We start from the raw sequence: 141,924 nt of genomic DNA, 5'->3' as shown, positions 1-141,924 counted from the left end.
TCCATTGCTTATCTGTGGAAAGCTGAGATAAATGTACCAGATACGTCACCGGTTAGTCAGTCCCCATGTGTATTCGTGCATGGGTGTCTGCCTCCCTGTTCACCCAACATGATGCTGTTCACAAGGCCCTGCAAGATGACACATAAAACTAGAAGCAGATTGAATATATTATGTTTTGTTCAGACCTGCCAGGAACATTTCTAAAGTCCATCCTTTTAAAATTCCCCTTCATTTTTCGTTCTCTTGTTTCATTCTGTAAACAGTATCGCTAACAGAGATTAGACATGCTAATGACGCAGGACCCTCTAAGGCAGGAAAAGTAGGTACAATCAACAGTCAGATGGGTCTGAGAAAAGTCAGAAATCCACCTGCCTCTGCCTCCCGAGTGCTGGGATTAAAGGTGTGCGCCACCACGCCCGGCGATGCTGTACATTCTCAAAATGAACAACTATAAACATTGATTCGGGCTTTAAAAGCTGATTAAGGGCTTGCAAGATGACTCAATGGGGAATGTCACCAACCAGATGACTTAGGCTCATTCCCCATGACTCCCACGTGGTAGAAGGAAAGAACCAACAGACTCTTGCAACTTGTCCTCAGACCTCCATGTGCACAATGTGGCATGAGCACGCACCCCTTCCCAGCACACAAAATGAATAAATAAAATGCAATGTTACTTTTTAGGAACTTACTAAAACTTGCATTTCAAGTTTTCTTTCTCCTCCTCCTCTTCTTCCTCTCCCTCCTCCTTCTCCTCCCCCTCCCCACTCTTCCTCCTCCTCCTCCTCTTCCTCCTCCCCCTCCTCTTCCCCCCTCCTCTTCCTCCTTCTCCTCCCCCTCTCTTCCCCCTTTCCCCTCCCCTTCCCCCTCCTCCTCCTCCTCTTCTCCTCCTTCTCCTCCTCCTCCTCCTCTTCCTCCTCCTCCTTCTCCTTCTTTGTGTGGGAAACTTAGCATTTATCCGTTAACCCTAATCTTCAAGCCTTAGGCCAGAGAAGGACCAACCCTATCTCAAAACAAGATGTTGAAGACCAACACTGGCATTTGACCTCTAGCTTCCATGTGCAAATGTACATGTACACACATGTGCCCATGGACACACATGTATGCAAAGACACAGGTTTGCAAGTGAGGCTGTCTGAAAGCAGCTACGTCCAGATCCATTCACTTCATTGATATGAGATCTTAATATCACACACATGGAAAATGAAAAGAAAGATTAACGGAGTCTGACAACTGTCAGTCTATCGATGCACATCTTGAACATGTGGACCTAACTCTAAACATCTATTTCAAAAAGCAAGGATGCCCCTAGCTCTTTCATTCCAGTCTCTGCAGGCTCACTCAGTCCTGCTGCAACCTGCTTGCAGGCGCCCCTCTTCCTATTCCACCTCCATCCCCTAAGGACTCTGCCTCCTGGTGAAGACCCAGAGTTCCCTTAGCTCATTCCCACAGACCCTTCTAGTCCATCTCCGTTCCTTTGTGTCACTCACCACTGACCCACCTAAGCACTCTCTACCAGGGACCCCACAGTTGCCACACTTGCCTGGGGCCAGAGTAGCCAATAGCAGCCAAAGAACAGAATACCCACCAACAAAGTCAAGGCTGGGTATCTATAACAAGAAACAGCTCAATGGTCATGACTCCAGATGCCAAGATAACAGCACAAAAACCATAAACATGAATAGCAAAGACAATCGTGCCTCTTCCAGAAGACAACAGCCATATTTCAACACACCCTCAAAAAAAAAAAAAAAAAAAAAAAAAGCAATTTATCTGACCATAAGACAAGGACTTCAAAATAGCAATCACAGATATGTTGAAGGACCTTAAAGAGGATGTGGACAATTTATTGAAGTACAATTAAAGAAATAGAATAAAAAAGATGCATTTGTCCAATGAAACAGGAGCTCTTGACTCTAATGACTCTGAATTTTAAACATGCATGTGGCATATTGTTCTACTGAACAATAATAACTATTATACAGATGACAATGCTTTAGAGGCTGGCATTAGACTTCTCTCAGTTTTCCAGCCTCTGCTTTGTTACTTCTGAGATTGTAGGTGTGTGTTACCACCCCTGGCTCCCAATGCCATTTTAAATGCATTAATTTTTGATATTTTTATTAATTACTTTATTTATTTACATTTCAACCATTGCCCCCCCCATCTCCTGCTCCCTTTTGCCTCTAAGAGGGTACTTCTCCACCCACCCACCCACTCCCAGCTCACCCCTCCAACATTCCCCTTTGCTGGGTCAACAAGCCTTCACAGGACCAAGAGCCTCCCCTCCCATTGATGTCAGATAAGTCAGCCCTCTGCTACATATGTAGCAGGAACCATGGACACACTGATGTATACTCTTTGGTTGGTGGTTTAGTCCCTGGGAGCTCTGTGGGGACTGGTTAGTTGATATTGTTGTTCTTCCTATGAGGTTGCAATCCCCTTCAGCTCCTTCAGCCCTTCCCCTAACTCTTCCATTGGGATACTCAGGCTCAATCCAATGGTTGGCTGTGAGTATCTGCATCTCTCTCGGTCAGGTGCTGGAAGAGCCTCTGAGAGGACAGCCATACCAGGCTCCTGTCTGCAAGCACTTCTTTGTATCAGCAGTAGTGTTGGAGTTTGGTGTCTGCAGATAGAATGGATATCAAGGTAGGGGAGTTTTTGGATGATGTTTCCTTCAGTCTCTGCTCCATTTTTTGTACCTGCATTTCCTTTAGACAGCAACAATTCTGGGTTAAAAATTTTGAGATTGGTAGGTGGCCCCATCCCTCAACTGGAGACCATGTCTATCTACTGGAGGTAGTTGCTTCAGGTTTTATCTCTCCTCCATTGGGTATTTTGGCTGATGTCATCCCTGTGTGAGGTCCTGTGAGCCTCTCACATCCCTGGCATCTGGGACTTTCTAGTGGTTCTCCTCATTCCCCATGCCTCACTCCTCCCACTGCTACTTATTTCTATTCATTCTCCTGGCCATCTGGACTTCCTCCCATCTTGTTCCATACTTGGTCTTGCCCTCCCTTTTTCCCCTCCCCCTCTGCTTTCCCACCTAGATCCCTCCCTCCCTCTACCTCCCGTGATTACTTTGTTCCCCCTTCTAAGTGGAATTGAAGCATCCACACTTTGGCCTTCCTTCTTGTTAAGCTTCATATGATCTGTGAGTTGTATTGTGGTTATTCTGAGATTTGGTCAAATATCCACTTCTCAGTGAGTACATACCATGTATTTCCTTTGGGGTCTGGGTTACCTCATTCAGGATGATATTTTCTAGTTCCATTTATTTGCCTACAAAGTTCGTGAAGTCATTGTTTTAAATAGCTGAGTAGTATTCCATCGTGTAAATGAACCACATTCTTCATTTGAAGGACATCTAAGTTGTTTCCAGCTTCTGGCTATTATAAATAAGGATGCTATGAATATAGTGGAGTATGTGTCCTTGTTATATGTTGGAGCATCTTCTGTGGTATAGGTGGGTTTTTCAGGTAGAACTATTTCCAGTTTTTTGAGGAACCACCAGATTAATTTCCAAAGTGTTTACAATCCCACCAGCAATGGAGGAGTGTTCCTCTCTCTCCACATCCTCACCAGCATTTGCTGTCACCTGAGGTATTTTTTTTGTTTGTTTGTTTTGTTTTGTTTTGTTTTGTTTTGTTTTGTTTTGTTTAATCTTAACCAGTCTGATTGGTATGAGGTGAAATCTCAGTGTCATTTTGATTTGCATTTCCCTGATGACTAAGGATGTTGAACATTTCTTTAGGTGCTTCTCAGCCATTTGAGATTCCTCAGTTGAGAATTCTTTGTTTAGCTCTGTACCCCATCTTAAAATTAGGTTATTTGAGCGCCACAGTCCTCTACCCCTGCGTGGTGTATGACCGTGGGCCCGAGAACGCTCTTGAATAAAAATCCTCTTGCAATTTGCAACAAGACCGTTTTCTCGTTGGTGATTTTGGGGTGTCGCCTCTCCTGAGTCAGAACGTGGGGGAGTCCTCACGTTGTGGGTCTTTCATTTGGTGCGTTGGCCGGGAAACGCGACCACCCCTCACACCCGAGAACCGACTTGGAGGTATGGGGATCCCCTCTTGTGTGTGTGCCGGCCGGTGTATCTGTTTTGAGTGTCTGTTTCTGAAACGAACATTGGAACATGTGCTTGTTATGTTGGGTTGTTTGTGTCTTGTCCTATGTTTCTGAAGCACGGCAAAGTCTGAGTTTGGATCCATCTGAGTTTATTGAATTTGTGTCTTGGTTTCAGGGTTGCGAGATCGTGGGTTCCAGTCCCACCTCGTGCTTTGGTTTCAGGGTTACGAAATCGTGGGTTCGAGTCCCACCTTGTGCCTTGGTTTTACACCTGGCAGAGTGAGGAACAAGTGTGCTTCTCTGGTTTTGGTCGTCTAAGTAGAAGTGGACGACGGTGTTTGTAGACGATGGGGTGATGGGGTTTTCTGAAATGCGCGCGTCTGTATTTGCAGCTGTCCTTTTGGGCCGTAAGGACCGGAGGACTGTGGTCGGCAGACGTGCTAGGAGGACCACAGGCTGTGGCCCTGGGGGACGCCCTGGGAGGTAAGGAGAGCCAGGGATGCCTGGCCGTCTCCGGATCGGTCAGAGGGACCGAGTTCTGTTGAAGCGGAAGCTTCCCCCTCCAACATCGTCTAATTCTTTTGCCTGCTTGTGGAGGACAAGAAAGGGTCGAGTGTGTCTGGATCTGTTGGTTTCTGTTTTATGTGTTTTTGTGTACGTGTTTAGAGCTATGTGAAAATCTAGAGAAACAAAGGTAATTCTCATAGGTGCTTTATACCCTGACTAGAGATAGTTTACACCTGAGATGTGTGAAAATGGGTTTTGAGAAAAGCAGTACTCTCCGACTATCTGGAGATAATTTGGTAATAAAAAAATAAAATAAAATAAACAGTATTAATTGGTCTTTGGAACCCTGCACCTGTAGTTAGGAATCTAGTGTGGCTAGAGAAGCCCTGCTAGGCACTGATTATAAATGCTGTTCTTATAGGGACCAGCAGCTTCTCAAAGTTCTATGGTAAGGGAACAGATGGCTGTTTTTCCTACAAAAATTGGATTCATCAGGTGACAAGGTGCTCCTCTCTTGAAATTACAGCTAGAAAAAAATTAAGAATTTTGTTTGGTTTAAATGGGCAAATGTATATGGCCATTTCATTTTTGTTTCTAAATAGTTTCAAAAGTATAAATATGTTTTATATGTCTTGGTTATAGATTAGTGGCTCATAAGTTATTGGTTATGATTAAAAATTTGTAACATTGGTAACAAAAAGTTGACTTAAAACTGGTAACTCTGGGTTAGAGTAATTTAGAACTACAACATGCAGCATGAGACAACCCATGGGAACAGGTCTCTAAAGATACGCCTGAATTGGGTAATATTCTGTGTAATTCTTATCCTAGAAATCTGATTTATAAAAGATAAGATTTAGGGTAGTGTCTTTGAGATATATTGGCGGCTACACCTTCTTGTGTTTGTGTGCAGGAACGGACAGCCAAACTTTGTAGCAAGTAATGTTTTTGGAGTTCATTTTTAAAGAAACTAGATTGTTTACACTGTTAAAATTGGGTTTTGCTTCTCAAAATTGTGGTTGTGCTCTCATGTTACAAGAGAAATTGAAGGCTTCTCCTGAATTGGAGCCACCAGCTAAATCGGCTCCTCTAAAATCTATAAAGCCTCCTGAGTGGCCTAGTCCACAACCTTCCCCTTATCCACAGCCTCGACCCCAGCCGCCGAGGGAACCCCAAACCCCTCGGGGCGTTGAGAGGCGGACCGCTGTGAGTACATAGAGCCACAGCGACCCACAGAGCAGAGTCCGGGCGGACTCTGGTGGACCCGCCCAAACTTTAAACCCTTCAGTACTGGTCATTTTCCTCTGCTGGTATTTATAACTGGAAAACTAACCACCCCCTTTCTCAGGATCCCCAACGCCTCACAGGGTTGGCGGAGTTCCTTATGTTCTCTCATCAGCCTACTTGGGATTACTGTCAACAGCGGTTACAGATGCTTTTAACAACCGAAGAGCAAGAGAGAATTCTGTTAGAGGCTAGAAAAATAGCCTGGGAGCCAACGGGCGGTCTACACAGCTACAAAATGAGATCGACATGGGATTCCCTTTGACTCGCCCCAGTTGAAACTGCAACATGGCTAAAGGTAGGGAGAGCTTAAAAATCTATCACCAGGCTCCGGTCTCCAAGGTGCCTCAAAACGGGCCCACTAATTTGGCTAAGGTAAGAGGTAATGCAGGGGCCGATCGAACCTTCCTCTGTGTTCCTTGAAAGGCTTATGGAAGCCTTCAGGCGGTTCACTCCCTTTGATCTTACCTTGGAAGCCCAAAAGGCCTCAGTGGCCATGGCCTTTCATAGGGCAGTCAGCTCCCGAGATCAGAAAGAAACTTCAGAGATTAAAAGGTGTATTACAAGAAGGAGACAGTTATGCGATCTAGTAAAAGAGGCAGAGAAAGTGTGTGTGTGTGAGAGAGAGAGGCAGGAGGCAAAAGAAAGAGAAAACAGGAGGGATAGTAGACAAGAAAGAAATTTGCCACAGTGGTAGGAGAAAAAGAAAAGACAGGATCTAGACAGGAAACCTGGGCAACTGAAGACCGAGCCTCAGCTAAAGAGGCTCAGCTGTGTCAGACTGAAGTGACTTATTTGGGATACACCCTTCGAGGTGAAAAGCAGTGGCTAAAAGAAGCCAGAAAAAGACTGTAACTCAGATCCCCACCCCAACTACACCAAGGCAAGTAAGAAAATTCTTAGGTACTGCTGGCTTCTACAGACTCTAGATACCTGGGTTGGCGACCTTAGCTGCCCAGTTGTACCCCCTAACCAAGGAAGGGAGGTGTTTGTGTGGACCCCAGATCACCAGAAAGCCTTTAAAGAGATTAAAAAGGCCCTACTGATGGCCAGCCTATGCCTGACCTAACCAAGCCTTTCACTCTTTATGTAAAAGAGAGAGCAGGGGTCACCAGAGGAGTCCTTACTCAGACTTTGTGACTTTGAAAAAGGCCAGTGACTTACCTATCCAAGAAGTTACACCCTGTTGCCAGCGGGTGGTTTTCTTGCCTGAAAGCTATTGCTGCCATAATCTGTTTGTCAAGGATGCTGATGAGCTCACTCTGGGACAGCAAATAACTGTAGTGGCATCCCACACTCTTGAAAGCATTACCAACGCTCCTGTGACACATCAGAGCTTTTTGTTGTCTAAATGAGTGATCTTCGCTTCATTCCACCTGCTGTCCCACTGCGTGAGACTGCACCTACTCATCACTGCGCTGACATTCTGGCAGAAGAAATGATCTGAAGGATCAGATCAGCCTTGGCCTGAGGACAGTAGCCTCGAGGTTAAAGGTAAGCAGAAGGCGGGGACAGCAGTATGGTGGTGAACAGAAAGCAAGTGATCTAGGCCAGCAGCCTTCCTGAGGGACGTCGGCCCAGAAAGCTGAACTTATGACTTTAAGACAAGCTCTATGAATGGCAAAGAAAAGTCTACACTGACAACAGGTATGCTTTTGCCACTGTACGGGGCAATATACAAAGAGGGCTGTTGACATCTGCAGAAAAAGACCTAAGATGCTGTGGCTAAAAAAAATCAGGTGGCAGATCTAACCGCCAATCAGGTGGCCCAAGGAGCAATGATCCTGGCAGTCAAGGAGCCTAAAGATTATTATGACATCAGAGAGACCAGCTTTAGATACACCGCTGAGCACTATCAAGTTATGGACAGTATTTGACTTGGCCTGGGGGCCAAGAAATTCAAAGGTGTGGTTAGGTCCTTTGACTACTATGTTACAGGACTCTCTGACTTGGCAGAAGAAATAGTCAAAAGCTGCAAGGCCTGTGCTATGACGAGGTAGAATTTCTAAAAGAAACCTTCCCAAGGTAATTGGATCCAATAAAGGACCTGTCTTTGTTGCCCAGGTAAATCAGGGACTGGCCAAGATATTAGAGATCGGTTAGAAGTTACATTGTGCACGCAGGCCCCAAAGCTCAGGACAGGTAGAGAGAACGAATAAAACCATTAAGAGACCCTTACCAAATTGACAGCGGAGACTGGCACTAATGATTAGATAGCTCTCCTACCCTTTGTGCTCTTCAGGGATAGAAACACCCCTGGACAGTTTAGACTGACTCCCCCCCTATAAATTACTCTACAGGGGGCCCCCCTCCACTGGTAAAAATAGCCTTTGTACATGGTGCTGACATGCTGCTTTCCCAGCCTTTGTTCTCTAGGCTCAAGGTGCTCCAGTGAGTGAGACAGCGAGCGAAAAGCAGCTCCAGAAGGTCTACTCAAGAAAAGAAGACCTGCTACATTAGACATCTCCACGCAAAAAACCTTGAGACTCTGGTGGAAAGGCCCTTGTACTCTTAACCACCCTACTTTCTACCTTTATGGGACCCCTTTTGATTTTGCTTCTGCTTTTAATTATAGGTCCATGTGTGTTAAATAGGCAAGTCACCCTTATTAGAACAAAAATTAGTGCAGTGCGGCTTTTAGTTTTGAGACAACAGTACCATGCCATAAAGGATCAAGTATGTCAGGAAAAAGATAGTATCTAGTTCTAAGATTAGAACTACTAACAAGAAGAAGGGGGGAATGAAAGAGTAGTAAACTCAGTGCTCCAAGGTATGCTAATCATAAAACAGATAGTGACATTCCTCCACCCACCCACTTCCTGAGTTCAAGGAGTATTCATTCAAAGAAAGTCACCCTGGCCATTACCGGAAGCTGCAATGCAAATGTGCTATTGTTAGGGGCTCTTAGAAACTGTCTTGAGAGTTAACAATTACCAGGTATTCCTTGTGACACCTGTGACTTTGTACTTCCTTGTGACTCTTATCTGGTATTTTTTGGTATTTTCCAACAACGCCCTTCCCACCTCCTTGAGTTGTGGTTTTTCTCCTTTAAATACCCCCTTACTCAGCTACTCGGGGCGCCACAGTCCTCTACCCCTGCGTGGTGTATGACCGTGGGCCCGAGAGCGCTCTTGAATAAAAATCCTCTTGCAATTTGCAACCAAAAAAAAAAAAAAAAAAAAAAAATTAGGTTATTTGGCATTCTGGAGTCTAACTTCTTGAGTTCTTTGTATGTTGTGGATATTAGCCCTCTATTGAATGTAGAATTGGTAAAGATCTTTTCCCAATCTGTAGGTTGCTGTTTTGTCCTTTGCCTTACAGAAGCTTTCCTGTTTCATGAGGTCCCATTTGTCAATTGTTGATGTTAGAGCCTGAACTGTTGGTGTTATGTTCATGAAATTATCCCCTGTAGCAATGTGTTCGAGGATCGTTTCCACTTTCTCTTCTATTAGATTCAGTGTATCTAGTTTTATGTAGAGGTCCTTGATCAACTTGGACTTGAGCATTGTACAAGGAGATAAGAATGAATGGATTTGCTTTCTTCTACATTCAGACTGTCAGTTAGACCAGCACCATGTTTTGAAAATGCTTTCTTGCTGGGTGGTGGCAGCACACACCTTTAATCCCAGCACTTGGGAGGCAGAGGCGGGAAGATTTCTGAGTTCGAGGCCAGCCTGGTCTACAAAGTGAGTGCCAGGATAGCCAGGGCTACACAGAGAAACCCTGTCTCATAAAAACCAAAATAATAATAATAATAATAATAATAATAATAATAATAATAACAATAAAATTTTAAAATGCTTTCTTTTCCCCATTGGACAGTTTTAGCTCCTTTGTCAAAGATCAAGTTATGTGGGTTTTTTTGTGGGTCTTCAATTCTATTCCATTCATGTACCTATCAATTTCTGTACCAATACCATGTGGATTTTAACACCATTGATCTATAGTACAGCTTGAGGTCAGGGATGATGATTCTCCCAGAAGTTCTTTTATTGGTAGAATAGTTTCACTATTCTGGGTTTTTTGTTATTCCAGATGAAGTTGAGAATTCCTCCTTCTATCTCTGTGAAGAATCGAGTTGGAATTTTGATGGGGATTGCATTGAATCTTTAGATTGCTTTTGGTAAGATGGCTGTTTTTACTATGTTAATCCACCGATCCATGAGCATGGGAGATCTTTCTGTCTTCTGAGCTCTTCTTTGATTTCTTACTTTAGAGACTTGAAGTTCTTGTTATACAGATCTTTCACTTTCTTCGTTAGAGTTACACCAACATATTTTATATTATTTGTGATTACTGTGAAGGGTGTTGTTTCTCTAATTTCTTTTTTGGCTCTTTTATCCTTTGTGTAGAGGAAGGCTACTGTTTTATTTGCATTGATATTATATCCAGTCACTTTGCTGAAGTTGTTTATCATGTGTGGGAGTTCTCTGGTAGAATTTTTGGGGTCACTTAAGTATACTATCAGATCATCTGCAAATAGTGATACCTTGACTTCTTCCTTCCCAGTTTGCATCCCTTTGACCTCCTTTGGCTGCATAACTGCTCTAGCTAGACCTTATTGAGTGAATAGGGAGAGAGTGGCAGTCTTGTCTTATCCCTGGTTTTAGTGGGATTGCTTCAAGTTTCTCTCCATTTAATTTGATGTTGTCTGTTGATTTGTTGTATATTGCTTTTATTATGTTTAGGTATTGGCCTTGAATTCCTGATCTTTCCAAAACTTTTAACATGAAGGGGTGTTGTATATTATCAAAGGTTTTTAAAGCATCTAATGAGATGATCGTGTGATTATTTTTCTTTGAGTTTGTTTATATAGATGATTACATTGATGGATTTTCATATATTGAACCATCCCTGCATCCCTGGAATAAAGCCTACTTGATTGTGGTGAATGATGGTTTTGATCTGTTCTTGGATTCTGTTTCCTAGAATTTTATTGAGTATTTTTGCATTAATATTCGTAAGTGAGATTGGTCTGAAGTTCTCTTTCTTTGTTGGATCTTTTGTGGTTTAAGTATCAGCCTAACTGTGGCTTCATAGAACGAATTAGGTAGTATTCTTCTCTTTCTATTTTGTGGAATAGTTCTCAAAGTATTGGTCGGATAGAATTCTGCACTAAAACTATCTGGCCCTGGGCATTTTGTTTTTTTGTTTGTTTTTTGTTTTGGTTGGGAGACTTATAATGACTGCTTCTATTTCCTTAGAGGTTATGGAACTGTTTAGCTAGTTTATCTGGTCCTGATTCAACTTTGGTACCTATTATTGCATTAGAAAATCACCCATTTCATCTAGATTCTCCAGTCTTGTTGAATATAGGCTTTTGTAGCAGGATCTGATGATGCTTTGGATTTCCTCAGTTTCTTTTGTTATGTTTCCCTTTTCATTCCTGATTTTATTAATTTGCACACTGTCTCCGTGCCCTTTAGTTAATTTGGCTAAGAGTTTATCTATCTTGTTGATTTTCTCAAAGAACCAGCTCTTAGTTTTGTTGATTCTTTGTATTGTTCTCTTTGTTTCTAATTGGTTGATTCCAGCCCTGAGTTTGACTATTTCCTGCCATCTACTCCTCTTGGGTGTGTTTGCTTCTTTTTCTTTTACAGCTTTCAGATACACTGTTAAGTTCCTAGTGTAAGATCTCTCCAATTTCTTTATGAAGGTACTCAGTGCTATGAATTTTCTTCTTAGCACTGTTTTCATTGTTTCCCATAAGTTTGGGAATGTGTGTCTTCAGTTTTGTTAAATTCCAGAAAATCTTTAATTTCTCTTTCTTTCTTTCTTTCTTTCTTTCTTTCTTTCTTTCTTTCTTTCTTTCTTTCTTTCTTTCTCTCTCTCTCTCTCTCTCTCTCTCTCTCTCTCTCTCTCTCTCCCTCCCTCCCTCCCTCCCTCCCTCCCTCCCTCCCTCCCTCTCTCCCTTCCTTCCTTCCTTCCTTCCTTCCTTCCTTCCTTCCTTCCTTCCTTCCTTCCTTCCCTCCCTGATCACATTATCATTGAGTAGAGGGTTATTCAGTTTCCATGATTATGTGGGCTTTAGTTGTTTTTGTTGTTATTGAAGACCAGCCTTAGTCCTTGGTGATCTGATAGAATGCTTGGGATTATTTCAATCTTCTTGTATCTATTGAGACTTGTTTTCTGTCTGATTATATGGTCAGCTTTGGAGAAGGTATCATGAGGTGCTGAGAAGTAGGTATATTCTTTTGTTTTAGTGTGAAATGTTCTATAGATACCTGTTAAATCAATTTGGTTCATGACTTCTGTTAGTTTCACTGTGTCTCTATTTAGATTTGTTTCCATAATCTGTCCATTGGTGAGAGTGGGGTGTTGAAATCTCCCACTATTATTATGTAATGTTCAATGTGTGTTTTGAGCTTTAGTAATGTTTCTTTTACACGTGTGGGTGCCCTTGCCTATGGGGCATACATGTTTAGAATTGAGAATTCAATTTGGATTTTTCGTATGGTGGGTATGAATAAGATTTCCCATCTCTTTTGATAACTTTTGGTTGAAAGTCTATTTTACTGGATATTAGAATGGCTACTTCAGCTTGTTTCTTGGGACCATTTGCTTGGAAATTTTTTTCAGCCTACTCTGCTCTTCTCCAAGTATTGGGGAAGAAGGCGGCAGGCAAGGGTCTCATGACTAGGGAAGGAAGAGACAGGCTGTGTGGGTGCAGAGAAGTTCGTACTGGTAATAAACAGGGAAGGAGAAGGTGGATATAGACTCAACCTTGGGTAATTTCTTTCAGCTTCTTCCTTTTCTGGGGACAGCTCTGGGTTGTTTCCTTGCCTGTTTCTTTAAGATGGGACCCCTGGCTTCACATGCTGTGAACTCTGCCATCTAGTTTACATCAGAGAATGCCTTCCTCCTCATGCCTGACCCTTGCCCCAGCAGCCCTCAAAATCTCAACCTCCCCCCTTTTTTTTTTCAAAGCTAGGTAGCCCACCAATCCCCCTTTTTTCTTTTTGTTCTCTTTGAGAAGATGTCCCTCTTTTATTGACTGAAATGTCCCTTGCCCCAACACATCCACCTATATCTCTGAAAGGAAAGCCAGACCAAAGATGGTCAGTAGAGGACTGGCCCAGTCATCTGCTTTAGGCTCTCCACTTAGACTGACTCCAGAGCCTCTACTTCCACAGGCAGAGCACCCACTTTTCCTTCCATTTTGCCCCCGCCCCATCTCTTCACACATTTCTTATTGTGCTCTTGTTGTGGTAGCTGGAGATAATAGCTGACAAGTGCACAACTCGGAACCAATCTACCTGCTCCCTTCAGGACAGTTTCATCACATCCTTCAGCGAACAGGAGCCCCACAAGTGATGAGTAGGTACAATGTGCTCAATGGTTGCAATACACGATGTCACTTGTACCAAATGCTCCCTCCCTGGACATGTAGGGTGCTCTGTGATGGAGAATTGGAGCACTCAGACGTAGATCCAGAGGGAGAAGGGTCTCAAAACTGTTTCTGCAGACCCAGCTGCATCTCATCATTCCATGTGTCACATTTGCTGTCTCATCCCACCAACTAGTTTTCTTCTCCTTAAATTTGTTCTGATTGGTCCTTACACTTCCAAATAGAGACACCTTGACAATTTTATGTGAAGGAAATTATCTGTTTTACTTTTTTTAAAAGACAAGGTCTTATGTAACACAGGCAGCCAAGAATGGCTCTGCACTCCTGATCCTCTTGTCTGCATCCCCAGAGTGATGTGAGTACAGTGTGTACTTCTATGCGTGGACAAGGAGCCCAGGGCCTCATGCATGCAAGGCAAATACTATATAAATCAGTTCTAGCCCCTTGATATTCTTTTTTTAAAAAAAATTGTGAATGGATTAAATAGAACCATCCGTAGAAATGCTGGATAAACATTCTTTTTAAACTCACCATTTATCTTGCAACATTTAAGGGGGATTTCCGGGACCAAACTGAAGGTGAAAACCAGGGTGGTGAGGAACTGAGAGCGGGCTCTTCCTTGTGGTCCTTGGCAGCTTTGGGAATCACACTTTGCCTTTTTATTTTAAGAAAGTGAACAGAAAGTACAGAGAGTTCCCATATATACACCCTAAGCCCCCTTCAGACCTCCTGTCATTAATATCTTCGGTAATTACATGTATTCCCTATAATCAATTAATCTATGTTGGGCCATTTGTTAGGAACCAAGTCCACAATCTAGGGATTCATTGGATTATAAATTCTGAGACTGACAACTGAAGTACCACAAGGCTTTCACTGCAGAATGTCCCCCATATACTGCCTGTTTGTCTCTGCCTCCTACTCATCCCCTGGCAGCCGGTGATCTCTTGAGGGTCCCCCTTGCTTTGCCTTTTCTGGAACGTCATATGTGGAGTCACACTGTGTGTGCCTTTTTCAGATTGGTTTCCTTTACTGAGTAACAGGCATTGAGGATTTCTTCGTATCTTTACATTTTCATTTCTTTTGTTTCTCCCCAGGGTCTCTCTATGTAGCTCTGGCTGTCCTGGAATTCTCTATGGAGGTCAGACTGTCTTGATTTTTGTTTTTCCTGAGACAGGGTTTCTCTGTGTAGCCCTGACTATAGTCCTGGAACTCACTTTGTAGACCAGGCTGGTCTGTCTTGAACTCATAGAGATCCACTTGCCTCTGCATCCCAAGTTCTGGGATTAAAGGCTGTGCCACTGTGCCTGGCTCTTTTCATTGTTTTAATAACAGAATATCCCACTGCCTGTATGTAATACAGTTTGTGTATTTCTTAGTGGGTGAATCAGGTTGTTTACTTCCAGCCCTGGAGTGTTATGAAAAGCCAGCTCTGAGCAGTCACTTTGTGAGAGCATGATTACCAACACAGTGTTTGGTATAAATACCAAAAAAATATGATCATTGCATGGTGTGGTAAGATCATGTGAAGTTTTTAAATAAATGGACAAACTGCCTTTAAATGTTCTTTCTGTGTATTTGGACACATTTTTTATGCAGTCATGTGCTTTGTGCATCTTGTCTCCATGCCTGTAGTTCGTCCTGTCAACTTTGCCATTTGTGCCTTTCATAGAATACACAGTAGGTTTCTATACAGCTTTTCCAAACAAATTTGGCCTCTGCTCAAATTCCCCCATTATCCCCTTTCTCCATCTCCGGTCTGTTTCTACTGTGCCCCTTTCCTTATCCTCTCTTCTACCATGGACCTCTTTAAGGTTTTTGGCTTCTACAGGTATTCCAATTTAAATACACAAATCTAGAAGATAGAAAGCTATGATCTATCTATGAGAAAGAACATTTGACATTTGTCTTTTTGGGCCTGAACTACCTCACTCAGATGGCTTTGTTTGTTTTATTGAAGTTCTATCCATTTGCCTGCAGATTCTATAATTTCATTTTTCTTTATAGCTAAATACCATTCTATTATGTATACACACCACATTTTCACTATCACAGGATTGTGAATTGAGCAGCTGTGAACATAGGTGAGCAAGGATCTCTGTAGATCTAGAATATGTTCACGGGTGCTATAGCTGTTCCTTTGTATGATTTCTAGTCTTTTAAATTTCTTAAAATGTGTTTTACAATCCAGAATATGGCCTATCTTGATGTGTGTCTGTCTGTCTGTCTGTCTGTCTCTTTGTGTGTGTTTCTGTTGTTCCTTAGGCATCACCCATATTTTTTAAAATAATTTCTTTTAAGACAAGATCATGCACTGGCCTGGAGTTCACCAAGCAGGCTATATTGGCTACCCATTAAGCCCTGCTTCTTTCTACTTCCCCAGTGCTAGAATATAACCTTGTTCCTCTGTTCATGACTTTTTTACATGGTTACTGGGGTTCTAAACTCAGGTCCTCATGTTTGAGTGGTAGGCACTTTACCAACTGAGCCCTTTCCCCAACCTCCAAAATCTTTTATAGTTTAAAAAATATTTACTTTCTTACTTAGCTAATTGTTTTTGCTTGTTTGTTTTTCAAGACAAACCTTGTTTCTCTGTGTAGTCTTGGCTATTGTGGAACTCACTCTGTAGACCAGGCTGGCCTTGAACTCAGAGATCCACCTACTTCTGCCCTTAAGTGCTGAGAGTAAAGGCATGTATCACCGTGGCCTGGCTGATGTATTTATTTTAAAAACATTCTCTCTCTCTCTCTCTCTCTCTCTCTCTCTCTCTCTCTCTCTCTCTCTCTTTGTGACCTTTGTAAACAAAACTTCAACCTGGACAAAGTAGACTCTCAAGATGGTTACTTGGAGCCAAAATGTCTGTGCCAATGGGGACACCCAACAATCTACTTCTGAAGTTGAGGAACCTACTACAGAGCCGGTCTGTGAAAGTTCTATTGAGTCTTTTTTGAAGAGAAGTTGAAGTTCTCCAAGGAAAGTGGATCAGATAACAACCCACAGTTCATGGCAATTTACCCAGGACTCTTTCACTCTGTGCCAGGTTTTTCATGACCTTTTCTGGGAAGACAAGAAAAAATGGCAGTGATTACAGACCAAAGAAAAGAATTCCACCCAAGTCTAGCTTGGTAAACAAATCAGTTTGTTATGGTTGCGCATAGAATATGGTAAGAGGTTACCTAAGCACAGATATGCAAAAGCAGCTGTAGGCCCATGCAGAGTGGGCAGTGACTCATGAAGGCTCATCCACCTTAAAAACCTTGTATCTTTCTGAGCTTCCTGCTCCCTGTGAGTTTTATGAGCTTCCTGTGCCTTTTAAGTTTCCCCAGTTTTAATTCAGAGGAAACAGCTGTAGAATACAGGCACCCATAGCACTACCAGCTCAGCTCTGGTCCCTGTTAGACGGTTTAGATCTGCATTTCCTCAAAGAAGCTCATAGCACAGTACCATCTCCCTAACAAGAATTTTCAGATTTGGGCTGGAGAGGTATCTCAGTGGTTAAGAGCACGAACTGTTCTTCTGAAGATCCCGAGTTCAAATCCCAGCAATCACATGGTGGCTCACAACCATCTGTAATGAGATCGGATGTCCTCTTCTGGTGTGTCTGAAGACAGCTTCAGTGTACTTACATATAATAAATAAATAAATCTTTACAAAAAAGAGAATTTTCAGATTTGTCTCCAGCTTGGGACATACTTTTGAAGCCTGTCTCTGTTTTACAGACATGTTAGAAAAGTGCTGAGAGCCCAGCCAGGGCTGGATACAGTATCCTCTCTCCAGCCCACCTCTCCCCAACTTCCTCTGACACAGGGATTTTGTGAAAAGGTTCATTGGAATAACGAACCTAGATATTCCCAGGTAGAGGGTTAAGAAGTGGTGTGGGGTGAAGAAGTATCTGTCCCTGAATTTTGCAATGGCCTAATTTGTTTGTGTATTGAGTAACTATCCACTATAAACTCATCCCATGCCACAAGGAAGAGATTAGCCTTGATCCAAAAGTGTGATGATGAGCTGAGAGGAAGGCTTCCTGCTTTGAGAGGATTTGAATAGGGAAGCAGAGTTGCTAGTGGTCAGGCTTCAAATTCTTATTGTTTGGGTTCCAACCCTGGCTCTGAGAAGTTCAGTTAGTCATACTACTACTCCAAATCTTTGTTGCCTCACCTGAGAATGTGTTCAATCATATTACCTACCCCTAGAGCCACAGCCATGTAGACCTGTGATTGTTCTAATAAGATGTCAGCTACTGTTAGGAATTGGAGGCCAGGCTGGAGGGATAGTGCAGAGCTACCTCAGAATGCTGTAGGCTCCTGAGCAGGAGGAAATGTGAAGTTGGGGAGAGGTGGGCTGGATAGAGGATACTGAATCTTGCTCTGGCTGGCCTCTCAACACTTTTCTAATATGCTTGTAAAATACAGACAGGCTTCAAGGGTATGTCCCAGGCTGAAGACAAATCTGAAAATCCTTGTTGGTGAGATGGTATAGTGCTGTGAGCTCCGTCATGAAGAAGAAGGATGCCCAGGTGCGGACGCTCAGTCAGGCATTCCGGGAGATATCAGTCTGAAGATGACTTCAGGGAACACAGTGAGGAAGCAAGGCAGGACAAGAAGTACTTGACGATGAGGTCCCTGGACACAAAGCTGGAGTCAGTGTCTGAGTATAGATTCATGGGAGGGTCGGATCTCAGAACAGAGGGATAGCAGAGAAGCAGGAGAAGGAGCCACGCAAAGTTGCCACTGCCTTATCCACGAATGGGGAGGAACTGGAAACAGACACTGCAATTGTCCTCCTTGAAACACGTGTGTGACCTCTTAGTAACTCAGTGCTGAGACTCTGTTTTGTGGGTTTTCTGTCTACAGAAGAACAATTGCCCCCATCGAGGCAGGGTAAAAAGCCAGTCCATATTTATCTAGTACAAGGGTCCAAGAACGGAGTCTGAGTGGGACACCAACAACCTGGGAAGGAGAAAGCAATGTGGAACGTAGTCATCCCCTTACCGGATCCTGGAAACTCCTACTAGGACCTTGCAGAGGCAGAGTAGAGTGCACGGCTCCTGTCTGTGGTAGAACAGAGGATGTGTAATCCACTTCTGTTCTGTGATTCAGAGTTTTTGCTACTTCTTGTCACATGTGGCTAGCTGGCAAGGTGGACTCAAGAGTCAAGAGAATCTCAAGGAAAAGACATGAAGCTGAGGGGTGGGGTGGGGGGTGTGGGTAGGAGCAGGGGAGGCAGGCTGACCAAGGAAAGAGTAGGGACAGGAAAAACAGATTTACTACAACTTTTTTTTGGTTTGATTGGTTTTGTTTTAAGATAGGTTTTTACTCTGTAGCACAGGTGACCTGTTGGCTTGCACACAGTGGTGATTTTCCTGTCTCAGTATCCCAAGTATTGGCATGAGCCAATATGGGGGGCTCTAACAACACTTAACAAGAGACAGAGAAGGAAAGATGAACATCCCACATGCTACCACACTCCTGTCGTTTCTGAGACTTTGAATCGCAGCCAGGCCAGCAGCGGTTCTGAAAGATGGAGAGCAGTGTCTGTGGACCAGCCCTCGTTAGGAAAGCCCCAGCCTGGTTCTGTGGAAGGCTGCCATGCACCTAAACTGGGCAAACTGGAGAAGCAGTGGCTTGCCACATTTGTAGCTGGCAACAGAGAGGGTCTGGAAGCCTTCCCTGGAAATAATGAGAGGGGAAACTTTGATTAGTTAAATCCCAGATAATCCTGGGTGATAAAGACAGATCTGGACTCCTTAATGGATTTAGGGTCCCAAGGGGAGTGGCAGAGGCATCATATCTGCCCATGGTGAGAAGAGGCCAAGAGGAGTCCCCACCAGGCTGCCAACACACCAGGGTAGGTGCAAACTTCCCAGCCTGTCTTTATCCACCCAGAGGTGGGACACATACAGTGTGGGTGGGTTCAGTGACAGATCCATCTCTAGTGCTCCTGTCTCTTAAGCTCCTAGAAGTGTTCAAGGACACTGAGTGAAGCATCGTCCCCGTCTCTTGCTCTTGGGTCTCCATCCCTTGGTGCCAGTATTGGACTTGAGACAGCAGTGGGGTTGCAGTGACAAAGTGTCCCTTAGTAGGAAGAGGACCATGACAGCCAGTCAGTAATCCCCCCCCCCCCCCACACACACACACACACTTCTTATTTTGTATGTTGGAGGGACTCGCGCATGCCAGGGTGTTCACTTATGGAACAGGACGGGAGTAAGTTCTCTCCTTCCACTATGTGTGTTCAGGACTCATTGGATAGAGGCAAATACCTTACCTTCTGAGCCACCTTGAAGGCCCTATGAGAGAATTCTTTGATATCACTTTCCTTTGCCAGAAAGGTGCCCAAAGATCCAGCTCTCCTACCAGAGTTCCTGCAGACCCACACCATCCTGCCAGTTGGGCAGCAGGCAGCAGTGGGGTTGCTTCTGTTCAGGAATAGCAGGATCCTGTAACCCCTCAGAGCCCTAGCCCAGCTCTTTCCTCAGCCTGGCTCTGCCTCACTATTCCCATTTCTCTTTCCTTGTTCCATGAGACAAGTTGACTTGTTTGAGTAACCTCTCATCAGTAGAACGGGTTTATTTGATAAGATCTTCCTCAAGGAGTTGGAAACATCTGCTCTGGACTATCCCCAGGGGATGAAATCCTACCCCCAACCTTTTGGTTGCTTTGTATTTCTAGCATCTACTTGGAGTGTGGGGAGTCTGTCATCTGGGTGACCTTCCACCCTGAGGTAGAATCTAGGAGAGCGCAGGACCTTGGCTACAGGCAGTGGCCAGGTCTCTGCAGCCTCTTCTGTTTGAGGTGATCCGGGCTGAGTCACCTATTCTGGCTACAAAAGAGTGCACTCCTAGTGAGTATCTTTCTTAGCTGCAAGCCGAAATTTGGATTTACGAAGGCACACAGCTGCTAATTGGCAAGTCTCTATATTTCTGATGTCTTCCCCTAAATCTAGAGGTGAATTTTGAGCAACATTCCTGGCAGACCTGAAAAGATTTCTCCCCACTCATCCACCCCTCTAGCGAGTGACTCAATGGACAATTATCCCGAAGGAAAGTTACTGGCTTGCTAATCCGGGAGAACAGCTTGGAGGGGAGATTTGGGTCTTCTTTTAATAATGGAAAGTTAATGCGCAGCCTCTTGTTATTGTCTTTCTTAGAGCCCCTTGTTTAATCCTCTGGCTTAGTGGTGGCGCCCTCAAACAGTGAAGACAGCAAGGGAGATGCGCTGTGTGGGGCTCTGACGGGGTTCCAGGTGGAGGAAGCCCAGCCACGGCTCCGTAGGTCCCCCAAAATTGCAGCTCGGCTATCTGTCCGCCTGATTTGGAAGCCAGGCAATTTCCAGAAGCACAAGCGAGCAGGGGCCCCAAGAGAGGGTAGGCGTCTGGGCTGGAGACTGAGTCAGAAGGGCTGGCCCAGAGTTGTTTGTTTGTTTATATGCAATGATTTTTTGTTTGTTTGTTTTTATGTAGGTCTGTGTGAGGGGGTCAGATCCCCTGGCACTGGCGTTACAGACAGTTGTAAGCTGCCCTGTGGGTCCCCTGCAAGAGTGGTCAGTGCTTTTAACCATTGAGCCACTTCTCCACCCTCCCACCCCCACCTATGCGTTTTAATTAGCTCCAGTTTCAACAAATTTGGAATTCCTACGTGCCAGTCAGGTTGCCTTTGACTAATCATAAATCCGAACGGTAGTTTGTTAGTCTCCGTGAGTAGTTCCACATCCCTGACCTCATTTAGGATCGCTGAATCAAATATGGTACACCGTTATACTAAAACAATAGCCATTGCTCACGTGAAATTAAATTTTCACTGGGTTGTGTATATTTCTGTTAAGCCTGTCCAAGGTTTTAGTCCTCCCAGTCCACATCTCCCTCTCCTCCTATCTCCTGCCCCTTCGCAGCACCAAGCCAGTTTGGGCCTGTATTGCACTCTACTGTCCAGCCCTTAAAGATCCAGTGAGGGAAGAGTTTTTGGCTGTAGATTGGCCGGCGGTGGGTTAAATACAAAATGTCAAGTTTTCTTCAGGGATTTTCAGACTGGGTGCTGGAGTTGAAGAGACTGGCCAGTGTAGTCTGGGTGGTAGTGGTGTGTGTGTGTGTGTGTGTGTGTGTGTGTGTGTGTGTGTGCGCGCGCGCGCGCGCTTCGGAACCGTCCCTAGATCTTACAGGTTAGTGGGGAGTGTGAGGTTTTTGAAGGCCAGGGGTGTCCAGAAGAGAGACCCATTACGAATGTGGAACTTGTGGGTTTCATAGGAGAGGGGAGACAACACAACCCTTGTTGCTCACTTTTCTTCTCGTTCCAGAGAATGGAGGTGGGGTGGGTAAGGGACAGCTGGAGAGAGAAAGGGGTGGCTAGGAAGACTGCAGCTGGGAGGCCAACAACTCAGGGGAGGGGAGCTGATGGCGCCTGAACCTGCTGGTGGGAGCTTGGATGCGTCTGCTCCCTGCTGATTGGCGCCTTCTAGGCTGTCTAGGTCTCAGGGACAGCTTCTCCAGCATAAAAGGGGTCGCCTAGAGCTAGCCTCTTCTGCACAGGTGGCCAGAGAGGACTCAACTCCGGCTCCTAGCCTAGAGGACTGAGAAGCATGACTGGACGGGATGGGCTTTCGGATGCGCGCTCCAGGAGTAGAGCCCTGGCGCCAGGCTGTCCTCCCACCGGCTCTCGCCTTCGAAGCTTTGCCATCAATGACCTGCTGGGATTGGAGGCAGACCTGCCAACTCCGGCGGAGCCTGGGCTAAGATCCAACAGCGGAGATCCAGCGGAGGCAATAGGGTCGGGACCGGGACCGGGGCCAGGACTCTGCGGCTCCTGCCCTGCTCGCGGGGCTCTCCCGCTGGGCCTGGGGCTCCTCTGCGGCTTCGGGGCGCAGCCCCCTTCCGCTGCCGCCGCCGCTCGTGCGCGCTGCCTGCTCCTCGCCGACCTGCGGCTTCTGCCATCTGCAGGACCCGAGCCTGCTGTCGCCCAGGGCCCGGTCCACCCGCCGCCTGCGCTCGGCAGCCAGCAGCGCAGCGAGAGCGTCTCCACGTCGGGTAATTTAGTCAATGCTTCCCGCCTCCAACCCTTCAAAGGTCCAGAAGCACCTGGGTTACCTGCTCGCTCCCAGAGAGATCTCAGTCCTTGCAGACCCCTGCACCTCCTGCCGATTTCTCCCGCAGCCTCTCCTCCCAAGCCCCATTACCAAGCCCCATTACCGCAGGTGGGAACAGCCACCAAGGGTTCCGATGGATCTTGTGACCATCTCTCAGCCCCTTTCTCTCAGCACTTAGTACCAGTTTTGGGTGGCGGATAATCCGGAGGACCGGTGTCTATGTCTTGCATCCCTAAGGCAGAGTGGAGAGAACTGACTGGTAGTTTAAGAAGCTGGGTGGTAAGCTGAACTCTCGGCCTCACCCGGTGCTGAGAAGGAAGTTCTGGGTCTCTAGCCTCTCTCTCTTTATCGCCTTCTACCCAATACCGGCAGGTGAGAGAAGCCATCCACTCACTCTGGTGTAGTTAGGTAGATTCACATTCGGTTCGGGGTCTACTTATTTTTCTAGGGGAGGAGGAAATCTTGGCGCATTGTGGGAAAAGAGAAGGAAGCAAAGACATTCTTTCCACGGGGCAAAAAACTGAGAGCCCAGGGATGCGAGCTCCAGGGGAGAGAATTATGCAAGAACCCAAAACAACAAAACCACGGACCCAACGAAACTGTCCTACAGAACACGGGGCTAGGATAGCAGAGTGGATGGAGCCCGTAGAGCACAGAGGGGCTGGCCAGGGTCTCTGAAGGATGAGACGAAACCCTCTACTTGTTGTGCCCTTAAACGCCCCCTCCAAAAAGCTATCTTCATAGGGTGGCTTCTTTCTTCTCCTAATATTAATAAAGGGAAAGGTGAAATGCAAGTCCAAAGTTTTATACTGCGAAGGTATTTCCTGCAGAAACAGCATCATGTGACTGGTGAGAAATCCTGTCAGCTTAAAAGAAAAAAGAGATGGTTGACATTAATTTAAATACTAGATTGTAAATCCAACATATGCAAATATTATCATTTCCATGAATCAATATAAAACTATTTTACTTTGGGAGAAATTAAATCTTCCAGACTCACAAGTCTGCCACAAGTCTCTGCGGCCACTTCTCATGCCTTTTCCTCATTACAAGTATCACTGGCTCCGGATACTTCAAAGCACATCCTAGAATATTATAATCCAAATATGCTGTTTTGTGGTGATATCATTAATATAAAAACAAAATTGGTGTTATTTCGTTACTTTTGTCTACTCATTTTTAAAAAAATGGTGGGCAATTCTGTTTTCAAACAACGAATCTGATAATAGTTTGGCTTTTAGCTTTTCTTACCCTGAGATTTTTTGATATGTTGAATATGGGTAGATAACCTCACAGTTGAATGGTATTGTTTTCAGGGGAATTTATACATTACTGAGACATGTGTGTCATGGGTGCACAAGCTTCCTGGGCTATGTCTCTAGGATTCGTGCATCAGGGCAGGGTGAGTTTTGACAAAGATTTGATGTCACAAATCCTGCCTTTCAGAAATGTCCATGTGAACATTAAGGGGAGGAGGGAGGCAGCCGGAGGAGGGTGATCTGTGGAACTCTGGTTAGAAAAGACACTTAGTAGCCGAGTAGCGTTGATTTTACAGGATATGAAATTTGGATCCTAACTTCATCACAACAGCTTGACCTGTGTGATCTGGCAGGCCAACAATACCAGCTACCTTTGTCTATTTATTTGTGAGAAATAATTGAAAAAACGAAGACAGTGTCTGGAATGTGAGCATTGCTGTCTTTGGCTGTGCATATTACTAAGTATATTCTTCTCTTTTTCCAACCAACAGAGCTTTTATATAACCATAAAGTTATTTTCTTCATTAATTCATTAATTTATTCACTTTACATCCTCATCACAGCCCCCTCCCAGTCTCACCTTTACAAATCCCTTCCCCCATTACCCACTCTCCTTCTCAGAGAAGTGGAAACCTACCTTGGGCACCAGTCTGCCACGAGACATCTGGTTTTAGCAGGCCTAAGAGCATCCTCTCACACTGAGGCCAAACCAGGCAGTCCAGTTAAGGGAAGGAGATCCAATGGCAGGCAACAGAGTCAGAGACATCCCCCTCTCCCTGCTCCAGTTGTTAGAGGATCCACATGAAGATCAAGGTGCATTCCTGCTACAAATGTGTCCGGGGCCTAGGTCTGGCTTCTGCACGCTGCTAAGTACATTCTTAATAAACACACAGCGTTAGCCTTCACATTAAGATGCCCACAATGTAGCAAATTGTTAACATTCTCAGCGAGTCATCTTCTTGTGCCAACAGATGGGGACAGTCCATCTGAAGAAAAGAATGACCCGAAGATGTCCCTTATCCTGGGCAAAAGGAAGAAGCGGAGGCACAGGTATGGGTCCAGGCTGCCTTCACTGCCCGTGTTTCCTCAGATGGACACAACCCTATTGTCTATGAGAACAGCAACTGAGAGTGTATAGAAGGCTCAGCAGTCTACTGCTGGTGGGCAGTGACAACCACACATATCCATATTTTCAAAGGTGACCTGCAATTCTTAGGAGGCTATCTGTATTTTTGTTTGTTTGTTTTTGAGACAGGGTTTCTCTGTATAGCCCTGGCTGGCCTGGAACTCATTCTGTAGACCAGGCTGGCCTCGAACTCAGAAATCCACCTGCCTCTGCCTCCCAAGTGCGGGGATTAAAGGCATGTGCCACCACTGCCTGACTCGAGATCTGTACTATTTTAAAGGCATGGTTTTGTGCATTTGTAAATGGGTTTTTATCTCTTGGGCATATTTCACGTGTGCTTCTGGCTCTCTACAGGACGGTTTTCACTGCCCATCAACTCGAAGAACTGGAGAAGGCCTTTGGTGAGGCCCACTACCCTGACGTGTACGCTCGGGAAATGCTGGCTGCGAAAACAGAGCTCCCGGAAGACCGAATACAGGTGTCTGCTGCCCTTCCTTTCTCAAAGACCCTGCACAGAACCTGCCATCCACACAGTGAGCAACCCACAGCCACTCAGAAAAGCTCAGGGTGGTCCTCTTCATTTGAGAACTGAGAGTGACCCAGTTAAAGGCACTAAAAGGCTCCCTGTAGCCTTCATGCCTTTGTTTCCTTCTATCATCCTTAACCTGCCCTCAGATTTTACACAATTGTGAGCCATCAAATGGGCCTGCGACCAACACTTAGGCCTAAGTTAGATCTCCGGTACTCACTTGGTAGGAGAGTGCTAATTCTCGCAAATTGTTCTCTGACATTTGTGTGCGGAGGCATACCAATTTCTACACTCATACACACAAAATTAATAAAGATGTCACAATGAAAATGATATTTTTTTAAAAAAATCACACAATTGGATGTTATACTAGATACCACATGGAGATATATTAGTAAAATGTTTAACGCTCATCTTTAGTTCTCAGAGACATCACCATATATAGCCTGAGTCACCCTGTGCTGTCTCTGTGTCATATGGGTATCCACCGGGAAGGTTGTCATATACTGGCAGATATGCTCTTTGGAAGAGTTGACAGTGATTCAGTGATTTATGCTTCAGGATATCTTGTCGTATTGTTTAAATGAATGTACTTTTCTATAAAAGAGATAGCGACAATCAATTAATCTGAGATTTGAAGGGGCCTTCGCCCTGTGAGCGTTCTAAACAGAAAACCCAGGAAACACTGTAGGCAGAATAGGAGTCTTTCATTCTTTGTTTTTGCTTCCATAACTCCTTAGAACACTTCAAAGGAAGTGCCTCCAACCTTATGTCCATAATGCCAAGTCCTTGTGGGTTTGGAGGGCTGCTGCCACACTAGCCTGCAGGCCAGGGGTGGGGAGTGGTCCCTTTGTAGACCCAGGGTCCTGGACGCATGCGCATGCGCTTCTCTAGGCACTCCTTTTAATAGTGTCTCTTCTTGAGCCCCTCTGTCTCCCCTCTGTCTCTAACCAGGTCTGGTTCCAGAACCGGAGGGCCAAGTGGCGTAAGCGAGAGAAGCGCTGGGGTGGCAGCAGTGTGATGGCTGAGTACGGGCTCTACGGAGCCATGGTGCGCCACTGCATTCCACTGCCGGACAGCGTGCTCAACTCTGCAGATAGCCTGCAGGGCTCCTGTGCACCCTGGCTTCTGGGTAAGCTGTGGCTGAGAGCGAGCAAGAGCCATATTCTCACCATAAATATACAGAGCAAAAAGGTCTCAGGTTTAGGCCCAGTCTGGACTCTTAAGTTTTCTTTAATTCTGAGCCTTAATTTTCTGTTGAAACTGTGAGGCAATGTATGAGAAAATCCCTTTAGGCTAGTCACATTGGTAAACACGCATTCAAAATGTATACGTGGACAGATATACTTGCATTGTGTTAGATACATATTATCAAAGTAGCGAATACTACTAGAAAGTGTAGAAGCTATACTGTTTAGAGTGCAGGGTTAATAAGGCCATGCCGGATAGGGAAAAATCTAGATCATTCCATTTTGTCTACACTGCTGAAGCAGTGGGTCAGGTCCTGATTTAACAAACGTACCCTAGAGAGTTCCTCTATTGTAAAGGTCAAGACCTTTCTGGACTCTTACCCTTATTGTACTCTTTGGGTCCAGGGTTTGCAAGCTTGGGTCACAAGATAATTACTACCAGCAAATTAGTTAGGTGGATCCTAGTGGGATTTTAGGTTGAGAGAGTTCAACAGTTTTTCTGCCTGGTGTTGGGCTGAAAACCAGAGATAGCATGGTTAATATAGCCTGGACTTTGCCTAAAGACTAAAGAGATTAGACAGAAGTGGGGGTGGGGGTGGGTAGAGAGCCAAGCCCAGTCCTCTGAAATCACAAAAATAGGGATGCTTGCTGGCATCCATGGGACCTCTGTCATACACAAGCAAATGTTGGACAGGATTCATTCTGACATTTAAACAAACAAACAGTGTCACCCAGCAAAACATTTTTGCAGGAGTGACAGTTGACAAATGGAATTTTTCAAACTCTAATATTGGGAGTTAGCTACCTGGTCGCTCTCCTCTCGGCCCCAGAGGAACACTGGGAAGAACATTTTAGACAGACTGAAAGAACAGCGATCAAGAAGGAATGTACCTAACTGCTGAATTTAAAAATATTTTTGAGCCTGGTGTGGTGGCACATGCCTTTGATGTGTCCGAGGTCCCTGTGCATTTGAGGTGAGCCTGGGGTACATAGCAAGATCCAGGACAGTCAGGACAACATAGAAAGACCCTGTCTCAAAACAAAACAAAATTTTTATTGTTGTTGGCTTTCCTTTTTGTTTTCCAGGGATGCATAAAAAGTCCACAGGGATGAGAAAACCAGAAAGTGAAGACAAGTTGGCAGGACTCTGGGAGTTTGACCATCTCAAAAAGGGTGCTAATAAGGATGAGGATGGACCTGAGAGGGGGCCAGACGAAACAACCCAGAACCCTGAGAATAGCTTGGAGGATGTGGCCATTGACCTGTCCAGCTCTTCCAGGCAGGAGACTAAGAAAATGCCCCCAGGGTCCAGTACTCAGCTGCCCCAGCCCCCACAGGTGGGAGCCTCATGAGACTGACAGATTGCGTCCCCCAAAGCTGGACAAACACCTTCAGTTTGATTTTCTCTCTGAAATGTCTGGATAAAAAGCAACACTACAACACTGAATAAACAATGACGTAGGGAAAGTTCCCTTTAGTTCTAGAGTGGGGAACATTCATACCACCTCTCAAGCCAGTCAGTTTGGTCTAAAATCTTGTTTTTCCTTAGTGGAATCTGAACATGGAAGGTTTGAAGTTCAAAGAAAATTTTAGGGATGGGGTATGACGTCGCTTAGTTAATAGTACACAAGAAGGCCTGGATTCAATACCCGGCACCACTCAAACCAGATACAGTAGCACGCACCTGCAATCCCAGCACTCAGGGGGCGGAGACAAGAGATCAGATGTTCAAGAGCATCCCAGAGAGAGAGAGAGAGAGAGAGAGAGAGAGAGAGATTATTACTCCCTAGCATTATTTAAGATGTGGTTCAGTCATTAAAGAGGGCTGGTCTGACCTCCTCACTCTAAGTTAGAATATTTGGTTTGGTTTTGGTTGAAATGGGTTCTTGCTGTGCAGCCCAGGCTCGCTTCATTTTCATGATCTCCTGCCTCAGTCTCTCTAGTGCTGGGTTACAAGTGTGAATATAATTGTTATACCATCTCTAGGCTTCAGAGGAGTGAATGAATGAATGAATGAATGACTGCTATATTACCATTCCTTGAGCTGGGTCTAGGACATCTCTGTCTTTGTGATAGGTGATAATTTTGTGTTCTCAGTCACTTGATGGGCCTTGAATATTCGAGGTATAAACAACAAAGAAAGCCACAAGCCCCTCCTTCTCTGAAGTCACCTGGAGCCATGTTTAAGCAATTGTTAAATATCTGGAGACTGTCTGAAGGTCAGACCCAACTTCTTGGTCTTTTTGAATTTATGTTTGAAAGCACTTTAGTAACTTGGATTCATGAATGTTGTCTTCCCTGTATTTCTTTTGCCATTTATTTGTTATTTAAAAATAAATGTGTCGTGTGTCTGGCTCAAAGCTACTTCCTGGCCCCTCAGTAGGCTCTCCCCTTATGCCCCGTTTTAGTCTGGAAACATGCCGAGCAAGCTGTCTTTCAGCCCGCAGAACTTAGCACAGGGTCTGTGTCATGTACTGTGTGGCAGTAGCCCTGGCTTTTGGAGTTCAGAGGCTGAAGAAGGGTTGTCTGTTTTGGGCAGCTTCCTCTGCAGATTATCTCAGGAACCCATCAAGTTAGGCTGTCCCCACCTTCACCCTAGTCTCTTTAGATAAGAAAACGGGCAGTCTCTTCCTTTAGTCTAGGTTTGTCCTATGTTAGTTCCATAGTGTTACACTCTATATCAATGAAGTATTAACCCTGTGAGATGATGGTGAAATGTTGCTAGGTGAGAAGCCCTTAGAGGGGGAAAGAGATAAGAGGAAATAAAGATGTTTAAAGTACACTGAAAATAAAATAAATAATATTCGACAACTGGTTCGAAATAAACATGTGAACAATGGGCAAAAGTCTCTGAAACATTCTAAGGAAAACAGAGATAACAAAAATGGTGTGGGGCATATGTAACAGATGTGCAGCTGGGTCTTCACGTGGGACTCCTAAAGCAGGAGCAGGGGCCGTCTCTGACCTCATTGCCGTCCTTTGGATTCCCCCTCCCCTAACTGCACCTCAGCTCACTGCAGCTCAGCGTGCCAAGCCTGGCTGATATCCATGTGAGGTGTCCCCTCTTCTGAGAAGAAGGGGAAGGGGCTGGGGGTGGGGAGGGGAGAGGAAAGGGAGGAACTGGGGGGGGGGAGAGAAGCTCTCGATCAGGATGTAAAGTAAATTAATAAGTAATGGGAAAATGGTGTGAGAAAAGAGGAAAGCTATATATTTGTGTGTGTGTATATATATATATGTATATATATTTTTCTTTTTTTCCCTTGACTTTTGCTATGTTACCCAACCAGCGATCCCTCTGCCCCAACCTCCACAGTAGCTGGACCACAGTTTTGTGCCACTGTGATCCCGCAGCTAAAACTGTGTTAAATATGTAAGAAAAGCACTATAGCTCAGTGTGCTGGTATTTGGGAGGCTGGGCCAGAGGACCTCAAGTTCCAGGTTAGCCTTTGCTACAGAGTGAGATTTTTTTTTCCTCCCAAGACAGGACCTCACTATAGAGCTCCGGTTGTCTTAGAACTCACTGTGTACCAGGCTGGCCTCTGCTTGGCCTTTGCTTCTTAAGTGCTGCGATCAAAGGCCTGGCCATGAGATCTTGTTTTTTAAAAAAAAAAAAAAAACAAATAAAATAAAAATCACTATTCACAACTAAAATAACCAGTATGTTCATTAATTTGTTTTAAAACTCTTCAGAACTTGGGCTGGGGAGCTGGTGGTTTAGAGGACTCACTGCTCTTTCAGGGGACCTGGGTTCAGCTCTCAGCACTCACATGAAAGCTCACAACTACCTGTAACTCCACTGTGGGTGATACAATGCCCTCTTTCTGCTTTTGTGGGACCTGGGAATGTGTGAAGGGTACAGACTTATAAGCAGACCAAATACCCCCATACTAGAACAAAATAAAATAATAACAAAATTCAAACCCATACGCTTTTATTAGGGAAAAAAATCTACAAATGGCACTTTTTTCCCCTTAGGTAATGCATACCACTAGCACTAAATCAGCAAAAGCACAAAATATTAAAGATCATTAAGCAAGGAATCCATAGAGCATTGTACTACAATATGGCTGTGGATCGATGGTTAAGCCACACCTGAATTCTTAAAAGTTCAACAAAGCATTTTAATGGTACAGACATTGCTCTGGTACACAGAAAAAAGGTAAGAAGATTTCTAACGCTAACATCATCCTAATTCTAGAACCCCCAAAGTCGATACACCCACCTCCCAGCTCTATTTAGCGCCATAAATGGAAGTGTGAAATGTGCAAATAATTCTCAGTGTTTACAACCCAACAGAAGGCCAGACATGCTCTTTGTATGCCGGTCTACACCAAGCACACAAAGGTATTTTTTTAATATTACACATAACCTGGCAATGCTAAGGTATTTTGATGTTATGAAGGAAACTGCTTACACATTTATTAGCATCTCAGACTGTACAAGAAGGTTATATTGATAGATATTGAAAACACTGAAGAGGAAGGAGCTGAGGAGACCGCTTAATGGATAAAATGTTTGCTGTGCAAGCATGAGGTCTGAGGTTTGGATCCCCAGAATCCATGGAAATGCTAGACAGGCATGGTGGTCTGCCTGTAATCCAACCCAGGAGGCAGAAGTGAGGGACCACCAGGGCAAGCTGGCTAGTTAGAGCAGCCATAATTGGTGATCGGTAGCTTCAGTGAGAGGCCCTGCCTCAATAAATAAGTGGGGAACAATAGAGGAAGATGCCTAACATTAATTTTAAGTCTGTGCCTACACATACACACACACACACTACATACACACACACTACATACACACACACTACATACATACATATGTCCATGGGAACCTCCCTTACAGGTGCACTCCCACACATGTAAGTGCATAGACAGGAACTCACACCACACAAAGGTATCCACAGAAGAAAGGCACTCAGTAAATGAAACATCAGGCTCCTAGAAACTTCATATGAAACCAGGTGTGGTGGTGCACAGCTATATTTCTGACAGCCAGGAGGTCGAGGGAGGAGGGTTGGGAGCTCAATGGGTGGCTTCTCACAGTAACAGAAAGTAACTGATCCAACACAGTTGTCTTCATAGACCTGGCACACACCCTCCCACACAGCTCAGTCCCTTCGAGATGACTTATCACACCTAACACGGTGTAAATGCCAGGTAGATGGCTGAAGGGTGTGTCATCTAGGAAATGATAAGGGGAATGAATTCATGTTCACTTACCTATGGGCTTTAGAAATATTTCTGATTTATGGTTGAGGGGATCAATCTACAGACAGGGAACAAAATAGTACAGAGAAAGAACGAGAAAGAAGGCAGGCCATGAATAAAGAGCAGGAGATGAGGGGAACGTCTCTAATCTAGCTGAAGCTTTCACTAATTTCTAAACAAAATTAAGTGACGGTACTGAGTTCTAGTCCTTGGGTAACTGAAATCTCATGCAAACCAAAAGCATCGAAAGTCTTCATGGGTTTCTCTCTCACTCATGAAAGCTGGTCTTGAAACGCTGATTTAGGCTAGAGTTCGTGAGCCTTCCAGTTTTCAAACTTTAGTTCCCACCTTTGTTATTTTGTTGACAAAACAAGAACCACACTTCTGACAAACAGGCAGGTAAAATCTGGTATGGAGGGCAGCTCCTCTCAAGGACCACTGCCTTGGCTGAAGAAACAGATATTCTCAAATTTCTATGGCGTTTACTGGTCCTCAAGTTTACAAGTTCACCCTGGGGGAAAAAAGCTTTAGGACCCGGTTTATCACAAATGGCACAATGGCGCCACCTACTGGCAGGTACTGCAAACATGCATCCACTCTGTCCATTGCAAAGCCATAGATAACTATTTGCATTAGAGAAATTTTCTGTCCTTTTTCTACCCAGCCCTCCCAGTTGCCCTCAACACCACCAGTCTTGTTTTTCCTCTCTGTTCCCTGATCTCTGAACAGGCTTTGAAATGTTTTAGTTTCCAAGTGTGGCCCATCTTGATTTTATTCGGTCTCACATTGACATTTCAGGATTTCTCTTTCATTCCCTTCCAACAAAGACCCTCTATTCTTTGTTGGAAAAAGAAGTGAGCTTCTTGTTAGCATTGACCTCTCTCTGCTTCCAGACTGCAGACAAAATGTGACGTGTTGCTTCACACTCTGGCTGTCAAGCCTTCCCCAGCATGATGGACCTTGCCCTCAAACTATGAGCCAAAACCAAACCCTTCTTTCTTTAAGATTTTTTGTTTGCTCGTTTTTTACAGGCATTGATCACAGAAACAAGAAAAGTATCCAACAGTGGTCATTTCAACAGATGTTGGTTGTTATCCATAGTTACTGTGTTGTGCAGTGGACCTATTGTTACTACAGCGTCAACTTAGTCATTTACTTTTATCAGCATGTGTGTGTCTGTTTATGTGTGTGTGTGTGTGTGTGTTTCTATATGTGTCTCTGTGGGTATATGTATGTGTGTCTCTGTGTGTGTCTGTGTGTATGTGTCACTGTGTGTGTCTGTCTCTTTGTGTATATGTGTGTGTGTCTCTGTGTGTGTCTGTCTCTGTGTCTCTGTATATGTGTGTGTCTGTCTCTGTCTGTATATGTGTGTGTGTCTGTATCTCTGTGTGTATATGTGTGTCTGTTTCTGTATCTCTGTGTGTATATGTGTGTCTGTCTCTGTGTCTCTGTGTGTATATGTTTATGTGTCTGTGTCTCTGTGTATATGTGTGTGTGTCTCTGTGTGCATATATGTGTGTGTCTATCTGTGTGTCTCTGTGTATGTCTGTGTGTATATGTTTGTGTGTCTGTCTGTGTCTCTCTGTGTGCATATGTGTGTGTGTCTGTGTGTGTGTGTCTGTATGTCTGTCTGTGTCTCTCTGTGTGTATATGTGTGTCTGTCTGTGTGTGTGTCTGTCTATGTGTCTCTGTGTGTGCACGCTTTGCGTTTCCTGCCATGCTTAGTTTCTTAGTTAACATCTATGTTTTCCTCTTTCCATCATTCAGTTTCCTCCATTTCCCCCTCTGCTAGATTAGAAGTTATACATTCTGTATTACATGTGGCTGGTCTCACATAACTATTAAATGTAGATTAGAACTCCTCAAATAGTGAAAGGATTCTAGGAAGTTGCCTCTGACCTGTCACCTTTTGTGCTCCTGTTGCCCAGGATTTTGTCTGTATCTTGTTTTTCTTAGCCCCATGGCCATAACAGACATTTCCTGTCACTAACACTTGTTTATATTCACCCACTGGTGAGACACTGAAAGTATGTCTCATAGGTACTCTGTAGAGGTGAAACTGTCCTATATATAAGATACATCTATGTTTCTAAGGTTGATGACCAATTCCCATTCCTGGGTTGGAAGTCTGTCTTCTCCAGTTTTATAACAACAACACTGTTAGATAATTTGCCTAGGATGTTGTAAGTGATGGTGTAGAATGTATTTAGCCTGCTTGGACTCTGTGTGTGTCCATGATTTTTGAAGTCTTTCATTGATAACAGAAATGCTGCAGCTTTTAACTCAACCTCTCTGTGTTCTCTTTCCTGGGATCTCTAAATGTATGTGTGTGTGTGTGTCCCACATTCTGTGTCTTGTGTCCTCTTTTACAAAGTTTCGATCTTTTTGACTCTGCTATATATTCTTCTTTGATGGGGGAAATTTATTTAGCTCATAGTTACTGCTAGGATAGAGGTAGGGTATGTTCCTTAAGCCTATTTTTTCATCTCTACCTTATTATCCTTATTTGTTCTTTCCCCATTACACCTACTCTTTTGTTGCTGTTGTTGTTATTGCTGTTATTGTTGCTATTGTTGCAGTTATTGTGTGTCTCTGGCTGGCTTGGAACTTGATATGTAGATCAGGCTGACCTCAAACACAGAGATCTGTCTGCTTCTGTTTCTGCCCCTCACATGTAAGGATTAAAGGTGTGAGACACCATACATGGCCACTCTTAGGTTTTCTTGTTCGTTTGATTTTTGAGTGTTGCTGTGAAGCCTAGGCTGGGCTTCAGCTCCCAGGCTTAAGTGATCCTTTGGTCTCAGCATCCTGAACAGTTGGCCCTGCTTAGTTTGTTGTTTGCTTGCTGTTCCTGCTTGCAAACTTTTGCTCCAATCCTTTCACTGATTGGCTTAGAAGTTCTGTACTGTTTTTAGTTTTCTAAGAGTTATACATTCACTTTCACCTGCAAACATGTTTCTGCCACCATCTGGAGCAGGGCAGTCGCATCATGCCTTCATCTAGGAAAGGCCTCTGGTGTGCTTCTTCTCCGTGACTTTCAGCCAAAATCTGAAGGTTTCCCTGAGTGTTCTGCTGCTCATCTGGGTCCTGGCAACTTCTGCTCTCATCTTTCTTTCTTTCTCTCTTTCTTTCTCTCTTTCTTTCTCTTTCTTTCTTTCTTTCTTTCTTTCTTTCTTTCTTTCTTTCTTTCTCCCTTCCTTCCTTCCTTCCTTCCTTCCTTCCTTCCTTCCTTCCTTCCTCCCTCCCTCCCTCCCTCCCCTCTCTCTCTCTCTTTCTCTCTCTCTCTCTTTCTTTCTTTCTTTCTTTCTTTCTTTCTTTCTTTCCTTATTCATTTATTTTATTTATATGAGTGTGCTACCTGTATGTACACCTGCATCCCAGAAGAGGGCATCAGATCCAAGTATAGATGACGGTGAGCCACCATGTGGTTGCTGGAAATTGAACTCAGGTCCTCTGGAAGACCAGGCAGTGCTCTTAACTTCTGAGCCACCTCTCCAGCCCCCTCTGTATGAATCTTGGGCTACACATTTTCTTTCTTTCCACTGTACTTATCTGCCACCTGCTGGGGGCTTTCCCTCTAGTTTCTTTTTAATCTTGGAGTGCATGTGCCTTAATTTATCATATTTTAAAAGTAAATATAATTATTCATTCATCAAATGAAATCTTACTAACTAACTCAATTTTATATACCCAATTGACCAAATTAACTGTGTGTCTTGAACATTAAAAAGATAGATCTCTCATCTGCTTATCCAGAGTCAGAATCATTGAGGTGAGAACTATCAAACTGTCTCTGCTGGTCATCCTGTGTTCACGAATTATTTTAAGAGACCGTCCTCAGGGTATGCAGTATTGAGGTAGTTCTGGACTTCTTTCCATGGTGGCATCCTTTAAGAAATGTCTTATGTTCCAGTTGATTTATCCAGGGGCAGATTACAGGCAGAGTTGCCTACACAGGACAGAAATAGCTTTGAAGGCAAGGGTAGACTTCTGCCACCTGGTGGCAGTGTTGGTCAGTTTTACAATTCCTTGGGGGCTGTAATTGTTGACACTCTGTTTCGCTCCTGATCAGCAAACACATGTCCTCTTGGGATTCCCAGCTGAGGTCTTCAGGGCTGGGTCATGTTTAATCACTCGCTGACTGTCCAGAAACTCAGCAGGTGTTTTCTGGCTCATCCTTGCCTGTGATCTGTCTTCAAGTCACACCTGCCCTATAAATCTTCCTCCTTGGGTCTTGGCTGAGAGGTTGGGAGGCCCAAAATTGCTGAGACTGTAGCCAGATGTGGTGATGGCAGTTGTAGTTTGCTTTGACACGAACCTGATAGTTCAGATCTGCCAGAATTCCATTCTCTGAGTCACCTTCTTCTTTGTAGTCTCTTGGGGGCCCAGGAACCTTGGAACTTTCGGCAAAAACAAATCTTCAAGAAGAATCTACCTGAAAGGATGAACAGTACGCTTGGTCCAAGACCACAGGAGGTGGGATGGGGTGCAGGAAGTGTTGGGGACCTTTAACTCAGAAAAAGAATAGGTGGATCCAGATGTGTAAGGACATCCCCAAGACAAAACAATGAAGGTCTTGAGTGAGATTAGGCACAGGATTTGGGGAGACATTCAGGTCCCCAGAAAAGGGGCATGCCTTTTTAAGAGTGTTGTGGGACTACAGTGAGCTAATGAATTCCCAGGCACCAAGTGTAGCCCAGTGAATATGTGCTTAGCATATGTAATGCCCAGGGCTCCACCCCCAGCACTAACTATGTTAACGTGTTTTGGTGTTAGCCAGCTTTCCTGATCATGTGGCTGGAGCTAACTGGGGCTGATCCACCATGGAGTGCCTCGTGCAGTACTCTCAGAACAGATGGGCATGAAGATGGGGGAAATTCAGCGCCCCCAGGAAGGCATCACTCTGTCACCCTCTGTCACCCTCCTGAAGTTGCTTCTGCTTTTCACTTCTTCCTCTTGAGGGTCAGCGCTTGTCTCCTGTGTATCTGCGTGTCTGTTGGGCTAATCCTGCCGAGTGTATATAGCTTATACGCAGCCGCAGTGTTACACCATCAGACCCTGGGCCTGCTGCGGTTGGGTAGGGACCATTAGGCCTCCACTGCCAAAGGGCACATGTATACAGAGCAACCGCATACTTCCTTGTCATCACCGAGTCTGTGAGAAAGGAGAAGTCACCCAGAATGCGTGGCTTCTGGCTCTCTCCTTCCTTTGACCCTTTTCAATGCGCTGTCTGTCACAGATTCCCCGCTTCAGTTTTGCTTTGCATCCTCGTGATCTGAACGGGCATCATGACCTCATTGAGTGCAAGGCCTTTTGCCTGGTAGATGCCCCTCAGCTCTGCCAGTCTACACAGAAGGGACATATAGATCTCTTATAAGTGTCAACTGGAAGAAGCGTGGGATATGGGAGTGATGGATAATAAGATGGAGGAGACACGGGTATAGGAAGCGAGAGTTTTAGAGGGCCTTTGGAGGCCACTGACTTGACAGTGAAAGGATTTGGTGACTCCATGCTAGGCCTTAATAATGGAAGAGGGTCCTTAATAAATCCACTTCCAACCAAAATGTTTTACTATTTATTTAGTTTCTCACGGTACTGGAACCCAGAGCTTCTTGTGCCTGGCAAGTGTCCCACTATTGGGCCATATCCTTAGCCTGAGACTGTTTCTTTTATTATGCGACTATCACAGGAGGCCATTCTTTTTGACTGGGCATAGTAGAAAAGCCAAAAACCCAGAGTTGGAAGGATGCCTCAGTCTGTGAAGTGTTTGCTTCACAAACACAAAGACACGGGCTTGGTTCTGAGAACCCACAAAAATACCAAGCATAGTGGTGTTCTCTGTGTGTGTTTGTAATGTCAGGGCTCGGGAGACAGAGATAGGAGAATTCCTTGGGCTTGTTGGCCAGCTAGTCTACCTTAATTCATAAGCCCCAGGCCAACGAGGATCCGTGTCTCAAAGGAGGTGGATGGTGCTCCTGACAATGGCAGAGCATTGTCCTCTGGCCTGGACACGCAGACTTGTATATATTATATGCATCACTCTCACATGTGCACACTCCCAAACCCACACGCAAATAGATGGGGTTATTCATGCTAAAGTATATGCCACAAAGATGAAACTGGGCAGCTGATCTCATCTTCAGAGGAACAGAGAGCAAAGAACCACGTGTCCCATGTTCTCAGCGGGGCTGGTGATGAAGTTCCATCCACATTCTTCCTTGCACAGAACGGGAAGCTGGGGGGTATCTTGGGTTGAGCCACTGTGATTTACCCACTGTTGTCTGTTCCTGACTCTACAAGAAAAGTGATTTTGAAATGACGATCTGCCTTTTGGCCGTTGTCTCTGCTTTCTTCAGTTCTTCTCTGTCTTCCCAACCCACTTTCTCTGCCTGGTCTGCGGTAACACCTGGTATATTTCCTGGGACGGTACATCAAGGATTGAAAATAAAGCTAGTTGAGATCATTGAATGCTTATGACTTTTTTCTTTTTCTTTTTCTAACCTCTCTTTATGATATGAGATAGGAGCCACGAAAGCCAAGGCAAAGGAGTGGTAGAGGTGAGCACCCCTGGGAATTTCCCAATAAGTCCTTGAGGCCCAGAGTTACAAATGACCCCTGCCTTGTTTCTGGCCTTGGGCATGAGAACAAGTGCATCCAGCTTCAGGGCTTGAAGGCTCAGGAGTAACTCTGCTAAGACCAGTGCTGAGATGAAAGACAAGCCCCAGGCTCCATTCCTGCAGCCTGCACCCTGCAGCCTGCACCCTGAGGTTCCCAGCCCTGCATCCTACTGACTTCAAAGCCAGGCTGCAAAAGGGAAAACTGACATGGCCCCATGACCGGTGTTCTTACAACTGAGGGCTCCAGAAAAGCAACCTGTGGACCCCGGGCTGGGTAAGGCTCACCCTTCCGGTTTCAGAGGGACAACCTCAGCCTTAGGCTGTGACACTCTGGAGGAAAGGCCCCATGTGGCCTCTTAGCTTGGCAGTAGAAAGTGCAGTTCTGCCCAATCTGGCTGATTCTGCTTCATGTACATATCCGATCCAAAGAGGAAACAGGAACTGGGTGGTGTGTCTTTATTTGGAAACAGAGGCAGAGTTGTAGCTCAAAGTTATAGTGCAGGGTAAGCACGCAGAAGACCTTGGGTTTAATTCTTAGTGAAAAATTGGAGGGGGTGGGGTGAAAATACATTTCTTAGGAATCAAAGATGATAGAAAGGTACACTCCCCACGTATCCCATGGCAATCGTAGAGAAGCCTCTGTACTGTCTCATACACTTGTTTTAACAGGCAACTACTGTGAATGCACTATGTGCCAGGAAAAGTCTGTGTTGGAGACTGGGTGTTCTGTGTCTGTGCCAAACACTGAAGCTGGCATCTTCTCCCATCTCAAGATGTCCCAGCTTTCAGGAAGAGAGAGAAGTATACAAAAAGCTTATATACATGTGCTACCAAGAACAGTGAAGTCAGAAGTCAGACATGGGTGTGAACGCCAAGGTGATGCATCCATGAGGGCGACAGAACAGAGCTGTGGACAAAGGGAGTTTGAAGAGGTCTGAAGGAAGTGGAGGGAGGTGGTCTATATGGGTCTCTAGGACAAAGTGACCCAGGCAAGAGAAGTAGTCTGTGCAAAGTTCTGAGGCAGGAGTGTGCCTGCTGTTTGGAGGTCAGGAGGCCAGTATGGCTGCTGACTGAAAAAGTGAGGGTGGAGAAAACACCCGCAGGAGGCGGGCCTGGATCAAGTAGACCCCTCCTCTTTCTCTTAGATCCCTCCCATCTCCTTTCTCTTCTCTTTTCCTTTTGGGAGACAAAATCTTGCTGTGTTGTACAGCTAGCAAGGGATCCTCCTGCCTCAGATTCCCAAGTAGCTGGGACTATAAGCATAAACCTCTGTCCTGGGCATTTCTCATACTTGACTGTACACATATGGCTTCTGGGGATGTGGTAAATGCAGGTTGTGAAGCACTAAGCCTGCCATGGGGCCCAGCAGTCAGTATGTCTCTGCTGCCTGGAAGATGCTCATGAGGTAAAGTCCATGGGCAGCTCTTCCAATATGAAGGATGAGCCTTGCCAGGTAGGGTACTGGGGAAGAAAGGCGTGTAGGAGACACTGGCTTGTTCTGAGTGCAGACAGACCTCACCTGATCTTTGTTTTCTTTTTCTATCCTACTCTTCCTTTCCTTTTCTTTCTTCCTTTTTCTCCCTGATGCTGGGGATGGAACCTAGGGCCTTGTACATGCTAGGCAATAGCTCCACCACTGAGCCACAGCTGCAGATAGCTCCAGCCCTTAACCTTTGTTCTTAAAGAAACTGCATTAGCTGATTAGGCCATACAAGAAAAGGGTGAACACAACTGCAAGCCCACTGAATAATATTTTTTTTAAAAAGTGGTGGTGGGGTGGGGGAGGGGCTATTATTCTGACGGTGATCCCTGGGGTACTTGCTAATAGGTTGCTAGTACCATGTATGAGAGAAAAGTCTAGGTTGACAAGATTATATGCCACTTGAACAATGAGAACATGTATTCACCTTCTTTAATCTGGAAGGACAGTGTTTGAGAAAGAGGTTTCAGGATGTGGTATATTTAAGAGGTTAATTAGACATTTAAATAGGGGCTGGGGCTGCGCTCAGTTGGTACACTATTTGGCTAGAATGCTTGAAGCCCTAGGTTTGGTTCCCAACATCCCATATAGAAAGTATGGTGACACATCTGCGTGATACACAAGAAGTGCAGGTAGGGCGGAGGATTAAAAGTTCAAGGTCATTCAAGTCTGAGGCTGGCACTGTCTCAAAAAAACAAAAGCAAAACCTAACATTTGAATATGGGCTGAAACTGGAGGAAACGTTCTGGTTCCAGGTTCCAGCTTGAAAGACAAGGGGACCTGGAGGGGAAAGTGGAGGATTGAGAACTCCAGCACTTTGAAGACAAGGAGAGAGAAGACAACGCGTGCAGGGGATGAGGTGTAGGAACTGGCAAAGGGAAGGCCTCACATTTTAGGAGTAGTTTTTGTGCCAGCTAGCTACAGCTGAGTAATAAAGTTAAGATTATCTGAGACTTCTTCCAACCTCGCAAATCACTAGAAAGGCCTTTTGTGCTGAGGGTGAGGCTCCATACCTGGTATAGAGCAGCCAAGGTGGATGCACATCTGTCCAGAGCTGTTCCTGGTTGTGGGCTGGTGCAACTCAGTCTCTCTGTGGGTTCTTTGCCCCCAGAAGGCAGGACCAACTCCCTCACACCATGGCAGCTGGGAACCAACCAACCAAAAAAAAAAGAAGCAGCACACAGGGTTTCCTCAACACAGCCTTGGCATCTAGCCAGCCTGTCAAAGTATCACTTCTGCCATGTCCTCTGGAGTAAAGCTAGGAGGTCAGCTAGCCTGGATCTTCATCCTTTTAGAGGGTTATGCATGCTGACAGTAGAACTCAGGGCCTGTGCATGCTAGGCAGGTGTTTTGTCTCTGAGCCACACCCCCAACTCAGCTTCCACACCTCCAGCTCAGTCTCCTGGTCTTGGTGGAGCAGGAAATGCCGAGTACACACTGGAGGAGGAAGTGTTGGTGGGTATCTCTCAGACCACCTGGCAGAGTCTGCCCTTTCTCTTACCTATAGCTTTATGTGTTCAACTAAAATGTGCTCTTTTATAAGTCTCTTTTTATTAGCTTGAGTGCTTCCTTATTTATTCGAGCACTATGTAACCTTCTGTGTTCCATTGTTTTGTTTCTGGCCCTAGCCTAGCTTTTGGTTTGATTTGGTTTCTTAAGGTGGAGACTAGCAATGTTGTTCAGGCTACTCTCAAACTCATGGTCTCCAGGGTGTGATCTTTTTGCCTTGGACTCGTGAATAGCTGGGACCCCAGATGTGCACCACTGTGCCCACTTGCCTAACTTTTGAATTAAGGACAAGTGCTTGGCTGAGGGCAGGACATATGCCTGTGCTAGTTGTTGGCACCGCCTTCCTCCTCAGCAGCTTGCCCACAGTATCCCCTCCAAGGAAACTACCTATCTACAGCTGTCATTGCCAACAGGAAAAAGTCTTTGCCAGCCCGAAGAACTCCACAAACCAGTTTTCCAAAGTCTCCGACCTCTAGTGTTTATTTTTTTTATTATTTATTCACTTCTTAAGTATTTGGTAGAGACACATTTCTTTTTACTCTTGATTATTCAGTAACAAAAACTTGAACTTCATGACGGAGCTGATGGTCAACGAGGCCCAATGTGATATGGACATTGATTTATTCTTTCCCATAGCTTCCCACCACCTGGAATCAGCAAAGGGTCCCAAGGAAGTGGTACCTGCCCTGGCAGAGGTCAGCAGCTGGTAACCAAAATATTGTTACTGGACTCAGGCCTTCATAGCACCTCCTTTCCTGTTTGAAGGCCCCCAGGGTTGCTCATCAGCCCTTTAGCCCGCTGCGGGTGATTTATGTGTGTGTGGCATGGTTGTACAGGCCCACACCATTGGGAGAGGGCTTTACTCTCAGAAGGTCTCCTAAGGAGGAAAGCTTTGACTTCAATCTATGGTATGCTGAACCAACTGACGGTTCATCCACACCATCTGTGAGCTGCTTCGCTCTTATGACCACTTAGACGCGTTCCCAATCTTATCTCAGAGCGCTGCCTGTGTCCCAGGTCCGGAGGCTGGGCCAACCGTGTACTTGCAGCTTCTGTCGCCAGCCAGAAAGTTATTTGGTCTGTAAAAAGAGATCGCAGAAACCCAGGAAACTGAAGCCGAGAGCGCGGGCTAGCCCCGGACTGGGCGCACAACAAAACCTAGTTCTACCCACCTCCCGGAGTCCCTGTCCAGGAGGGAAGAGGTGGGAAGGGGCAGGCTCAAGGAAGCTGCTTCTCCGGGAGAGAAGTAGTGGGTGGTGGCCGCGGGGGCGGAGCCGGGGCGGGGCCGTGGAGACTCTTAGGGGCGCTCAGGCTACCGCACCCGCGTGGGGCGTCGGGCGAGATGGCGGCGCGCAGCCTCGGCAGCGGTGTGGGGCGACTGCTGCGTGGCCTGCAAGGGCGCTCTGGACAATCGGGGTGGTCACTGAGCGTGTCCCGCTCGACCGCCACCCGACTCCCGGGCTGCGTTCCTGCAGCAGCGCAACCAGGCTCGTACCCCGCGTTGAGCGCTCAGGCAGCCCAGGAGCCGGCCGCCTTCTGGGGGCCGCTGGCCCGTGACACACTAGTTTGGGACACTCCTTACCATACTGTCTGGGACTGTGACTTCAGGACGGGCAAGATCGGCTGGTTCCTGGGAGGCCAGTTGAATGTGTCTGGTGAGTGCCTTGCTGGGTCCAGCTCATTTTCGCCGAGACTCGGGAGGCTCCAGTCAGTAGCAGCTGCCCCCAGGCCTTGGCTCTTTTCTCCAGAATGCTTCACCACCCACCCTAATCCTTGGGTCACGTCACTTTGTTCTGTATTCCACCGGATCTAGAGACTGCAGCTGGCGAAGCAGCAGTTACCCTCCCAAGTCTGCAGCGCTGTCTCTAGCGGGAAACTGGGGATACCCGGTTTAACCTCAGAGTGTTCTACCCTAACACAGATTCTAGGGGGCTTTGTCTTCAGACACAAAGCTTAGGACCCCAGATAGGCCTAGATGGAGAGAGCCCATGCTCCAAGAGTCCAGGCTTTTCTGACTCAGGGCCCCCAGATCAGCAGGGTAAACGCAAAGTACATAGGTTGCTATCGGCAACTGCAGGTGCTAGGGCTCGAGGCTCCCCTGAGGACAAACCTTGCAGTGTAAACAGAGCTTGGTGGGTGCAGGAAGAAGAAAGTGTCAGCCCCTGGGAGGGAACTGCTTATCTCCTCCGGTTGGGGTATGTGGGCAGGAAGTTCTCGGTCTAAGAACTGCACCCCAAAAACAAACGTCTACAGTGTCAAAGGCAGGTGTAACTTCAGCTCTCCGGAGTCTGAGTCAAGAGGAGCTGAACTCAAAGCCAGCTTGGACTATGTACCAGCCTCCCCCTTGATCTCTAAACGAGACACATCAGTCACTCTAGCTGTCAGTTTTCTGATGAGCCCGGATTCTGCTGAGGGTGGAGGCAGGGAAACACACGGAGGAGCCGAGAACTGAAGGAGGGGTTGGACTGAGAGGGGCTGGACAGACAGGCTGTGTCTCTGGTGCACAGCAGAGGGTTGGGAACTTTTGCATTCCTGTGGGATGGGAGCGAGGGTTGGATGGGTCAGAGATGCGTAAGGGACGAACTGAAGGTCTTTAAGACGAGGTGGCAGGTGATGCTTTGTTTAAGGACCAAAGTTAGAGGTGGAATCTGGTGTCTGCAGTTTCACTACCTCTTCAGCTTTGGTGCGTCTCAATCGCCCCATTTGTAAAATGAGAAAGCAATACTCACCTCTTATGCTGTCTGTACCGCAGTGCTGGGGGTGGGGATACAGTAACCTGTCCAGGCTTACTGGTGATCAATAAGCTGTAGCAGTTCTGATTTAATATATTCAGAAATTATAGGGTCTGTTTTTATTTATTTATTTATTTATTTATTTATTTATTTATTTATTTATTATATGTAAGTACACTGTAGCTGTCTTCAGATACTCCAGAAGAGGGCATCAGATTTCATTACGGATGGTTGTGAGCCACCATGTGGTTGCTGGGATTTGAACTCGGGAACTTCGAAAGAGCAGTCAGCGCTCTTAACCACTGAGCCATCTTGCCAGCCCCCTGTTCTTTTTTTAAAGCACAAAACTTTAAAGAAACTTTGGACAAGTCATTTTTCCCCCGTATATTATATCACTTGACAAGTTTAATCTAAATGAGTCTTTTACTAGATAAGTGTTGCCTTTAGACTTGAGTCAGCAAATTCTTCAACTTGGGTTAAGAAGTTCTTGCGTTTGCAGAAAGTGTCCTTCAAGTGAGTATAGCAGTTTGCAGAAGGAAGGGGGCAGAAAGTGTGCGGCTTCTTTGGAAACCTCTCCTCCCTTAAGAGGTCAAGGCCGCTGGGACGACCAAGCTTGTAGCTGATAAGAAGTGGTATCAGCCTTATGGTGAGGCTTGGGTGTGGTCTTCTAGGAATTCTCTGGCCTCTATTCTTCTACTATTAGAGCTGTGTGAGCCAGACAGAGTTTGAACTTCGCCAAACTGACATGCAAGAAAGCAGCTTCTCCAAATGTCTGGCTTCCTATCTGTCAGCAGCATCTTTGCCCTTTGCCCGTTTCTGCAACCTCCAGGGGTTACAGTGTGAACAGGGAACAGACCGACTGCAGCTGCTCTGGGAGCCACTTAGAGAGTTGTTAAGTCATTGGGCTGTTTAGGCCTGATCTGTTTATGTGTGATAATGACAACTTGTTCCAAAAATTTGAGTGGCACTATTATCCTTCCAGTGATCTTCAGGCTAATGCTTTTCAAAGGTCCAGACCAATGCTGCTGGACCAGGAAGCTTTTAGAGATGCAAATTCGGGGGCCCACTCTAGACTCTTAGGTTTAGAAACCCCGTGGCTGGGTGTCTTCCAGCTGTGATTGACAGGCCCTGCAGGTGCTTGGCACAGCACACACAGCACAGTTTGGTGGTTTCAGCTGGGTCTTTTGGGCTACACTGAGGTCTTAATTCTTACTTCATTGCATTTCACATGTTTCCTTATATTTGACCTAAAGAGAGCAGTGTGTCCTGGAATATTATTGTAGTTACCATTGTTCCATACTCTAATTTAGCTGTACTGCTGGATAATGACCCTTTTATTATCCTGAGGTCTTAGGTCAGGACTCTCAGGGCCCACGGGGGTCTACTCTCTCCCCTTCCCTGATATCTCACCTCCTGGTTTGAGGCCTGAGTGGTGGGTGCTATGCTTAGAATATGGTTCATCCCCTAAGCTCCTCAGTAAAGTCCCCTTGTCAGCTATTATGAGGGAGGTAGCTAGGATTGGGAGAGGTTATCCGGGCTGAGATAAAAGGTTCTGATCTTGGTGTTTTATAAGAGGGAGTGGCCAGAAGAGATAATGGATGTCTCATTCCACGTGATGCTCTGCCTCATTTTAGGGCACACTCATCAAAGACAGCATTACCAGACACAAGCCTTTGAACTTCTAGATGCATGAGCTAAATAACTGTTTGTAAAAATAGCCATCCTCTGTTATTTCATCAAGGTTCCTGAGAATGGATTGTACAGTTGTGATAAGTGAAATTTCAGGCTGGGCTCAACTGAAACATGTCCTGCAAACCACACAAAGCATCTCATGGTATAATGGCTAGGTTCATGGAAGGTTCTGTGTCCTGAGGGTCAAGAGACTCAGGTAGGAATGAAGGCTCCTGCTGAGCAGGCTGTCTGGGGTGGGGAGGGTACTTGGTTGCCGTTGTTGCCCCATCAGATGATGTTCTCAGCACACGCAGCCGGGGCTCTTGCTAGGATTAGGTGAGATTAAAGCTCTTGACACTGTTCTTAGCACAGTGCAGCCCTAACCACTCATCGCTGTTAATTATTAATGAAGCATTTGGGGAAGCAGTGACCTTGGTTTGTCCTTCAGGAGGCTGCTGAGTATTGTGCCCATCTGAAACAGACCCTGTTGCAGGATATTTGATCACACTGTGAACCCTGAGATTGTGTTATTTACTGAAAAATACCTGTTTCTAGTCCGGGTGTGGCCTAGCCTTTAGCACACACCTTTAATCCCTCTGGCTGGAATATACACTCTTAATCCCAAACAATGAAGGTAAAGTTAGTTTGTAGAAGGAAGCACCTATGTTTGAAAGTGACATTTAATTGAGTGGCAGACAAAGTGACCAACTGGAGAAAAATTTGACATGATAGGATCTGTCCAATTCTCATGAGAAGAGAGAAGAAGGGGAAGCTACTTAAGAGAGCAGTGCAGAGAGAGAGAGGGTGGAGAGGGAGGGAGGCAGTTTTACCAGGACACTTGTACAGGGACAGGTTGCAGAGAGATAACAAGCTAGACATAGGTGAAGACAGAACAAGCCAGAGAATGAGGAGGAGCCAGAAGAGTCAAACAACTTGCTAAAGTCAGTATGAGGCCAAAGAGAGCAATTCAGTTAGAAACTAAGAGAAGCCAGATTGAATCGGTCATCTTGGAGACAAGTTTGAGCTAGAACAGCTGAGTTGACCAGCCAGCTAGAGTTCAGAAAGAGCTAGAAAGCGTGAGCTTGTTTAGCAGTAAGTCTCAGATCTACTTTGTAGATCAAGCTGTTCTGGAATGCAAAGAGATTCATCTGCCTCTGCCTTCACCTCCTAGTACTGGGATTAAAGGCATATTGCCACTATGCCTGGCTGGAATAAACTAATTTTAACTTTAACTATCCATTGAGAGTCTTCTTGGGTGTTTTTGTTTGGTTGTTTTTTGTTTTTCTGTTTTTTTGTTTTTTCTTTTGGGAATGGAGCCCAGAGTCTCACAGAGGCTAGGCTGGTACTCTGCCACTGAATGCCACTAAGGCCTCTAGATACTTTAGGAACACCGCACAAACAGAAGTCACGTTGCTGATGCTTTCCTCGATGGCTGAGATGATGGCAGATAAAGCTGGTCGAACCTTTTAAGGAACTCCAAATGAAAACGCAGCTCCAGTTTCATGAGGCAGAGCTTCTGGAAGAATCTGAATTCTTCTCCGTCGTCAGAAGCGTGACTTGCTTTAAATAGCAGCTGCTTCTGGAAAGTTGGCAAATATAGCTTTTGGAAGGAAAGTTCTCACAATGTGCCAGGGAAATTCGCTATTTAAAGAAAGCCATTGTGAATCCTCGTGTACTTATTAATCCCAGTTCCTTTTCATGACGCTTGAAGCTTTGTGTGCTGGATTCACTTACATCTGAGCTGGGTGTGGGTGTGTGTGTATTTAAACAACCAATCAGAGCTTTTTGGAGCAGGGGTGTGGTTTCGTAGTTGTACAGTTAGTTAGCCTGTAGGAAACTCTACATTCCGTTCCTTGTGCTATAAGGTTGGGGGTGGGAGTTTGAAAATTCCTACATTATTGTGTGCCACATCTTTGTAATAGAAGTAATAACACTTGTAATTTGTGTGTGTGTGTGTGTTGTTAATAAAACTAAATCTCTGATCCACTAACAAGCATTAATGGAACTGCTCATAAGACTGTGTTAGGATCTGGGCTGGGCTGCTGTGTGCTACAGTTACCGAGAAGGAGCCCCATGGCTGAGCAGATACCCTGTTTTTAAGGGCCATATCTCACTCTTAATGATGCAAACATGGAATGGTCCTGTTGTATAGATGGAGACACAAAGGCCCAACCTCAGAAACAGTGGAAGATGCCCACTGTCATAGCACCCGAGCGACACAAAGAGATAGATGATAAATCTGCTGTTGGAAGAACTACTATGATGTGCTCTGACACGGTCAGTTGGACAACACTTAGTCTCATAAAAGATATCAAGTATCGAAAGCTGCCTTTTGTAGCCAGAGAAGGGCTGAGAACTCACAGTAGAGATCAGAAAACGAATTGGCTGTTTCAGCCACATCCCTTGAAAGGTAGGAACAGGAAGACAGGACCATGTGAAAACAATGGACAGCTAACTCACCAAGGCTGTGTGTCTCCTTTTCCGAATAAGCACATAGGCGGGAGAACTTCATCACAAGGCACACTGAAAGTTTGGTTTCAACTTTTGTGCCTCTGATCTTGATTTCTCCAAAGGTCCGATGAACAGCCGTGTTTCAGCTTGGCGATATGAACTTTAGCATGAACAATTCCGTTTTGATTTTTAGTCTGGCCTGTGCTAGAGCTTAGACCAAAACAATGGTCTCCTGTTAATTTTGCTTTGACAGAGTGAAAAAGTGCATCTGTACTGGGGTGATGTGCTCAAGGTACCCACATGGCAGGTGAAGAAGGTCTGTGGCTCTCCACCAGTCCCCAGGAGAAAGGACTCTGGGCACAGTAAGGAAGTGTTACATGGAGTAGGCCAACTGAGAAGTGGGAGGACAGAGGCTCACTGTGTACAGGGGACTTAGAAGGCTTAAAGTAGGAGGTGGGGTTTGAGCTCTGCCTTCAGTTGTGCTGGGCCCCGGCCCAATTCCTCTTGAAAATGCTGGAAGGTGGAAAGTTCTTGTCTCACGGCCCATTCTTTGGATTGAGTTGCTTTTTCTTTTACATGTAGAGGTTTTGTATAGGCAGGCAGAGTATCCTCCATGTCTTCCTTCCTCTCCCCAACCTTCCCTGTCTTCCTTTTTCCCTCTTGCCTCTTTCCTCACTTCCCTTTTCCTTCTCCCCCATCCCTTCCCTTCCTCTCTCCTTTTTGTCTCTCACTCTCCTATTTCTCCTCCCTGCCTCTTTCCTTTTTTCTTTGCCACCCCTTCTTTTCTTCCCTGTAACTGAAGCAGTGGGAGGAATTGTAGTATTTGCTAAAAAACCAACCAACCAACCAACCAAACAACCAAACAAAAAAACCATTATGAACTTGGAATTTTAGGTTCATGGTTCTGTCAGGACCCATACTGAGATGGTTCTAAGGAATGGATTATTCTGTTGGCATGTTCCTTGGGGACATTGTGACATCCTCAGGTCCAATCTCATGACACACTTGTGGGTGGCTAATTCTTATACTCACCCAGAGTCAAGGGTTGCTATGCCACCCTGTGGATTAAAAAGCTGAGACTTGAAGTAAATGACAAGGGCACTGTAGTTAGTGGGTGGCTGGCCTGGAGCCAGACCTGAGGATTTTTTTTTTTTAGGTAGCTGCAGGCTGCCAACCAATAAGGTATGGCCAGGTGTCATACTGGGCTATCAAGTACCTTTATTACCCCCACACCCCCACCAGGAAGAGAAAGAAATGGAATCCCCACAAAATCTGGAAGCGTCATATACAGTGATGTACCTGTAAACACACAAGAGTCTGCCAGTGTGTGGTTCCAAGACAGGCTGCAGCAGGACTGTTTCCTTAAAATGCATAGTCTCTGCCAGGGGCTGGTGGGCTCCCAGCTGTCCAGAACAGCTCATACTTCCTGCTCTTAACCAGTTCTATCCTGATTCTCCTTCATGATTTTTCCTTAGCACTGATTCCCTGGTGACCTTTCCTAACTTGTCATGACCAGTTCAGAGTCACCTCCACCACCAGGCAGCTGGGGACACAGCCCTGTGCCAAGGGCTGACTTCTTTGTTGACTGTTAACAAGCTCTGAAGCCATGATTTTAGGATGAAAACTCTTGGTGTTTGGGCATTTGTGTACACACACACACACACACACACACACACACACACACACACATACACACACACAATCGCCACACCAGTAAACTAGATTCAGCCTGGCAGCGCATTCAGCTGACATTTGTGAAGCTAGCTTGCTAGTTTCTTCCCCCAACAGCCTTGTTTTTCCAGTCTCTGTAGCATCTGCCTATTCTCAGCTGCTTGCACACTTCCCCGTTCTGCACAGTTCTAAGATTCTTCTGTCTGTGGATCACACCTCTTCATAGCTCCTCTCCCCTTTGCCACAGATTGGGCTCAGCTTTCTTCCATCTGCTGCACAGAGCAGTTCTTGACCGCCTGTTTGGACCATTTCAGGGAGAGTGGAGGGCCATGTGAGGGACCTGGAGCTAGTACGAGTCAAATCTGTTAGTGTGTGACCTTCGGCAGGCTGCTCAATCTCTGCACTTCACACCAAGGATGAGAAATACTGGGAGTGGGTCCCTCAGGATGCTGCTCACATCCAGACTCTGGCTGTTACTGTTCGTCCCAAGTTGCTCTTTGCTTCTGTGAAAAGGTTTGTCTTGTCTGGGTAACTTCAGCCCCAGTGATCTGTTGATCTGAGTCCATCTCAGATTTCCTCCAAATACCTTGAGGCCACTGGTGGGAATATGCTTGGGTAGAAGTGGGCACTGCATGAACTGACCCGAGTTAAACTCACCTTTAAAATCAAGTGATCAGTGAACAGGATGTCAACAGAACTGAGCCCACTTGTCTTCAGGTTTATGGTAAACAAGCCCATTGACCTTGTGCTTTTCCCAGCAAGTCATGTGAGCCGAGCTTGGGTAGCAGAGGGGGAGGGGAGAACTTTCTTGAAAGGCATGCCCAGCTTAAGGTGGTGATGCCACATGGATCCAGTGTGGAGACCACTGGAATGGTGGGATGACCTCAGAGTCTGCGTGGAAGGTCACCTTGTAGGCAGGTCGTGTTTGTAGTGATTGTCCCTGTTCTCTGCAGTTGTGGCAGTTACTCCTTCCTGAGAGAGAGATCCTGCTCTGCAGGAACAGCAAGCCACAGCAAATCAAATCCTATTCCATTCCCCTCTACAGCATCTGGAATAACATTTGTTAACTTTTCTTTGCATAGTCAACTGCCTGGATCAGCATGTGCAGAAGTCTCCTGAGACCATAGCTTTGATCTGGGAGAGAGATGAACCTGGGACAGAAGTGAGAATCACTTACAGGTACTGTGTGACACCTGGGACCCTCAACACCCAAAACACCACCTGGACCTTTCTGAGGTTTGGATTTGGGGAAGGTGATTGATCCCTTTGTGACCATTAACACACTTTCTAGTCTGGAAGGACTCTGGTTGTGTGTTTGCTTGGTGACGCCTAATGTCTGAAGATTCCTACAGCGATGTTAAGAGACTGGGGAGGCATTGGCCCTATTCTGCTGCTGTGTCTGGCTCAGGACATGGAATTATCTAAGCACTGGGAGATGTTTCAGCTTTGGGGGTGTTCTGTTAGCTCAGGAAAAGAAGATGTGGGCAAGACAGGTTGTGGCAGGTATCAGAGCATGCAGAATTCTAGTTGTATTCAGTTCAACAAAAACCCTGAGCTGGAGCTACTCAAATAAGACAGGGCAAACTCATGCACAGGAGCTAAAGCTGCCAGAGCCTGAATGTGGATGGCGTCTTTGGAGCACTTGCTACTAGTGTCTCCTGTCACTGATGTGAAATGCACAGAAATTAAGTGGTCTGCCTAAGGTCACATACTAGTAGATCTTAATTTGAGTCAGGTTAGCGCCAGGGTCCTTCATACCATCCTGCCCTCCATTGTTATCCTGTAACGGTTTAAACAGGCAGCAAAGAATTACCCTGTTATCAATACCAGCTGCTGGCCTTTTTCTATATATCTTATGGTGGGGCGGTCATTTACATAAGTTTTTAAAAAGGCTGACAATGTTCCTTGATTTCATAAATGGAACCTATACACTATCTGGACTTGGAGTACCAAGTGTGTGATGCAGTACCAAGGTTTTAGATGAAGTAGGGAACATTCAGGGAGATGTGGCCATAGACTTTGATAGGTCCTTGGATAACTGGCTACCTGAAGCTGCTGCCTCTGGGTTGTGTTACAACAGATGCTGTGGTACAGCACGGAGGGTATTGCCTCTTCATTGATGCCTCATTAGCTGAGCATAGGTATAACTCACTGAGAGCATGCTTGCCTAGCAGAAGACCTCAGGATCTATTCCTAGTAATGATAATAATAATAATAATAATAATAATAATAAATAATAATAACAACAACAACCACCTTTTGGCTAAAGATACAATTTATCTTTATAACAGCATCTATAATTTATCTTTATAACGGCATCTCTGGCCTGCCATGTACTTAAGTCATGTGTTCTGTGTTCATGGTTCCATGTTCAGGTCCAAGTGTGTAGCTTCAGCCTTTCCATATCCAACCAATTGTCTAGCAAGTGTTTTTTCATGCCCTTATATCAGTTACTACTGGTTAGAGCATGTCACAATAACAACCAATCTCCAAAGCATGGCAGAAGGTCACTTTAGGTTGAATAGTTAGGGAAGGTCTCCCAGAGGATGTTTAATCTGAGATCCAACTGTTGAGCAGAAATACCATATCCTGGCTGCAGGGAGAAAGTATGGTGGCTGGGCCCTGGGGATGAACAGGGCATAGGAGGAGTGTTCATGGAAACAGTTTCAGACCAGGGCTCTGAGCGTAGCAATTGCTTGTGGACACTCAGGTAACTCAGGGGCAATTGAACTCTCATTTCCCATGTGCTTCTGAAATTCTAGTCTTATTCCAGACCAAATTCAATCCTGGTATACCATTCTCAGGCTGTAGAAAGCAAAGTAACTTAAAAAAAAAAGAATTATTTTAATTATTTTTAAAATCATGTGTATATGTGTGTAGATGTGTGCATGAGTGTGGGGGTATGTGCACGAGAGTGCAGGTCCCCACAGAGTCCAGCAGAGGGCATTGGATGCCCTGGAGCCAGAGGTAGAGGTAGGTGGCCACCTGATGTGGATGCTAGGAACTGGACTCTTTGTAAGAACCCACTCTTAACCACTGAGCCAATTCTCCAGTCCCAAGGTGATATTTTTAATCTTCTGTAGAAACTGGTAGTGTTACTGGCCCACTCATGCTTTATCTACCCTACCTACCAGCCCTCTGGCATACTGTATAGCCTTCATAGCTTGAGGGCTGTGGCATACTTTGCCACCTCTCTCCCTCTCTGGGCTGAGCCCAGGGCTCCTGTAGTTGTTTTTTCCCCCTCTGGTACCTGGCTTCAGCCCCCATGTGGCCTACAAACCAACAACATCTTATTGCTCTGAGCCTGGATGAGGGGATGACCACATGGTTTCTGTACAATGGAACTTGAGGAATGCTGCTTGTGGGAATTGGCTAGTTCAGCTGCTTTGTAAGGATTTCACGTCTAACTCCATTTGCATGTCAATATACATCCTTCTCAAACTTGGTGGCTGCTTGGGAACTGTCATTCATTAAAAGACAAAAGTCACATGTGGTAGGGCGGAGGCAAGTCACATGAGGCAGTCCATTGATGCTGCTCAAAGGACCGTGGTTTCCCTCACTCCCCATGACAGGTGTGCTTAGAACCGTTGGTGCACAAGCTGCTAGGGATGCCCTATGGCCAGATGCAGCGGTATTTGGCAATCTGAGCTGCTGAAATGTATGGTTGAAGGTTTAAAGGTTAACCACACAGAACGCTCAGGTTTGCAGCCAGCTCATTAAAGACAAGAGAGATTTGAGGTTGACAGGAGTAAAGTAGCTCCCAGACACGCAGACACACTTCTGAATATATAAGTGAAGTGTCTGTCTACTGAGCTGTCCCTCTACAAACATGCAGAATTAGTTTGCTGTGCCCTGGTGGGTCTCTGATGGCTTAGAACTGGATGGCTGTGTCTGCTGCTGGGCAAAGTGTTACATACACTCCGGAACTGAACTAAGTGTATGAAGGTCTCTAATTAGCCCCTCCCTGGCCATTTAAGGTGTTTGATTTGCTACATACATACCAGTAGACAGATTTCCTATTACCTCTGAAATAAAGTGATTTCTTTCCCCTGTGTGGTGGTCAAAAGTCCTGTAGACTCAAAGGTTAAGCTCCAGACTCTTAGATTCTCTCTCTCCCTCTCCCCCTCCCTCTTCCCCTCCCCCTCCCCCTCTCGTAGTTATTCTTCTTCTGCTGCTAGGGATGAAATTCAGGAATTTGATTATCCCAGGCAAGTGCCCTGCCACTGAGCTACACTACAGCCCTGAGCATTTAAAGGAACTCGGTGTGGCCAGGCACAGTGGTGCACACTTGTACTAGAAAGCTGGAAGATGGAAAGTATGAGGCCAACATGTGTTACTTCGAAAGCCTCTGTCTCAACAAACATGCACAAACAGCTCACCCCAAAACCACACACAAAGAAAATACAAGGGCTTATAACACTATGGGTAAAGTAGTGGGCCCTAAATGTAGTACCCAGTGCTGCAAAGAAAACCAGATAGAACCCTGAGGGGTTGTAATTATTACAGGCGATGATGAGGGCGGTATGTCTTTCTGGTTCCAGAAGAAGCTTTTTCTGAGCTTACAGGTGACCTGGACATCTGCATGTAGACAGGACCTGGGGCCGTATAGAGAGAATCTGCACTGGGAGCAGACTGGTACCAGTGACCTTTGTCCTGTTTGTTTCCTATGGTCCTCACTGGTTCAGATTATCCTCCTGCCTGATGGTCTGACACCACTTCCCTTTTTGTAAAATGGGGTTGTCAGTGAAGTGAAAATGACTGTCTAGGACTGGCCCAAAGAGACTGAGCTGAGCATATGCACTGAATTGCAAACACACTAATGAGAGCTAGCAACAGTAAGGTCAACAGCTGACCAGGGATATTGCAGGAGTGGGTGGGTTGGTTAGCAGGGGGAGTGAGGAGGGGATGGAGGTTTTTGGAGGGGAAACCAGGAAAGGGGATAACATTTGAAAAGTAAATAAAGAAAATATCCAATAAAAAAACCCAAAACACCATGACAGAATTATTTTAAAGAAAATAATTTGATTAGATAATAATAACAATGATAATAATAATGTTAATTATTATTTTCAACATTTTGCTATGAAAAAACTTGAAACGGTTTCTACTTACCACCTAAATTTTACGGTATTTTGTGGTGTGATATCACAAACCACCCCCCCACCCCCTGCCTTGTCTGTGTATCTATACTATTTTCCAGTCTGTTTCAAAGTGAGTTGTGGTAATATCAATACTGTATTAGGTACTTTAAAAAAAAATCATCGCCACCAAATATCTAACAAGAAGCAAATGAGAGGAGGAGGGGCTTCCTTTTGGCTCACAGTTTGAGGGTATACAGTCTGTCGTGCTGATGAAAGAATAACTGCAGGCTGTTCTGTAGTGGTGGAACAGTTGGTCACCTAGTGTGGTCATCAGGAGGCAGAAAGAGTTCCGGAAGGAAGCTGGGCCAGACTATTACCTCTAGGACCTGCTACTGAGTGACCCACTTCCTCCAGCAAGGTTCTCCCTTCTAATGTTTCTAAACAGTACCAGTTGCTAGGAAACAACTGGTACTGTTGTTCAAACACACGAGTCTCTGGGGGAGAGGTCACAGTCACACTTCAAACCCGTACAAGCTCTCCAACATGTGTGTGTGACTAACTCGAGGATAGATCATATGTGCTTGTTTTCTATTTTGATATGAAATTTATCTGCAATGAACCCGTTGGCTGATTCCAATGCAAAATGCTTGTATATTTTAAGATACTGTTTTTGTTCCTTGCACATTATCAGTTCTTCTGTCTGGCTCCCCAAGTACTGTTGATCAATTTTTTTTCTGATATAGTTTTGAATCAAATCTTACAGATAAGGAGAGGACTCAGAAAGTGGTGTTGTTTGTTTGTGGGCAAATGCCTTGTGTGGGTAGAGAACTACAGTTTAGCTCTGCGTCAGCAAGGTCAGTGCTATGAACCCACATCAAGTGCTGAGGGCCACGTCAGCAGATGTTTCTGGGGCCTGGTGGATCCTGGGATGAAGCCCATTGGAAGGAACCATGCCAGCATCTGGTCTGGGATTTACCTAGTCATGGATGGACACAAATGTGTTGCCTTCCTCAGGTGCCAGTGCCTCTCACCATTGTGTCTACTAAGCTCTCTCACAGGTGTATTTCTGAGTAATATTTCTGAGTAATCTGGTTTTGTGAACTAACAACATCTTTACCCAGTTATTTGGGATTCAGCCCTGAATAACACCCCTCTCCTAGGAACTCAAAAGTCACCACAGTGTGACAAGCATGGAGGTAAACACGCGTGCATGTGCACTCACTCTGTCTCACATGCCTTCTAAGTCAATTCCCACAGCAAGGGTAGGCACAGACTTGCTTTATGCCTTGGCACTGTCCTTTGAGAATACATGCCCTGAGTGACTTATTAACCTTTGCCTGTGAGTAGACATACATGTGCACATGTATGTCTATATAACCCACTTCACATGGCCTTTTGTATATGGCCACAAACTCAGAGCAGTGAGTAATGAGACAAAGAACACAGTTCCCTGGGACACTCTGCCAGAGGCACTTGAGATTGGATGTCCTATGTCCACTCCAAGCTGTGTGACCATAGGGAAGTGGTAGGCAGAGTCCCCCTTACACTTGTGGACAGAGGTAAGCCACCGGGCAAAGCATGGGTAATCTGGTCCTTTTCAAGGAAGGTGGGCAGATGGCACCTGGGCAGTACCCCTTCTCACCCCCTGGGTGTCTTTCACATGACAACCCTGCATACCTCAGGTGGACATTGCTGAGACTCCTGGTACACGTGGAGAAACCCCAGTGCATCTGTGGTAGGCTTGATGAGGTTTTAGGACTCTGTTTGCCTGGCTGGTAGGGCCCTCCCTGTCATGCTTGAGGGGTTTAGCCCAGATTTCTAGGTGGGAGAGGGTGTAAGTCAGGGAACTGACTGAGGCCCTGCAGTCTATAAGCATGACCTCAGAAGAAAGGCACCAGGTCTGAGTTAATATAGTTCTTCTCTTAGGCTCACTGCAGAGGTCTGACTTTGAACCAGAGCCCAAATGACAGGCCCTAAGATCAGCTTTTCTCTTTCAGTGTACAACATAATGGGTTTCATTGTGCCATTTTTTTTTCATTATGCCATTTTATATGCATATCTTTATGCTTTGCTCATATTCATTGGCCCCCATCGCTCTCCCCGTACCCTTCTTTTATTTTATTGGTTTTCTTCCTTCTCCCTCTTTCATCTTATTGGTCCCTTTCCTTCTTCATTCTGTCAAGTCTTTCCCTGATTCATTACTTTGTCTGGCTCTCAATTAGATGCCACTTTCAAACATGGCTACTTCCTTCTGCAAACTAACTTTACGTTCATTGTTTGGGGTTAAAGGTGTGTACTAAGAGCATGTCTGTATTCCAGCCAGAGTGATTGAAGGTGTATCATTCCACTGTACCACACAGACCTAGAAGGTCTTTGGTGTAATTCCTTGCCAGAGTAGCTATGTTGCCAGATTAAAATTCCTCTACAGCCACAGGGAAGTGAAGAATGGGGTCTGGACTGTGGTGGTGCGGTGGGTCTCCCCTTATACATTTGACAGGGATGACTTACACCACATACTGAAGTCAGCGTGGAGGTGGGGGAACCTTGAGCTGGAACCACTTCCCTAGGAACCTATTTCTGTCCTGGACCCTGAGTTCTACCAATGTGACAAGAAGGGGCTAGTCTCTTTGGGTTGAAATGACAGGAAATAGGAAGTCACTCTTTGGACATCAGTTGAGGAGGTTCTGGGAAGACTTGGGTTGAAAGGCAGAGGAAGACAGCCTTTGGAGGGGTCTGACCAGGTAATCTTGTGCCAAGGTCTTCAGTAGGCCTGCTCCATGGTCTCCCTTCTCCCCAGCTATGTGTGATCAAGCACACATCACCCCTCTGACTGGAGTTTCCTCATCTGCAAAGTGGAATCATTCTTCTCACACACTGAGATGAGTGCTGAGTGTGCCATGTGCCATGGTTTATTGTGTGTGTGAAAGACAAAGAGACACACAGAGAGAGGCACAGAGACACACACAGAGAGACAGAATGTATCTACACTATGTGTGTATGAGCTCATGAAGGACACAAGAGTTATACCCAGAAGATGCTCCAATGTGTAATAAGGACACATGCTCCACTATGTTCATAGCAGCCTTATTCATAGTAGCCAGAAGCTGGAAAGAACCCAGATGTCCCTATACAGAGGAATGGATACAGAAAATGTGGTACATTTACACAATGAAGTACTACACCGCTATTAAAAACAACGAATTTATAAAATTCTTGCCAAATGGATGGATCTGGAGGATATCATACTAAGTGAGGTAACCCAATCACAAAAGTACACACATGATATGCACTTACTGATAAGTGGATATCAACCCAGAAGCTCAGAATATCCAAGATACAATTTGCAAAACACGTGAAACTCAAGAAGGATACTTTGGTCCTCCTTAGAAGGGGGAATACCCATAGACAGAGTTACAGAGACAAAGTTTGGAGCAGAGACTGAAGGAATGACTATCCATTGACTGCCCCAGGGGATCCATCCCATAAACAACCACCAAAACCAGACACTGTGGTGGATACCAACAAGTGCTTGCTGACAGGAACCTGATATAGCTGTCTCCTGAGAGGCTCTGCCAGTGCCTGACAAATACAGAAGTGGATGCTCACAGTCATCCATTGGACGGAGCACAGGGTCCCTAATGAAGGAGCTAGAAAAAGTACCCAAGGAGCTGAAGAGGTTTGCAGCCCCATAGGAGGAGCAACAATATGAACTAACCAGTACCCCCAGAGCTCCCTGGGACTAAACCACCAATTAAAGAAAACACATGATAGGACTCATGGCTCTAGCTGCATATGTAGCAGAGGATGGCCTAGAAGAGGCCCTTGGTCCTGTGAAGGTTCAATGCCCCAGTATAGGGGAATGCCTGGGTCAGGAAGCAGGAGTGGGTGGGTTGGTGAGCAGGGGGAGGGGGAAGGGAATAGGGGATTTTCAGAGGGAAAACTAGGAAAGGGGATAACACTTAAAATGTAAATAAAGAGAATATCTAGTAGAAAAAAAAAGAAAAAAATGTCTTAATAAAAAGAAAAAATAAAAATAAATAAATTTAAAAAAAAGAAAGACACAAGAGGGCATTGTGAACCTTGTTCCTTTGCGAGAGCACTATGCAACCCTAACCTCTGAGCCATCTCTCCAGTCTTGGATACACTTATTTTAAACCTTTCCTTGAGACCTTGGCTTCTTACATCGAAGCTCGAAGATGTTTTGAATTTTCTTACATATGGATACTGCATTTGCTTGTCTTTTGGGCACACTGAGAAGTTTACACGTAGGATGGAAAGAACGTTGGACTGCTAAGAAAGTTTATTTAAGTCTCACGAGACCTCTTCGATGGAGCCCTTTTGAGGTTTCTCTCTGGGCAAACCTGGCCAAGGTTCAACTTGAAGAGCACACAGAAACAAGCACCTCCCTCGAAGCTGGGTCTCCACTCTGTGACCTCTCTTCTGCTATGCAAGAGCAGGTGGGGGTAGACAGCTTGCAGGCGATGGAAAAGCTTCAACTGAGGGAGAGAAAAGGGGGACTCGTTTTCTAAGGGATGGGGCAGAGCCTCTGCCCCTGCTTGAGAAGCCTGAAGGGAAGAGCTTCCTCGTTGCTGCGTTGTGTTTTTCTTCCTGCTTCTAGACTGTAGGTTAGGAGTTAGCCTGACTCCAGCTTTGCTGTATGCAGCTGTGACTTCCTGTGCCCCCCCACCCCCCCACCCCCGCAGGAGGGTCCTCTTTGGGACAGCAGACCCATGGATCAGACAGACCTCTTGCTACCTAGAAATGTGAAACTGGTCTCCTCCCCCCAGCACTGCATCCTATGCTCTTCTCCAGGGACATTTTCACACCCTCACCCTTGCCCTTTTCTTATGTGGGGGACACAGCATGCCATGCCTTAGGGTACAGCCTTGGGATGGTGAGGACAGACTGTGAGGGTTCTGCCACCCAGCCCTCTGTCCTCCTGAAGTCTTTTATCTCCTTTGTGTCCAGTCTGCAGCCCTCCTCCTGTTGGTTGTACCCTGTGGGCTTTCCACCCCCGCTGTGTCTGAGCAGCCAGCCGCTCTTGTGGATGACCTTAGGTCACTATTCAAGGTTACAGCTCTGACTCCCAGAGGGCTTCTGGAGCTGAGAATCTCATACAGCTGGAAAAGCCATTCTTAGGTTTGCACTCAGCTTGGCCTCTGCAGAGGTATAGAAAATATTTTCGTCTGCTGTCCTGTTGCCTCTCACAGGGGCAGTCTCTGCAGCCCAGAGACTCCCTGCCTGTGCGATGCTTAGTGTTGGTTGTCAACTTGACAGGATCCAGAATTGGCTTTGTCTGTAAGGGAGTTTGTGGATTAGGTTAACAGACTAACGTGGGAAGACCTGTCCCCCCACCCCGCCCCCCCCAACTGTAGGAGACACACTCCATAGGCTGGGCGTCCAGACTGAATGTAAAGAGAATAGGAGCTGCATGCCACATTTATGTCTGAAGCTTCGGCAGGAAGCTTCCTGACTGCAGATGCCCTCTATCTTGTGCTTCCTTGGGCTCCTGCCTCTTGCTTTCCCAGTTAGGACGGTAATCTCTTGAACTGTAAAACAAACAAACAAACAAACAAACAAGCAAACAAACTCTTCCATCTTTGAATGGCTTCTTCTTGGATATTTGATCTCAGCAAGGAGAAAAGTAATTAACATACCAACCACAGCTAAGGTAGCATCCTAATGCAGGCAGTGCCCTGCTCACTGATAGGCGCTGCCTTTACGATCACATAGGTCCTGGAGGATAAGCAGGCGCCGAGGGCAGTTGGGCAGGAGCAGGGTTCGTGGCACCAGAGGGCTGGGAGACATGGTGAAGCCTGGAGAGGAGATCTGGGTCTTTGGCGGGTGAGATGGATGGCTCTATTGTTTTGCATGAGGTCGTTGGAATGGCGTTCCCCACTGGCACAAATGGAAATGCTTTGTGCAAATTGCCAGGAAGCCTTGAGCCTGCAAGGAAAGGCACCAGGCCTGGTGAGGGTTCCAGCATTTATGGGCTAGTACTAGCCTCTCAGCCAGCATGAGCTACTTGACCTAAGTGGCAGAGCTACCCAAGGGAGCTGTGCTAGTGTGCTCTCTGCCTTTGAACCTGTATCCCAAAGGGCAGAGGGACCAACCTCTTAGATGCCACAGAACTCACGGTCATCTGAAAGCGAGGGTGAGAAGTCATTCAACCAGGAACAGGAATCGACAGAACTGGAATAAGAAGAGGCTTGTGGTTGCTCTTCCCCACCTCCCAGGTAGTAAATAGAAATTATATGACTGACGAGTTTTTTAATGATGGGGGAAAAGCTTAGTTTAAGTTATTTATATAGACATTCTCACAGAGGTTGGAGGACACAGGCTGTTTTGAGGAGCGTCCTGGGGCAGCAAGACAAGTTTACTTAAGAATCCATACCACTGATTCTGTACTTAGCTTTCAACACCTTGTTTAGGGAGCCTGAATGGGGGTTTGAAATCAGCCGAGCTACAGGACTGTCTTCCCAAGAAAGCTGCTTTTGGAATACTTGCCAGCGTGACAAGGTCATAGGAGCTGTCTCTCCTTCTCTCCTTCCCCAAGCTGCTTCAAGAGGCAGGGAGAGCACCCAGGCTAGATTTGACTCCTGGAGTGTCTGCTGGAATAAATATTTCCCAGAGACCATTCTCTAAGTGTCAAACTGCAGTGCTCTGTGGACTCACAGGAAAGCCTCAATAGAGACTGACTCCCAGCTTGTGCCTAGTCTGGAACTTTCGGTGGGTCCTCAGCTTCTCTGTTTTGCCACAAGAACTTGCGAAGAGTGATTGCTGGATTGTCACCAGGTGGCATTTCTCATTTTCCATGTTTTTCACTGCAACTCATTCATATACCATGTTCTACAGTGTGAGTTGCACTGAAAAAACATAGAAAATGAGAAACGCACAGTGTAAAACATGGTATATCAGTGAGTTTCAATGGAAAATGAGAAGCACACAGTGTAAAACTTGGTATATAAAGGAGTTACAATGGGAAATGGAAACATCCTGTGGGTTTGTCAGTTTTTTTTTTTTTTAATTACCGGGAAAGTGATTGTTTTTAGAAAATTAATAGCTACATTCACTTTCGCGTCTCACTAGGAAAAGGACTCCCTGTGTGGTTTTGGAGCAGTAAACAAGTCTGCCATCCAGGGTGGAGTGTTCTTCCAGGCCCAGCTGCTTTTGCTGGCTTCCATGCTGGGATCCCACCAGCTCTTTGGGCTTCCAGCCTGCAGGGAGCCTCTTGAGTGCTTATTGCGTTAGCACTTGCCTCCTCTGGGATGTGTGAGCTGCGCTTTGGGCCAGGAAGGAAGAGAACTTCTTTTTCATAAACGGGAGGTGAACAAGAGAAAATCAGTCCATAGCGAGAACAGTCTTTTTCGGGTCTGACTGGATACTTCTATCCTGCGGGGGTATAATTTTGGCTGACAGCCTGCTGGCTTTGGTCAGGCACGTGGGATGTGACCTGACATGGCCGGGGCAATCCCAGGGACAGAAGGTGCTGACTGTGGTGCTATGCTTCTCCCCTGTACCTCTCCTCCATTCTGTTGGTACAAAGAAATCTAGCTTCCAGGGCGGTCGACTTCAATCCGTTCTTTTACCAACTTCCCCAATCTCCAGAAGGTTTATTTTTAAATTATGAGCATTGCGTGTCTCTGCGTATGGATGTACCTGTGAGTGGAGGTGCTCAGAGACTCCAGAGGCTTTGGATCCTCTGTGGAGCTGGAGTCACAAGTGTGACAGTCCTATGTGGGTACTGGGACCTGGACTTGGGTTCTGTGCAGGACCCGTATGCTCTTTTAACTGCTGAGCCATCTCCTTAGTCCCTAACTTCCCTTTTGAACAAATCTGCTTCTGTTTCCCTTCCTTCCCATCGTCTGCACCGGGGAATGGAACTCAGTGCTCACACGTGCTCAGCATAGGCTGTCTCCACTCAGCCTAGTCCTCTTATAAAACAAATAAGCATTTAAAAGCAAACTAGCTCAAGAGGAACGGTAATAACATTATTGTGCTGATGGGGGAAATCTTGATTTGGGAGACACTTTATATTAGGAAGAATGGAAATTATCGTGGTACCAAGGTTCCTGAGGAGCGCTGGGTAAGCGCCAGGCTTTTAGAGCTAGCTCACGCTTGAGTTCACATCCGGCTCTAATTTGTTTGGTTGAATAACTCCGAGAAAAAAAAAACAGCTTAACTTTCATGTGACTCAGTTTCCTTGTATGGAGAAAGAGAGCTCAGAGCCCACAGATCGTTTGGCAGTTGAAGTTTAAGTCTTGACTGTTGTTCCCCACCCCACGCCCTACCCCTGCCACCCTGAGAGACCCATCTGTCAACAGTACTGTGTGCAGCCTATGGTGGTAAAAGGTAGTAGACTCTTCAAGAAGTAAAGTCTACTGGGAGGTCTTTAGGTCATTGTGGGCATGTTCTTGAAGGAGATATTGGGATTTTAGTGTGTCCCCCTCCCCCTTCCTTTCCTCTTTCTCCCTGTCACCCTGACATGGAAGGCTTCATCATATACTCTCACTGTGATGTACTGAGCCTCCACTACAGGTCCAGAGCAACAGAAATAACCATGAAATAATAAATAAGTATGAAACCAAGAACCCAAAACAAACCTTTTCTTTTACTACGGTGATTGTCTCAGGTAGTTTGTTTCGGTGACAGAAAGCTATTACAAAAGTTCTTCTGTCTGAAGGCTCGGAACAATTCTGGGTACAGGGCATACTACTGCTGTTAGTTATTGCTCTTATAAGGCAGGAAGAAAATGAGAAATTGAGTTAGGGAACCAGCCATTTTAGGCTGAGGTGGTACAAGGTGATGGATCACCCTGATGCTAGCACCATGCTGGGAGAGGCTTCCTGTGCTCACACTGGGAAGCGAGTGTGGCTGGAGGGGGAGGGGGGTAGCACATAGCAGGTGGGTGGTGTTGGTTGTACCAATGATATACGGTTGGCCTGCCTTCTTCTAGGTCTCTCTCAACCTCAGGCCCCAGTGAATGTCTGGACCTCAAAGGGCAGCAGCTGTCTTGTGGTTGATCATGCACCCTTCTTAGATCTGCCCCCGCTATTGTGCCGGCTAGTGACCACAAAGCAGGTGGATTGCTCAGAGCCCCCACAGACCCTTAGGTCACATTTCCTTAGAGCCAAAGATCAGATCCTGCAAAGTACCTAGGACAAACTGGCATTTTGTGTTCTCCTTCCTGGGAAAGAGACCCGTGAGCGCCTGCCTCTGCTAAGGAGTCATCAGAGAATTAAGGGTGTGAGCCGCCAGTGGTAGGGTGCTTGCCTTGCATGTGTAAGGCTCTGGCTTCTAGCCACAGAACAGTGTGTAAACATTTATCTCTAAAACTGTCTGTTTTAATAAATAAAGTTAACTGTGTGTGCAGGTCAGTGATAGAGCGATTGCCTTATATGTGTGAAGTCTCCAGGGTGCAATACCCAGTGTAGAAAAAGAAAAGGGCAGTTATGGAACTGTCTGCATTCACTCTTTGCCCACCTCTTAGCCCATTTTCTGTAATGATAGCTGCTATCTATGGGACGCCTTTAAAGATGCTTGGGACATCAGTCACAGTTAGGACCTGCAGTCCCCTTAGTGCTGGACTCTTTTATAAGGTCATTTATTCCAAAGCATGGGGAGCCTATTAGGATCTTGTTACATTAGCTTTTCTTGGGTAGATATGTCTGCTTGCTTATGGTAGATGGGGCAAAGCAACAGTTCTACTCCAGGCTAGTGTGGTGAAATAATGTTTATTAGAGTTATTTATAGAATCATGGGAGAGGGGTTTGTTACAGGAGCAGAAGCGATCCCCCCTCCACCCCAAACGTTTGCCATCACTGAAAAGTGCCACTTCAGCGTGCATGGCTACTTTTCAAACTCTATACACTGCTAGCACCCTCAAGATCACAAGCAGCTAGGGGAGAATTGCATAATCTGGGTCTGGGAAAGGGGGTGGTGCAGGAGGGAGGGGCTGGGGTCTCTAGTGAAGGTATAAAATTACTCCTTTCTATGAGAGAACAGTAGGGCCAGGCCTTGAGAGTGTCCTGTAGGTATTCACAGCTGCTCCAGTTAGCGGGGTAATGGTTGCTATGCCCAAAGGACATTGTTCCACAACAGATCCTCATCTTTGCTCAGACCCTTCTGGGTATCCAGGGAGACATCCCTCTAAGGGATAAAGGCTGAGGTCAGTACCTTCATCACAGGCAACACACCTCAAGGAAAGCACATTTGTCTTCTGAACTTTATGGCAAAAAGCAGCTTTGGGAGCTTCCCATGTTGATATGTGGCTCTCAATACTTTTTTTCTTTTTCTTTTTTCAAGACTGGATTTTTCTGTGTTATAGCTTTGGCTGTCCTGGAGTAAACCAGGCTGGCCTTGAACTCACACAGATCCACCTGCCTCTGCCTCCCAAGTGTTGGGGTTAAAGGCGTGCGCCACCATGGCCAGATGACTCAATATTTTCCTCAAAGCTCTTTGCTAAAGGTCACGGTCATAACATTACATGATGGTGTACTTGGTTTATGACCCTGCCCAGCCCATTTCTGTTGCTTCCGTTCTCTGAGGGTTATAAACAGCAGAATGAGTACATTTCATCACCAAGGAATCAGGCTTCATGGTTCAGTTACTGGTCCCCTGGGCTGTTTCTTCAAGATAGGGTGCAGGACCTGCTGTGCCTTGCTGGGAGAGAAAGCTGTGTCTAAGCAAACCTTGAGCTCTAGTGGGGTGGATACTAAAGAGGATGAGATTCTCAGTTAGTGTTTATTTCATGAACATGGAGAGCCAAAGTCAGCTTGTTGTTTCCTAAACACAACACACACCAATCAATATGATTCCTCCCTTGGGCTAGCATTTGGGAATGACTAGGAGGGAAAGAAGCTTTTGATACAGTCATTAAAACAACAACAAAAACACAAAAAACAAAACAAACAAAAAAACAAACAAACAAAAAACCCCCAAAACACCCCCCCCCTCCAAATAAACCAGCTTTGAGCTAGACATGGCTGTGCACACTTGTAAATCTAACACATTTGAAGTGACACAGGAGGTGGTGAGTTCCAGTGTAGCCTAAGCTATTTGGAGAGTTTCAGGTTAGCATGGGCTATGGGGTCCTATCTCAAAGCAACAAAAATCACTACCACTACCAAACTTTGAAAGAAAAATGAATGAATGAATGAATGAATGAATGAATGAATAACAGCTTCTTCCTCTCCTCCCTCTGAACTCTATTTCTAGCTGTTTCTTTTTTGGAACTCATCTGAGACTCTCAGGCTGTAGTTGTTTGGGGGTGGTGGTGGTATGTACTTACATTGTGTGACTTTAGGCAAGTGTCAGGTTGACTGCAGAACTTGTAGTAGGGTTGTGTCTGCTATAGGAAAGTTTTGCTATATAAATAGGCCACCGTCCTTCTTTCTCTAAACTGCTGCCCCTGGTCTGCAGGGTAAAGGCTGGGTTTCAACACCACTGGTCAGCAAGCAGGACACGCCATCTCTCTGAGCGCTGCCCAGGGCATAAGCGCTAGGGCTGTGAAAATGGAGCTGAAGGACTGCTGATCACAGCTGCTGTCTTAGCTGTGGGCAGGCTCCCCAGCAGAGAGGGGTGTTTCTGGGCCCTAGAGTCTATGGGAAGGGTCTGGGAAGTGTTCTTTCATTGTTAACTCAGGGAAAGGGTAGACCAGTGCCACTGAATGCCACCTTTGTCCTCTTTACAGCTTCAGGGAGAAAAGATGGAAGGGGCACTGGACTGAGCGGGGCAGGAGTGGCCAGCAGCTGGGCCAATCACAGCGTGGATGGGTATGAGGCTCAGCAGCTGGACCAATCACAGCGTCGATGGGCATGAGGCTCATTTGCATTCCTTTGCGGGATGGCTTCAGAAGAAACAAAGAGCTCCTTGAACGCAGGCTGAGAAGGCGGCTGTATTTTCATTCTGGTCTGGTTTCCCAGAGGCATCTTGTTGAATTTAGACTATTTTGAAGCCCTGTGGATAGGCAACTACGCTTTTCAAGGGCTTGGGGGGCTTGAAGCAGGGTCCCTCCCTGGGCCTGGCTCTGCCTTATTTAGAGCATCTTAGTGCAGCTCAGAGGGCAGGAATGTGGCCAGTGGTGGCCTCCCTCAGCCCAGAAAAAGGGCCTTTCTGAGTTAATTAATGTAAAAATTGTATAGAAAAGAGGGAAAATAGCTGTGTATCCATTTACCATGCCCAAGTTTAATGAGATAAGGCATTCAAAGAGCCTTGATGGGCACCACAGACTTACTTCTGTCCTGTCTCTGATTTTCTTCTCTTCTGCCTCCATAATGTGGCAGCTTTCCTATCCTATACTCCAGGTTTTCTTGGAGTTCAGTGTCATGAGCTATGATTAATAAAGGGTTATGATTATGAAAGGATCCTGAGTTAACTCGGAGCCAACCCAGCTTGCTATCTTTTGTTTGGCTGGCTAAATGTTGTGACCTGATGAAGGATTCATATCATGTAGATGCAGGTGTGTGTGTGTGTGTGTGTGTAGCCAATCTGTCACCTGCACCCCAACAGTACCTAACACAGACCCCTTCCTGTCAACTCTTCCCAGGGGTTACAGGCAGGGTAGTCATCTTTCTGTTGTTTTCTCTTCCCAGTCACTATGACTTCATTAAGTTGGCCCTTGTCCCACTGAGGTCTGAGTCCCTAACTAGAAGTGTTTCTTGGTGCCCTTGACTTCTGTGAATATAGAAGGCTGGGAGCCTTTTTTTCTCCTGCCAGAAGACTTTCTTTAAAAACCTGCCTTTTTTGTTTATTTGTTTGTTTGTTTGTTTGTTTGTTTTTGGAAGCCAACATTTTCAGAAGTCTTAGGAACGTGACCTCTCAGAAACCAAAATGGTTGTGAGGACATGATAAACCATGATGCACTTACATGGAAAACATTTCTATCTTGTCAAGCTGTAAATTCTTTCCTCCTGCACTGGAGTGGGAGACAGTACCTGCAGTCGGTGACTTGTCCCATGCTCCATTGTGCTGTACTGTGGCTCTCCCTTGTCTCTAATGACGTTTTCTTTTTTATGCTGTAGGGAGCTTCTGGAGACCACATGCCGCCTGGCCAATACACTGAAGAGACATGGAGTGCACCGAGGGGACCGTGTGGCCATCTACATGCCTGTGTCCCCACTGGCTGTGGCAGCAATGCTGGCCTGTGCCAGGATTGGAGCTATCCACACAGTGGTATTTGCTGGCTTTAGTGCAGAGTCCTTGGCTGGGAGGATCAATGATGGTAAGCATGGGTGGGCATGGGTGGAGCTAAGGAGTCCCCAGACCTTGGGCTCTCAGACAAGACTAATAGCACCCATTAGTAAGAAGTTGCTCAGACAAATGACAGGTGCCACCAGGGCAGGTCCATGGTTAATGAACAGGCCTAGATATGAATGTGAGGCCTAGAAGGCCTGGCAGGGCCACACTGCAGGTGAAAGGGTACAGGGGTGGAGGAGGCTTGAAAGGTACCAAGATTCAACAGCACTGGCAAGGAACAACACTGAAGGATGGAGAATACCTGTCTCCAGAAGCCTGGAGGAGTTGAGCATCATGTGGTTCATTGGTAAGACTTTCAGACCTATGGGGTATAGTGGCACACTCCTTTAAACCAAGCACTCAGGAGGCAAAGACAGGTGAGTCCCTGTGAGTTTGAGGCCAGTATGGTCCATATAGAGAGTTTCTACATAGAGATACCCTGCTTTAAAAGATAAACTTTCAGATTGCAGGTGGGTCTGAGTCCCTAGGAAGAAAAGCAGCAGTGTGTCCTTGGTTTTAGTGTTGTCAGAGAGCTGGGTGGGTGGGTGGACAGATGAATGGATAGATGAATAGATGGATGAATGGATGGATGAATGGATGGATGGATGGATGGATGGATGAATGGATGGATAGATGGATGGATGGATGAATGGATGGATAGATGGATGGTGGCACACTGTCTATATAGCTTGAGCCTTCTGTTTTCCATATACAGACCCTGGTCAGGCTCCTCACGGAAGGTTACAGGTTCTGGAAGCCACTGAAAGTTTATATGTGTCCTGTTTTTTTTCTTCTTCTTCTTAGTATACTTGCAGTTGCTCATTTCAAGAGAAGTACAATGAAGTGTGTGTGTGTGTGTGTGTGTGTGTGTGTGTGTGTGTGTGTTAGAATTGAGCTAAGACCAACACACCTCCATCCTTGGGTTTGTGAGACAGTATTCTCACTGGCCTCAGGCTTTTGGGGCAGGGATTATAGATGAACTTTGCCCATCAAATGCAACTGAAAATTTCATTTTTCTTATATATATATATATATATATATATATATATATATATATATATAAAGTTTATTGATTATGTATTAACCTTCATAGTCTTAAAATGGCTGCATAAGATTTCCTACCCACAGAACCGTGCCTTCCATGGGCAGAGATAATGTTACTTCCTCCTTTCCACTCTTGATGACTAGTTCTCTTGGCTGGCTCTGGTTGCAAGTCCTGTGACCATGTTGCCTAGTGGTGTGGTGAACTGGCAAGTCCTATGGCCATGTTACCTAGTAGTGGGGTGAACTGGCATGTTCATCTTTGTGCTGATCTCAGAGGAAGCACTTTAGGTTTTTTTTCAGTCTGAGTTTGATGTCCGCTATGATGTCAGGGCACGGCACAGATGCCCCTTTCAGTCTGAGTATGATGTCCGCTATGATGTCAGGGCACTGTACAGATGCCCCTTTCAGTCTGAGTATGATGTCCGCTATGATGTCAGGGCACGGCACAGATGCTCCTTTCAGTCTGAGTATGACGTCCGCTATGATGTCAGGGCATGGCACAGATGCCCCCTTCAGTCTGAGTATGATGTCCGCTATGATGTCAGGGCATGGCACAGATGCCACCTTCAGTCTGAGTATGACATCAGCTATGATGTCAAGCATGGCACAGATGCCCCTTTTCAGGTTGAGGATGCTTCATTGGATTCCTCTTTCGTTGTTTTATGTTTCTAGAGTAAACGATGTTGAATTTGTCAAATGCTTTTTCTTCATTTGTTGAAACATAGACTTTTTTCTTTATTCTATCAATGTGGTGTAATATAATTATTTCTGGGTTCTGCTTGCTGAACCATCCTTGCTTTCCTGCTATGGGGTACAGTTTTGAGACTAGCATGGCATTGAGGGCTTCTGCACCATTGTTCAGGGAGGATATTTATTCACCTATAGTTTTCTTTTAGTGTTTTTGTCTGGCATTGGCATCAACACAATGCTGGCCTCATAAAATGAACTTAGAAGTATACCTTCCTTCCATTTTTGAAAGGTTTTGAGAATTGGTGCTAAGTAAATAGGACTCCATTGTTTAAGGATCAAGGTGTTTTATAAATATCAAATCTTTACTTGCCTGTGACAGTCTGGTCCTGGTCTTTTTTTGAGGTGACTATTGCCCCTCCCCACACACTTTGTTTTTTAGCTAGGGTCTTACTATGTAGCTCTGACTGTCCAGCAACTCACTATGTAGATCAGACTGGCTTCAACTTTCAGAGATCAGCCTGCCAAGTTCTGGTCTCGAAGGTGTGAGCCAAAATGCTTGACTACTGTTTCCTTTAAATTTAGAAATAGACACAAAGAATTAAGTGATTTACTCCAGATCACAGAGCTGGTAAGTAGGAAAGCTGGAATTTTCCACAAGAGCTGATGCTGTAGCATTTAGCAGGCTACTCCTTTCTCTCCTGCTCCTGTGACCATAGTGACTAATGTTTGCTAACATTCTCTGAGATGAAGACTCACAGCTGACCCTAACTGGCTATAGGATATGGCTATTTGGTAACTGGGTTCTGGGGAAGCTTCCAGAATTGGAGGATCTCTGAATAAACAGTATGAGAGTGTAAAGGTTGGCTGGTTATGGGGCTCAGGAGGGCTTCTCCTGCAGCTACTCTTCATGATTGGCAATGTGTAAGAAGAACCTGTGTCTTCAGTCATCTGGGAGGTGATCCTGGGAAGCGCCATTGACAGTGGGCCGTAGAGCTGGGAAGAGGAGCCCAGGCAGGACTCCAGAGCTTCAGCAATGGATGACCCATGCGTCAGAGTAACCACACGCATTGCTGATTTATATTCTGTTTCTAGAGAGCTTCTTTGTGAAGACAGTTGGTTGGGGAAACTTTCCAGTACCTTGGTCCTGGAGGTGGGATAAGCCCTTGATACAGAGATTTAAGGTCCTGGTGTGTTAATTATTTTTGTAGCATTGTGACCAAATGCCTCATAAAGACATATTAAGTAAGGAAGATTTTATTTTGGGTTAGGGCTTCAGGGGGGTCAGTCCATTTTGTTTGGCTCTGTTGATTCTGTGCCCACAGTGAGGACACAGTAATGGGACCATTAAGCAGAGGCTGCTCATTGCATAGCAGACAGAAAGCAGAGAAAGAGACTCTCTCTGTGTGTGTGTGTGTGTGTGAGTGTGCGTGTGCGTGTGCGTGTGTGTGCAGAGTACAACCTTCAACTGCATGCCCCAGGTAACACATTATAGCCAGGTTCTACCTCCTGAAGTTCCCAGAACCACTAGAAATATCACCACTAGCTTGGGGACCTGTGGGAGACACTTGAAATTCAAACCATAACATTCAGAGATGTGGGAAGCCCCTATAGGCAGTATCATGACAGATGATTTACTCTAGACTCTTACACATAGACGACTGAAATTAATCACAAATGGGATTCGGCTGGCTTATCCCTGTGAGGTAGTGTGAAGGGTAGTCCCTCAGTCCTATAGTCTCTCTCACATTCTGCCCTGGGCCTCAGCTAGCTTGGCTGTAGGAGTTTGGACATTCAGGGAGAATCTTGAGCAAAGCCTGCCTGGGTCCTTGAAGAGAGTGTATGTGACAGGTGAGTGCTCCCATGAAGGCAATGGGAGTGCTCCGCTGAAAGCAATGCTTGAACACAGCTCCTGGCACCTTCCTCGAGACAGTGGTTCTATTCTCTGGCCTACAGTCACTGGCAGGGATGGCTATGTGAAAACCTTGGAACTTGGTCTTTATCTCTTGGTGTTTCTCTGTCAAGTTGGTTACAATAGGCAACAATAGGCAATCTGTCCATCCCTCACTTGGAGAAAGCCCCTGGGGCAGGTCAGGGAGTAGGATCCTGGCTGGGAAACTGTCTTTATGCTGTTAACTTGTGGAAGAACTGTTTAGTCTCAAGGTAATTTTAACGTTCCCCCATTCCCCCCCACACACACCCCGCAAACACACAAAACTCCCAATCTTCAGAGTTGAGGAAAGATGGGGCACTTTTATGTGACACCTGAGCTTCCATAGCAAGCAGACACTTGCTTTTTTTTCTGTTGCTTCTTTTACTTGATTGGACTTCCTCTGTCACACTCTTAGGCCTGGAACATGCAGCTCCAAGTCAGGTTGGGCTGTGAAGGTCTACACTGATCAGATATGTCTGTGTTGTATCCCTTAGCCAAATGCAAGGCTGTTATCACCTTCAACCAAGGACTCAGGGGAGGGCGTGTGGTGGAGCTGAAGAAAATAGTGGATGAAGCTGTGAAGAGCTGCCCAACAGTCCAGCATGTCCTGGTGGCTCACAGGACGGACACCAAGGTTCCCATGGGGAGTCTGGATATCCCCCTTGAACAGGTGGGTTTACCTCATGTGGTGTACAGGGTGAGGAGAGATTATTAGTAGATCTCCTGGGTCTGAGAATTGTTAGGCTCTCAGTCAAAACTTCTTAGAGGGTCCCCTCCTCCCACATACTCCTCATTTGCCTGCCTTTCTATGCCCTACCAGGGAGTGGAGCCCAGAGTTTTTCATATGCTAAGTAGGAGCGCAAACTGCAGGCTGCCCTACCAGCCTCACTCCTTTTGTGGCTTTGCTTTTGAAACTGACAGAGAATGCCACTTCAGAATCCTGACTTCAGCTAGGGAAAAGGTAGTGTCCAGAGCCTTAGTGCATGGGAGAGGCTAGATGTCTTGACCTGGTGATGTGCTTCTGTCCCTTTCAGGAGATGGCCAAGGAGGCCCCTGTTTGCACCCCTGAGAGCATGAGCAGTGAAGACATGCTCTTTATGCTCTACACCTCAGGGAGCACCGGGACACCCAAGGGACTCGTTCATACACAGGCAGGCTATCTACTGTATGCCGCCATGACGCACAAGGTAGGAGCCCAGGGGAAAAGGGTGAAGGATGCCTCCTGCCAGGGCTCTGGCAGAGTCTGGGTAGGGCAAGGAGAATGCACAGTGATGGTTAGAATTTCTGCAGCCACAGGCTTGTGGTGCAGATGTTTGCTCGTAGCATGCTCTTGAGCAGGCTGCTATGAGTCGTGATGTGTGTAAAAGAAAGAAGAACTGGCATGCATCTGAGCCTGCTGTGGCCCAGCAGCCCCTGTGCTCTGTTCCAACTCCTTCTTCTGGAGGTGTGGGAATGGAGCCCTGGCTGGCTGCATTATACAAAGAAAGGATATGAACAGGGCTGGGGTGGTAGAATGCACGCTTACGATGTACAAGGCCCTGGCTTCCATCTCCAGGTTTGCAGAAAAACAAACTCAAGCCTGTCGCAGGATATTTGATCACGCTGTGACGCCCAAGATCGTGTTGTGTACTGGAAAAACCTCTTTCAGCCCTTAGCACATACCTTTAATCCCTCTGACTGGAATAGAGACATGACCTTAGTATATACCTTTAATCCCAAACAATGAAGGTAAAATTAGTTTGTGGAAGGAAGGACCATGTTTGAAAATAATGTCTAATTGAGTAGCAGACAAAGTAACAAATCAGAAAGATGTGACAGCATAGGATATGCCCAACTCTCACGAGGAGAGGAAAAAGAGGCTACTTAAGAGAGAGCAGCGCAGAGAAGGAGAGGAGAAGCAGGCAGTTTTGCCAGGACAGCTAGACAGAGTCAGGTTGCAAAGAGAACAAGCTGGATGCAGGTGAAGACAGAACAAGCCAGGGAAGGAGAAGAAGCCAGAAGATTAGGACATATTGTCAAAGTTAATTTGAGGCCAAGCAGAGCAATTTAGGAGAACCCGAGAGAAGCCAGATTGAATCAGTCAGTTTGGAGAGTAGTTTGAGCCAGAACTGCTGAGTTGACCAACCAGCCAGGGGTCAGAAAGAACTAGGAAAACATTCAAGGCTTAGATAAGATTGTAGAGAGGCTAGAAGCTCCCAGGACTAGGCCTAGATTAGCAGATGGAGGCAGTAAGTCTTAGATGATGGCAGTCACCCAGGCAAGTAAAATTACATTTTCACAAGCCAAATCCTGTCTTGGCATAAAGAGGAATACATTCATGATTACATGTTAAGTCTGCACTTTCTTCCACTTAGAAGGTCATAATTCATCCTTTCTGATTTTTACGTTTTGTTTGGTTGAGTTATTCTTTTTAGTTTGTTTTTATTTTATTTATTGTTTTTTATACAATATAGTTTGATTATATTTTCTCCTTCCCCAACTTCTCTCATAGCTTATCTACCTCCCAAACCAACCAACTTTATTTTCTCTCTTTTTAACAAAGGCTGAAAACAAAACCGAGAAACACACACACACACACAACCCCACAAACACAAAAATCAAAACAGACAAATGTAAGAACAATAAGACAAAAATGAAAAAACAAAATGAAAAATCCACAAAAATACTACTGACTCCATATTATACTTGTAAACTACGCCTGGGCATAGGGTTTACTCTGGAGTGTGGTTGATATACCCAGTTACACTCTACTGTATAAAACTGCTTTTCCCTTTGCCAGTGGGTGTCAATTACAGATAACTTCTTTGTTAGGGGTGGGACACCTTGTGGTGTTTTGAATGGGAGTGGTTCCTTTAGAATCGTGTGTTTGAATACTTGAATACTTAGTCTATAGAGAGTGGGGCTATTAGGAGGTATGGCTTTGTTGAAGGAAGTGTGTCACTGTAGGGGGGCAGGTTTTGAGGTTTCAGAAGCTCAAGCCAGTTCTCTTCCTGCTGCCTGCTGATCCAGATGTAGAATTCTCAGCTACCTTTCTAGCACACCTGTCTGCCTGCATGCCACCATGACAATGGACTAAACTCCTGAACTCTGAACTGTAAGCCAGCCCCAATTGGTTTCTTTTGTAAGAGTTGTCGTGGTTATGGTGTTTCTTCACAGCAATAAAACCCTACCTAAGACAGATCCTTGTGTACTTTGCCTTCCCAGTGCTGGGACTCAGCCTGTCTAGAACCTGTGCAGGTCTAGTGCATGCTACCACAGTCTCTGTGAGTTCATCTGAGCATCAGTCTTGTGTCTAGAAGACACTGTCTCCTTGGAGTCACCTATTCCCTCTGGCTCATACAATATTTGTTTTTGTTTTTGTTTTGTTTTTGTTTTTGTTTGAGATAGAATCTTACTCTGTAACCCAGACTGATCTCTTACTTCAGCTTCCTTAGAGCTGGGGTTCTAGACATGTATCACCAACCCTGGCTTCCCACTGATCCCGAAAAGAAAAGAAAAAAAAATTGTGAGTCTCTAAAACAATTAGTACTACTAATTTCAAAAATAAAAGTAAAAATAAAAACACTTTTTATAAAGAAATTTGATTATTGAGTGGAAATTGCAGTGGGCCACCCTTGAGCCACATTAAACGACAGATCATGCTTTTATTCTGATAAATATATAGAGAAAGTATTGATGGGTAGAAGGACTATGATTGAACATGGGTCCCTGGTTGCCCCAGAGAGTGGCTGACATTTCCCAGGTAGGGCTGAGTTTCTAGGTTCCATTGGTGGGCTGTATGCTCTATTCCTAAAGCTGAACTCAGCTATGACTAGTGGCAACAGCAAAGGGAACTATGGGGCCAGGAGACTTGGAAACCCAAGTCTCGATGAGGAGGGCTTAGACATCGTTCTGGCTAGTAGCAACTTTCCTTGGCTTGGTCTCTTCTATCATAAAGCCAGAGTTCCAGCCAGGCTTCTAAAGAGAGACTTGAATCCCAGAAAAATCTTGGCTGGTGTCTTAATCACTGTTCTATTGCTGTGAAGAGACACCATAACCAAGGCAACTCTTAGAAAACATTTACTTGGGTGCTTGCTTACATTTTCAGAGTGGAGTCCGTAATTATCATGGTAGCATGCAGGCAGAAGTAGCTGAGAGTTCCACATCCAGGCAGAGAGAGAGAGAGAGAGAGAGAGAGATTGAGAGAGAGAGAGAGAGAGAGAGAGAGAGAGAGAGAGAGAGATTGAGAGAGTGGACCTGTCATGAGTTTTTGAAACCTCAAGCCTACGCCCAGAAGTTACTAAGCATTCAAATATATGAGCCTATGGGGGAAATTCTCATTCAAACCATGACATTCCACTCCTTAGTCCCGATCGGCCTGTAGTCATATCATAATACAAAATTTATTCAGTCTGACTTCAAAAGTCCTCATAGTCTATCACAGTCTTAACTCTGTTCTAAAGTCCAAAGTCCCCGAGTCTCATGGCATTCTCTTAATTATAATCAAAATCAAAAAGTAGATGGCATACTTCCAACGTACAATAGCGTAGAATATACATTGACATTCTAAGAAGGGGGAAAGGAGTATAGTGAGGAAATACTGGATGAAAGCAAAACTCAACCCCAGCAGGGCAAATTCCAAATTCTGCATCACTATGTCTGATGTCAAAGTGCTTTTCAGATTTCCAACTCCTTTCAGCCTTGATGACTGCAACACACTTCTCTCTCTTGGGCTGATTCCACTCCTTGCTAGCAGCTCTCTTTGGCAGTATTTCATGTCTGGCTACACCAACATCTGGGGGTCTCTAACACAATCCAGGCTTCACTATCACAGTTTCATGTAAGGGCTTCTTTGGGCCTCCATTCAGGGAAACCCCTGACATATCCCTAGCCTCAGAAGCTTTCCTTAGCTGGGGGTGGGATGGGGGGAGGGATTCCCCAACCCCTTTCTTATATCCTTGATGCTAAAACCAGCATCATGTGGATGGCTGAAGCTGCCAAATTCTGCTGCTTGCTGAAGCTGGAACCTGGCTCCTTTTTTCAATTACATTTGTATCGGCTTTCTGTTGTTGATGGATTCCTTTGCTGCTTAATTCCTTTTTTACAAGTTGGAAGCTTATCTGGGTGGGGTCTTGCCCTGAGCCTGTCACTCTATTTATTCCATGTAGCACCAGGCTTTTTTATCTCCTGGAGCACAGGACTTGGCTTGAACATCACCTTTTCTGGTGCTTTCCCCCCTCAAACTATGCATTTCTAATTTTCCTTTGTTCAGCTTGCTCCTTTTTATTATACATCTATATAAGAGTGATTAATGACCACGTGGCAGAGTCAATACAAGGCAGTCTTGAAATCTCCTCTGCCAAAGCAACTCTTAATTGAGTCTCAGATAGACGAGGGTTGAAAGAAGCCACTTTTCACCAAGCTATCGCAAGGATGGTCACTAAGCCACTTACTAATATTCTTCCCTTCTGAAACTTCTTGAGATGGGCCCCCTCCGCAAATAACCCTCAGCACTGTCTTCCATGCTCCTACTAGAATGTCTAGTTAAAGTCTGCTTAAAGTGTTCAACTGCTTTTCTAGTCCAAAGTCCCAGAGTCTTCAATATTCCTCCAACAAACAGCATGGTCAGACCTGTCATAGCAGTATCCCAGTCCCTGGTACCAACTTCTGTCTTAGACACAGTTCAGTAACTGTGAAGAGACACCACAACAAAGGTAACTCATATATACATGTATACATATATACATATATACATATATACATGTGTAAATATGTGTGTATAAAAGTGCTTAATTGGGTGCTCACAGTTTCAAAGGCTTAGTTCATTATCATCATAGCAGGGAGCATGGCAACAGAGCATGCATATCACTGGAGAAGTAGCTAAGAGCTTTATATCTTGATCCAAAGAGAGGGAGGGATGGAGGGAGGAAGGGAGAGAGAGAGAGAGAGAGAGAGAGAGAGAGAGAGAGAGAGAGGAAGAAAGAAAGAAAGAAAGAAAGAAAGAAAGAAAGAAAGAAGGAAAGAAAGAAAGAAACAAAGAAGGAAAGAAGGAAAGAAAGAAAGAAAGAAAGAAAGAAAGAAAGAAAGAGAGTAGGGGGGAGGGTGTGGGGGACTTTTGGGATAGCATTGGAAATGTAATTGAGGAAAATACATAATAAAAAAAAGACAAAAAAAAGAACAAAAAAAAGAGAAAAAAATATACTCCAACAGGGAAAAAAGAAAGAAAGAAAGAAAGAAAGAAAGAGAGAGAGAGAGAGAGAGAGAGAGAAAGAAAGAAAGAAAGAAAGAAAGAACGAACGAAAGAAAGAAAGAAAGAAAGAAAGAAAGAAAGAAAGAAAGAAAGAAAGGAGAGAAAAGACAGAGACCAGAGACAGAGACTGCATGCTGGGTCTGATATGGGCTTTTTGAAATCCCCAAGCTCACACTCAGTGACACAGGGCCGTGCCAACTCCAATGAGGCCACACCTCTTTTTTTTTTAATTTAAAGATTTATTTATTTATTATGTAAGTACACTGTGGCTGTCCTCAGACACCCCAGAAGAGGACATCAGATCTCATTACGGATGGTTGTGAGCCATCATGTGGTTGCTGGGATTTGAACTCACAACCTTCAGAAGAGCAGTCAGCACTCTTAACCGCCAAGCCATCTCTCCAGCCCCTGAGCCACACCGCTTAATCCTTCTCAAATAACACCACTTCCTTATAACTGCACATTCAAACACATGGGCCCATGGGAGCCATTCTTATTCAAACTACCACAAGGTACAGAGATGCAAGAAGCATCTTTTTCAATACTTAAGAGTTTTTTTTTTGTTTGTTTTGTTTTGTTTTGTTTTGTTTTTAGAGCATTGGGAGTAGAGACTTCTGTGGCTAAGATTAAACACAAGTAGGAACAGCATGACAGATGTATGTCTTTCTGCTCATTTAGTGTTGGAAACTTTTTCTATGCTAGGTGTCACACTCAGGCCTTGAGTATAAGGAGGCCTGGGGTGTTCCCAAGAGCCCATGCAGCTCCATAGCACACTCTCTGTGTCTGTTGGAGTGAAACTCTTGTTCCCATCTAGGTGTGCCCAGCTCTGCTGGGACCTGGCTGGTTTAGTTTGTGCCAACGCTGAGGCTGCCGTGTCTCTGTGTCCTCAGTGGAAGATGTTAGAGATGTCCATACTGGGGCTTCCCTGTGCTCAGATGACAGTTTGTGCCAGGGTCCTTGGTTCAAGTGTACATGTTTTGATATGCATGTATGTGTTCACTTGGGGGAATGTTTATATGTGTATAGATGCATGTGGATATATACAAATGAGCATATTTCCCCACAGGCATGTGATCATGTGTTTATGGGTGTTCCCATGCACATGGGTGCATGCTGATGTTGTTGAGACTGTTAGGAAAGAAGATTGTTGGCTGTGAAGGGTGATGGAGGTGTGAGCCACAGTGGGCTATGCAACAGAGTCGTAGACCTTCCTGGCTCTTGAGACTTTTGGAGAATGACAGCACACAAGCCCAGAATTTCCTGTATGGAAATATGGGGAAAGAAATCTTCAGTCCCAGGGCAGACAATTTGGATCTGAATTACATACACAATTGTTTTGCTCTTGAGTGCTTAGGGGTTTTAAGATGAGAGCATCCTAAAGGGGCCTTATCTGGCATCAATGGGAGGGGAGGCCCTTGGTCCTGTGAAGGCTTAATGCCCCAGTGTAGAGGAATGCTGGGGCAGTGAGGCAGGAGTGGATGGGTGGGTGGGTGGGGGAGCACCCTCATAGAAGCAGGGTAAGGGGGGATGGGATAGGAAGTTTGCAGAGGGGAAACCGGGAAAGGTTTAAATATTTATATTTTATATTTATATTTATATTTAAACTGCCCACCATTTCATGCTTCCTGTCCCTATAATGGAAGCTGCCATCTCATATTTATTTATTTATTTATTTATTTATTTGTCATAGTTACATTTATTTGAAATGACATATACATATATGTATGTGTATATATATATACATTTATATATATATATTTGAGGCAGGGTCTTCCTATCTATGTAGTAGTCTTGACTGGCCTGGTATTTGCTATGTAGATCAGAGAGACCTCAAACACACAGAAGCTTGCCTGCCTCTGCCTTTCACATGAAAATATTTAAAGGTATATGCCACCATATCCAGCCAACCTCTTTTTAAAAAATCTACAAATCCTACCAAATTCCAATCTGTGTATCAATGAATTACTATAAAACGATTCCCCTTTGCTAAAGAAGCGGAATGTTTACTGGCCTTGCAGAAGCCCTTTCTACAATCCCATCTTTCATAATGTGATATGTGACTGTCCCATGTTTCTTTCGAGGTTCATACCAAAGCATATCCTAGGCATAGGTATTTTTGCTCATCACAGTATCTGGGTGCCTTCTTTACTCTGCGGGTTCCCTTTGGTCCCTTTCATTTCCTTAGAGTTTGTCTTTGTCAGTTGGTCATGTGTCACTGCGTCCCTGAGCTTTGTTTTCCTCAAATGGTCAACAGGATCCCAAGATGTCCCTTCAGCAAGGGGAAGCAAGTGTCCCTTGCATGCTTACAGAAGCTGATGGTGCTCAGTAGGTACTTGCATTTGATTTCTAGAATGTTCGAGTTTTTAGAATGTTAAAAAAACAAAAACAAAAAAACCTTGTGGTATAAGGTAGTTCAGAAATATGCCAGACCTTTTTTTCTTAATCTTGATGCTACAGATTAAATTTAGGGCTTCTTGCATGACAAGACTATGTTCTAATTCCAAGGCACATATCCACTTCAAGTTGCCACACCTTAATTGTATACTGAGATTAAATGGCATACATCAGTGCATACATGGTTCAGGACATGGACTGTCTTTAGATCACACATGACCTCCAGAGCAAACTTCTGTAACTCAGCATTATTTGGCTTGCAATCATTCCCTGGGCTCATGTACCATGCACAGTTTGGTACTTGTAATGGCCACGTGGTCACGGTCACTGTCTGTGTTTGGGGTTCTGTCTTCTGCTGGGCTCTGTGGAAAACCTCTGCAGCCATCACTCACCTTACTCCTGACAGCTGGGGTGGCTGTCACAGTTACTGCTGTGCACATGTCTGTGTCTTAGTGTGGGTAGGAAAAGAGTGACTCCGGGAAGACAAGCTCTTGAGGGTCCTCTCCTGTGTCTGTAGCTCGTGTTTGACTACCAGCCAGGTGATGTCTTTGGCTGTGTGGCTGACATCGGTTGGATCACAGGACACAGCTATGTGGTGTATGGACCCCTCTGCAATGGAGCTACCACAGTCCTTTTTGAGAGCACCCCAGTTTACCCTGATGCTGGTGAGGACCAAGAATTCTGGTGAGACTGGTTTGAGGTAGTAGGGGAGGGATCTCAAGGTTGGAGGAAAGAGTCACAGAAGCCTGGAGGCTTGCATCTGGCAAGGGGACAGTTCTTGTGTCCCATTGACCAGAAGCCAGGTAGACCCTGGATATGCTAGGCTCTGTGCCTTGCTAGATGAACTGGAGCCTAAAGCTACGTGCAGAAAGATCAGAGGGAGTTCGACCAGGAGCAATCTCATCTCAAAACTGCCCATTTCATGTTTCTTGTTCCTGTATTGTAAGCTGCCTGCGGAGAGTCATTTCTTCAGAGTTCCCCATTTCATTTTTAGAGCCACTCCCATTGTCTACATGTGGTCTTTCCTCAAAGCCTGGGCCATCCATCCATCTTTCCCACTCTCCTCAGTGCCACCGCCCAAGCTTCAGAACCATACATGGCTTGAAGCCACCCTTGTTAAGTTGCATCTTTGAGGACATGACCACCTCCTGCTGTCTTTCTGTGTTTCTCTCACGTAATACAGTTTTCCCAAATATTTACTTTAATGTAGTCGAATTGTTGCTGGCTCTTGTTATAACATGCCACAGTGCTGGGGTGTGAACCTTTTCTTTGCTAAGCCTCTTGGTCCCCCCTCAGCCACATTCAAGGAAGCTTAAAGGGGTGATAGCAGGGACAGAGGATCATTGCTTAAGAACGGCTTCATGGAACAGTGTGATCTATGGAGTTTCTGAGTATTAGGTGTGAGTATTATACCAGCAGCTATGCTGTTTTCAAAGGAAGATGAGTCATTACTTTAGGGACCATTTAATAATTTAGGGACCAAAGTTTCATGTCACTTTTTTTTTTAAAAAAACTTGCAGCAGAAACGTCTGAAGCTGATCCCGACTAGCTCACGTGGAACACCTCACGTGATGCTGTTATCTGAGGTTGGGTGTAGAAGCTTTTGTATGCCACCTTGTAGTTAGGGAGTTCTCTGGGACCCCTTTCTTCAAGGATGGTATGGGCTCCCTTTCTATGATCACATGCATAGATGCAGGCCTCAAAACTCTGAGCTTGGCTTGCATGTGTAAAATAGGTCATGCTTGGTGGACTACCTGGCTGACTGTGACTCTTTTGTAGGTCGTTACTGGGAGACAGTGCAGAGGCTAAAGATCAACCAGTTCTATGGTGCCCCGACAGCTGTCCGGCTGCTGCTGAAGTATGGGGATGCCTGGGTGAAAAAGTATGACCGCTCTTCCCTGCGCACACTGGGGTCAGGTAAGCACAGTGCTGTGTGCCTTTAGCATGGGCCTGGGGCTTTGCTCGGTAATGCTAAACTGGGTAGTTATACTAAACAGGGCAGGGGTGGGGTGGGGTGGGGGCACTTCACTGTTTCAGCAATAATTGCTCTAAACTGATGATCGAAGGTTGTGTGCTAGCCTTGGGAGCTTTCCTGACAGACACTGCACGAAGTCAGGCCATGGAATGCTAGGGCAGAGCATCTCATTTTAGAGCTTAAGAGCCAGTCAAGCGTACAGATGCCAAGGAGCCAGGTTGATAGAGGCTTTTTCTCATACACAACACAGGTGACCATGACCTAGATCACCTATAGAAGAATATAGGCTAGAAAGCAGAATAGGATATGGAAGGCTCTCTCCGGCAACCTCTTGCTGTGACTCCTGCCCTTAAAGGCAGTCTCTTTCTGGCAGTGATGAGCAAGCCTGACATGGGTCCATCTATGTACATGTCTATTCCTTGTCAGGTGTCTATTCTGAGTTCTATGGAATAAATGTCAGAAGTCAAAATTTCAGGTAGTAGGGTAAACACATCTTTAGTTTTACTAGATTCTACCCTTGCTAATTGTCCAAAAGAGTTGTATGAAAGGTATACTTTCTCTCTTTTTTAAAAAAATATTTATTTATTTAATTTATGAATGCTCTGCTTCAAAAACATCTGCCTGCCTGAAGAAGAGGGCATCAGATCCCCCTGTAGATGGTTGTGAGCCACCATGTGGTTGCTGGGAATTGAACCCAGGACCTCTGGAAGAGCAGCCAGTGCTCTTAACCCCTGAGCCATCTCTCCAGCCCCATGTATGCTCTCTTAATTACAGCAGATGCACCATACTTGCTCCTCAGAAACTTGGTGCCAGCTTTCAGTCCTGTACTATGGGTAGCATCCTGTTTGCCCATAAGTTTCAAACCTTTTGAGCTCTCAGAGTGCATGTAGTCATCATGATGTGCATTACTTTGATGGCTATGGTCATGGGAACACAGACCTTTCCAGGTCCCTTGGTGTAGCCATCAGGAAGGTCACTGAGCTCTTCCTCCCTAAAAACGTATTCCTTTGTGTTTGAGGTTATTTTGAAGCCTGTTAACTTCCTTCTTGCTTTTGTGTGGTTTCAGTGGGAGAGCCTATCAACCACGAAGCCTGGGAGTGGCTCCACAAAGTCGTGGGTGATGGCAGATGTACACTGGTGGACACTTGGTGGCAAACGGGTGAGTGTCCCTGAGGGAGAGTTGTTCCAGGCCTGAGGACTAACCTGGGACTGGAGTGGGCTCATGCATACCTAGCACCATGGTTCGTGCTCTCAAAAGTGACTGTGATGGTGCCCATCACGAGGCCCATGTCCCTTCAGCATTCAGTTGCACAGGAGAAGGTTCAGAGGTACAGCCTGTCTGCTGTCTGGGACATGCAATGCCCTCCTGAGCCTCGGTTTCATGTGTATCTTACAGCCTCTGTGTGAGCTCCAGAGTGAGAAGGAAATGAGGTGACAAACTAGGGCCAGTGGCCTAACGAGTCCCCAGGGCCCATTCTCCTTTACAGGCAGAGGCCCTTTCCTTGCTTGCTTCCTTTCTTTTTAATTTTGGTGCAGTGCTGGACCTCATCCATACTCAATAGCTTTCTGCCTCAGCACCACTGTTTTCTGAACACACACACTTTCTGAGAAAGAAGTGGTTTTTTCCCCTCTGTGGAATTTTCCTTTTATATGTATATATCTGACTCCTTGGGATGTTCATGGAAAGAGGTCACCACTATACAGTAACAGAGCTGTCAAAAGCCTTATGTTGCAAGTGGCCAGCATGAGACAGGTTCCTATAACATCTCTGGTCTGTTTTGGAAGGCATGGGGCAGAGAATTTTTCACAATGCGCCTCATGAAACACGACCATGCGTGCTGACTGATTCAGGTGCCAGAGAAGTGACCACACAGGTTTCACCATTCATTGGTCTTAGCTTCCAGCAGTTTATTTCTTCCATCTTCCTGTGCAAGTAGGTGGCTTTTCACCCTTCCCTATTTCAAACATAGGCCTGACCCAGTGAGGGCCTATTGGACAGAGGGTAGTACCCGAGAGGAGGAGACTACAGACCAAGCCTAGATGAGAACATAGTGGATTATATCTGTCCCTGGCTCCCAGGTCAATTGGTGTTTCTTCATCCTTCCTGCAGAAACTGGAGGCATCTGCATTGCACCACGGCCCTCGGAAGATGGGGCAGAGATCCTCCCGGGCATGGCCATGAGGCCGTTTTTTGGCATCGTTCCTGTACTCATGGATGAGAAGGTGTGAGGGTTTTGCACATAAGGCATTGCTACTCATCTGGCAAGCCTTCTACCCCCTGGTTTCTGTCCTTTGCTAAGGTGCAGGGTCTAGTCCCTGGAGTAAAGGCCAGGTCCTCACACATGCCCCCCAGCCCTTTCTTAAACAACACTGCTAATGACTGCTGCAAACCAGGGCTCTCATCAAACTTTGTCAGGAGGAAAGCTCTGGACAGTTCTATCCAGTGCTTCATATTTCCTGTGTCGGGTCAAGCCGATAGTCAATTCTTTGACTTTCTCCCAGGGCTGGCCAGGTCTCTCATGAATGTCTCTCTCCATCTGTAGGGCAATGTTTTGGAGGGTGGAGATGTCTCTGGGGCCTTGTGTATTTCCCAAGCTTGGCCAGGCATGGCAAGGACCATCTATGGTGACCACCAGAGGTTCGTAGATGCCTACTTCAGAGCGTACCCAGGTGAGCAGCTAGGGTAGATCCCAGTGTCTTCTCCAGGGATTCCTGGAGTCTTGTTTCTATAGATAGGGGATCTGGTTAAATTCATGGCAGCTCTGTGAAAGTGAGTCTGTCTCTGGACCCTCCCTTTACTTCTCAGGCCTTCTTTATCTTGGTTGGGAGATCGGGTGGGCATGCGGACCCTGTGTAAGGGCCAGGATGAACATGAGTATATCCATGGCTCTGGCCTGGGATGGACATCATAGAAGATAATGGGGAAGAAATGAGTGATAAGACATGATTGGGAAGCTGTCACAGAGGCTGGGTGTTCCATAGTTTACATTCCCATTCTTCTCAACGTTTCTTTTGGGTCCTGGGTTGGAAGTTTGTGTGGCTGCCGAGGTCTCTGCCTTGCTGGAGGTAGCAACTTTCAGTCTCAAGGTTACAGCTGCCATTCATCTTTATGAGCATCCCTGCTGTTTTCTGTTTTCTGGACATTAACATTCTTGACATCATTCATATGACGTAGACTCCGTGCCACTTGCCCTCTCATTAGACCACTGAGAGAGATGTTTATTTGTTGGTTGTTGGAGGGAGATAACAGGTTAGGAACTTGGACTGTGCCGGGCCTGACTCAGAGCCCCTGGCCTTGGATGCCTCACTACTGTGTAGGTTATTACTTCACTGGAGACGGAGCTCACCGGACAGAGGGTGGCTATTACCAGATCACGGGGCGCATGGATGATGTCATCAATATCAGTGGTCATCGCCTGGGGACTGCAGAGATTGAGGATGCAATGGTAAGCTAAGCCCAGCCTGCCTTTTACTTTGCCTGGTATTCTCATGATGCATCTGTTGATCTCAGAGTCGGGATGGGAATGTAAACCCCAAGTCATCTCAGGGCCTTTTGCCCTCTGTTCTGCACAGGCTGACCATCCCGCTGTTCCAGAGACTGCTGTCATTGGGTACCCTCATGATATCAAAGGAGAAGGTGAGTGTCCCCCCTTCTTTCTATAGTGGAGGATCATGTGCAGCAGGGTGCCCCAATAAAAAGACAACAGAATACAGTCACAGGGCCTTATGGGCTATACTGTTACCTTCCTGATGAGGACACTGATCAAGGTAATAGTCTAAGATACAAAATGCCCAGATTTACTGACCTTTAAGGACATTCAGCCATAAGAAACCATGATATATTTGGACCCTAGCTGAGCCTGAGAAGTCTCCTCTGTTTCCAGTATCTCTAACTGGGGCACTTTCTAAGCCACATACATATCCTCCTGCCCACCCACCCGCTTGGTTTCAGCACTCGTGCCAGCTCTGTAGCTGCTATACCTGTGCACTAGGCTATGCCCTAGAGCAGTCCGTGTGCTTCCCTGAGATGCTGGGGAAACTTGACATCCCATAGCATAATTGACATGGGAAGGGAGGGCAGAGTAAATTACCAGAATGTTCTTAAATCAATGATATATTTAAAAGAAAATTTCCCCAGAGCCAGCTGATTCCCAAGTGGCTGTGTCTAGAAAGGACACTTGAGTGTTGCAATGGCAGACTCTGTGGCCTGGTGTGACATGGCCATATTCTAAGCACCTATGAGGTCATTTCTACACAAAATGACCTTGTATGCCCTGTGAAGTGGCCTGGGATTGAGTGTTCTCTCTCCTCTTAGGGACATTCTGTGTTACAGTGTGCTCCAAGTGTCACCCGACTCTTGTCTACACTTATGTGCTGTTGTAACACGCATGCTTAACCAAACATTTAACCTTTTTCATGTCCCAGCTAGAAACCAAGCCCTCAAACATGCTAAGCATGCAGTCTACTACCGAGCTCCACCACAGTACCTTAGATACTGCCTTTCTTTCTCTTTGATATCTTTATTTAATGTCTATGGATGTTTTGCCTGCATGTATATCTGTGCATCACGTGTGTGGTACTTGCAGAGGTAGAGAGATGGGGTATTGGATCTCCTGGAACTGGATTTATGGATGGTTATTAGCTGACGTGTAAATTCTGAGAATGGGACTTCTGTCTTCTGGAAGAGTAGCCAGTGTTCTTAACTGCTAAGCCGTCGCTCCAGTCCCATTAGATACTTTCTTTGAACTGACTTGTTGCAAAATTTAAAAATCAATCAAGTGCTTCAAAAACAACATCCTTAGAAACCATAGAACTGAGGTGCCTGTGGCTTTGCTATTGGAACAAAGGCATGTGGGAGAGCTGTTTGGGACACCTTCCAGCCGAGGCAATGTCTAGATATCATCAAGAAGGGAGTGGGGTAACAGTGGGAACAGTTCCTCATGGGTAACTGTGAAGGTACCTCATTTGCATAGGGATCTGGACCCACTTCTGGGGTCCCTGCATTTGATATCTCCATAGTTCAAGGATCTTCAGTGCCCTGGTAGACTCCCACCATTTGGAAGCTGTGAAGGTTCAATGTTCCCAAGTCCCAAGACAGTGCCAATACTTCAGTCCTGACTGAACCCGAGAGGGCAAAAAGTGCTGAAAGTGGCCTGTGACCCCAGCCACCTTCTGCCTTGTCCTTGGGGGTCTATCAGCCCTTGGGTGAACCCTAGAAAATAGGAACAAGGTCAAGGAAGCTGCATTGCAGCTGGATAGCTTTAGATGGGATAGGCTATGTGTTGGGTTGTGCTCTGTCTCAGCTGTTCTGCCTGCATGTGGGTTCTTCAAGGGCACTCCCAGTGTGGTGTCTGATGCTTAGCATTCTCTCTGAGTCCTCTGGCCTCTGTACTCCAGCATCAGCTTTCAGCATCAGGTATTGCCAGCCCTTCAGTGCCTGCAGGGCTGGGAGGGAAATTTACATATAGTGTGATGCTACTGGTTTCGAACAGATTTGTACTTCATGAATAACCTATTCACAGTTCTTAGTGTCAAGCTGCTTGAACACATTTGGAGTTTGTCCTCACTTCCTCCAAGCACTCGTGGGTCTAGTTTGTCGAGGACCTGAAGCTTTGGCTAGATTCTAGTGCTCTGGCTCTTAACCTGCTCTTCCACAGCCCTTCATCCCTGCCTCAGGAATCAGCAATCCAGGTCTGTCTTCACAGTCCCCTCAGCTGCTGTGGTTGTACCAGCTTGCAATCCCACCAGCAATGGAGGAGTGTTCCTCTTTCTCCACATCCTCTCCAGAATCTGCTGTCCTGAGTTTTTTATCTTAGCCATTCTGACTGGTGTGAGGTGGAATCTCAAGCTCCACTATGTTCATAGCAGCCTTATTTATTATATCCAGAAGCTAGAAAGAACCCAGATGTCCTTCAACAGAGGAATGGATACAGAAACTGTGGTACATTTACACAATGGAGTACTACTCCACTATTATCATGAAGTTCTTAGTTCATGAAGTTCTTAGTTCATGAAGTTCTTAGTTCATGAAGTTCTTAGGCAAAATATCAGGCACATTGCTGGTGGTTCCTCAAAAAATTGGACGTAGTACTACCTGAGGACCCAGCTATACGACTCCTGGGCATATACCCAGAAGATGCTCCAACATGTAATAAGGACACCTGCTCCACTGAATTTTTTAATACGTGGTCTCTCACTGAACCTGGAGCTCACTGATTGGCTAGGATGGCTAGCCAGCAAGCTCCAAGGATCCTCCTATTTCTACCTCCCCAGTGCTAGGATTATAGGCATGTACCACCATGCATGCTTGCTTCTTTACCCAAGTGCTAGGGATCTGAATTCAAGTTATTATCCTTATGTGGCCCGTTCTTTACTGATTAAGCCATCTCCCCAGCCTCAGGGGACAAAATTTTGAAGTAAAAACAGCTATGTGCTCACCAGTATGCTGATACACAATCTTGTGTCTATTTCCAGGCAGCCCCATGTCATGCATTCTTTCACAGCTGAGGGAACAGAACGTTAAGTCACTTGTCCCAGGTCACACACAGCCATCAGCACTGTGGCTGTGTCATGCTTTCAACCAAGCATCACCACCCATGGGGGACACTGTCAGAGCCGCTGTTGGAGTTGTTTTCACTTCCTGTGCCTTGGACATGCTCCTTCAGGGTTGCAGTAGCTGAAACCAGTTGCTACTATGAAACCATCTCAGGATTTAGAAACCCTCTGGGTTTACAGCAGCTTGTAAGAGGGAATTCAAGACAGACTCAGGACCTAGCACTCCCCAGTCTTTGCTCTCTTTCCAGCTGCATTTGCCTTCATTGTGCTGAAAGATAACATCAGTGATGAGAACATGGTAGTGAATGAACTCAAATTGTCGGTGGCCACCAAGATCGCCAAGTATGCTGTGCCTGACCAGATCCTGGTGAGTCAAGTCCACCTTAGGGGGAATAGCATCACTCTCTTTAAATCTCTGCTTTCCACAAATGTCAAGCAATGTTCAACTTTTACAAGCAAGGGGTTCCTTTTATCCCAACATCAAAACAGTCATTAGTGGTTTGGGTTTCGCTGAGTGGTTTTCGTGAGACAGGGAAGGTCCAAGCATTTGGAGTTTACAGCAGACACTTGTTTAGGACACAGCCCTAGGCAAGGCTAGACACAAGGCAAGGCTAGACGACACTCTTGTACTGTAGCACTCGAACGATGGCTACTGGTACGGGACTGAACGGTAAAGAAAACATAAATTCTATTTAGTTTTTTCTTTTTGTGATGTTAGGTATGTGTTTGCTTTCTATCGCCGAGGCAAAATGCCTGAGGCAATTAACTTAAATGATGGGAAGGTTTTATTTTGGCTCAGGGTTACAGTTTATGGTTGGTTGGAGGGGCTGTATTTTGTCCGGTAGCAACACCTTTTATCTTGGTGGGAAGCATGTGGCAAACAAAGCTGCTTAAATCATGGTAGTGGAGAAGGGATTGAATATATCCTTCAAAGACCACCCCTTGAATGACCTTTCTTTCTCTCACCAGACTCCCACCTCCTAAAAGTTTCACAATACCCCAACAGCACCACAGACTGTTGACCTTTAACATAGTCTTTGGAGAACATCTAAGATTCGAATCGTAACAGAGTTGAGCCCAGAGACTTCTGAATGCTGAACTTGAACTCCACCACTCAGCTATGTCTCAGTCAAACTACAGATTTTAAAGATTTGAGAGACATGGAGTTCTCCAGTCTTATGTGGTTTCTGAACATGTTTCCTATTTCCTGTAAAGGAGTCATTTCCTGTGGGAAGGCCTGGGCCACCCTTGAGTCTCTTCAGATTTTTTTTTTTCTTTCTTTCTTTGCTGATACCTCTCCACAATGATTTCTGGGTTGGAATTCTTTGAGGCAAGAAGGGTTCATCATCCCTTCATAGTGCTCACAATGCTGGCCTATCAGTTGAACTTGTAACATTAACTATTTCCAGATAGGGCTTCAATCTCCAGCAAGTACTACCGTCTACACACACACGCGCGCACACACACACACACACACACACACCCCTACCTTCCAAACATTCTCCAGCAAGTATTACCGTCTACACACACACACACACACACACACACACACACACACACACACCGTCTACACACACACACACACACACACACACACACACCCCTTCAATCTCCAGCAAGTACTACCGTCTACACACACACGCGCACACACACACACCCCTACCTTCCAAACATTCTCCAGCAAGTATTACCGTCTACACACACACACACACACACACACACACACACACACACACACACACCCCTACCTTCCAAACATTCTACTCAGAGGCTTTTCCCCAACTAAGCCCGAGGCTTGGGCTAAGGAGGAAACCACTCGAGCATTGTGGTAGACCAAACAGGCTCAGTGGTCACACCTGGAGGCGGATCAGCAAAGCTTGGCCACAGGTTAGATCCTGCCCTTTGGATTGATGTCAGCTTCAGGCTCAGTTTGCAGGGGGATTAAGACCTTGCTTGGTTCATATATCAGGCAAAGTTGCGTTGTAGTCCTCTGTGGGAGTGTCAACCTCCACAGGAGAATTCTCACCCCAGGCCAGTCACTGTGTCAGAGGGCGCTGCCCAGACCCTAACACCACTCATCTTTGCCAGGTGGTGAAGCGTCTCCCCAAAACCAGATCTGGGAAAGTGATGAGGAGACTACTGAGGAAGATCATCACCAGCAGGGGACAGGATCTAGGGGACACCACTACCCTGGAGGACCCCAGCGTCATCACAGAAATCTTGAGTGCCTTCCAGAAGTATGAAGAGCAGCGGGCTGCTACCAACTGAGAGGTGTGCCTCTGTGTTGTTCAGACAAGGCTGCACAGGACCCCTGGACGTCCTCAGGGGAAGCAACTTCAAAAGTGGCTTGTTTCTTCCGAACACATGACCCATCTACTGCCCTATTTGAAGCTGAAGCCCCTTTTTCTTTCTCCTGGGGCTCAGAGGGCTGCTTCTGGAGGCTGGGGGAAGGCCTTTGTCATACATCTGGTTTCCAGAATCAAGTCATAATTGGCACTAAGCCAGCACAGGGTGACCAGAGGTCTTAGCTCCAAAACTGTCATGCTTTCTCCAGATGTGTTTAGATACAAAACACAAATTATTTTTTTTTTGTACTTTTTCTATTTGGGGAGAATAGCAGAACATTTGAGTATAATGTGAACATTTAGTTACACACACACACACACACACACACACACACACACACACCGTGGGAAGAATCTCCCTTCTTACCTCCCCAGGGATGAAGATAACAGAATGCGCTTTTTTTTAAAAATTTTATTACCATTCAATGTGCTTAAAGTCCAAACCAGACATGTTTGTGCCTCTGGCACATAACTCTCCTGCTAATCCAAGTCACCATGTCCAACTCCTGCGTCTATTTCATATTTGGTTCATTTGGTTTATTTTATGATCGAACAAACTGGACAATTCTTACATTTTGTATGGTAGGAATTGCACTCAGGGCCTCCTGCACACTAGGCAAGCAAGCGCTCTACCTCTGAGCTGCACACCACACCTCTAACTCCCAAGAAGACGGAGTGAATGTCCTCTCCTTTACTTGTGAAATCATTTGGGTTCGTTTCTCTAAGCTGTGATCTGGAAGGAGTTTCTTTCCCCAAGGTGCCTCATAGTAGGAGATCATATTGCTTCAAACGTGTGAGGTTGTTCATGGTAGCCAGTGAAAACTCGGGTGTCTTTACTAAGCCTCTGGTCCCATCTGAACTGAGATCCTGAAGACTCTGCCTGTCCTTTCTTTTGTGGTTGGGGCAGCAAGAACTCACTGTGGTCCAATGACGATGACACTTGGTGCTCCTGAGCAAGGTCTCTTTTGATGTGCCTTAAGTTCTCTGGACATTGGTGAGTGATGCAAATAGTGAAGTCATGAAAAGCTTATTTTGCAGCTAGATTGTGGCTAAGCATGGGAGGGCTGAAGGGGAGGCAGCTCTGTGAGCAGGGCCCCTGGGGGCAAAGGAAGCCTGTTCTGTCTGGTCCACAGAACTTAGCTATATGGGTGTTTCAGGGTATCTTAGCTACTGCACACTTACTGTCTGTCCTGACGTCTTGGGTAATGGGGTAAACATGCTGACGCTCCCAGGAGGCGGAGCGGTTGTAGTATGAACAAATCTTAATAGTCCTTTGTTACAATCAGCAGTGAAGAGCCATGTGATGGACGTGGCTGAGTATAGTTACTGTGCCCTTTGAAATGGCCTAGGTTTCTAGGTTACTGATAGAAGCTCTCGGAATGATTTATAGAAATATCCAAATAAAGCTTTATTTTGTTCACTGTCTTCTTATGGGGATGTTTTTGGTTGACGTTATTCTATTTTGTTTCTTCCTGGTTGGGGATTGAATCTAGGGCCTCCTGAATGCTAGGTTAGCACTCAATCAGACCTTTACCCCCACCCCACTCCCACCCTAGCCAACATAATCCTAAGGGAAAACGAAAAGGGGTCCATCCAACTCAAAAGATAGTCCACACACAAGAAATGTTGGTGCCGTGTATTCGTGTGTGTGTGTGTGTGTGTGTGTGTGTGTGTGTGTGGTGTGCTTTGAGGCCAGAAGATAACCTCATAGCACCATCTACCTTTTCTTTTTTAAGACAAGGTCTCTCACTAGGCCTGGGACTCACCAAGTAGCTAGTCTGGCTGGCCAGTGAGCCCCGTAGATTCTATCTCCATCTCCCTAGTGCTGGGGTTACAAGTGAACACCTGCCTATTCTATTCACTCCTGCCTATTTCCCCTCGGTTCTGAGGCTAGAACTCAGGTCTCATGCTTGCAAGGCAAGCACCTTAGTGATTCAAGCTATCATGGCACTGCTTCTGGAAAAGCCGCCATTTCTGCAGGGAAACCACCTGACCGTGTTAAGTGGCTAACTCTGGCTGCAGGTGTGAGGTTATGACGCTCATTTCCTAGTCACACGGGGCCCATCTTCAGTAACAAGCTCAGGTATGACCATCTGATACTGTCAGGGACAATAGGGAACACATAAAGATACCATGGGAGTGGATTATTATCTACCTCTTGCTTGATAAGAAAATAAGGACCAGAAAAGAAGAAGGACCCAGGGATTAGAAAGCTACCTGCCCATTTCTCTTGGGACTTCCCCTTGTGTCTAGGTTTTTGTTTTCATTGAAATTTTGGACAAAGAACCCAGTTTTTGGTACTACAGTGCAGAGAGAAGAACAGGCTGCTGGTAGAGATGGGTAAGAAGGTAAAGGTGCTTACTGCCAAGCAAAATGACCTGAGTTCAATCTCCATAGCCCATATAGTGGAAGGAGAGAAAAGACTGCTGCAGGTTGCCATCTGACCTCTTGTGTGCTGTCTGTGCACTGCATACTCACAGATGACACAGATACACATATATACAAGTGGACAAACAAATGGCAAAAATGTATGGCAGTGAAATGGCTATCACGTATGCCTTGATTATCATGCTTCCATGAAGGGCAATCACAGGAAATGCTGGGGAACATCCATCCCAGGTGTATCCACAGAAGCTGACCTGATGAAAAAGAGGTCCGTCAGTTTCTTCAATTCCTCATTTCAGAGAGGTATTGGAATCTTCCGAGAGCTAATGTTCTGTACTGTGTTACTACCCTCACCATACCCAGCAGGGAACAATGTCAGAAACTGAGACTTACCAGATTCTGTGTACAAGAGAGGCCCTGTGGCAGGGTTCACACCCTTTATAGATGCTATTCTTCCTAGATGACCTAGGTAGAGTGCCTGAAAATAGTTTGAATCCATGAACCCTGGGCTTAATCACACATTTGGTCCTGCTTGAGGAAGTTTTTGGGTGACACAACACACACACACACACACACACACACACACACCTTTTTTTTTGAGACAGGGTTTCTTTGTGTAGCCTTGGCTACATGAACAAATTCCTCCTGGAACCAGCTCTATAGACCAGGCTGGCCTTGAACTCACAGAGATCTGCCTGCTTCTGTCTCCCAAGTGCTGGGATCAAAGGTGTGTGCCATCACTGCTGGAAAACAGCTTGATTTTTAAAGTTATCTTACTGTGAACTTTGAGGTGCTCTCTGAATGGGTTATTTTGGAAAGAAAAGTAGCCTAGATAAAGTCCAAGGGGAGTATCTTTTAGGTTGAGACCAATTGAGTGTTTTCCATGTCTAGATTGAAGGGTTGTCTTCCATTTCTGGACCAAGGAGATGCAGTCTTGATGCAGAATAAAAGGCCATCTTAGAGATCTAGGCCAAGAGGATGCCTCTCTTAAAGTGCCATTTAAAACAAACAAACGAACAAACAAACAAACACCAACAACAAAACCGTTGCCAGTCAAGGACTGAAGGAGCTGAAGGGGTTTGCAATCCCATAGGAAGACCAACAATATCAACCAACCAGACCCCCCAAAGCTCCCATGGATTAAACCACCAACCACAGAGTATACATGAGGGGCTCATAGTTCTAGCTATATATGTAGCAGAGGATGACCTTTGTTAGCATCACTGGAAGGGGAGGCCCTTGGTCCTGTGGAGGCTTGATGACCCAGTGTAGGGGGATGCTAGGGCACTGAGGAGGGAGTGGGTGGGTCAGTGAGGGAGCATCCCCATAGAGGCGGGGGTTGGAGTAGGGGGGTTGTGGAGGAGAAACTTGAGAAGGGGGGAATAACATTTGAAATGTAAATAAAAATAAATAAAAAAGAACTTTTTCAGTGAGCTTCAGCTTCCTCTATTCTGATTTATATAATTTCCCTTGCCATCTTGCCTTCATGACTGGTATAGTGCTTTTATAAAAAGGTGTGGAAGCACCTACCTGCTTTCTCCCTTTGCTGGACACAGCAGAGAAACTGAAGCATGCAAGCCAGGAAGTAGGTGCTTACCAAATGTGGAATCTGCCAGTGTCTTACTTTCTCGTTCTCCAGGACTATCAGAAACTGTCTTTTGAGTCACCCAGTCTGCAGCTTTCTGTTATAGCAATCCAAACTTAGACAATGTTTCATCTTCATATCGTACTGAAAAACTGGGGTGGGGGAGATGGCTTCTGGGCTGTCAGAGTTCTGAGACTAAGCTGCCTCCCTCTAAGTAGATAAGGACTACAAAACGAAGACATTGTGAAAGCTATCAGGTAAGCTGCGTATACCCTTGGATGGCTGCTTACATTCTGGGGGCCTGCAACAGGGCCCCTTGGTTACCATGGAGATAACCAACAGAGGCTCTGGGTTTCTGGGCATCTTCCTCTAGCACCCAAGATTCCTTGTCTGTGTTTGTTTGGTATTAATGACCTTCATCTGCCCTTCTACAGAGGAGTTGCCACAGGACCCCGGCTTCCAGCTTCTTCCAGTCAGTAGAAGCGCTTGTGGTTTAAATGAGAATACTCCTTGTAAGCTTATGTATGAACACTTGACCCCAGTTAGAAGTACTGTTTGGGGGAGGTTTAGGTGGTGTAGCCTTTTTTTTGTTTGTTTTTCGAGACAGGGTTTCTCTGTGTAGCCCTGGCTGTCCTGGCACTCACTTTGTAGACCAGGCTGGCCTTAAACTCAGACCCCATTCCCAGTTAGCTGTGTGTCTGAGGCTGAATATGTGTTTCTCTCAGTTTCCCACTCCTACTGCCAATTCAGCTTGCTGCCATGCTTCCCCGACATGGTAGACTTACCCCTCTGGAACTTTAAGTCCCAAATAAACTTTATTCCCCCCCAAATAGTTTCTGGCCATGGTATTTTATTAGAGCAACAGAAAAGTAACTAATTCAGCTATACTAAATGTGTGTGTGTGTGTGTGTGTGTGTTGTGTGCGCGTGCGCGAGACTCTTTTTCTTTTTTTTTGGGGGGGGGCGGTGGTGTGAGACCAGGTTTCAGTGTAGCCCAGACTGCTATGGAACTTGCTAGGTAGCTCAGCATTCACCTCAACTTCCTGTTCATCCTGCCTCAGCTTCCAAAATACTGGAAGATAGGCGTGAACACCAGACGAAGAGCATCTTCTATATTTCTAAACATAAATATTTTTCAGGTTTTTATTTTTATGCTTTGAGATATGTAGCACAGGTTGTTCTGAAACCCAGGGCCCTCACACCCCTGTCTCAGACATGTGCAACTTTACTTGACGATTCTTCAGTGCTCTGGTAATGGTGGTTTAGCCATTTATGTGTTGACAATATACTATTAGGATTTCAGTCTTCTGAAGTTGGTGGAGGAGACAGGAATCCTCCTTTCAATAAGCCCAGAAGTAGGAAAGGGAAGGGAATGGGTGTTAGTTGTCCTCCTAGATCATGGATCTCTGAGGAGTCTGGAACCCTACTGAGAGAACCAGTACCACTAGCTTCTCCTGCTGTGCAGTGGGATTTTCTTGGTAAATGTCACCAGTTGAGTAACCTCCGGCTCTCTTTCTCTGTTCCTATGTCTGACAGTTTGAGACAGCAAACACACCTTGGACCATTTTCTTTCCTAAAGATGGACATTTCTTAGCCTAAACCATGGACTTTATCACTGGGAGTTAAAGACTCCCATCTCACAGATTTCAATCAATTGGTGTAATAAAATAAAAGCCAGGACAGTAATCATAAAAAAAAAAAACAACACCACCAATAACAACAACAACACCAATAACAACAACCCAGGTGGTAACTTGCTTTTAAAAAGTAGTTTCTAAGCCAGGCACAGCAGCACACACTTTTAATCCTAGCACTCAGGAGGCAATGACAGGCAGATCTCTGTGAGTTTGAGACCATCATGGTCTACATAGTGAGTTCCAGGATAGCCAAAGCTACACAGAGAGATTCTATTTCAAGCCAAGCCAAACCAAGCCATGCCAGACCAAACCAGAACATGGTTTCCAGGGCCCTAGCATGTAGTGTAGGGGTACAGCTTGGGTTCCTGACACTGTGGAAAACAAACCATAAAACACAAAACCAAATTGGCTTCTGGGTGTAATTAAACACAAGTAATGAGGTGCCAGTAAAAAAAAAAAAACAAAAAACAAAATGTCATTGCTAAGAGAACAATTGGGCTGGAAAGTTTCACTTCCTGGCCAGGTAGCAAACATACATATCCATTCCACTGGTAGATATCACCTACTGAGTGTGCTAAGACCCTGGCTGCTGAGGCTGGACTGGCTGAAAGAATAAATGGGACAATTACAGTAATTATCCTCAGCAGCCCATTTTCAGCTTGTCCCTTTCCTGTATACTTGGCAGAACACTCATCACTCAGGAAGCCAGTCTTGCCCTGCCTACACTGGTAGCACCCTGTCTGCTCTGTGGGTTTTTAACTGCCTGTCCCATAGGGCTACAGAATCCTACTGAATGCTGTAAAACAAGATGTTCTGTCCAGGAATAAGGATTTGGGCAGGAACTGTAGTTAGTGACTTGTGGGACAAATGAAATGGAAGGCCTTGGTGGATGAAAAATAGAAATAAAGAGGAAAGGACATGACTGCTCCCAGGTATGGTGGAGGAGGAAGTTTATTATAGATGTGTAGGAGAGCATCGCTGGAGAGAGTCTAGTGTTGTCATGATCTTGAACCATGTGAGAGAGGGGGGGTGGAAGGGAGAGGGGAATCAGGTGCACAGTCAGGAAGCCAAAGATACAAAAAAAGGGCAGGTGACCAAAACGTCTGAATTATATATGGAAAAGTTTCTAGGGGAAGGGCAGCCCAGCCCCTGAGATGGAGAGTTCAGTGTAGAGGGCAGGGTATAACAGCTATACAGTATAATAGGTAGGGACTAAGGGATGCTGGGAGAACCTGGAGGCCAGGTTAACTTTATATGTTGAATAGAAACCTCTGGTATTTCAAACCTTCAGGTTTGAAATTTAACACATGGAACACCAGATTTGAAGCCATGCAAAGGGTTGTTGGTATGTCAGATGGGATGTTCTCAGGGGCAGCATAAATGTCTCTAATGACTGGCTTGGACATCAGGGGCCATTTTCCTTAGCTGGCAAGTAGCTGCTGCTGCAGGCAGTAGGTTGGTATCCACTCCTTTAAAAAAGGACGCCCACCTCTGCATTTATTTTATGGCAAGATCCATTGCCTGTGGCCACCTTACTATTTCAGGCTAGAATAGCAACAGTTGAGATTTTTTATGTTTCACAGTGAAAGAAGAGCCAAACTTCAGGCACTGTCAGGGAAACTTGGGGGAAAAAGCAATGGCCAGTCCTGTTAGGTTTGTTGGTGAGTGGTGAAGAGCTTTGTTGCAGTGGAGGCAACAGCAGTTTTTCCTCCCCCCCCCTGCTCCTCCTCCTTCTTTGTTTTCTTCTTCTTCTTTTCTTCATATCCTCTTCCAGTCCCATGAAACCTACTTGTTCTAGGCTCAGTTTTATAGCGTCTCCCTTTGTGCAGCTAATAAAGTCTTCCTAATTGTCCTTTTCTATTTATGTTTGAGATGGACTTTGCTATGTTGTCCAAGCTGGGCTCAAACTCCTGGGCTTCAGTGACTCTCCTGCCTCAGCATCCAGAGTAGCTGGGAATACATTAGGATACCATCATGCCTAGCCTTCTCTCATCCTAAGCTGGCTCTTGTAGTTGTTTCTCTCAACTGTGCATAGGTTCTTCAACATTCTTGAGCCTACTCTCTTCTGCCCTACCTGCCCTGAAAACAGAGCCTCCTACTATGACATGGTCTTTTTCAATACTGCTATTCCACTCAAAAACTACTTATTTATGCACTTAATGTAAATGTTTTGTCTGAAAGTATGTATATACACATATGTGTGCTTGGGGCCCACAGAGGCTAGACAAGGGTTTTGGATCGCCTGGAAATGGAGTTGTAGACAGTTGTAAACTGCCACGTGGGTGGTGGAAACTGAACCAGGACCCTCTACAAGAGCAAATGTGCTTAACCATTTAGTTCTCTCTCTGGGCCCTTCTTTCCACTTTCTAGTCATTTGCTGTCCCCTTTAGATGGTTCATCATTCATCAGTGGACCCTGAAGCCTACCCTTGCTTATCACCCCTTGGTCACCAACCTCAGGACCCCTCAAGTCCTCCTACTTTGTCTCTTGCCCTTCTCTATCCTCCCAGCTCTTCATCTGGAATCTTACTTATCCAGAGTTGGTGCACATGCTCCGCTGGTTTACTCCTATGTCAGCACAGCTTTCCCTGAAGGTCTCAGGATACCTAGCCTGTCCTTTGTGCCACTCCTTTATAACAGTCATCTATGTTTTCTATCTTCCCTCCCCATTTACAACCATGAATATAGACACATCTGAGGACCTTTGTTTTGTAACAACCCTTAGGACCTGACAGGCATTTGGGAAGTATCTGTATAAAGAATTGAATCAGTATGGGATTAGAGGGTAAAGCTTAAGACTAAATTCAGGTTTGTTTCTATTTTGTCTAATTTACCACATTGGGAGATGACTGCATAATATCATGTGCTTCTTTTTCCATGCTGGGATGGCCCCATTTTTGTTGTGATAAATGTCGTCTGTGTAGACGAGCGTTTCAGCGAAAGTGAGCTGCATCGTAAGTCCCAGGATGTGTAGTAGTCTCACCCAGTGGTTCCCAGTCAAGGGCCCTTTTGTCCCTTGCAGGACATTTGGGCAATGTTTCAAGATATTAAAAAAATATTATTTGTTTCTAATCTCTTGTCATTATAATAAATACTGAGGCAATCAATTTATAGAAGGTTTACGGTGACTCAGGATTGTAAAGGCTTTAACCTATGATCAGTTGGCTGCTTTGGGTCTGTGGTGGTACATTATGGTGGGGGTATGTGGTGAGCAATTGCTACTCCAATGTGGAGAAATGGGAAAAGTAAAAGAGAAAAGGGATTAACTCCCATACCCTCATCAAAGGCATGCCTCCAGTGTCCCAGTAGGGCCAACTCCTTACAAATGCCATTACCTTCCAGTATCACCCATGCTGAGGACCAAATTTTTCACAAATTTTTGGTGTTCCAGATTAACTTTAGCACTAAACTAGGTGGGGTGCTACTGACATTTAAAGGGTAAAGGCCCCAGGGGTGGTGCAAAATATCCTATACTCATGACAACTGCCACTTTACCTCTACAACAAAGGATTATCTCGCCCCAAATGTTATCAGTGCTGAGGTTGGGAAACCTGAGCTAACCTTGCATGGCAGTCCCATTTCTCTTTGTGCAAACAGTTGGTACAATGAGACAGTAATGCTGATTGGCTGCAGGGCTGGAGGGTGATGTGGGACAAGAGAGCACTAAGACCACATACAACAAGCAGAATGGACTTTACCGTGACTTGCAAACAGAAAACCCCTAAGTCATATTGCATAACACAAATGATCGAAGCTCAGCCTATTCTAACCCCAGCTTATTCAGACTCATGTGCTTCAAGATAAGGCCATGAGTGTATCTCCCAGCAATTCCCTGTGGACTTATTTGTTTTAGAGATATGGCCACTGGCTCTTCCAGACACTTTCCTAGTTTACAAACTCTAACCGATCCGTTCCAAGACCATTTCTAACTTTAGCCCTGAATTTCATGAACAGTCTTCCATAACTGAGGAGCTCACAGGTCGTCTGGTGAATTCCTTTTATGTAGGAAGTTCAGTGTATTCAACTCTTTTTTATTCTTCGTGTGTGTGTTCCGGGTTGTTTTGGCCCATGTGTTTCACACTGGGCATAGGATACGCATAATCCATGTAACAGGCACTGGATGTAACTGGCTACTTGTGACAGCTCAGGAATGTTCACAGAGCCTCCCACAGACGGGGATACTCTGGAGAGTTAATGAGAGATTTTCAGCAATGACTCTTGAGATGGATTCTGGATGATAAAAGTGGTTTAGGTGGAGGTAGAAAAAAAAACGTATCACAAGGAAACAAGGAGTAACATGACAAAGTCAGAGACATGCAATCAGAAGGGGAAGCCATTCAGGTCTCCAGGTAGGCGCCAGACCCACACAGCAGTTGTTACAATTACCCACGATATTATCTTTATAATGTCTGTCTTCAATGATGGAATCAAGTACCATGTTGCCAAGCCTTGGATTATATATAACCTGAGATCCCTACAGAACTGTGTTAAGAAATCTCCACTTCCCTCAAGCGAGAGGAAAAAGAACATTGAGGTGGCATTCTATCGCCATCTAGTGCCGAAAAGATAATGGCATGTTTGCTTCTGTAAAATCCCAAGTGAGGTACAAAATCCAGCACCTATATCCTAGAGATCCTTCCCAATGCCCTACTTGGTTATTGCTGCCTGAAATTCTCCTGTCCGCCCTTTCTCTTCCAATCCTACCCCCACATTCCTTCACCGGCTAAATGCTTCCACTAGACCAAGTTTCTCTCTTTAAAATCACCACTGTATTAAAATTTACATGTATTGAAGTCATGGCTCTCATTAGTTCCAGAAAGGAGGGATTTGCCTGCAGTCTGCTCACTTCACCTCCTGGAGTATGTCCGACTCGCTGTAATACCGTGGAAGCACTACCTGGTGGTTGCTTCATGATTCCTAAAGTTTTGCTATTAGCAGTCTTTTCTACTTGGGCCTGTCTTTAGGTAACTCCCTTTAGAAAATTTATCAAATGTCTATTGTATAACCACTTGACGATCTAGCAGTCAAAATCTGATCTTAACCAAAAGGACACATTTTGAACTTTAGCGGAATCTTTTCAGAAAAGATAACAGTTCAGGCGGGGATTACTGCATTGAACACATTTCGTTAAGAATCAGTGGCATCTTCTCTTTGCAAGCTTGTTACTGCAGACTTCACCGCCCAGCACTCGGACTTGAGGAAGACCCGCTACAGCCTCACTATCCAGACTCGGCTCACTGAGGGAGGGACCCCCTCACCATTTGCCTGCAGCTGTAGGCTGGGGCCAGGGGGTGGAGCCTTACTGCTGTGCCAATCTCCAAAAGGGGGCGGGGCCTGCATTGCAGCTCCGGCGCTAAGTTTACGTCATTTCCTCGCGCCAGGGAGTAGTTCTGAAACCCGCGTTGCTGAGTGTCAAGGCGCTGTTGGAGGTGTCAGTGGAGAGGCGGCAGAATGAGCGAAGCGGACGGGCTGCGGCAGCGTCGGCCCCTGCGGCCGCAGGTCGTCACGGACGATGGCCAGGTCCCGGAGGTCAAGGAGGGCAGGTAGGCAGGACCTGGGCTGGGATCATCCCACGGGAGAGAACCCTCCTCATTATCCCGGCTTGGACCCAGGAGCCGGGTTCGGGCTGACAGGACAATCTGCGGGGCGAGGCCTTGCGTGGACCTGGTTGTCCTCCCTCACGCTGCTGTGGACCTTTTCTGTCCCTTCTTGCCACCCAGCCGCTGGAGCCAACGCCTTTTGCCTTTCTTTAGTTGCACGCATCTTCCCGACTTGTCCTTGTTGGAACCTCTGATACTCCTGGGACAGCCACCTGACCACTGCCGTCAGCCGATTCTTTCGCGTTCCTTGTTATTCACTTTCCTTAAAGAGAAGTCAGAAAAGATGCTGGGTTTCCTTTCTGCGAAGGTCCTCCTCCTGCATCTATTGACGCCGCGCAGTCTGTACTCCTCAGCGTGGAGTAGAGAACCGACTGACATTGTTGGCAGTGTTTCTGAGAATTCGGCCTTGCAGGTTTTTGTAATAGGGACAGTAGTTACTGACAGTAAATCCTTAAAAAGAAAAATTTTTTTTGGGCCCCAGTCTTTCTGACTTTCAAAATGCACTATTAGCCCACATATGAAGCATGCTCCTTAAACCGTACTAGAAGACATTTAAAATTGACTTTTCAACTTGGTGACCAGAATTTTGTACTTTGAATATCTAGATCAGCCTCAAAGTTGTGGAATTAACTTATATGATAGAAATATTAGAAATATTTCTTTGGTCACCAGCAATGTGATGAAGGGATGTGGTGCATACTAGATGAGAGACAGTTTTTGCTTCTGATGATCGGTTTGACTAATGGTAATAAGATAAACATACAAACATGTTTTGGCTTTGGAAAGAGGAGTTTGTAAAAGAACAGGAAGGTACTAACTAGTATGGATCTTGATTAGGGAGACCAGCCATCCTAGGTAGCCTTGAGATCTCATTAACTAGGACTCACCTTGCTAAATGTGGGTAGATTATGACAAATTGCTCACCCTGCTTGTTGTGGGTATTGCTAATTAATTGCTAATGGTTGGTGAGTCTTTTAATGGATAAGCAAGGAGTGGCCAAACCTAACTGCAGGAACTAGGAGAACTAGGAAAGGGTGGAGCTGTGGAGAGCCCTATCTGGGCACTTGGAGAAGAAAAGTGTTTTGAAGCCTGGGTACCCGGGGACTCTTGATAGATTGGCCTGATATTTAGAACAGCTTCTGTGATACTTGTGACCCACAGGCAAAGGGGCATATTTATCTTTTTTTTTTAAGGTTCTCTGTTGGATTTCTTCCTTAATGACTACAAATTAGACACCAAACTGTCTCTTTCCATCTGATCTTTTCCAATGTCTTACATTTGTGCTTACACTGTTTTGACTTTGCCATTTGTAAACATATTTGCTGTTTGTCAACATGTTTGTTATTTTATCTTTAGTGATCTGTAATGGTTGGGTTTTTTTGTTTGTTTGTTTGTTTGTTTTTTGTTTTTTGAGACAGGGTTTCCCTGTATAGCCCTGGCTGTCCTGGAACTCACTTTGTAGACCAGGCTGGCCTCGAACTCAGAAATTCGCCTGCCTCTGCCTCCCAAGTGCTGGGACTAAAGGCATGCACCACCACCGCCCGGTGAAATGGCTGCTTTTAAAGTGAGTTATAGCCACCTTTCTATACTTACAGTGATAACATTCCTGTTTGTCGTTTTCAGCAGTTCTCCTGTATTTTTTTTCTTGTAGTCATCTCTAATAGTTTGTCCAACTATCTTCTTGACTACTGTGAGGGTAGAGGATTGAATATGAATCAGGAAAGTTTTGTGAAGAAATCTGAAAGTTGGGAGTTCAGAGGTTGGACATTTACCTAATACATCCAAGGTCCTGGACTTGATTTTCAGTGTAGAAAATTAAAGAAAAAGAAAGCATGGAATCTGAAAAAAGTATAAACAAACAATGTTAGAATAAATTTTAGACTTGCTAAAACTTGCAAACCTAACACAAAATCTTAAACTGACTTAAAACATTACTAGATTTCTCTCTCTCTTTCTCTCTCTCTCCCTCCCTCCCTTCCTTCCTAAATATTGTTGCACAGTAGAGTGTGAATTTTGTAGATGATAACAGGAGGTTGCAGTATCAAAAATCTTAGACACACCTCAGAATGGATTGATTATCAGAATAAAAGAAGAAAAACAGATTTTAATAGAGGAAGGAACATTTTGCAATACTTTGGAAAGTTTCCTGACTTGCAGGAACAGCAACATTCACGTTGACAGGGTTATTGAGGTCTCTGAGAGTGAATGACGTTACAGACTTGGAGGATGAGGTGAGAGTGAGTGAAGGACAGACCTGGCTGCTGGACTGTCATTCAGAAGCATCTTTCAGAATTGTGCTGTGAGAGTGAGTCTTGGGGTTAAAGCTTCAGAGTGAGCTACACAGCAGATTTGATTGTTGAATCCTTGTAGTCAGTGTGGAGCACAGACGAGTGGGGCATTTTAACATGCCACCGCCTGTTAGAGTCACTGTTTGACAGGGGTTTCTCAAATACTTCAGGAACTTTATTGAAAGAGCAATCCTTACACTGTGAGACTGTCTTTTGAAACACCCTTCTGTTTAGAAAGTTTGCTTTAGTTTTTAAGTATATGTAAGTGTTCAGGAGTGAAAGATGCACTGAGATTTAACAACAGTGTTTAGTGAGTTTCTGGAGGTCTAAGTTCAATTTTCAAATTTTCCAATCTAAGATGGAGATAAGAGAGTTAGGATTATAGTGTTTACATCTCAGCACTGTCTACGTGTGTCTTCAAATGGGTCTTTTTGTTTTTGTTTTTGTGTTGTTTTTCGACACAGGGTTTCTCTGTGTAGTCCTGGCTGTCCTGGAACTCACTTTATAGACCAGTCTGGCCCCCGAACTCAGAAATCCACTTGTCTCTGCCTCTCAAATGCTGGGATTAAAGGCGTACGCCACCACCACTTGCTTTTCTGTAACTGCTCAATTAAGACACTAAATTTTTACTCTTTTTAGAGAAAAATGATTCTAAGAGAAAAGAATGTGAAAAATGAGCAGATTCGAGGTTCAGTTTCTTTGAAAGATGAGACTTGTTGCTCTTTGGCCTTCATGCTTCCTAGGTTGCTTGTTACAGTGTGGATTTGGAGCCAATAGATTTTTTTTTTTCTGTAGAGTTCACAGTTCATTCTTGAATTCTTGATGTCTTTTTTATCTCATTCAAGGCTTTGTGGCTCTTGAAGGCCCTGTGGTCTGGTGTTCAAATACAGGGAGAGTTGAAGAATACCCTTCAAAATTGGCTGTTGAAATGGCAGAAGATTTTGTAAGTGGTGGCTTTTGTCGACACAGTTGTCAGAACAGGTTGCATCACTGTGACTTGCCCTTTCCCAGAGAGACTGCAGGCAATTCAGGGTGTCATATTCTCAAGGGAGAAAGCATTGCTCTAGGCTCTTCTTAAGAAAGTTGGACAAATAAGTTGGCTGTTCAGGGTTCACCTGGAAAATAAGTTGCCAGCAGGAGTGTGTGGTGTTCTGTAAATGAAAATAGAGATAAAGGTAAAAGCTAAACTAGGCAGATGCACAGACTGAGGAAAGCCAACGTCAAGTACAGAGGGTTAGAAGTGGACTGTCAAGTCTCAGGATCAGTAGTGAGGTCAAAAGAGTTAACCTCAGCTAAGAGTAAATAAGTGTGTGCAGAGTAAGAGTTCCAGAGTAGTTTGCCTCATTTATGTGACAAGCTCTCTCCAACTCAAGTGCTCAGTAGCTACCCCTGGTCAGTGCCTACTTTATTTTCATCATCATGGGGGATTATTTTCTGGTAAGTCATACTCAGTTTTCATAAAACTTAACTAGCTAGGTAGTGAGGGCACATGCTTTTAATCCCAGCACTCAGGAGGCAGAGGCAGGTAGATCTGAGTTGGAGGCCAGTCTGGTTTATAAAAGTGATTTTCAGGACAGCCAGGACTAGGTAGAGAAACCTTGTTTTGAAACCAAACCAAACCAAACCAAACCAAAAATAACACCACCTAAAAACAAACAAACAAACAAACAAACAAACAACTTGACCAGCAAAATTAAAATTACTAGTAGAAGCTGGATAGTGTAGTCTTGGAGCAAGTTGGATAAGATTAATGGTGTCCAGCTGTGCACTAGGAACAAATGATGGGTAAAATGCCTACTCTGGATCCATAGATCAGAATCTCCGGGCATTGTTTAAAGCTGGGAATATGCTCATTAATGTGACTCATGTCTCGGAATCCCAGCATTTGGCAGGCAGAGGCAGGTGGGTCTCTGTGCAATGGAGGCCAGACTGGTCAACCCATTGTGTTCCAGGACAGCCAGGGCTACATAATAAAGAAAACCTGACTCAAAAACTCAAACCAAAACCAAACCAAACCAAACCAAACCAAACCAAAACTAAGCAAGCAAGCAAGCAAGCAAGCATCCAAACAGAAGCTGTGAAGGTTGTCTTGATGGAGGAAGTTAAGTTTGGAGCACCTAATAGGGGGGCTTCTAAGTTTCTCTTTAGCTTCGATCCTAGTAACTGTAAGGTATTAATAGTACTGGGTCCCAGGAAATCCTGTCAGGGGTCCAGGGATATCACTCAGTGGCAGTGTTGGCCTAACATATAAGAGGGTTCCATCACTAAGGCCACTGAAAGAAAAAAGGTGCTTGCTCAGATCCTGACAAAATGGGAGATGTGGCACATCCATTACAAGTCATCTTTGGAATTCTGGTTACTTTTCCAGCTATTGCATTGAATCCTGGCTGGACTTATTTTGGACACAATTGAACCTTTTACCATGATGTGAAGGGGCAGTGACTCAAGTAGTGTGTCACACTCTGAATCAGATTAGCAAGTTAAGAGTTTTAAAATATAAGGTACAGGGGCTGGAAATGTAGCTTAATGGGACAGGGCATGCTTAGCATGTGCGAGGCTTTTGAGTTCTAGTCCCAACACCCTCTTCCTATGTGAGGAACAGTGTGATAAAGGGAAGTTTTTGTGAGTCTGAGGCAGATTAGGAGAATTTGTTTTGTTAGACAGTGAAAAAGAAAACTTTACTTTGGTTAGATTTTCATGCTTGCTTGGGTTAAACGACAACCTGCAAGCACAGGTGTGGGATTATGTAGCATGTTTCTCCATTGGTTCAGATGAAGTGAGTGATTGCATCAGTGTCCTTTCAAGGACAGGGATAGATATCCTGGTTGGATTGTATAATGTTCTCTGGGTGCTTTGACTATGTCTCTCTTTGGGAGTCTTGCTTTTGCTTTTAAAAACCATCTTTCTGTCATTGGTACTGTAGCCAGTCCTGCTTTATTGAATGGATACCTCTCAATTTATTTCTATTGTGGTAAAAAGCTTAGGCTGTTTCCAAGCAACAACAAAAATAACAACAACAACAACCAAACAAAAAACACAGTCCCAGGCTTTGGTGTGGCAGTTTGCATAGAAGATTCATTGACTTTGAATTTCTTTTTTCTTTAGTGGAAATAAATCACAGAATTTACTTAAAATCTCCAATTTAGTGGTTTTTGTTTTATAAAATGATAGAGTTTTATAATTTACCACTGTATAAATTTATATATATGTATTTTTTGGGGGAAATTGAGATGTAATTCTGGTAACACACAGTTACCATTTTAATATGTGAGGGTCAGTAGATTAGTAGTGTTTGTAGTGTTGGTTGGCTATTTTCATTATCCCATTCAGACACTTTTTACCTATTAAATAATCTCAAAGCTACACTATATAGAAGGAACAATTTCCATTCACACAGAGATGTCCATAAGTAGATGAGTAGATGAACATATTTGGGTGTACACACACACACACACACACACACACACACACACACGGTGGGGATAGTCTTATACCAGGAAAAACCCGTAAAAGGGATAATACTGACATATTATATCACAAATACATGAATGATCCTGAAAGACCTTGTGCTAAGTAAAAGAAGTCCTTCCTCTTTCATAGAGGCTTCTTGATGCCTGGTGTTATTTTAAGAGAGGTAACCCAGCAGTAGGTCACCAGAGTTCTGGCAGCGTTCCTCAGAGCTGAAAGGCCCTGAGTGAGCAGACATAAAGATCATGCTCCCTGCTATGAGAACTGGTTTTACACACAAGTTGCTTCCACAGTGCAGCACATCTAACTCTGGGTTGGTGATGGTGTTGGCTCCATAACTGACACCTATGGAGGACTTCAGAGAAATAGCATCAGGCCCAGCCCTTAGTAGAGGCTTCAAGAATGTGGCTTGTCCAGTCCTCTAAGCCCTGGAGGGGCTGAAAGTGGTGAAAAAGACAAACATGGGGTCTACAGGCTGACTCTGAACCAAGAGATCTAGTCAGAATTACTGGACAAGTGACAGCTGAATGAAGGATTCTGGGTTACCATGGCAAAGTTGCAAGTTGAAGTGAGAGGTTAATTACTGAAAAATCATATGTTGTGTGGTTCCATTAACATAATACTTGAAGATACATAGTAGCACTGTAACCTTTCATAGTGTTTTATAACAAGGGCTATGGGCCCAGACATTTTCCACTCTCTACCATTGCTAATGGCAACAGCAGGCCTAGACTCCATTCTGCTTTCTGGTGTTCCAGTTGTGGCAGTGGGCATTGCCTGTCAAAAATAAAACCCATCCCCAAACCCTTCCCTCAGATCTGTTCTGTTAAATATGACTCCTCACTTTTTTAAGTGTATATTTAAATTTTTTAGATAGGAAAAATTTCATAAGTTTATGATTTTAGCTTTTTAAAATTTGCTCAAGTTGACTTTTTTTAAAAATTATTTACGTATGTGTGTATTTGTATGTGTTTGTGCATGAGTATAGATGTGTGGGCATCCATGATACAGTGTGCATGTAGGTTTTCTACCATTTGAGTTCTGCGGATTGAATTCAGGTAATCAGCCTTGGCAATAAGAACCTTTATCCACTGTATTACCAGCCCCCTTAAGTTAATCTTAATGTCAAGTGTTCAGTAAAAATTCCAGTGTCATTTATGTAAAGAGAGAATGATTCTGTGAGGTTTAGCAAGAGGCTAACAGTCGTCACTTATTTTTTTTTAAACGAGATAAGAATATGTGAGGTGTTCTAGTCACTGCTGTCATTTGTCTGAAACCTACTCAGATTCCAGAGATAGCACTTAGATTGGTAAAGCCTTTTGGAATTTTGCTTGTTCTTTTTTTTTTTAAAGATTTATTTATTCTATGTATATGAGTACACTATAGCTGTCTTTAGACATACTAGAAGAGAGCATCAGATCCCATTACAGATGGTTGTGAGCCACCATGAGCCACCAGGTTGCTGGGAATTGAACTCAGGGTCTCTGGGAGAGCAGTCAGTGCTCTTAACCTGAAGCAATCTCTAAAGCCCGGCCTTTTGGAATTTTAACTGCTGAATCCATTTGAATTCCCCAGGAATACCTACCAAATTTTACCAAAGGAAGAAGAAGGATTTTCTCTGATTCTTGAAATGGGGAGGTACACAATAGTTTGGAAATTAGGGCCTCAGAGTTGGCAGGGCTTCTGTTTCCTTCATGAAAATCTCAGTCCATCCCCACCTGTCTGCTTACCTTCTTTGTGCAAGTTAGGTGAATATATCTATCATGTTGTTGCAAGTCTTTTCTCCCAGCTTTTCTGAGGCAGAATGTTGGCATGTAGTCCTGGCTGATCTTAAACTTATAATCCTCCTCCTTCAGACTTGTAAGTGGTGGGCTACAGGTTTGTGAACTGTGCATGGTTCTTCCATTACATTTTGTATTCATTAGTTCTGTGAGTTTTTCCTTTAAAATTCTGCTAGAAGAAAGAATATCTGGACTATGACTGACCAGAGTATTTTACACAGCTGCAAGATTTTACACAAAGAAATAGTCATGTCTGCCAAGATTGCCAAACTGCTAACATTTAACTATGAGCCACAAAGCTAGTGACCTTGCAGTGGGGAAACTGGGTGAGCAGAGAAACTAGGTGAGCGGTTGTGCTTGAGAGCGGCCTTCAAGCAGCCAGGCTTGTCAGTGTGTGTGGCTCTGCTGATTGTCACTGTTTTATTTCTGGCAGTTCCTTTAGTGGCAGAGTCTTCAGAATGACCTTCTTGATGCTGGCTGTGTCCCTTGCCATTCCCCTACTTGGAGCCATGATGCTGTTGGAGTCCCCCATAGATCCTCAGAGTTTCAGGTAAGTGCTCAGCTGTCTTGGGAAGGTTCTACCACCAAGTGGGGCTGTGTGATAGAATCGGGGGTGGGAGTGGGGGGACTGGGGATTGGTTACGAGTAGGACTTGAGTTTCATGTTGAATTAGCTATAACTCAATATGTATGAAATTGTCTCTGACATTGTGATATAAACCAGGTATGAAGATCAGATTCAGGGAAACTTAAAAAGATTGAAATAACTGACCTTAGTTCATTTGAAGTAGCAGAAGCACCCTATGGTGATTTAAATCACTTTATGTAACTTTTGTAAGTAACTAGTTTTAAGATTTGTAATTATATAATTCTGTTAAGTTATAATTCACCAGTGAAGGACTATGAGGAATCAGTTTATTGTAATTTGAAAAAAAAAAAACAAACCCTTAACATGTAGTCATGTTTGTGATTGGCAGGGCAGAGTCAGGCTCTTATTGGTGTTTGCTGATGTTGAACTTGGGCTGGTTATAGAAGAGCTGTGTGGTTTGGCCTGGAGAAAAGGGAAGGTAGGTTGAGGTTTTCATGAAGGAGCTCTCTTAACTCCCCGAGCCTCTGTTTTCCTAATTATTTTGCAGTACCTGCCTCTAGAAATCAAAGGAAATCCTAGTTCTTCTATTTGGTTAAATAAGTTTGACAAATTCACATGGGAATTCACATAGATTCTGTAGTAAATTATCATGCAAAAGAGTCTAGGTTCCCCTTGGAGACACTAGTGGGAGTGAAACCGTCTGAAGTTTATTTTAGGTGAGTTAGTACTTCATGTAAAGCTTTAAGGGCTTTATACAAGAACTTTCTCTAACTATGAAGTGAAGGTAATATATACAACTAAATAATGTGTTGGTGTTTTGTATATAAAAATTAAGGCTTTATATTGGATCCAATTCACTAAGAACTTGTTTAGCAGCTAAGGTACGGGTCTACCAGACTCCAGAGATGAGGGAGGACACATTTCTGATCTAGGTGGACATGTGGGCAAGAATCACCTTGTTTGCTATATTTAGAATTACCAAATGGTGTGTGTGTGTGTGTGTGTGTGTGTGTGTGTGTGTGTGTGTGTGTTCGGGGGTGGCGGGAAGGTATGGAAAGTGCAAAGACCAAAATAATCAAACCCAAAATAATGTCTGACTACAACTAAAGGTGTGTACTGCTGTGGAAATGAGATTAGCTTGCATTGTAGGATCCAGAAGAAATGCTAGCTTTGTCAGATTGAGGGGTCGGTTATTATCTTTTGCCAGTGGGTACACCTTCCCTCACACTTCCTGTTGGAGTCTGAGGACAGTCTGGTAGTCTTCTCATAGGTCCTTCTTAACCTGTAGAAAGATGTCTCAGTCTACTCCCAGCCGAACTGATCTAGGCCTCCTTGAATAAGACAGCGGGGTGAACAGTGTGTATAGCTTCAGATCAGAAGCCTGGTTGATTCTAGCCTTGTCAAGCAAACAGCAGGTGAAAATGTAACTTTGGAGTTAACTGAAATCCTTTGACCCCAGGAAAGGCCAGTTTGTGTGTGAGAAGAATAGTGATGAACTTAGCTGAAAAGGGGTATGCGGCCATGGCAAATGGAAAAACAACTCAGTGAGGATTTGACATTGTACAGGGGGAGCCTGGTGAGGCAAGAGGGTTAAGGTGCAGCTGAGAGTCTCCATGAGCTCAGATTTGGGACCGATACATCTAGAAATTAGGAGAATGGGCCCCTAAACACAGGGCAAAAGGAGTAGATTGGCTGAGAACTCAAGATTCACAGTGAAGTGAGATGAAGAAAAATGTTAATAAACAGCCAAAATAATACAGCACAACTATGTGACAAATGGGAGGAAGGTAGAGCTGCCATCTTCTAGCCTCTGTCATCATTATTAATCATGTGTGTGGCGGGGCTAGTAAGTGTGACTGTGTATTTGGAAGTGTCCTCCAGGTTACTAGAGAGAGCTCAGAGCACACTTAGAAGTCTGAGTAGTCAGAGAGGTCATGTAGTAGGTGACAAGACAAAAGAGGCAGGAGTTGCAGCCCTTTAGACTGGATGATTGTGCAGCTGATGTTACTGTGGAGGGAGTAGGAAAACAAAGGCTTGTTCTTTAAAACCACCTTCCTTTTCCGTTGCAAAAGAGAAGTATGTTAAACTGCATATTTGACATCTTAATGACAGAGTCTTTGAGAATACATTTGATAACATGGTGAGATGTGAGCAGAATGACAGGGCTATCCGTGTGGTCATATGTGGTTGGTAGAGGAGCAGAAAAGCCAGCAGGACCTTAGTGATGTAGAGAGGTAAGGCATTTGGGGACATCTGTGAGTTAGAGAAGTGTTCCATAAGCCTGTCTTAGAGTGAGCTCTCTATGGTTTTAGGCCACTCAGGTTATTCTCCCACTTGTAGGAGTTCAGAGTGTGTGTGGGTCATGGCTTTTCTTCTTTTCCTGTAAGTGGAGGTCCTATTTGGGTTTAATTTTATATGCTTTTTGTAATGCTGATTTTCAGTCTTCCCCAACCTGTCCCTCCCTCCCTCTGTCCGTTCTCCCTCTCTCCTCTCCTTCTCTCCCTCCCTCCCTCTCTCCCTTTTTTGTTTCTTTCCTTCCTGTGACAAGATCCCACTACTGTCTCAGCTTCTTGAGTGCTGGGATTTCAGTGTGGCTACACACTAGTTTCTCTTAGCTTTTTTTTTTTTTTTTTTTTCTTTTGGTTTTTCAAGACAGGGTTTCTCTGTGTAGTCCTGGCTGTCCTGGAACTCACTCTGTAGACCAGGCTGGCCTCGAACTCAGAAATTCACCTGCCTCTGCCTCCCGAGTGCTGGGATTAAAGGCGTGTGCCACCACGCCCGGCAGAAGATATTTTTCTTATGAAGGTCTTTAGGAAAATGTTTTGGGTTCTAATTGTTTGTTTGTTTAAGACAAAACTATTCTGGAACTCTCTAGAATTTTTGTTTTATTATTATTATTATTGGTTTTTCGAGACAGGGTTTCTCTGTGTAGCCTTGGCTGTCCTGGAACTCACTCTGTAGACCAGGCTGGCCTCGAACTCAGAAATTCACCTGCCTCTGCCTCCTAAGTGCTGGGATTAAAGGCGTGTACTACCATGCCCGGCTCTCTTAGCTTTTGATATCCTTGCTTACTTCTAAAGCGAGTTTATTTTTTGTTTTATTTTTGACCCTTTGAGTTTTGAGTTTCATTCTGGTAGCAAAATGTGTACTTCTGAAACACTGTTCTAATCTCAGGTGCCAGTGGACTTCATCATCCTGATGCTCTTTAAAATGGTAGCAACAAAACCTATTCTCCAAAACATTGCTTTTTCATCTTAAATTTGACTCTAATTGCTAAATATATATTTAAAATGCCTAGAAACACCCATATCCTTCTATGCAAAACAGTCTTTTTGTTTTTAAGTAGAAACTCATTGGTTTTCTAGGCCCTATGAGAGGTAAACTGGATTGGAAGCTACTGAGCAAAAATCTGTTAAGATGGCATGCTACAGGATAATGTCCTGGATTGTGGACGTTTGTGTGAGACAAACTCAGCACACTTAGATTTGACAGAGCCAGCAAAGGGATTTAGTAAGCTTGATTGCAGAAGAAAGAACAAAACATGATCCTGGCTGAAAAACTACGACGACAACAACAAAAAGATAAATAATTGGACATAAACAGTACAGCTACAGAGTTAGCAAGGGTGAACAAGTGTCACTGGCTTTAACTCTGAGTACCTGACTAGCCAGGTAAGGCCCCAAGACATTGTCTGATTTGGCCTTTTTGGTGGCTGTCCTCTGCTGCCAACTACTACCAGGAGGATCGGATCTTGCTTGCCTGCTCTTTCCATTTGCATCCAAGTCTGACTGTCCCTGTTCTTCGTTTCCTCCACCCTTTGAGACATGGTCTCCCTTTGCAGCCCAGCTTGGCCTCAGACTTGTGACAATATCCAGCTTTAGCCCCCTGAGTGCTGGGATGATGGGCATGAGCCACTTATCCCTGACTCGACATTTTCTAGTTACCTTCCTGCTGAGATTTTTCTCAGGTTGCCTGTGGGTAGGAAAAAACACACTAATACTTTAGAACTTCCTGAGTGGAAGGTTTTAAACCAAGGTGCAGAGGGTTGAGTATCTCTGATATTGGCTTTGTGCTCAAACACGGTTTGCTTTGCACACTTAGCTTGGTGGTTGAGCTAGCCAGAGTCAGAACTACATTCCTTGGCCAAAGTAGGTAGGCTACTTACTGCCCCACCTGAAGTTTCCTGGCTAAGCTGAAAGGGCTTGACCTTATGACTGGTGGAATGCCACAACTGAGAGCCAGGGCAGAGGGTAAGAGAGAGAATTTAATTCAAGTGTGGTGCTGACTCAGAAGTGGCCCCAGGGAGTAAAGTGCATTGTCATGAACTGACAGGTAGGCAGAATAGAGAGCTTTTTATCCCCCAGGTTCTCAACCACCCTCCAGTCCCCTTGCTTCTCCTCTACTCATGAGCAGGCCAGAAAACTGCCTTGCTTAATTGGGGGCGGGGGGTTGGGAAATAGTTCTCTTCCTTCTCCTTAGCAGTGTGCATTGGGAAGGGATTCCTGGTCTACACAGCATCCCTTCTAATGGGGCCAGATAGTAAACATACCAGAGTAACAAATCCAAAAGCACGTGAGATGATGATAAGTGCAAAGGGAGATTAGAGGAAGTACAGGCCCAGGCCCAGGGAGGTGGCAGATTTTAACTTGGGTGTTCAGAGTGGGCTTCACTAAAGAGGAAAGAGGAGCTTATGAGAGAGTTAATGGTAAGGATCAAAAATACCTGGTACCCAAGACCCTACAAGGGGTGGGGGCTGAAATGGGGAGCAGAAGAAACAACAAAACAGAAGAGGTAACAGGACTAGACTGGGCAGTGCAGGCCCAGACTGGGCAGCATAAGAAGTTACTCCAAGGACTTCGGTTCTGAGTGAGATGGAGCGTTTGCATCAGTGGACAGATGCTGTGATGTGAGTGGAGTGCTTGATTGAGAATAGATTGTAGGGATCAAGAAACAGAGGAGAGAAGACACTGGCCAGGGCAGAGTGGCAGTAGAGGACCTCTGGGAGGAAGGTGCAATCATGTCTCTTTAAAAGTGGCCTCAGTGGTAGCTGGTAGCTATGGCACTTTTGCCTGTGGATGGAAATGAATTGGGAAAAAAAGTTGCTGGAGTTACTTTGGGAGGGGATGATGGTCTAGGGCTCGGGGGAAATGAATCTGTGTGAGGTCACAAGCACTGGATGCTATTCCATGACTGGCTTCCTTTCTTACCAATACATGTGAAACAAGAATGTAGTCAGCTGTGGAAGGCTAACAGGGCTTCCTCCATGTCAGGCAGACAATACTAGCTAGAGAACTAGTTACAAGCCGGGTGTGGTAGCGCACGTCTTTAATCCCAGCACTTGGGAGGCAGAGGCAGGCGGATTTCTGAGTTTGAGGCCAGCCTGGTCTACAAAGTGAGTTCAGGACAGCAAGGGCTATACAGAGAAACTCTGTCTCAAAAAACCAAAAGAGAGAGAGGGGTGGGGGGAGAGAGAACTAGTTACAGAGCTGTCTGCGTCACAGAGTGAGAGTCCATTTAACTGTCTTGAGGCCATGGGTGGTGATGAGACCGTCAGGATGTCTGCGGTATGGGGACTTGCAGTGTTTTTGTTAATTATTTCCTAGTGTAATCTTTTCTGATTTTGTTTAATTTTTTCCCCTTAACCTTTAATTTTCTGGCATTCAAAGATGTTTTGGGAATGTGTTCTGTGTGTCAAAACAGGGAGCTAGACATGCCATGGGTCCTTAGGAAACATTTCTCTTCATAAATATTTTTATACACACACTCCTGCAATTGTATTATTTTACAGCTTCAAAGAACCCCCTTTCATGTTTGGTGTTCTGCATCCAAATACGAAGTTGCGGCAAGCAGAAAGGCTATTTGAAAACCAACTTAGTGGACCAGAATCCATAGTAAATATTGGGGGTAAGTACTCCAGGGGACCTGTAGAGTGCACTTGGCTGATTTTCAGGTTGCCACTGTTGCTCAGGGTGGTGGGTTCTATGAGAGTAGCTGCAGTGGTACACAGCTCCCAGACAGGGGAGGGAGCTCTGGGCTTGAATCTCACCTGTGAACATCTCAAGGGAGCAACTCTCTAATTCTCTGTCTGATTTGCATTCCATTTTTGTATTTTTTTATTGTTGTTTTGTTTTTTCAAGACATGGTTTCTCTGAATAGCCTTGCCTATTTTGGAACTTGTTCTATAGAGTTGGAATTAAACTCAGAGATCTGCTTGCTCTGCCTCCTGCGTGCTAGGATTAAAGGTATACACTACCACTGCCCAGCTGCACTGGGTGATTTTGAGTTAACTTATACAGAGCCCTTTCTTGTGCTCAGTATTGTAAGGAGGCAAAGGCAGATGCAGACACTGACAGTGAGTTATCTAGTTAGGTAGGTAGGTGTTCTTTGATAGCACCCTAGTTCTTTGCTCACTTTGTCTTTGTTTTGCACGGGTTTTATTTTGAAGTGAACAATAGAGGTTCTCAGTATCTCCACTGAGCCCATCCATCTCACGATGGGTCTTCTGAAAACAAGAATTGGGTCTGATGTAAATGTGTTTGATTCTGCAGTCAGGCAGTAGGGCGTGTGTGTGTGTGTGTGTGTGTGTGTGTGTGTGTGTGTTATTGTTTTTTGTTGATTAGGATGAGAATTAAGCTTAGTATTGAAAGGACACAGTTAATGAGTTGAACAAACTTAGACTGGGTTGGGGATTTCTGAGTAGCAGCTTTGAAATGCTGCAGCCCTGAGTCTGTTACAGTCCCTGGGCAGTGACTGTGGACATTGTGTGCTGTGCACTGAGTTTTGTTTCTCAGCTGGCCAGAGCCACTGCTGCACAGGTGTTTGGCAGACTCTTGCTCTGCACCTGCTTTTCCCTTCAGACCCACCGGCTGCTCGTTTCTGTAGTTGCTGTTGCTTTGTTATATGGCTTGTGAAGTACATTTTTTTTTTCTAGTAAGAGTAAGGACTTCATGGTAGACCTTCTGTTTCTCTTAAAAGGTCTTGGCATTTGTTGGTAAGGTTCATCAGTCCTGGTGAGGAGCCAATGCTGTTGTTCCACTGCAACTTGCAAGCGTTGCTTGGTGGCCTTTGCTGCCTTAGAGACTGCATCCGATCTCCCTCTCTCCATATTGAAGAGCTGTGTACTGGGTGACATTTTTGGTGTGGACCCAAGGCTACCTCTCTGCTGCTGTTCTTGTGGATGTGAGGCATAAGTCGGCACACAGACACCTGCTACTGCTGCAGCAGCATTGTGTGAACGGTGTCCTGGGGGAGGCTGGCAGGTGCTGCCTGCCTGGGGACGAGTGCTAGGAGAGCAACCATCAATTAGTATACTTCACCTGTTTTCAAGTGAACCATTTTTAAAAATGTTTTTCAGCAATTATGTTATTTTCACTAACATCAACACTTATAGCAGCAGTAGTGCAGAGATTCTTTCTAGACAGTGAGTTTTGAATTATTCACAAATAGGGGTCCAAGATGAACCACGAGAGTGCTTTTAACCTCAAAGTTACAAAACCTACTTTGTTAACTCTCTGTCAGAAATGTTCAAAATTGTTTCAGTTTTGTATATTTATTATTATCTTTGATAACTTCAAGCACACATATATTTTTGTCATTTTCACCCCCTCACTGTCTTTTTACTCATTTTCACTTCCTCTGAACACTTTGTTCTTCCTACCAAGTCATCTATTTTCACATCTTTCTGTTTGTGTTTTTATTTGTTTCTGTTCGTGTTTTTATTTGTTTATCTTTTAAATGGCCCATTGAGCTTAAGTAGGGTTCCTTGCAAGAGTATGCATGGGGGTTATCTACTAGGACATGGGCAGTATAACAGGCTGTATCACTGGAGAAAACTACTCTCCTCTCAGCAACCTCTAACTGCAGTATATCCTCAGGGAATTACTCAGGAGCCCCGCCCTAGTCCATGATGAAATGTTGACAGAGCCCTTCCTGTCCAGGTAATCATAGCTTCTGAGTTCACGCAGGTGACAGCCACACCACATGTATGAGACAGTGCTTCTCCGCATTCTTCTCCATCCTGTGGCTTTTACAGTCTTTCCGTCCCTCTCTCCTGGGGTGTTTCCTGAGACTTGGAAGGACAGTCATGTGGATGTCTTCTGAGGCTTGAGCACTCAGCAGTCACTTACCTACAGTGACAGTTTGACCAGTTGAAGTTTGCATTAGCCATCACTCTCTGCAGAGAAAAGCTCTGACCAAGGCTGAGGGCAACACTAATCTATGTGTGCAAACATATATGTGTAGAAGGCAGTATGATACCATTTCTACTTAGCAAAACAGTATAGTTGGTGCCCCTATAGGACTTCTAGCTTCTCAGCCTTAGGCTTTTGACCAGACAAACTATTTTTCATGATGGAACAAAAAATAGAGATGTTATCAGAGTGGGTGCTGGGTTCAGTGTGCAGGCTTTGCCTTCTCACTGCTTTCACCTTCCAGAGCTATGCTACTGTTGCCACTGTCGGTCACTATTGGCATTGGGTACTCTGGGATTTGGACAGATTTGTAATGCCATCATGCAAGATAATTTTCACTGTCCTAAAATTTACCTGTGTTGTTCTTCCCTCTTTAACTTTTGGCTACTAGTGACTTAAATTTCTGCATTGTTTGCCATTTCCAGAACCTTGTAGCATTAGAGTCATACATTCTCTTCAGGTGCCTTTTGTGTCTGTGTTTGTGGATAGTGGCTGATAGTCTCCCTTAGTGTCTTTTTTAGGGCAATACAGAAGTTGTAACTTGTAGAATAAGATAAGAAGTATTATTTCAGCTTCTGTCTTCTGAAGCAAATTTTAGAGATTTGGCTGTAATTTTTTAAGGTAGAGTTCACTAGTGAGCCAGCTCATTGGGGACTGATGCTTTTTTTTTTTTAATTTCTTTAATTTTTTTAAAATTAGGTATTTTCTTATTTTACATTTCAAATGCTATCTCAAAAGTCCCCCATACCCTCCCCCCCCCCACTCCCACTTCTTGGTCCTGGTGTTCCCCTGTACTGAGGCATATAAAGTTTGTAAAACCAAGGGGCTGCTCCTCCCAATGATGGCTGACTAGGTCATCTTCTGCTACATATGCAGCTAGAGACACGAGCTCCAGAGATACTGGTTAGTTCATAATGTTGTTCCACCTATAGGGTTGCAGACCCCTTTAGTTCCTTGGGCACTTTTTCTAGCTCCTCCATTGGGGGCCCTGTGTTCCATCCAATAGCTGACTGTGAGCATCCATTTTTGTTTGCCAGGCACTGGCATAGTCTCACAAGAGACAGCTATATCAGGGTCCTTTCAGCAAAATCTTGCTGGCGTATGCAATGGTGTCTGCATTTGGAGGCTGATTATGGGATGGATCCCCGGTTGCGGCAGTCTCTAGATGGTCCATCTTTTCATCTCAGCTCCAAACTTTGTCTCTGTAACTCCTTGCATGGGTGTTTTGTTCCCAGTTCTAAGAAGGGGCAAAGTGAAGTCTCTGTTCTTCTTGAGTTTCATGTGTTTTGCAACTTGTATCTTGGGTATTCTAAGTTTTTGGACTAATATCCACTTATCAGTGAGTACATATCATGTGAGTTCTTTTGTGATTGGGTTACCTCACTCAGGATGATACCCTCCAGGGGGGGACTGATGCTTTTTGTCGCACTATTGTTAATTATTTATTCAGTTTCTTTAACATGCATAGATCTGTTCATATTGTCTATGTAAAGCTTTGGCCAATTTCATCCTTCAAGGAAGCTCCAGAGTCAGCCCCCATAATTTTGTTACTTTAATGTTTTTTCCCCAGAGACAGAGTTTATCTTTGTAGCACTGGCAGTCCTGGAGTTTGCTCTATGCATTAGCCTGGCCTCAAACTCACAGGCTCATCCGTCTCTACCTCCTTAGTGCTGGGACTAACGGTGTGCGCCACTCCCACCCGCTACCCCTCACCTGCTGGCTTGTTTCTTTACATTTTAAGGGTTTAAAAATTTTCCTATATCATATCACCATCATTTTCAGAATTGCTATTTTCTTTCTGGCTGTTAAAATATAACCAGGCCTTTTAGAAGAGACAGTGTGGTCATAGCTATTAAGTCAATGATCTTTTCCCTTTTGTCTTCATATACAGATGTGCTGTTTACTGGTACAGCAGATGGCCGAGTTGTAAAACTTGAAAATGGAGAAATAGAGACCATCGCTCGGTTCGGTTCAGGCCCTTGCAGTAAGTTGAAGCTTCATTTGGGAAGCAGTCGTTTTCACCCTTGGAGATCTGCTGACTATTTGGCAGATAGGACATGCTGTGGTGCTGCCTCCGCTTTTTTATTGCCAGTCATCTGGCCTTGGAGTGTCCAGTTGGGCAGTGGTCATGTACTTCCTGGTGCCATATCCCCTCAGCATCCCACTCTGGTTGCCTTCCAGGAGCGTCAGCTGCTAATGGCTGTGGATGTGGGTGCTGCTTTATATAAAGGCAGGGGCTTTGTGACTGTCCTGGGGCTTTCATGTAATTCTTTAGTAGCTCCTCAGGGATTTCAGTCATGTTACTCAAGTCTCATTCAGACTGGAAGCGTGAGCAGAAGAATCCACTGTTTAAAAACTGGGCCAAAGGATTCTTACCATTATTTATTAATTAACTCATTGTAAATTTTTATTTATTTAATATTTTTTTGTGGTAGTCTGGGTGGAATCTAGGACCTGATGACCAGCAATTGTTTTACTGCTGGGATACACAGCCTAGTTGTCATTTTTGATAACTGGGGTAGTTTATAAAAAATGATGTTTTTATTTAAAAATAAAAACAATATTAATATACAAGACCAAAATAAAAAATTCATCTTGCATCTTTTGCGATGTCTGTGCTGACGTTTAATGAGTACCTTTTCAGGCATCTTTGTCTACCCACGCTCATACCCTTTCCACTCCACGTAGCTCCTGCCCTCAGCACCTCCGCTGAGCACTGTAGCGGGCGCCCCTTGTGGTGCAGTAGCACTTGGAGTAAGCACCCTGTAGTGAGCGCATTCTGTGAGGATGTGCGGTGGCAGCGCCTGCAGTAAGCAGTGATGTTGCGCTCCTTGCAATGACCCTCAGCTGAGGCAGGTCAGGTTCTAACACTGTGGTCTTTTTGCTCTGTCTAGCATGGTGACTGTTTAGGGAGGTATGGAAGAGATACTTGGACACTGAAGAGGGCACAGGTAGACTCTTGGAGCAGCCGCCGATTCCTATCGTTTATCTTCCTAGAAACCCGAGATGATGAACCTACCTGTGGGAGACCCCTGGGCATCCGGGCAGGGCCCAATGGGACTCTTTTTGTGGTTGATGCGTACAAGGGACTGTTCGAAGTAAATCCTCAGAAACGTATGTTACAACTTGTTTCTTTGATATTTTCAGATTTTTCAAAGAGTATACATATGAAACACATTTAATAAGATTGTTAAATATAGTCTTCAGACAATTGCAGTGTTTTCTTACTAAATAATACCACAAGTATTGCCCACTGATACTGTATTGGCCACCAGAAAGTTGCCCTTCTAAACCTGCTTTGGTTCCTACCCAGTTATTCTCCAGCATCTGTATTTTAGCCACTGCCTCTCAGAAGGGTTATTTTTTTTTCTTAATTTTTTTTATTAGATATTTTCTTTATTTATATTTCAAATGTTATCCCCTTTCCTGGTTTCCCCTCTGAAAAACCCCCATCCTCTCCCCCATCCCCCCCTCTCACCAACCCACCCACTCCTGTTTCCTGGCCCTGGCATTCCCCTATATTAGGGCATAGAGCCTTCACAGTACCAAGGGCCTCTCCTCCCATTGATGACCGACTAGGCCATCTTGTGCTACATATGTAGCTGGAGCCATGAGTCCCACCATGTGTTTTCTTTGGTTGGTGATATACTCCCAGGGAGCTCTGGGAGGTGGGGTACTGGTTAGTTCATATTGTTTTTCCTCCTATGGGGCTGCAAATTCCTTTGACTCCCTGGGTACTTTCTCTAGCTCCTTCATTGGGGACCCTGTGCTCCATCCAGTGGATAGCTGTGAGCATCCACTTCTGTATTTGTCTGGCACTGGCAGAGCCTCTCATGAGACAGCTATATCAGGCTCCTGTCAGCAAGCTCTTGTTGGCATCCACAATAGTGTCTGGGTTTGGTGATTGCATATGGGATGGCTCCCCAGGTGGGGCCATCTCTGCTCCACACTCAGAAGGGTTATTTTGTAAACATCATTCCTCATCCTCTTGTCAGAGAATCTTTCCCCACCTAGGCAATTACTCCTCTTCTTTCTGGTGACTGGTCATGATACTACCAGAAATGGTATTATAATATGTTCTGTGTGCTCTCTCCATGGAAGACACAGCATGGAGGATCTATACATGGGGCTAGACCATGGGCATTGCAGATTGGCCACTGCTTTCTGTTGGCTATGTCTAGGGAGGTTGCTTGGCCTCTCTGTTCCTGTTTTTCCATAAAGCACAGAAGGTTAATAGTAGATCTTCCCTGTGGATTCTTGCACAGGGTTAAATAATAGTGTAAATAGGAAGCTTGCCACTCAATATACGTCCTTTCTGTTATTTGAATTTTGAGTTGTGAGCTGGGAGGTCTCATTGTACTACTCAAGCTGGTCTCCAGTTACTGAGTTTTTGCCCTTCTCTAACCTTTGCCTCTCATACCTAGAACTGCAGTGTGTTCCTCATTTCTGGCTAGTTTGAAACACTATTATTGCTGCTAATACAAAAGTAGACAAATGGAATACCTGATTTTTTTTCTCCCAGGCTAACACATAGTACTAGATACTTTTACATATTGTTCTTAATAGGTTTTGTTTTAATTTTGTTGATCTTAATTAAAGAATGTATTTTTCATCCTTAGGATGGATTCTACCTTCAGTAAAATTTAGTTACAAACAAACAAACAAACCAAAAAACCCTAAAAGATTATCACCTATAGCTGGTACCTAGGGGATTAAAAAAACTCACTGGGGGATAGAAAAGCTCATTTTAGTTTTTTCTCTTGATGCCAGTTGTGTTGATTAACATTGTGAAATTATCAAGAAACATATTCCTAAAGTGACAGCAAATCTTTAATTTTTTATAACTTCAGGTTCAGTGAAACTGCTGCTATCCTCTGAGACGCCCATTGAGGGCAAGAAGATGTCCTTTGTGAATGACCTCACTGTTACTCGGGATGGAAGGAAGATTTATTTCACGGATTCCAGCAGCAAGTGGCAGAGACGAGACTACCTGCTTCTGGTGATGGAGGCCACTGATGATGGGCGGCAAGTGTTCCTTTTGGCCTTTCTTTCAATTAGGGGCTTGGCTTCAGGTGATGGCAGCAGACCCTGTTTCTGCTGGAAGCTGTAGTAGAATCTTAGCACAGTGTGCCAGTGTGTACGAATACGACCTTAGTGGCTTAGGATGATCTCACTTCCTCAGAGGAAATAAAATGAAGTCTAGTCATAAGGGTGGTTCTAGAGAGTAGGTGAGGTCCACCAGCAGGCCTGGGTTTCAGGCCATGCCTCTAAAGGCTGGTTAATGGCTCTCACTGTGCTGACGTAGTTTTCTGGCCAGCAAGGGGATACTGGATCAGCTGTAGGCTGGGAGAGTCCTTACTGGCCAGCCTGGGGCCACAGCCACGTAGATTGATGACTTGGGTTTTATCACTCCAGTAGGAGACTGAGTCACTGTACCCTTCCCAAAGCCCACAAGAGACCATGGGCTCTTTCTTGTGACTGTTGTGTTGGGTCTTCCACAGCCTGTTAGAGTATGATACTGTGACGAAAGAAGTGAAGGTTTTGTTGGACCAGTTGCAGTTCCCTAATGGAGTTCAGCTCTCTCCTGAGGAAGACTTTGTCCTAGTGGCAGAGACAACTATGGCCAGGATACGAAGGTATGTGTATGGTGTGAGTGGAGCTATCAGTTCTTCTCCAGAGCTTGCCATGGCCTGTGGCGGGATAGACGTGAGGTGAATAGATATCTGAGATGCTTCACACCTCCTGTCTATGTAATGATGAGAAAGTTGGAAGTTAGACTGGGTTTACTTATGTCTCAGCCTTTGCAAGGGTCACAGTACAGTGTGTCTTGATTTCATGCCACCGGTATAGCCTGCACTGTTTCCTGTAAGGTAGGCTTTGGTTCTTCCTGCCTGTGTAGTCTCTAAGATGTCTGTTAGCAGCTTTGCTTGCATTCATGACAGATACGTGGATGGTATTTTCTGTACATATATTTGAACTAAGACCAGTTTTGTGCTTGGCTAAAAACTTTTCTTTAAATTTTTTTTCTATTTCTCATTGCCTACTTGGGCATGTTTTTCAGAGTCTATGTGTCTGGCCTGATGAAAGGAGGGGCAGATATGTTTGTGGAGAACATGCCTGGATTTCCTGACAATATCCGGCCTAGCAGCTCTGGCGGATACTGGGTTGCTGCTGCAACCATTCGTGCTAACCCTGGGTTTTCCATGTTGGATTTCTTATCTGACAAGCCTTTTATTAAGAGAATGATTTTTAAGGTAACTATGAAAATTAATTTCAAAAAGCAAGATGGCAATGAGCCTCGTGGTCTATTTTTATTGCTCTCTATTGTTTCTATAGTTCTCAAACTTCCAGATATAGATAGGACATTTGGTACCTGTCATACCTACTTTTAAGCACATTTATGTGTTCACACGAGGTGTGTGCATGTGTGTAAAGACTGATTTTAACCATATGGTCAGTCTTCTGGAGCTGTCTACCATGTTTTGTGAAACACAGTCTCATCAGATAGGCAGGGCAGCCCAGCCTTTGAGCCCCAGGGATCTGCCTGTTTCTGTGTCCCTAGCATTGGGCATGTGCTGCCACTTCTGGCTCTTTACCTGGGTCCTTTGAGTGGTAAGCACTTCGCTTACAAAGGGCCTTCCCTAGAATGGTAAACCGCTTTTATTCATTAGTTCATACTAAAAGTTGAAACACTTGTGCCCTGCCCTTGCCTCCTGTGTTTGCCTTGCTTCTGAGTATTTTGTCATTTCACTCTGCTGACTTCAGAAGCCACCTGTTATCAGGCTCCTTAGAGGCAGGGCTAGGAAATACAAGCAAATGCTTACACTTACATTTATTTATCATATCTATTTAAATTTAAAAGCCATAGTTTATGCAAACTATCTCTAGTGTAACTGAGCCCTATGGGCTTTATTCTAGTTTTTTTAGTTCCCTTCATCTGTGTACCTTCCTTGTCTAACAGTGAGATGCCTAGCCTCTGATCCTGCATATATTTCCTTAGTTTTGGAGACAGGATTTTACTAATTGCCTAGAATTGACTAGAACTCACTTTCTACCTCTCTAGTGCTGGGGTTACAGGTGCGCCACCATGCATAGATAGACGTGTTTACTGTTTAATCAATTCCTCCAAGTACAGCCATGCTATAGCCATTGACCCCATCTTAGGAGACTCTGGCCTTGTTCTAAACTCCACACAGGGTTGCTCCTTTCCAGTGTCTTTCTTCAGTGCCAGAAATCACATCCCTCCATGAGATTTCTCACCTTGAACTCTTTATGAGCCCCACAAGACTACACCTGTTGGTAGCTGTGCTCAGAGGTGCCCAGCTCTGTGCAGGGGCATGCCCACAGGGACTGCAGACCAAGCTTCAAGGAAGATGGAAAAATGGGCTTTTTAGAGGTGATATTGTTAGGATGGACTTACTGACTTAACCTTCCTAGTCCCTTTCTGAGTGTGAAAGGCTTTAAAACTACATTGCTTGCCTCTCCCACCCCTTGAATGTTTATAGAGGCCTCACGGCTCACTTTGGTTAAGCTGTCACTGGTTGACCCAGTGCTCTGGTGGCAAAGATGGTTCTCACCTTGACTTCAGTGTAGTGATCTCTTGGAATGTATCTTGCATTTCTCTGTGAATGGCTATGCCATTGCTGTCTGTGAAGACTTAACAATCTTGGTCTGATCTGCATGGGAGTGAGGGCCATGGTTCTGCTACTGCCCTATGGGAACCTCCCTGGCCCGAGGATGCTGGACTATTCTTAGGTGACGAGAAGTTATGTGGTCAGTTTGCTTTCAGTCAGAAGGTAAGCTCTCCTCCCTGATACTTCTCTTCCAGATGTTCAGTCAGGAGACAGTGATGAAGTTTGTGCCACGATATAGCCTGGTCCTAGAAGTCAGTGACAGTGGTGCCTTCCGGAGAAGCCTGCATGATCCTGATGGACAGGTGGTCACCTATGTGAGTGAGGCGCATGAACATGATGGATACCTGTACCTGGGCTCCTTCAGATCTCCCTTCATCTGCAGACTCAGTCTCCAGTCTATTTAGCCAGCCCAGCAGCTGCCCCCACTGTGCATGCCAGAAATCATCACACTCAGTCACATAGGTCTGGAAGGAGCCATGGACATATAGCTCTGTCCCTGTGTTCCTGCTAGTCCTTGGAAGTGTGGGAGTAGCTGCTGTAACCTGGAGAAGGTATGAACCTTACCCATACTTTCTCCCAAGACGTGCCTCTCACCTGGACTTGATGTCATTTTTAGAGGGAAATAGTGTATCTGCTATGGGGAAGACAAATCATGGAAAGCCATTTCTCTTTAAAAAAACATGCTAAGTACAAGAATTCTCTAGTACCTGGAAAATTTAATACACCTGTGACAGGGCTCAGGGTTTGATGATTAGAGCAGGGGATTAGCTGTGCAGGGACCTTTGTATTGCCATTGGCTCTATCTGACACTTGTATCTTCATTCTAAAGGGGGTCATGCTTTTGGGGGTGGTATTGCGGTATGCCATGGAAGTGGTAATGCATGTGTTGAGGCAGGGATTATTCAAGCTGAAACTTGTTCTCAGGGGCCGTGTGAGATGTGTGAGAATACCTGGACTTCTGGTATTTCTCCACAGAAAAGGTGTGCTCTCCCACCCTCTACAAGCCTCTTTCCATGCCAGAGGGTTTTCAAGACTCCTGTTTTAGTGGCCAGGAGGATTTCATTGGGTTTCTTTCTGACTGCCTTCTCCACTGGAATTGGGTGACCCAGTGAGTTTGTACCTGCACAGGGGTGTTTTAGAAATGCCCTTTTATGGCTTGATTCCTTTTAGACCTACAGATGTGATTAGTGAACTGTTGATGTAATGTTTGTGCTAATGTAATAAGCTCAAAGTTGCTTATTTCTTGGCAAGTATGTTTATACACTGGTCTTAATTTTGATAATAATAAATCATATTAAACCCACTTTTCTGCTGATTATTACTCCTTTTGATAAAATGGTCCAGAGGTTTCTTCTCTACTTTAATTATTGTATTTTTCTACTTAAATGCCTTAACAGTGTCAGTATGAAGACTCATTCTGTAAGGATATTATTTTAGGGCAAGACAGCCATTTAATTTGCTTAGAAGTAAAGTTAGGGGACCTGTCAGGATACCAAAGGTCCCAAGTGGCATTTCCCAGCTTTGACTCATCCCAGGTATGTTGGTAGCCTTCTCTCCTGTTTGCATTTTCTGCTCTTGGCACTGTTTCTTTTCTCCTTGGGTGTAAGAATGCTGAAAAACTGTGTCTCTGGAAGTATTTGAAATGACTTGACAGAAACAGTAGTTTGAATAGTTAATGATATTAAAAATTGAAAAATTGTCAGTAGCTGAGGTAAATGAAAACCATTGGCTGGCCCTCCTCTCCCCACACTGCTCATGTTCAGTTGGAGAAGTGGCTGGAGTTTAAGTTGTCACCTCCTTGGAACTGGCTTTGTAGAAAAAAAGCAGCAGTAGATTTATGGTAAAATGGGCTTCAGACCAGTGAATGCAATCCTTGTTTCATCAGCTAACCAACTCTCAATACTGTTTATGGAACTTTATAGGAAAGAAAATTGAACAGCCATGTAGCTACTTTTAATAGCAGTGATGTGCCTCATCCATAAGGTATGCAAGAATAGCTGGGCTACCGATGAGTCTCTAAGAACTCTGCATGTCCTGGGCCTATAAGTTGACTGTCAGTTGTTTTTGAGAAGAGAGTTTAGTCTTTAGGACTAAATTATCACTGGTGAAGTTAACTGTTTTACATTTTTAGCAAAGGACTCTTCATTTTGACTCAGCTGTGCTTTCAGCTCCCAAGTGTCATTTCCTGTGTTTACCTGGTAATTTGTCATGGTGAGGTTCTAAAGGGGGTGTCTTAAATATGTGGGACATGCTTTTCTTATAAACATAAAGGGACTGTTCTCTAATATGACTTAACTAATATTCTTATAACATTAATCAAGTAATTAATAATTTGCCTCAATTGTTAAAAACTATTAAGAATCAGTTTTTACTTGACAGTGTAAGTACCTTTTGAAATTTTTATGATCCGCATACCTGTAGTGAAAATTTTGGTTTCTTTAAAAACCCAGTTATGTTATGTGAATATGATTTTGTTTTAATCCCAGGTGTGGGATAAGAGGCTGCTTCACAGCAGGTGACAATTATTTGTTTCATGTACTAGTAGAGTTGTGATTATTGTCTAGCTGCAGATAGTTTACGTTTGGAATTATGGGAACTTATCAGAGGATATAAATACTAGAACCCGGAGAGGGGTGGGGTGCGCTCCAGGAGGCTTCCGTTGGTTCCTGCTGCTGCATGCAGTTTGTCAAGTGGCCATGAGCAAAGAGGCGAGAAGGAGTTGGAGGTATCCTGACGATGAAGACTGGACTTGCCCCCAGGAACTTGATGCCTCTAATCATCAGGAAATAATCTAAAGAAGTCTACATCCCCTTTCCCCTCTAACCGTATTTCTCCCCTACCTAGTATTGGAAGGACGGAAGGGATTAGGGTGGAATAAGGGCTGGAAGAGTGGTATATATAAGAACCCAATAAATAGGACATGTGTGCGTGCACGTGTACACACACACACACACACACACACTGCACATACCCATATTTTTTCTTTCTTTTTAATATCTTTTTTTTAATTGGATATTTTATTTATTTACATTTCAAATGTGATCTCCTTCCTGGTCCCCCCTCCAGAAACCCTCTATCCCATCTCCCCTCCCCCAGCTTCTGTGAAGGTGCTCCTCCACCCACCCACCCACTCCTACCTCCCAGCCCTGGCATTCCTCTACACTGGGACATCGAGCCTTTATGGGACCAAGGGCCTCTCCTCCCATTGATGCCTGACAAGGTCATCCTCTGCTACATAAATTGCTGGAGCCATGAGTTCCTCCACATGTGTACTCTTTGGTTGGTGGTTTAGTCCCTGGGAGTGCTGGGGGATCAGGTTTGTTGATATTGTTGTTCTTCCTATGGGGTAGCAAACCCCTTCAGCTCCTTCTGTCCTTTCTCTAACTCCTCCATTGGAGATCCCGTGCTCAGTCCCATGGTAGGTTGGGAGCATCTGTCTCTGTATTTGTGAGGCTCTGGCAGAACCTCTCAGGAGACAGCTATATTAGGCTCCTGTCAGCAAGCACTTCTTGCCATCTGCTATAAGTGTCTGTATATGGCATGGATTCCCCAGGTGGGGTAGTCTCTGGATGGCCTTTCCTTCAATCTCTGATCCACACTTTGTATTTCCTCCTGTATTTTGTTCCCCCTTCAAAGAAGGAACAAAGCATCTACACTTTGGCCTTCCTTCTTGAGTTCCATGTGGTTTGTGAATTGTATCTTGGTTATTCCGAGCTTTTTGCCTAATAACAATTTACCAGACCTACCCATATCTTAATTGAGTGTTTATGCAAAATTTTGAAAGTTTTTCACATACTGTCTTACCTATTTTTTTGAGACATGGTCTTGGATTCCTGAGCTTAGGTCTTTCTGCCTCAGCTCCCGAGTAGCTAGAACTGTGTGCACCATGCCCAGCTTGCATATGTGGACTTAGTGATGATGGATGGATGGCCTTGTATGGAAGGGCGCTGAGGCTCCGTGGTTAATGTCTGCTTAGTATCACAGCCAGCACAAGGCTGAGCTGGAGACCTTGTTATAATAATTGAGGAATGTTCTGTAAAGCTTGACAGCAGGTAAATGGCCACCCTAAGGCTTTTGAGGCAGTGGCTGCAGCAGTTTGCAGGGCACAAGCTTGGACACAGCAAAGTTCTTTTGAGATTCCTTAGAGGGTATATGGTGGCCTGGATAACAGTGGTGTGAAGAGTTCCCATGAGCAGTGGTGAGAGCGATGTTTTATGTCTCGTGGTAATTGTGGCCAGCTCACTTGCTACCTGCAAGGGTTGCTAAACTGAACAGAAGCAGATATTTGAAGCATGTCATCATGGGCCAGGCACAGTGTATTTGGTGAGGAATATGTGGCAGTGGTATGGCTAGAGGAAGCTCTAGAACATCAGAGTTGAGCTCTGTCAGGATTCTTGATGACTAAGGGGAGGCAGGTAGACCAGACCTTGATGTGTTCTCATTGCTATTTAACAAAATGAGGACACGGGACCATTTATCTACTGCTTTATCATGAACATCAGTCACACAGCCATGTCCTGAGGGCTCTGGCTGTGCACCCTGTGACTTGTTTATGTGTGGTTGGGTCAAGTGCCTTTCTCAAGAATTGGCTTTATTGGTTACACAAATTGTCAAGTGAAGTCTGTCTTATGTCAATGCTGCTATCACTGTCCCTGAATTAAAGTAGCCTGGGAGTCAGGACCAAAATAAAGGGGAATTTGAAGGATACCAAGGCAGATCATGTGCTGTTCTGTAGTTAGGGCTACAGCAGTTACATTGCCATGCATATTGGGTACAGATTTACTTTCCTACTTGTTATCAAGTCTGTATTGCTTTCAGAAGCCTGCATCTCTCTGCTTTGCAGTTACTTTGAGGAGAGTCTGGAGAAGAAGTCCAATGAGTCCCTCTGTCCACCCTAGGCTTTCTTAGTACTCAGCCATGGTTCTCTCAGAATGAAAGCTGTGAGACATAGCTGCCAGCCCATTCTGGGTTTACCCTCTGCTCTGCCCCTGTGCATCTTCCAGTTCAAGCTCCATTGCTGTCTTTCCCAAGTTCCCAGTTCCCCGCAATCCTTCATTCTTCTAGGGCCCAACACAGCCTGTCTATCTCACCCCAGCCCCTTTATCCAGGCTCCATCTGTGCTGTTTTCCAGTGACTGACTGAGGGTTTGGACCCATCATTTACCCTACCCTGTGTTGGGCTTGCTACTAAAGTATTAACCTTCATGACAGCAGAGAACTTGAGTGCAGGCACTCTTCCTTCAGAAATGCTCCCAGAGTTCCTCTATTCTCTGTGGGTGTTGCTATCCTGTTGATGTCAAGGTCTGGGCCAGTTACTTAGGTCATCAGCACACTTGAGCTTACAGCTTATCACTACATGAAGTCTCTTGAGGTTTTATGGAAACAAAATTCACCAGGCCACCCACTTTCCTGGGTTCCTGTAAAGGATGGCACACAGTATTGCTTTTAGGTGATCAGCTTTTTATTTATGATAAATCATCCCCATCAATATTAGTCTGATGGTAGCAGACCAGACGGCTGCAGAATCTGCTCATGCAGTCGGGCATCAAGAAGCTTCCCACACTACCACCTTGTTGACTGTATCTGCTTTGCTCTGCACGTGCTCCAGTAATGTCATCAAAGGACTCTCTGCGTGCCCACATCCTGAATCTAGGTGTGTAGCACCAGAGAATTCATTTTAGAAGAAAGTGTGAATACAGTTAATCTGGAGAGGAGGGCACTATATTCTCCCAGTCCAGCCCCCTGATGACCCACTGGCATGTTAATCTGCTCGCTGGTAAGCAGGCCCTGAGGATCTGAGATGGCCAGGATGGGGTGGAAAGTAAGGAGTGGGGAAAACACGAGTGGATATGTATCACAGCTGCAGTCTTGCTAAAGAGACAGAAGTCACTGGCAGAGGAGAACAGGCACCTCAAAACTGTGGAGCCAGGGGATGACCCAGACTTCAGAGTAGCAATATAGAGTCTGAAACAAACAGAAAAAGGGCTCATCTTAGGACCCCAGCTGCCACTGAGACCCTGCTCACCCAGGGCAGCTCCCTTAGTTCCCCTTGTGCGTGCCAGGCAATTGGGAACTGTGTGTGAATTCATATACATTTGCGTGTATTCTGTGCTGAGTCAGTCTTCCCGTACCCACCTCCAGTTTTTGTTTTGAAAATCTTCAAACCTAAACGTTGGAATGATTCAAGCGTATATACTCCTTAGCTATAATTATGATATGTTAAAGTTTACCACGTAGCTTTTGCCTTTTCTCTTTAGAGAGATCAGATGTAGTAAATACAGCACTTACATTTTTATAACATATCCTATATCTGTAAGTGTTGTAAATGATTCCTGAATCATTTGAAAACGTTTTCTGCTGAAATCTCCCTATTCCACATTCAGAGCATTGCTCTGCAAAGAGACTTCTGGAAATGAAAGTCAGGTGGCATAGGTCATGCGAGGGCTGGGAGGATACTGTTTTTCAACCCTGTGTCCCTCGAGAGCGTGCCTGCTGCTGCTGCTGCTGCTGTCATGTGTTCATGGTTGGGAGGGAACATCTCCCTGGGTTTGAGGTGTAGAAGTGTGCTGCGGTGGAGGGAAGCTACTCAATAGACAGGCTCTTCTGCTTACCCGCTTCAAGGCAGGGTTGGTTTGGAAGTCACAGTTGTCCAGTTGGTGATGCATGGTCTTCCTGCATGTAGTTCGGCCGATTTTCACCTCCAGCATATATTTCAGGCCTTTCACCACCTGAAGAAACCAAAAGCCCAAGGACTACATTACTTGGCATAGGAGGCAAAGCAGTCATTGCCTCCCCAGCTGGTGAGGCATGTCTTAAAGCAGGTAAGGAGAGTACTGGGGAGGCAAGTTCTGGACTTGGCCAGGAGAGCAGCTGCAGGTGAACAGGTCCAGACTTCAGGCAACCCTCTTCCTTTCCTGTTGAGCAGTGTCTTATGGCCCCTTTTAGGTTTCTGCCTAGAACTTTGCATTCTAGAGAAACATCAGGGTGGGGTTGCCACAGCCATAGGTAAAGACTAACCTTCTCCCTCTTATCTGTCATCTCATTTCAACTTACCAAACAACCCTCCATTTTAACCCTCAGTGATGTTTAAATAAATGTTAAGCCTGCTAACTTCTGTATTGCTTGTTGGCATACATGTAGGTACCTGCTGGATTCTCCACTTTCATGGGAATTGGTTTATTTTGAGTTTCATAATAATAGTTCTCTACTTGGACACAGCTGTGACTTAGTTCTTTTTCCTTGCTTGTTTCTGTGTAGTTGGAAAATTCCTCAAGTTTTAGTCCCAGTCTTAACCAGATAACACGTGAAGCAGTCTCCAACATCATGAGAGTACACAGGGACAGTGCTCATTTCTCTTATGGGGGACCTTGGGCACTCAGGCTTAGGCTCTGATTGTCTGAGGCTGGTCCTTAGAGCACAGATAGTGCCACATACCAGTGTGCCTAAAGCATTTTTCCCTCCCTCCCTCCCTCTCTCTCTCTCTTTCTCAGATTTATTTATTTATTAATTATTTATTTATTTTATGTGAGTACACTGTAGCTGTCTTCAGATACACCAGAGGAGGGCATCAGATCCCATTACTGATGGTTGTGAGCCACCATGTGGTTGCTGAGAATTGAACTCAGGACCTCTGGAAGAGCAGTCAGCACTCTTAACCACTGAGCCATCTCTCCAGCCCTAGCATCATTTCTTATAGAATATTACACTCTAAAAGAGTTTATACTTACCAAAAGAAGACTATAGAAGACACCATGGCCCTTTGGCCCAGAACAAACATGAATGCTGTAAAGCTACCATCCTCAGAGCAGGGCCTTTCTGTACCCTTTTCCCTCTAGGCTCCAACGCACAAGTGTATATCTTCTGAAGCCAGCTTCACAGTACCAGAGTGCTGCCAGGGCCACTGTGTACAGCAAATGAGAGGCTGCCAAGACCTCCCTCCTGTCATGTTAACACATGTTCTTGAGATACAAGATTAGCAAGACTGGCTGTACCCCCAAGGTACCCTGGGCAGGAAAGTTCTGAATGGACAATCAATTATCAAGAAGGCTGGCTTTGAATGGTGACACTTGGGCAGGCTGGAGAAAGAGTGGACTTGTAGGTCTGAGAAGGGAGTAGGCCCAGTTCCAGGTGGAAAAAAATGAATGGATGCAATGGAAAATACTGGAGTGGCTTTGTGGACTGTGGGTGAGGGATAATGACAGGAGAGGATCTGCACCCTGGACCTTGGCAGGGCAGCCCTGATTGGTACTGTTGTGCATCCCTGCCAGGCTGTCAGCTTCAGCACGCCACTCTAGGACCCTGCCATTTCTTACTGCTACTGATGGGCTCCAACCAGAGATTTGGCAGTTTTACTAAAAAAAAAAGGTTCCAGGCTATGAGGCTCAGCTCTGGGTCACACTGGTCTTGGCTATAGTACAACTTCTGTTCCAGTGTTGTAGGTAATGGGTTATATGGCTCAGCTTCCCAGAGCTATCCTGAGGTGCCAGCTATTGATCCTAGCTCCTCACCTGTACCAGGGCTTTGCTGACATGGGACTCCTTGAACAAAAAGATGTCATTTGTGCAGTTGTTGAACTTTTCCACACTGTGCCTGGCGGCCTTAAGCACTCCTGGGTTATTGGTCTCTATTGTTTTGGGGAATCCTGGCTTCACACTGGAGATCAAATCTTTGGAACAAAAATCTGAAAGAAACAAAAGAACCAGACAAAAAAACATTGATGTCAGGGGAATACCTGAGTCAAAGGGTCATGGCTCATCCCCTGGGTGGTACCCAGTTCTCTCAGCTGTGTGGTCCTAGCCCTCCTCCACTGTCCCCTGTGTGCCTACCACCTGTTTCCTTCACTACCTGACTTTTGTGCACCTTTATTATACTCTTGAATTTAAGAACAGATGCCCTGGGCTGAACAACAGTGTATATAGTTCCTGTCCCCTAGTCGCTGCCTACGTGACCTTTTTCAGAACCCAGGGTTATTCTCAACATGGGGTACCGGGCAGCAAAACTCCAGACAGGAAATGTGTTAGAATTTGCCCAGACTGGTCCTTGAGGCTGGCTGTCATCCCCCTTGGTGTCCCTCCTGCAGTCTCACACCTTGTCAGAGCAGCCTGAGTCCAGCCTAAGTCAGGTACACCTTAAACACAGCTCATGACTCCACCACTGCGTATGTACTGGCTCCTGAGGTTCTGGCATACAGCTCTTCTCTCTCCTGTTGAGTGAATGTTATCCCTTGAGTTTTGGGTCCAGAGTCTAGTATGCTGTGGGTATGAGAGGGTGGTTAGCTGGTTTCTTCCTAGACCTGGTTTCCTGTACCAAGGAGTCCATATTTGTAAAAACAAAACAAAACAAAACAAACAAACAAACAAACAAACAAACAAAAAAACGAGGGAACAGTATGAGGAACTTCTTACAGCTAGGTATAACTTGGAATTCCAGTTTCTCTTCTTGGGATTCCCTGCTCCCAGAGGCATCGGTGTGACTGGGCCTGAAGACCCACCCCACTGGAGACCCTGATCAGTCATTCCCTTGCTCAGCTTATTCATGGGATCAATCTTCAGTATCCCAGAGACCAGAGTGGTGCAGTGAGGAGGGCAGGGCTTGGCCAGGTGTATGTATCTGGCCGCTTGGCTTCAGGTCTGGACTTTTATCATTAGGAAGATAGAAGAATCAGTGAAGCAGTTGGCTCCCTACAGCAGAAAGTGGCTTGTGGTCCTTAAGGTCTTGAATTGGTGTTTCTCTTTATTTTTAACTCCCCCCCCCCCTAATAGCCAGGGATGAGTTGCATATGAGAATAAAGGGCTGCTGAGATGGCTCAGGGGTAAAGGTGCTGGTTGTTGAGCCTGATGACCTAAGGCTGATCCTGGTGGGAGAGAGGACCAGCTCTCAAGTTCTCTGACCTCCACAGTTGTCCACATGTGGCCCTGCACATAAATAAATACATGTAATAAAAATTAAAATGCAATGAAAATAAAAAGCTCAAAGTTAGTGGGGGGATGGGATAGCAGGGCATTAGATTGGTAAACTTTTTAGACCTTATCGATATAAGCATTCGGTGACTGTCCAGACTGGACACCAAGATGCAGGTGCTGGCTGGCGTGGCTGTGCTCTTGTTTCAACTAGAGATACCAAGTTCCTTTTGGGGACAAGTGATCCCTCTATCCAAGTGACTGAGTAGATAGTAATCAAGGCCCAGTGGAAGTAGTTGGAGAAAAAGCTTTTACCAAGCGGGGGGTTAGGAATTAGTACTGTAGGTAGATGACACTTCAGAACTGGGGGACAGGAAAGTCGGGTCCCACCAGAAGGCTTTTCTGTCAGAGCTTGGGGAAGGTTTCAGGCTCTGGGGCCAGTGAAGGAGTCAGGTTTTTATTAAACTCGATCTTTAAAGCAGGCTGTCTGTCCATGTGGTTGCTAGAATCATGATACCCAGGCATAGTGGTCAGGCCTGTTGGTCAGTGTTTAGCAGGGGAACCTGTCACAGCAGATATGAGAGGTGAGGGTATCTCAGGAGAACAGGGAGGTCCTTCCTGGATATCGGCGGTCTATCAGAGAACCTCAAGTGAAACACTAGAGAAGGCTGTTCTTGCTTATTTGAACCTGAGTGAGGGGAGCCAGGACAGCACAGCAAGCATCATCTATCTGCCGCCCACTACAGGTCTCCTGTGGGCTGAGGGGAGAGTGGTATAGTAGAGAAGCTGTGATCATCGGAACACATGACGTTGAGACATCCCATCTTCTCTTAGGAAAGGGAGGTCAGCCGTGCTTGACCAAGCAGGGTCACTCCCGGCAAAGGGCTTCCAAGCTAGAGACCAAGAGCCAGTTACAGCTTATAGTTGTTTCTAGGCTTTCTAGGCATGGGCCCCTAAAGCTTTTGATCCTAAGTAAGTAGCATGCTGTCAGTGTTCTTGTCCAGTATGGCTTTGGGATCTGGTCTGGTCCGTAGGTGTCTCATAGCTGAGTCCTGTACAGTCCCCTCTGGACTGTTCTAGTTTGCTCTCAAGCCCTGTCTGATGTTCTCACAGAAGCCGAGGAAGTCTGAGAACTGCAATGGTGATAAGACAAATGCCAAGCTCTGCCCAGCTGCAGATGAGCCACCCACACCTTTACCTCTTAGGGCCCCTCACCTATACCATCAACATCCATTGAGTCTATGTTTTTCCCATGAGTTCTGTGAGTGATTCTTATGCTTTGAGGTCCTGAGTGATGAGGGTGGGGTGGGCTTCTTTGAGGCAGCATTGTCTCCTCATCTGCTGGATGCTGATATTTTTTTCTCTGATTAACTCTTGTCTTTACCAACTGGGACACATCCAGTGTTAGAATCTCAGCTGTTCTCATTGGCTGTGCTAGCTTGGGCAAGCTCCTTAACCTTTTTGAGCCTCCATGTTCCATTTGTAAATGAGGATGATGATGACACTGACCTTGAAGGATAAGAATAAACAAGGCAGTTTGCACGAAGCAGTAGTCAGTATCATCCAGTACCATATCAGATATGATATGACTGCAGCAAGGATCTCTGAGGACAAACATGTTCATGGGAAATCTAGGTCAGTGGTCCATTCAGGCCTAGACCCAACCTATAACAGCTTTTAGAACTTTCTGTGGGAATCCAGTATACCCAGGCCTAGTTATGCCCTTAGCCCTTGCTATGCAGAGCAGGTGGCTACATGGCTGCAGGTTTCTTGCCTAAGCAAACAAGCCTCCTCTGCAAGTCCTACTGGAAAGGGGCAGGCGATGAGGCAAACGGTGACCACCGGCAGGGAACCTTTGTGGAAGAAGTGACACATTGAGAAAGAAGGCTCCCCATTCTCACCAACAGCTAAGAGGCAGAGACAATGAATGTGGCAATTTCCTAAATTCTGAAGATTGGGGATACTGCTTGGGGCAGTTTAACTCCTAGGCACAGAGCTATGCCATATGCTCAGATCAGACACAATCAGTATCCTTGTTGCTTTGCCTTGGCTCACAGAGGATTCCAGAATTCCACAGGAAGTAGGGAGGAGGGAGGGAGAGAGCAAGGAGGGAGGAACGGAGGGAGGGAAGAGGGAAAGAGAATGAGAATATGAATATGAATGAATATGAACCATTAGAGGTCAAGGTTCCCAGCTGTCTGAGAGGAGCTTGAGAGTACCCCATTTTGCATCGGAGGCCTTAATGGAAGCATCAGGAAGGGAGGTACCATAGTGGGTAGAGATGTGGTTCATTAGCACAGCAGAGCAAAGGCCTGGCCATTGACTTGCAGGCAATGGTGGGCACTGTTGGGAGTACCCCAGGCCTATAAGCACTTTGTGAGATCATCACTGAGCTACTTTCTCTAAGACATTCAGGTAAGAACCAGTTACTGGCATCTCAAAGGGCAGGCTGAAGGAAGTTCCAAACTTCTCAGATGGTGTATATGGGGCTTGTAGTATTCCCAGGTTCCAGTGTGAGGGTGGTGTTTATTTGGGTCTGGGCAGAGAGGCCTGAAGGGGGTGGCTCAGAGAAGCTGTTGAGGGCAGGTGAATGGAGAAGATTCCTTTCAGCTCACAAATTTGGGGGAAGTTAACGTGGTAGAGACAGGGAACTGACAGTCCTCCAATATCTCCCCCAACAGCTGTCCTGTGGTGTTAACTATAATGTGGTAGATGTGGCCACTCTGTTGAATTAGGCCTCAGAGGAGGCAAACACAGCATCGTCAAAACACCGAGTATAAAAAACCGAAACCCTAGGATCGGTGAGATAGCCAGTACCAATGTCTTCCCCAGATCTCTCACATAGGCCAAGAGGGCTTTGCAGCATGAACACCAGCTTCTGCCCAAGCTTCTCTCTGGACAACTGGGGCAGAGGAATCGTAGGTAGGCCAGGAAGGGCCTCCTAGTGAGCACTAAGGCCACAGGGAGCAGGGCATGGAGAGGCAAGGTCTGTGGCCTGGCCCGTGCTTAGTGCTGTCTCCTCTTTTACCAGTTAACTACCTCTTTGCCAATGACCCCCCCCCCCCGAGCTGCTGTGGTCCATCCTCATCCTCAGAACAGAAGCTCCCCTACCCATTACTGCCCTGTCTCCACAGTGCCCCATTCACAGCATCTACTTGGGTCTTGGATTTGGAGGCTATGCCCTACTGTGTCTCTACACTTACTTCTTTGCACCTAATTGCTGTGAAGGGGGATTCTATGTCCTTGGTGTCTCTTGGGTATTCCCTTTCACTGCCTCCCAGTGACCAGACCCAGCCTGCTTTAAGGAGGAAGAATGACAAAAGCCTTATGCATAAGCGCTGTCTTCATCTACTGGGAGATGGTCAGTTATCAGCTTTTTTGTCAGTTAGAGGCAGGGCCCTCAAACTTTATCTATGTGCTGAATCTGCTTGCTGGGGCAGACATCTTCCAGCTCTCTGTAGGGAAACAGGCACTCATGGCTGATGGTTAGCAAGTTAGCTAGCCTGGTTGCATCTCAGCTTTCCAACACAGGCGACTGCCACCCCTCACTGGCCACTAGCATGCTGACTTGCACAATACTTATCTTACTGGGGTCTCTGCAGTAAAGTCAGTTAGAAAAGTAAAGCTGTCAGATATAGACTGAGTGAGGCCCTTGAACAGAAGAGAACAGAAGTTGTTCTCTTTATCCCTGTGGCTGCTGTTATGCTTGATCCCTGATGTCTATTCTGCTTAGAAGTAGCTGCTGCCAGGATCCCCAGCCCCTTGCCAGGGTCTTTCTCAGGGTTCCAAGAGTGTCCTAAGAAAGATGCAAGACTAACAGGCCAGGGTCCCCATACTTCTACTACTAGAAGGTGGTCAGAACAGTACTCTGGGATGGGGCCAGATGACCCTTCTCTTACCTGGGGGGCGTGCCCCATGGGTGTCAGAAGTTAGGCAGCAGAGGGCAAGCAGAATGGCCAGCCACATGGCTGGGGAAATGCAGGGAGCATGTAGTGGGCCAAGTGCTCGGCAAGTACAGCTCCAGGACCAGGGCATGGTGGGGTAGCTTCAGTGGGGCGTGGTTTCTTGCTGAATCATTTTAACCAGAAGCGCTTCATCTTCAGGACTTGGGGCCACAAGAGCAACCACTTCCTTTAAAGAAGTTTCCAAGCTGTGATCATTTGCAGGGGGAGGCAGGGGGAGAGAAGTGAGACCCACGAGCGCAGCACCCTCTCTCCTTCCCAGGGTGGGAGGAGGCAGTTTCCTACCATTCACCACACACGGGGGATGCTGATGTGAAGAAACCAGGGGATTTTCAAAAGTAGTCACTTGACTGTCCTTCTACATTTATAGACTCTCTCCCCTCCTGCATTCTAGTATTCAGAATAGCCCCCTTCAAGAGACAAGAAACTATGCTGTCCGGGTCTGAGGGGTTATCTGCAGGAAAGCTATTCATACTTTCCAAAGTCCTTGGGAGGAGCATTGGCACGTGGCTTCTGTGCCTCAAACAGGAGCTCAGCACCGTGAGAGCTGAGATACTGATCATGGCCCACTCTGGGCTCAAAGCCTTCTAAGGAGATGAAATTACGTAGACAGAGGTCTGATTCTGGCCATGCCTCTACTTTCAGCCCATGGTTTGGAGTGGGTACCTATACCCAGTTATCTGAATCTGAATCTAGGCTTTGCTGTCATTAGACTAGGAACAGCCCATGCACCTCAGTTACCTCTGGGGACTTGTGAAACATTGGAGTTTCTTTTGCATAAAGGCTCAGGGTAGGAGGAAAGCAAGCTGTAATCGGCTTCAGTGTGGAGAGGTATATTCGTCTCTCAGAACTAGGCTAGGAAGGTAGTGTGGAAGGATGCCTGGGGTCTTACTTGCCCCCAGGAGACACATGGGCCTCCCAGGCTGCCTGACATACAGATATAGTCAGATCCTGGATGCTCGGGGCAGCGGTGGAGGGGGTCTGAGCCAGGTGAATTGTGCTGGATCCTACTAAATTCCAAACAGGGCAGATAGGGTCTGCGGGACATGGACAAACTATGTAATCTGAGGTCCCAATAGGTTTCTGGGTGCTGCAGGTAGTATTCAGTAAGTAGTAGCTGTTATGACAACCCCCCATGGTCCTTTCCTGTTTGATCTTGGGATCCTTATTTTTGGCTGCTAGGGTCTGGGACACAATGTCTTCAGTATAAATGGGATAGAGTAGTGCCCGCTTCAGTTTCAAACATCCACTGAGAGGTTGGGAGTCAGAACATAATCCACGTGTTGTATTTCTAGCAGTAACCAGAGCATCAGTAGTCTAGGTGGGAGCAGGAGATGGAGCTAGGCTGGCTGCTTGGTCTTCAGGCCAGTGTGGTGCAGTACAAAGATAATTCAGGGATTTGAATTCCCCGCCTCTGTGCTACATAAAGTCTGAAAGCTTCTGCGGAGTCCCTAAGGAGAACCTCATCTTGTATAGTTCTTGAGATTGTTGAAAATAAAATGCAGAGTCCCATCCTCCAGTTATCCGGAGAGACGTTGAAGTCCAGCTTTTCAGGAAGCTTTGGGAGTGAGAACACTGCTTGCAAAAGAATGGGATCCTGTACGTTGGAATGGAAGATTCCAGGGAAGCAGGGGTATTGAGCGCCTGAATTCTCAGTGAAAGAGGTGGTGTCCTCAGTGGGCTAATCCTGGGTTCTGAGCATG

The 141,924-nt window shown here is 45.3% G+C and overlaps 4 protein-coding genes and 2 long non-coding RNA genes across 10 annotated transcripts; 3 read left to right on the top strand and 3 right to left on the bottom strand.

The window, feature by feature from the left end:
- The first annotated feature begins 21,606 nt into the window (after positions 1–21,606).
- Vsx1 (visual system homeobox 1) lies at positions 21,607–30,042 on the top strand. The gene is made up of 5 exons (NM_054068.2): positions 21,607–22,228; positions 24,518–24,596; positions 25,027–25,150; positions 26,156–26,333; positions 27,478–30,042. The coding sequence occupies exons 1-5, from the start codon at positions 21,784–21,786 to the stop codon at positions 27,741–27,743; spliced, it is 1,092 nt and encodes a 363-aa protein (NP_473409.1). The 5' UTR covers positions 21,607–21,783; the 3' UTR covers positions 27,744–30,042.
- An 11,769-nt stretch (positions 30,043–41,811) lies between these two features.
- On the bottom strand, positions 41,812–43,250 carry E130215H24Rik (RIKEN cDNA E130215H24 gene). The gene is made up of 2 exons (NR_040331.1): positions 42,787–43,250; positions 41,812–42,283 (listed from the first exon to the last, which is right to left on the bottom strand). It is a non-coding gene; the product is annotated as an RIKEN cDNA E130215H24 gene (long non-coding RNA).
- Acss1 (acyl-CoA synthetase short-chain family member 1) lies at positions 42,504–92,633 on the top strand. The gene is made up of 14 exons (NM_080575.2): positions 42,504–42,859; positions 50,812–50,908; positions 67,833–68,032; positions 72,205–72,380; positions 72,745–72,897; positions 80,851–80,998; positions 82,113–82,250; positions 83,375–83,467; positions 84,419–84,531; positions 84,852–84,978; positions 85,627–85,754; positions 85,882–85,945; positions 89,112–89,230; positions 90,952–92,633. The coding sequence occupies exons 1-14, from the start codon at positions 42,547–42,549 to the stop codon at positions 91,129–91,131; spliced, it is 2,049 nt and encodes a 682-aa protein (NP_542142.1). The 5' UTR covers positions 42,504–42,546; the 3' UTR covers positions 91,132–92,633.
- On the bottom strand, positions 60,195–95,628 carry Gm52532. Its single transcript, XR_003953949.1, has 3 exons — positions 95,191–95,628; positions 60,468–60,756; positions 60,195–60,359 (listed from the first exon to the last, which is right to left on the bottom strand). It is a non-coding gene; the product is annotated as a predicted gene, 52532 (long non-coding RNA).
- Positions 95,629–102,176: 6,548 nt separating this feature from the next.
- Apmap (adipocyte plasma membrane associated protein) lies at positions 102,177–127,664 on the top strand. Of its 5 annotated transcripts, none has more exons than NM_001356491.1 (10): positions 102,177–102,356; positions 110,384–110,500; positions 110,927–111,016; positions 116,327–116,442; positions 120,619–120,711; positions 121,725–121,841; positions 123,578–123,752; positions 124,229–124,363; positions 124,789–124,981; positions 126,556–127,663. In NM_001356491.1, exons 4-10 carry the CDS (start codon positions 116,346–116,348, stop codon positions 126,763–126,765), a joined length of 1,020 nt encoding a protein of 339 aa, NP_001343420.1. In that variant the 5' UTR covers positions 102,177–102,356; positions 110,384–110,500; positions 110,927–111,016; positions 116,327–116,345; the 3' UTR covers positions 126,766–127,663. The 5 variants fall into 5 exon arrangements, with proteins under 5 accessions (NP_001343420.1, NP_001343421.1, NP_082253.1 ...); NM_001356492.1 differs by having other exon boundaries at positions 121,622–121,841; NM_027977.3 differs by lacking the exon at positions 110,927–111,016.
- Positions 127,665–131,799: 4,135 nt separating this feature from the next.
- On the bottom strand, positions 131,800–140,329 carry Cst7 (cystatin F (leukocystatin)). The gene is made up of 4 exons (NM_009977.3): positions 140,159–140,329; positions 134,868–135,040; positions 132,972–133,088; positions 131,800–132,324 (listed from the first exon to the last, which is right to left on the bottom strand). Exons 1-4 carry the CDS (start codon positions 140,223–140,225, stop codon positions 132,247–132,249), a joined length of 435 nt encoding a protein of 144 aa, NP_034107.2. The 5' UTR covers positions 140,226–140,329; the 3' UTR covers positions 131,800–132,246.
- Between the last annotated feature and the right edge of the window lie 1,595 nt (positions 140,330–141,924).

Source organism: Mus musculus, chromosome 2, assembly GCF_000001635.26.
Source record: "Mus musculus strain C57BL/6J chromosome 2, GRCm38.p6 C57BL/6J".
Taxonomy (NCBI): Eukaryota; Metazoa; Chordata; class Mammalia; order Rodentia; family Muridae; genus Mus; species Mus musculus.
This window is presented reverse-complemented; position numbering and strand designations above follow the sequence as displayed.

Coding starts and splice junctions, on each gene's coding strand:
- Vsx1 (NM_054068.2), top strand. CDS start 21,784: ATGACTGGACGGGATGGGCTTTCGGATGCGCGCTCCAGGAGTAGAGCC. Junction 24,597..25,026: donor AGGAAGAAGCGGAGGCACAG/GTATGGGTCCAG, acceptor GGCTCTCTACAG/GACGGTTTTCACTGCCCATC. Junction 25,151..26,155: donor TCCCGGAAGACCGAATACAG/GTGTCTGCTGCC, acceptor GTCTCTAACCAG/GTCTGGTTCCAGAACCGGAG.
- Apmap (NM_027977.3), top strand. CDS start 102,265: ATGAGCGAAGCGGACGGGCTGCGGCAGCGTCGGCCCCTGCGGCCGCAG. Junction 102,357..110,383: donor CCGGAGGTCAAGGAGGGCAG/GTAGGCAGGACC, acceptor TATTTCTGGCAG/TTCCTTTAGTGGCAGAGTCT. Junction 124,364..124,788: donor ACTATGGCCAGGATACGAAG/GTATGTGTATGG, acceptor CATGTTTTTCAG/AGTCTATGTGTCTGGCCTGA.
- Cst7 (NM_009977.3), bottom strand. CDS start 140,225: ATGTGGCTGGCCATTCTGCTTGCCCTCTGCTGCCTAACTTCTGACACC. Junction 135,041..140,158: donor CCATGGGGCACGCCCCCCAG/GTAAGAGAAGGG, acceptor TGTTTCTTTCAG/ATTTTTGTTCCAAAGATTTG. Junction 132,325..132,971: donor CCAACCCTGCCTTGAAGCGG/GTAAGCAGAAGA, acceptor TGTTTGTTTCAG/ACTCTATATTGCTACTCTGA.
- Acss1 (NM_080575.2), top strand. CDS start 42,547: ATGGCGGCGCGCAGCCTCGGCAGCGGTGTGGGGCGACTGCTGCGTGGC. Junction 68,033..72,204: donor GGCTGGGAGGATCAATGATG/GTAAGCATGGGT, acceptor TGTATCCCTTAG/CCAAATGCAAGGCTGTTATC. Junction 72,898..80,850: donor ATGCCGCCATGACGCACAAG/GTAGGAGCCCAG, acceptor CTGTGTCTGTAG/CTCGTGTTTGACTACCAGCC.